The sequence below is a fragment of the Psittacula echo genome (assembly GCF_963264785.1).
Source record: "Psittacula echo genome assembly, chromosome: 2".
In the NCBI taxonomy this organism is placed as follows: Eukaryota; Metazoa; Chordata; class Aves; order Psittaciformes; family Psittacidae; genus Psittacula; species Psittacula echo.
In genome coordinates this window covers 55,390,182-55,504,559 of record NC_137737.1, presented here as the reverse complement: position 1 = coordinate 55,504,559, position 114,378 = coordinate 55,390,182, and the positions used below count along the sequence as shown (strand labels likewise).

Here is a 114,378-nt window from a genome sequence, read left to right as displayed (position 1 = left end):
TGAGTTTCTGTTGAGGCAGTGGTGATGAGATAAGAAGTGTGTTTGCAGAGCAAAAGCTGGTTTCTGTAAATATACCATGAGAACCAGAATCCACCTGTTATAACCAGGCCTTCAGCTATTTGACTTCAAAGTGACCTCAAAGATGAATTTAAAATGACTTTAGCACACTGGCACTCAATGACTGGGTAGAGATCCATGGTAGCACACAGGATTACTTAGGAAAACCTGCCGGTTTAGACCAGCATTTGCCTTGTGTTTTGAAAACAACTGTTATTAAAAACTTGCTCCAGTCGGAGGGTTTTAAGTCACTGCTCCCCTCCACTGAATGCTCCCTGCATTATTTCTCAAACCTCAAGACAAAGCTGCCAGGAGAAATCCCTGAAGATAAAGTGGTGGGCCTGCCTTTGCTGGCTGGAGAGGAAACTGCCTTGTACTTTGTTAACTAATCAGCGGCTGTTTGATGGAGCAAGGTCCCTTCAATAAACCTGAAAGTGTTGCCATGAAGAAAGAACAGTGGTCAAATTATGAAGTGAAACAAGGTCAGGCATTCTGCTTGCCGACACGTGCTTGCCCTATGCTGGATGCAATAAGCCAGGGATTGTTGGCCTGACCCTCTCTTTAGCAAATCATGCCCGTACCAAGCAGTTCAATAAGCACATTAACTGCTATTGTTTGCAAGAATTGTGGTAGCTAATGCACAGGCACTTACAAACAGTGGTTTATGATGCTTTAAAAAGCCTTTAACTAGGAATGCAGCAACAAATGCTGTGACCCCAAACACTACTGAACTGTGACAGCAATGGCTCTGCATGGCTGCTCTGAAGGAGCAGCTTTAGCTGTAACAAGAAGAAAATCATATACCTAAGAGTCTACATGAATAGACAGGTGAAATCTGCAGTGCCTCGACATGCAAACTGCAGTTTAGACAAGTTTCCACAACCCAAGTGTAAATTAAGTTAGTTTATGTTTATACTTGCGATGATGATAAGGTAAACCAACCATCAAGTATCTTTTACAGGTACGAAAGCTAGTAACATCTGTGTGCTGAGTATTAGAATCACCAATCTATGCATTAAACATCAGTTTTAAAATAGCAAATATTACATGGATGGGAAAAAAAAAAAAGCAAAGAGCTGGATAGTGCCAATAAGTTTCATTGAAACTGAGAAAATAAAGGAAATCAGGAAAAGCAGGATGAGCAGAACAGCAGGAGGTTCCTCCAGTGCATTGATGATAACTTCTTAATGCAAATGGTGGACAAACCAACTAGGACAGGAGAGCTGCTGGATCTAGTACTCACCAACAAGGAGGGTCTGGTTGAAGTGGTGATGGTCAATGGCAACCTTGGCTGCAGTGACCATGAGATGGTGGAGTTTAGGATCCTGTGTGGGAGGAATAGAATACCTAGCAAGGCCACAATTTTGGATTTCCGAAGGGCCAACTTTGGCCTCTTCAATCAATTGCTATGGGAAGTCTCATGGGAAAGGGTACTAGGTGGTAAAGGGACTCAAGATAGTTGGTCAGCATTCAAGGAACACATCTTCCAAGCTCAAGATCAGAGAGTCCCAATGGGTAGGAAATCAAGTAAGGGAGCCAGGAGACCAGCATGGTTAAACAAGGAACTGCTGGGCAAACTCATGTGGAAAAAGAGAATCTATGGATTATGGAAGGAGGGGCTGGCCACTTGGGAGGAATATAGGACAGTTGTTAGAGGATGTAGGGAGGCAATTAGGACAGCTAAGGCCTCCTTGGAACTTAATCTTGCTAGTCAGGTTAAGGACAATAGAAAGGGCTTTTTCAAATACACAGCGGATAAAACTAACACAAGAGGCAATATAGGCCCACTGCTGAACGAGGTGGGTGCCCTGGAGACAGAGGATATAAAGAAGGCAGAGGTGCTGAATGCCTTCTTTGTCTCTGTCTTTACTCCTGCAGACTCCCCCCGGGGGCCCCAGATTCCTATAGCCCCAGAAGGAGTCAGGATAAAGGAGGAGTTTGCTTTGGTAGATGAGGATTGGGTTAGGGATCAGTTAAGCAATCTGGACATCTATAAATCGATGGGTCCGGATGGAATACACCCACGGGTGCTGAGGGAGCTGGTGGAGATCATTGCTAGGCCTCTCTCCATCATCTTTAGTAAGTCGTGGGAAACAGGAGAGGTGCCTGAGGATTGGAGGATGGCAAATGTCACGCCAGTCTATAAGAAGGGCAAGAAGGAGGACCTGGGTAATGATGGACCGGTCAGCCTTACCTCCATCCCTGGAAAGGTGATGGAACAACTTATTCTTGACACCATCTCCAGACATATCAAGGATGAGGGGGTCATTAAGAGTAGCCAACATGGTTTTACCAAGGGGAAGTCATGTTTGACCAACCTTATAGCCTTCTATGAGGAAGTAACTAGGTGGATGGATGATGGTAGAGCAGTAGATGTGGTCTTCCTTGATTTCAGTAAGGCATTTGATACTGTCTCCTACAGCATCCTCATAGATAAGCTAAGGAAGTGTGGGCTTGATGATCAGGTAGTGAGGTGGATCAAGAACTGGTTGAAAGGAAGACGGCAGAGAGTTGTGGTCAATGGGGCAGAATCTAGCTGGAGGTCTGTGTCTAGTGGAGTCCCTCAGGGGTCGGTGCTGGGACCAGTGCTGTTTAATATTTTCATCAACGACCTGGACGAGGGAACTGAATGTACCCTCAGCAAGTTTGCTGATGACACTAAACTGGGAGGAGTGGCTGACACACCAGAAGGCTGAGTTGCCATTCAGCGAGACCTGGACAGGCTGGAGAGTTGGATGGCGAGAAACTTGATGAAATTCAACAAGGGCAAGTGTAGAGTCTTGCATCTGGGGAGGAACAACCCCATGTACCAGTACAGGTTGGGGGTTGACCTGCTGGAAAGTAGTGAAGGGGAAAGGGACCTGGGGGTCCTGGTGGATGGGAGGATGACCATGACCCAGCAATGTGCCCTTGTGGCCAAGAAGGCCAATGGCATCCTAGGGTGCATTAGAAAGGGTGTGGTTAGTAGGTCAAGAGAGGTTCTCCTCCCCCTCTACTCTGCCCTGGTGAGACCGCATCTGGAATATTGTGTTCAGTTCTGGGCCCCTCAGTTCAAGAAGGACAGGGAATTGCTTGAAAGAGTCCAGCGCAGAGCCACAAAGATGATTAGGGGAGTGGAACATCTCCCTTATGAGGAGAGGCTGAGGGAGCTGGGTCTCTTTAGCTTGGAGAAGAGGAGACTGAGGGGTGACCTCTTCAATGTTTACAAATATGTAAAGGGTGAGTGTCAGGATGATGGAGCTAGGTTTTTCTCAGTGATGTCCAGTGATAGGACAAGGGGTAATGGGTGTAAACTGGAGCATAAGAGGTTCCATGTGAACATCAGGAAAAACTTCTTTACTGTGAGAGTGACAGAGCACTGGAACAGGTTGCCCAGGGAGGTTGTGGAGTCTCCTACGTTGGAGATATTCAAGGCCCGGCTGGACAAGTTCCTGTGTGATATACTCTAGGTTACCCTGCTCTTGCAGGGGGGTTGGACTAGATGATCTTTTGAGGTCCCTTCCAACCCTTGGGATTCTATGATTCTGTGATGAAACAAGAAGGTGATGCTTGGAGACCTGAATTGGGCAAAGGATTAAGACCTTAGTTGAAGATAGCTCTTTTTCTCCCTTCATTGGACTCAGGGCAAAACAGCCCCTGAATTGATGAATGCAACAGCAATGCCTGACTTCTGAGGGACCCAAAATGTTGAGTTTGTTTACAGAATAGTACAAAATTTGCACAATGAGGATTCTATGTGAACAAGAGATTGTGGTTTGAAACATGGACATGCATTTTTCATTGCAGAGCTGGAAAAGTGGAATACAACCTTCATTTATGTATGCTTATGTGGCCACTGGTGGTCTTGTCAGTGAAAATTTTAAATTTCAATTTTGATCAAAGTCTGGGCTAATTCTTAAAGAACAAGGCTCATTGTGAACCTAATCCTGCCCCATTGATCTGAATCAATAGTTTCAGCACTGCCTTCAGGGGGAGGATTTTAGGCCCAAAAGAAGGGAATTCAGAATATGGTTCTGACTTAAAAAACACTGTGGTAAAATTCAGCATATACAAGTCTCTTTTTTTGTTGATGCCTGGCTCAGATCCATTTTAACATGCTGTTAGCTATCAGAAATACAACACTGGCTACCCGAGTGCATGCTCTGGGCTAAAACCTGTTTTTAATTGCTACATAAACTCCTTTTATAACATGGTTAAAAGATCACAGAGACAGTTCTGAACTGTAATTAAGGCATATTTACCAAATATTAAAAATCTCTCAGCAGAGGGATATTAAACACAGAGAAGAAGGAAAAACAAACAGCTTTTCATTTGGAAGCTCTCTTATGACAGAGATTATCGTTGTTGAGTGCCTGCACAGCAGCAAGTGGGATGGGGCTGTGGGCCTCTTCCTTCTGTAGGACAAAAAAAGGAAGGACTTCGTGTCCTGCATTAGGTAGCACAAGCGAAAATAGTGGAGTTAGACCATGCATTTGGCAGGGTATGATGGCCCTCCACAAAGCCTGGTTCATCAGAGGCATCTCAGGAATTTGTCCTAATAAGCTAAAAATATGTATAACTGATGTTCTTTGACTCATAGTAGTGCCTGACATCAAGCTACAAGAACAGTGACTGGCAAAGAAGAATGAAAGCTGATACAGATGTTCTCAGACAGTTCTCCTGATGGTTACTGTTGTGACTGGTGAGAGAGATGCACTATTTTACATCAGGGGAAAAAACCACCAAACCAGATCCCAAAACCGCAAACACTTTAAACTTAAATATATGGACAGCTACCTTTGTGTTTCATGGTACCAGATAGCCTCATATTCCTCTTTTAATCTGATTTTTTCCCCACTGTCCACCAGTTGTACTTCTGAATGTGTCCAGATCAACAAAGCTCCAGCTACAGACTTGTGGGCCAAGAACTGTAGGATGTTGGAGATATCCATGAATGTTGAAATTGCAGTGTGGAACAAGCAGAACCATCCAGCAGCTGGGAAAACAGAGAACTGCTCATCTTCAGAGGGGGCAAAGAGAAAGCCAGACCTCTTGATCCCTCCATACCTATCGTAACCCTGGGACCTATTTTTAAACATGGAATGTGGATCCTCCAAGCGCCTGGGCCAGGCTCCACACCTGCTCACTGCACGGCTGGGCTGGTGGTGAAACAAAGGGGAGACGGTGGCTTGGCCTTCTTTGCCTCAGGATTAAAACGTCCCTCCTGAACCAAATCCGGGGCAGGGCGCACCATTGCTTTCCACCCTTCCTCACGGTGGGTTATAATGTGTCCAGCACACCAGGGAGACACCACAGGGCTACTATCACCACGTCTGGGAGGAAGGCTGCCGGCGGGCTGCGCCCGTGGCCACCTGCCACGCTCCCTGCTCTGGTTTCCCCTCACTACAGGCCTCACCCTCGGCCACCGCTTCCCGCCGCAGCCTGGCCTTTCCCCCCAGCTACAACCAAAGACCCCGCAGGCGCAGGGACCCTGCAGAAGGACAAGCTGCGACTGACAGCCTCCCCGCCAATGGGAGCTACGGATTCGGCCGTTGGCAGCCAATCGTAGCCCGGAGTGGGTCTTAAAACCAGCAGCCCCTCCCCCCTCTTGCCTGAGGGAGCGGAAGATGTGGGTGGCCGCCATCTTGTGTGTGGCATTCCCCGCCCTTCCCTGTCTTGTCCTTAACGACTATCCCCGCCCCGCAGCCCGCTTTCACCAGCCTGCCGTACCGGCCCATCTCCGGGGGCCGGTCGCGGTAGCCGAGTAAACCGTGGATAGCGCCGTGTGGCGGCGGCGGAGGGGCGCCACGCTCAAGATGGCGCCGGGCGGAGCCCCGCTGTGGCGGGCGGGGCGTGCGGTCTGTGGTGTCGCCGGCGTGCGCGGGTGACGTCAGGTCGCTTTGGGCATGGGCAGGTGGAGGGAGCAGGCAAAGTTTGGCCGGCGGTAGCGGCAGGCGGCGGAGGCGGCGGTGGGGTTGCGGGAGTCGTTGCTGGCGGGGGCTCGGCTGGGGGTCGGGCGGCGCGGGGTAGCGCAGCGCCTCTCCGCTTCCTCGCTCCTGCGCGGCGCTCCTCCTCGCGACGCGGAGGGCGGGCTGGCGGCGGGCGCGGCGCGGCCATGGCCGAGGACCCTAGCGCGCTGCCCTGGTCCATCAACAAGGATGACTACGAGCTGCAGGAGGTCATCGGTGAGTGGCGGCAGGGCGGGACGGGGGCGCTCGGCCGTCACACGGCGTCTGTGCGCGCGCTGGAGGGGATGAGGGGTGTGTGGGGCTGGGGGGATGTCTCCACTGAGGGAAGTGTGTGTGTGGGTTTGACCCCCCTCAGCTGAGGGGGGGGGTACTGTCACACAGCTCCGTCAAGGAATGAGGCTGTGTATGTCCGTGTCCCTCCTCTCCGGCGTTGTGTGTATGTGGAGGGTGTGAGGGGGGTCTGCGCCCCGCTGTGGGGTGTGAGGGTCTGGGAGACCCTTCACTGAGGAGGGGTCTGTCCCGTTTCCCCTTATTTCCGAGGGCGGTATGTGGTGTGGAGGTCTATCCCCACTCCGAGGGGGAGTCTGTGGGTCCTGGTCCCCCCGCACTGGGATGTGCGCATTCGGGGACACACACGCACGACACGAGTTGGGTGCGGGCCTGGGGCTCCACTTATGGGTTCACCCTGTGCGTGTGTTGGGGGCTGCAACCCCCTACGGGTGTGCGGAACCCACAGAGCGGGGCATGGGTCTGCCCCATACGTAGCAGAAGCTTGGGGTGGACCCCTCAGGCAGAGGATCACCTCAAGCCTTTGCTCCCCGCTCCTTTATGGGGGTGCGTATATCCTCACGCCGGGGTGAGCGGGAAAGGGATCGTCCACGTTGTTGGGGCTCTTCTGTCTGCCTGTCACCCTGATATGCAGGAGCAAACTCCACAGCTTACAGGGATACTCTCTTTCTAGGGCATCCACACTCGTTTTGGGAGGGTAACCACCTCTCTATTAACAGTTTTGGAACCCAGCATTGCTTTGGTCTGTGCAGGGGGCTCCGGGGTTTTGTAGTGCTGCTGAACGAGCCTTTTATCCTGGGTTTTTGCTGCTGCTGTGCATTTTCATTCATTGTCCTTGTAGCTTGAGGCCCCAGCCCTTGCTCTCTCCATTAAATGATTTTTTTTCCCCTTGCTCACTCTCTCTTGACTTCAAACTGCACAGTTACCAAAGGCCTCCCGCTGTACTGATTTATTGGCTGTTTCAACCATTTTGCCGGGGTGTGTATTTGAGGGATATATTGCTGTAGGGCGAGTGTGTGACACATCTGAGGTTGTGCCACAAGTGACTCTTAAGGTCAGTGCCTCCTGTCTTGCTCTGCCCTCCACAGGCATGAAATAAAGCAGGAGGCAGCAGGGCAGGCTCCTGGCCAAAGGCTTCTAAAGGAAGGAGGTTAATTTTTAGAGTAATCTCTGTGGAGTGCTTTTATTTGAAGTTTATAAATGACATGGCGCTATCATGCCCAGGCCTTCCATCTCTGCCTCATGGGGAGACTTGTCCTCTGTTAAGGAGGGTGGGAGAGTTTGTGAGAATACTGTTTTAAGAGATTAGATTCTTGATATTGTTTAAAAGTAGGAAGGAACTAAAGCTGTGGAGGGGGGGAAATCCTTCTGGAGATCCCTGTTGCTCTGTAGGATCAGGCTTTGTCCTCTCCCTTTGCTCAAGGGGAGCAGCAGTGCTTTAGGAAGGAGACAAACTCCCCGTAAGACTTAATCTTGCAGGTAAACCCTTTAAACCTCCTTTGGAAAATGAACCCTGGTGAGGATGATGTTCACGCTCTTTGAGGAGCAGGAGATAAACCTGCTGGGAGAAAGGGGGTGAACCTGCCACCCATTTTTTCTGGGAAAGGGAACTGGGCTGTGTGTGTAGAAAATACTTTTTGGGAGCCTGCAAATGAATGTTCTGGTAGCACAAAGCAAGGATTTGAGCTGGAGCAAATGGACAATCTGCCTCTTTGTAGCTGGGGAGCAGGGTGGGATGGGAACAAAAGGGACCATAAATGCACTTCTGCACTTAGGAGAACTTGCTGCTGGGAACACACATCCTGCAGCCTCAAAGTATTAGGAGGAGCAGAGATGTGCTGTCTTCTCATGTTAACTGACAGAACTTTGGGAGAAATCAAGAGAGAAGTGTTTAATTTCTTCTGTGTTTTTTCCCCTGACCCTCTGTAAACTGAGTTTCTGGATGTTGCCTGCTTGCTGAAGGATTGTGTTGGCATTCTGGTGTGTAATGGGGTGTACACTGAAATGTGTATATTGCAAACGTATGGTTTCTCTTTTTAACTTTCCCTTCCCTCTCCCCCTTACTCATTTCAAACATTGGTGTGTCTGCCAGCGTCCTGGATGGAGATGTGACGCAAGCTTCCTAGCATGCATATGATTTGTGGGACGCAGTGTCACTGTGTTAGCTGAGCTGGACTGCCTTGCCTCCTGCTTCATTTCTCCTGTAAACCTCAAGGGTTGATGTAGTTTTTTTTTTTTCTTGAGCTCTCTTCTGTGGAGCTGGAAAAGTCTTTCAGCAGGGAACAAAGAGATGCCCTGGTGTGGAAAGAGGTGAACCTTGCACTGGTGTTTTCAAAAGATTTAATGTGTTTCCTGATGAGAAACGTTGCTCTTTAAAGTTAGAGTCCACTATTTAGTAGGTTACCAGCTCAGCTGTTTTTTCCACATCAGGGTAAAAGAAAGCCATGTGTAGTTTAATTCCTTAATTTGTACTGGTTTCGTCTGAAAATAGCCATATGTGGCTTTTATTTGATGTGGACGGCTCCATACCAGGAACAAAACCAGCAAGTTTCCTACCTGTGAAGAGAACTTCTGTAAAACTGCCCTCTTCATTCTGGCTAAAGGATTACTCAGCACTGGGAATGACTCAGGCAATTATAAAGGTATAGATTAATGCCTGTGATTATGCTTGGTTAGTGTTAGTAACGGCTGAGTAGCCTCCTTAGGGTTAAATAGCTTCTAGTACACTGAATTAAGGAACCTTGCTCAGGATCAGAACCTGACTTTCTTGTCAAAAAAGATAAAATGAAAGTGGAGTCAAGGAAGCAATTTCTAAAGCATTTCTATGAAATGTGCCTCTAGAGTAGTGATAGTCTTTGCAGGTGAATACTGCCTCTTGAGACATGTAAATTTTCATGTAAAAAGAAAAATGTAGTCTGTGCTGGTGGTTGGGAAGGTGGTCTTCTAAGCATGGATTGCATATAAATCACTGCAGTCTCCTTTTTGAAGCCTGAGAAAAAGAATTCTACCTCATGCTGCTTGTGCTGATGGGCTCCTTGCACATGCAGGTTCCCTCGGATCCAACAATTCCTTTTGGAAATGCTGGTAGCAGTAGTGAAGTTGGTTGGAACTGGGTCATTCTCATTTTGCTACTTTTTTGGAAAGATGAGAGCTGTTCTGGCTGTGGCTGTTTGATTTAGGAGCATCCTCTCTGCTGTGAGCTGTCTGTGCCAGAAACAAAAGATAAATTAGTGGTGGGAGTGCTCCCTTGCTCTGTTCCTGTGCCCTTTCTCCCCTGACAGATTCCTTCGTAGCGATGAGGACAGTGCAGGCTGCATGAACAGATGTGGTGGGAGTTTCTTATCCCCTCAGAAATCAAGCTTAAATTGAAAATTTAAGTCACTGTTTCCTGAATGATTAGGTTTTTTAATGACTATGGTTCATGTAGCTTTTGAGTTGGGCTTTGCTTTCAAATGCATGGATCTTTTGGAGTTGAATATTTAGATTTCTAGCCACGTTCACTGCAGGCTCTACATATGTATGCCTGTGCGGAAGAAAATTGTCTTTTGCAGGTATAGAGGAACTTCTTAAGCTTAAGATTTCTGCTTCCCCAAATTTATCTGCCCATCTTGTGCTGGTGTAGCTTTCTCCTGTTCTGAAAAAGCACTGCCATTGAAACAGAGCAGCCTGTAAGTACTCACCAGGTATGATCGGAGTCTTTGGATGTGAAAACTGGAATGGGAAGCATGGAAGTTCAATGGCAACTTTTGACGTTTTTTTTTTGAAGTGTGGTGTTGATTGGTACCTGTGAGTCTTATGTGCTAGCTGCAGCCAGTTTCATATGCCTAACTGTTTAAAACCCATTCAGGAAAAATATTACACTGTATATAACTGGCGGAGAACTAAATGGAGTGTTTAGACTTCAGTCTTGGTGCCATATGTTTTGTTTTAGCATTTCATCGTGGATTCCCACTCCTCCTCCCTAGCCTAGCTAAACAAATTTAATGCCTACACTATATTCCCAGTATTCAGGCTTGTTAGTTCATTGGCAGATCTGCTTTGTGCGCTCATTTGTAAACTTCTTCCACTTAAAGTTAGTAGAAAAGCCTTTTTGTTGTTTTGCATTATGTTAAAGCTTGTATAAAATCAACTTCGGGCAAAGGTAGATCTATGTAAAAAAAAAAAAATAATGCTAGAGGTCATTCATAGTACTTTGGTCTGCTTGGGCACTTGTGGGTGATTCTTAGTATCACAGGTTCTCAGCTGGTTGGATGCAGACTTACGCATCTTCTTGTGTATTCCTGAGTGAGACTGAATAGCCAGGTTACTCCTGCATCCAGTCTACCCTTCCTTTGAATACCTGGCACATCTCCTTTCTGTAAGACCTTTGATACTATCACCCTACTAGAACAGGACTAAATTAGAGTCGGTCTTCAGCAAAAGGTGTTTAGTTGTGCGTGTGTCTTTGTTTAGTGTTCTGTTGTTTGCTCTTTGATAGGAAGGAGGATAAAATGCACAAGGAAGCAAACCAAGGACATACAAAGCCAAGCAGTGATGAAAGAGGCTGGCTGGGAAGAATACATCGTTATTAGTGAAGTGGTGTGGCTGCCTTGCAGCTCATTTGAGGGGAGGGCAGAGACACTTCCTGCTACTTTTGGCTATTTGGGGGTAGTAAGAAAAAAACTACACAGGGTGTTTCATGTTAGAAGTAGTTCACAATTTCCTGTGGCCGTTGCTTCCAGTACTTCTAGGTTCCTGGACTGATTAAGGTTTAACATTTTAATTTCTCAAGAATACTATTTAAATAGTTCAAATTTAATGCAAATATCTTGGCTGGTGCTGGGAAATGTGAATGTGCTGTGCTCCTGAGCACACCTGAGGGGTATATATGCTGGCTGACAAATGCACGCCTGGGAGGCTTCTTCCTTCTGCAGCTGAAAAAATCTTGGAGATAATCAACTCTTCCCCAGAACATTTGTCTATTTAAACTTGGCAGCATCTGCTTTATTTCTGAGTGTTAGCAGCTTGCCCACCAAGTCAGTGTCTAGAGATGTAATCTTTTAATGGAAGTTGAAGCTATTTAAAATGATGGGCAATAACAGAGTCCTTTTGCTAATTGTATTAGTAAATGATGAAAAACTGCGTTTTGGTCAAATTTTCTTGGAAGGTTTCCCTTAAAATGCACTATATCAGTTATAAATCTCTGTGGCAGTAAATTTAGCTATGGACATGCTAATGGAACGCGTGTAAATTTGGTGTTATTAAACTTTATTAATAGAGAGAGACAGACTTGAGAGCTTTGTGGGTGTAGAAGAATAGCTGTTGGAGCAGTGAAATTTGGCATTGCAAAATCTTTGAAATCTCAGGATCCTGGGGCTTTCCAGATGAGTTTAGCCTATTACCCTGTACTGCCTTTAGAATCAAAACAACTGAGATGCAGATATGAAGAACTTGGCTCTCAGTTGATGCAGTTTCATGTGACTTCATCTAAGGGAGTTCAGTCTCAATATTTCTAAAAAACTATGAAGCTCTGTCTGTTTTTCTGGCAGCCGTGCAGGAAAGTCTGCGGCAGGGTTAAGTCTCTGGCTGACAGGCAGTCGAGGCTCTTGACCAGAAGGTCATTGCTCATGGGTATGTGAGAGGAGATGTAGTACCTCTGATGTGCAAAATAATGCATATGATAATGTAAGGAGCTGTACTAAGAAAATCAAACTTGTCTGACTTGAGTAAAACAAGGTCACTGTAACGAATGGTGGCAGTACAGCTAAGTGACAGCAGAGATACAGGTACCTCACTAGGGCATGATGCTGCCGCAGTATTTCTCATGTTCCTCTTGTGTACTAATACAAAGAGACTGACCTTAGTATGGGATTAAGCTTGATCCCTTAGGTTGCTTGAGTGTGGTATTTGCCTCAAAACGCTGCTCATATTTGGGGTTCTCAAGTTAATCATCAGAACCCGTGTATTCCTTGTATTTAACCATATTATGTGATCCTGTCACGTAATACAAGCAGGTAGGATTTTACAGTGATCCAAGTGCAAAAAGGAAAAATCTAGTGTTTCTTTTCACCCCTACTCAATAACTACGAGATATACCAACTTTTATCTTTTCCTGAGTCCCCTCTTTCACCACTCCCCAAGGTTCTTAAAGACTGCTGTTTCCTCATGTGCATTACTGCACACAGAATTTTTGCTTAACACAGATTTTGTTGCAATTAGGAGAAATTCCACCCTGGAAAAAACCCCATTTGGTTTTGTATCAACCTCCACAAAACTAGTCTAACACATTGTGCAAGGATTTCTTGCATGTCTTTGGTTCTGCACACTGCAGGGGACAGTTGTCTTCAAGTCTTAAAAGCTTCATGAATCCCATCCATGAATGAAGTACAGAGTAAACTCAGAGCACTGATTCACTTTCCCACCAAATTAGCTAAATCTTTCTTCCACCCCTCAAAGTTTTATACAGCTCATACTGCATGCTTTGCAAACTCTTCTAACTCAGTCAAATTAAAATGCATTTTTTGAGGGAATACAGAAGAGCTCTTCTGAATGAGATTTTAATTTCTTGCCAAATTTCAATTTTCTGCTCCATCCATTTTGTCTTGAGAGCTACTGAGTTGGGGGTGGGGGACAGAAAAATTTCTTGTTTTGTTTCATTTCACTGTTTCATGCTAAAGTGACTTTATAGCATTCTCCTGAATGGGTATTTCATTCAGGCAGGAAATGAGCCTATGTAAATTCATCCTGGAGAGAAGAGGTACGAGCAGCTGTTAAAGAATAGTGCAAGTTGAAATACTTCAGTGATTGTCTCTTACTGCAGTGAATTCTCCTTAGGTTTTGCTAAAATGTCACTGCTTTATAGTCATGAATGGTAATATAAGCATAAACTGCACTCTTTTTTACTGCTGGCACCTTGTTAATAATAAAGCTATATGTGAGGATGATGTTTCCTTTTCATCCATCCACAGAATTGTTGATTAAGTTAAAACTGCAGAGTGAAATTTTGATCTTGAGTACCCCGCCTCACTTCTGTTGACATTTGACTGAGCACGTGGCTTGGCCTGTGGTACCTCCTGCTCACTTATTGTGTGGAAGGATTTGAGTTGCCTTTATTCTTAGAGCAGAGTTAATGGATAAGTTTTGCAGTTTGTTAGAGGGGAGGGTGTTGGAAGTAGGAAGAAGTTCTACAAAACTAGTTATGAGCGTGGAATTGCATTGACATGCTTGTGGTTGGTGCCTGAGATTGTTAGATCTTGTATGTTTTATAAAACGTACAAAAAAAAAAAGTTTTACTAAACATTAGTTTAACAGTAGTTGCTGTTGGACATGTTGTGCATTTTCATGTTCGATTTGGTCTAAGTTAGGCTCTTGCTCATTTTTGGTCTTTAGGGGATTGCAGGTCTGTTTTCTTAGGTTCCAGGGCTTGTTCCAGCTATTCTGAAAAGGAAGCTTTGAACACAATGCAGAGAGTAGTGGAAAATGATTGCATTTGGAAAGTGAGAGCACAAGTTTATGGCTGCAGGATGACAGCGCTTAGAGGGTATTTTTCTTAAGGAAATTGGCTGTCTGGGTTCAATGCTGGTATCTGTTGAGGTAAGGGGGGCAGCTGAAACCTCAGTCAGACATTTAGGGTTATCTCCTACTTCAGGCAGGCAACACAATATTAGGTTATCTTGATGGCTTAAAAACTCATAAATTAAAGACTATGCTTCTTGTCATTGGGTAAACACCTTTCCTGCAAAATCGCCAGGGGTGGATTTCATTGTGTCAGTTTTCAGAACAAAACTCGAAAGCTACTCTCACTTATTTTGCTGAGAGGCAGAGCTAGAAAAGACTCCCAGGGATGTGGAGTCCAGTTCCCTGCTATAGCTGATGCCAAATTGTATAATCCCTATACCAAATTAATGAATGCTTGTGTTTGAAATGGTGCATGGGGGAATTACAGGCACACGTTCTATTAAACACTCAAAGCTCCGTGTGACCCTGTCATCACTGTATGAAACGGCTGCTTAATGGATTTCCTATGACAGTGGGAAGTAACAATGCCTTCTCTTTTATAGCATGTCTCTATAGGTGTTTTCCTTACACTGCCTGCGGAATCTACAAGGAGACAGCTTTCAGTGAAGGCTTGGGAGAGCTGCAGCTTGAAATTTATGCTGTCTCTAAACCTTAAATGTGTTGACTACAAACATTTTTGATTTATGATTCCTTAAGATCTGCCAGTGAAAATTGAGTCGTTTGGAAGCTTGACATGTTATGTCCTCACCTGTAAGAATTTTACTCCTTACGCCAGTTCTTTGTGAACCTCTTTCTGTCTCTGAGCTTGTGAGGTAGTGCACCAAGCACATTGAAAGCTGAGGTTGTAACTTCCATCCCTTCACTAAAGTAAAAATGGTCACTGAAGATGCCAAGTGCTGTCTATTAAATAACTTGCTATTGACAGCTGAGAAATACCTTGGTATTGACTTCCGGCAAACGGTACTTCACTGGAAAAAGCATCCTGAGCATGAACTCTCTTCCTGTTGAACAACTTGCTGATGCAAATCTGTATTTGAACAGCTGAGGGGCTGGTGAGCTAGCAGCCTAAGCACAGTTATTTGTCCAGATCCTAAGGCTCGGGATGGTTCTTACTACTCGTGGTTGAAAATTGAAATTTTTAACCAGTAGGCTGATCTTGTGTGCTGAACACATTGGCAGACACAAAAAAGATTTATTAGAGCAAGCTATTCCCTGAAAAGAAAGGGTAATAGCCTTCAAGAGAGGACATAATGGGTACTTATTTACCTAAAATAGCCACTGTACTATCAGATATCTGCACTGTAAGCAGACAGATTGTTCTGTTTAGTGGAATCCTGGCCAAATAAAATATCCTCTACAGTTGACAATTATATTTGAGACAGAGTTCAGAGATAAAGGTTGGGAGGGAAAAGGAGAGTGCTGGCTTGACTGCTGTACTGGGGCTGCATTTTGAGCCCTGGTAGTACCTGATGACAGCTAGCATGATATTTACATTGCTGTGTATACCAGAAAGACAACTGACAGTGATTAAAAGGGAAGGATAAACCTTCTCCAGTAATATTACTGTGTTAGGAAATCAGATGTTTGAGCCTGCTTTCCATTGTGTAGCATTAACACTGCATAGCTGCAGTGCCCTTTAAATTAGCCAGAGATGTTGGCATGAAATCAAATAAATTATAATTGGTTTCAAACTGAAAATCTAATTTAGGCATGCTAATAGCATCTTAAGTAAATGTGGTGGGTCACACAGGAGTTGTGTAACTGGCCCTCTGGAGCTTAGTGTAGTTAGTGCTGTGGGGAAAATGGTTTCAGAGGTGTTCCCCAAATCACCTGTGGGCCTTGTGCAACCAGAGGATGTTTGTACTTTCTGGTGAGGTTCTGGTCTCTTTCCTGTAGACCACCAGTGTGTAAGTAGTGTTTCTGTCCTTTTATTGAGGTGGGCTTCAGGTTAAATCATATCTGTTTAAGGGCATGATGAGCATGTGTGCTAATTTGAGCTAGTTTGGGGTATTGATTCTATGATTCTGTGATTCTATTCTATGATTCTTTTCTAGGGGTTGTAAGAGGTCATGCATACAGTCAACAACAGCACCGTCTCTTCTATGCTTTGGTGTTTACAGTGGAAAGGTTAGGTAGAATGTGAGATAGGCTGATGCTAGTCCCTGTAAATCCTTCTCTCTGCTGCTACCATCTGTGGCCAGTGGCTTTCACTTGCATTTATTTTTTGCCCTTGCAGCTCTTGTGGTAGTGTAGAGTCCAGTGGCTGTAGCTCTTGGCTGTATTTAGTACCACTTAGCAGTAGGGAGGCCCCTGAAAGCTCAGCTCTGTGACGTAGACTGTGAACTGGTGACTTCAGGTGAAGCAGCTCATTGGTGAAATCAAACAGCAAAGTGACCTGGTGATAATTTTGTCAGATATCTTACTGACAGCCTTTGCATGGCAATCCTATTCCTTACTCTCTGTTCCAGTCCTTATATTGACAGGATGACTGTTTTGTCTCCAAAAGTGTCATTTCTGTGCTTGGCCTGTAATGATTCCCAACCTGAATGCTTGCCGAAGGTGGGAAAACATGACGTTTTTCTGTGTTCAGAGCCTAAAAGATAGCGAAAGGGTTTTGAGAGAACAATGCGATGTGGGGTGGGGTGAAAATTTCCATAAGACTCCCCTTCTTTTCTGCAGAAACCTTGGCATTGAGTTGTGCAGTTTACGGTAGCTGTAGATCTCTCTACAGAGTGTCATTTATTTATGATGCTGAGTTTCGTGAGAGATGTACCCTGCAGCAGCTACTGCATGTCAGTTCTGATGCCTCTGAAAGTATTGGACTTCTTATAAGTGAACTGGATACAAGTCAGACAACTGAAAGATCTGGGCAGTAAGTCTTCAGCGTCAAGTGTTTCTGTGTTGCTGGACCAGAGTAGGGGAAATACATTTAAACAAGTCATGGCAGCACTGTGCAGGACATTGTCTTACATGGGCAGGAACCTCTGAGCTCCGAACACAATGCGTGGCTTTCAGTGGTATTTTCAACAAGGAGAGCTCTCATCAAGATGGTAAATAATTCACTGTCAGTAAGTTTGTGTGCAGCTCAAGTAGTTTGGCTGTATTTCTAATTGGATAGCTGAGTTTCAGAAATGTGCTGCTTATTTTCTGAAATTCTTTGAACATGCTGGATTAATGCTGGAATATTAGTTGTCTGTGGGACACTGCAGGTACTGACATGAAATGACTGAGCAAAGATTCTCAGGCTTTGGGGAAGACATGTAATTGAGTCTTAGCAACATAAAATCCCTTGTGTGTGAGTACTGCTTGAAATAAATGCATTGTAAACTACTCAAGCTCTGGTTGTACTGAAGTAAATGATCAGAGGTCATTACAAAGAGATACACCTGCAATTTAAATGAAACAAACAGAATTTCACAAGTAATAACTGTGCTTTTTCTGTTCTTCCAACTCTTTCATTAAAAGGTCTAGACTGTAGTCATCAGATGTGCTAGTGTGAAATAAAAGTCATTTGCACTGAATTCTTAATTCTGTGCCTGGACATACTACCTCCCAATTATTACCTTTTCTCAATGTGTTGTCCAGCACATGCTCCATGTCTTAATGTACTTGCAGTCACCTTTGGCTTGAACCCAGCTTAATGTTAGCAGCACTTGGCTGTGCTCAAGGTGAGCCTGAAAGAGGAATGAACATGCTGCTGACTTTAGTGATGTGATTTATGCCATGTTGAAGGGCGGGGGGACATTTTGACATCAAAGTTTTAGTATAATTTCTTTAAAATGGGGATGAGCTATTCCTGTTAAAGCCTTTTTCCTCAGAAATATGAGAACAGCTACTGATGTAAATGGGGAGTTCAGCTATTATGCTTGCCTGTAGGACTGCTGCACACACATAGTGCAGTGTCCTCATGTATAGTGTGTACTTATGCTGTGATATGCAGTGAGTGGGGATGGTTTGTTTTCCTCTAACCCCTCCCCATAGGCTTTAAAATTGGCTTTCTCACAGCTGTTCAGTTAAATCTGCTTTTGCTTTCTGGCTTTGCGTAGGCTTCTTTGTTGTAATAGATGATTTATTTCTTCCCTGTGCTGTATTAGTAAGTATTTCTTTCCCTCTTCTCTACTCAATGTTTTTCCACCTCTTTTGTAGATCAAATACTTCATGACTGGAGTTGAGAGAGGGTGCATCAGGTTAAACCTGGCCTCTTACTACCTCTGCTTGGGTTTTAAATAGGGTGTTGCCATCTTGCACTGTGCTTGTGTCATCCTTCAGCTCGTGGAGAAATAAACATGAAGCCCTGGTTCTTCTCACTACAGGAAATAGTATTCATAGTAGATCCGTATCAGGAATGAATGGTGGAAAGGTGTCTGGGAGTGAGTGTGGGTGATTTGGTGCGGCTCTGGAACTTCTGTGGGTAGGTACATTTCTGCGCTCTCTGTGTCAGTGTGGGAGGGGAGCTCCATTTGCTCTTGTCATTTTGTAGCTCTTTAGTCATCTTGACCTTGTGTTGCTCCACTGCTGCTTTAGTTTCCCAAAGGTTTTCCCACCAGGGACAGAACAAAACTGGCTGATTTCCCCCTATTAGTTTGCTGTTGCTTGCAGTGTTTCTAACAGCAGTGCTCAAGAGTCGGCTTGTTGCTTGGGTTCTCTCTGAGCAGTGCTAGAAGCACCCAAGTGATCCTCCTGCTGATTCAGGGCCATAACTTCCATTCTTGCATCATTAACGTTTGCAACACTCTTTCCGCGGTATTGGGCTGAGTAGATGAGACTTTCCTCTGAAAGCTTTCTCCTCACTGTCAGTAGACTTTTTTGTCCTGTCTGTGGCAGTAGTAAGAATACATCTGAGTACCATTACAAATTCCCTTTGGTTTTATTGATGCTATCTGTAACTGTGAAAGTGGATTGCAGCTTCCATTTTGTAGTAGGAATCTGACACATAGGGGGGAGATTGCTTGAAAAACTATGACCGTATTTTATTCAAGGACCGTTAACATTGCATTACTTCACTCTTCCTGAATTGTGGGGCTCGTGCCAGGAAGACTTTTGACATCCAGTGGACTCTTCTTACTAAGTCCTGCTTGGGGAAAGGAGTATTTCTACCCTGTGCTGAGCTGACTATGAATTGAACAGAGGCTTTTTGCTAGCTGGCTTTTAGAGGAGGCTTATTCTTTGCAAAAGGACTCTTTTCTCACCATAAACCTTAAGCAAGGTGGAGAAAATAGAGGCAAAACTTTGCTTTCATAGCAAATGGACCAAACAATGCCAGATCAGTCTGAGTTTGCAATCTGGAATTTAATTTCTGTTTTAATTAGATCTGTATCTGCACTGTGTTCTGTAATAACGCTTAAGAAATTCTATTCCCAGTCTTGTAGCTTCTTGTTTTATTACTGTATTGTCCTTGGAACAAGTAACCACAGAGTAGAGCTCCCACAGCAACTTGGCATGAGGCTGTCAAAGAGCTGAAGCACCCATAGATAGAGGTTGCTGTCCCTGTGCCTCCAGTGACAGGTGTAAATACTGAGTCTGTGTTGCAAAGCGTTAAAGGTTTCCTGGTCTTTGGGTGTTCTGTCTCTGTGATCTGGATCAAGGACCATTAATGTCACATACTTGACCAAGAGACCTTAGTGTGTGTGTGCATGTGATTCCACAGCTGGATATTCATTGTTATTATAGATGTGTAATCCCATGAAAAGATCTGGAGTGAAGCAGACTGTCTAATTCTTGATGCTTCTGCAGCTAATCGCAACAGGGTGGTTTAACTAACCAGGGTGGCTGGTGTAACTAACAGGGTGAAAGCCAAACCCTTTGAGAGATCATGCCAGAGCCCACAGAACATGGTTCTGAATTTTAATCTTTTTGTACCTGAAACTGGATACCTGGAACCTGAAAACCCTTGCTTGGTGCACAGCAGCCTTGCAGGGAAGTGTTTTGTGTGCATTGTTCATAAGAGGAAAACCCGAGGGCACAATTATAAACAGAGCCTGCGTCACGAGCGGCTTTCTGGCACCGCACTCCAGATAGTGGCGGATAGATTCCAGATCTCATTTAAAAATAGAGAGCTTGTGTGTATGCTGGGGAATGGTGAAAGCAGAGGGCAGAGTTGTGCAGGGGTGTTTGGCTGAGCATGGTCTCATGCTGTAGAAGACTTGGGAATGTGACTTACAGGGCTAGGCTGGGACAGCTGGATTTCTTCAGCCCTAGAAGAGCGAGTTAAGGGGGGGGGATGTTGTTGCTGTCTCCGTGATCTGGTGTGAATTTATAAAAGAGATGAAGCTGGACTCTAGAGATGCACAGTGAAAGGCCACAGTTGTGAGTAGCACTGGGAAATCTGATTAGATGGTGAGGTGAAAAAAGACCTTTTACTATATGAGTGGTCAAACACAGGAATAGCCAAAAAGGTTGTAAAAATATATATTGTTAAAGATATTCAAAATTAGACTGAATTTGATGCTGAAGAACCTGATATAACTGGGGATCTACCTTTCAGCAGCAGAGTGGGCTAAAGGCCTTCAGGGTTTCTTTCAACCAAAATTGCTTGTAACATTCATTTGACCCTGGAAAAGTATATTTTCTCTACAGAGGGAATTTAATACCACATTGGTACACTGATGCTCTAGGACTGGTATGGAAGATGTCCCCGGTGGTTGTGACAGCTTTGTGAGCAACTGACTTACCTTTTAAGGTAAATTTTCACATCTCCCAGGGTACCTGAAACTCAGTTCCAGTAGTGGGATGGATTTAAAGCTCAGAGAGCACTGTTTTGTGAGCACTCTTTCTATGCAGCTAATTTGCCATTGCACTTAGTGGGGAATACTGTTCTAGAGCCAGAATTTGATGTTTGTCGTGTGACCATTTGGCATAACTCTTCCCATTGCTGAAGCAGACATCTCTGCCAAGAGGACCTCTGGCTTCAATTGCATTTGCCTGGGAGGAGGCATCAGTGCAATTCATCCTAGTCTTAGTGAGAGAGCTGCAGTGGCCTTATGTGGCAGCAAAGATCCAGTTACCTTTGGAGCCAGAGTGTATATGAACATGCTGTGTCCTCAGGTCAGTCCCCTGTCTTTCCACTCCTCCAAATAGCTTTGAAATTACTGGTTTCTATTAACTTTAACATAGATATCAGAGGGTTTGCTTTTCAAAAAAACCCAAAACAAACAGCTCCCCAACAAACACCCCCAACACCAAAAAGGCAAGCTTTGTGTAAGTTATATGACAGTGACTACAGAAGAGATGGTGTCCAGCTTCCCTTGAAGGCTGGAAGTGGATGTTTGTGGGGAGTTTGTCCCAGCTTCTCAGGGAGAAGTTCAGGATGGAGCTCTGGATGCTGAAGGTCCAGGGGACCAGGGGAGGTAACCTGGAAAATGAGGTTTCAGTAACTGAGCGCTTGGGAAGTTTTTTGTTTGGGTTGCTTTCATCCCTTTTGAGGTTGCTGTTATTTCAGAAAGAGCCATTTAATCATAGCAACATGAAAGAAAGCAAGGTTAGAAAGGTTATGTTTTCCTCCTTAGGCAGTGTTTCCTAAAGTAGGTCGTAACCCTCTTATGCAGGAATTTTGCAGCTGCTATCCTAAGGGTTGAAACTGTATCTGAGAGCCTACAGAGGCGAAAGCAGGGGGTGTTAAACAGATCCTAATACCCACCTGGGGTCTCTTCCCTCCTCCCCACCCCCAATCCCCCATCCCTCAATAAAATGATGTCCTGCTTTTCAGGAATAAAGCAGCAAGCATCTGGCCATGCCCACTTTTCTTTGTTTTGCTAAGCTGTTATGCTGGAAAAGATTAACCAGGGAGTGAATTTTCTCCGAAAGCTGATCTTGAGGGGGCAAAATGCTGCAGCACTGACCTTGATCAGAATGTCTTGAGGTGGGGAGCAGGCATGGATTGAGCACAGGAATGTTAACTCAGTGCTGCCCATATTGCTGCAGCTGAGCAGCACATGGGACTGAGGTTGGCTCTGATTGCAGAAGATCTGCATCTTCTGGGAGGGTTGGTTTGTGTAAGTTGTGCACAAAAAGCCCTTCTGCTGTTTTTTCTAATTAAAGGCGGCTTATATCAGGCAGGGAAATCTCTTCTTTCCCGTTCCTTTAGTTGTGGCTGCCCCATCACTGGCAGTGTTCAAGGCCAGGTGGGATAGGGCTTTGAGCAACCTGGTCTTAAAGGAAAGGTGTCCATAGCGGAGGGTTTGGAACTAGATGCTCTTTAAGGTCTCTTCCAGCCGCAACCATTCTGTGATTCTGCCTTTCCCCATATATTTGTTACCTGCTCTTAAACTTTAAAAAAACTTGCTTGCCAGGTATTTTCTGCTCCCTGTTGGTGTCATCATCTCTATCTGTGCTTGCTTTCACTTGACAATGTGGTCAGCATCCTTGCTGCAGCTTCTCTTTTTCTTCTCTTGCCACCCTGGAATTTCATAAACAGATTGTAGGCTGCAAAGCCTCAAGTGGCCATGTTGCTATGTTTCCTATGCTCTTCAAAGAAGCATGGAAACCTGCCTTTGTTTGGTCCCAGAAGCATGGCATGCTGCTGCTGCTACCAAAGAGCAGCTTGCTTGTGGCACATCGTACTGCAGCTTGGCTTAATCCCTGCTTGATATGCTTTTGAGATTTCATTGTTTCTCTATAATTAGTGCTACAGAGGAGCTGAAAGAAATGATGAATAAGTGGGAGAGGGGGGAGTGGGGAGAGCAGGTGGTAATCGAACTGAAGAGAGCTGCCAGAAAAGTAGGAGCAGCAGGGAATTAAATGGGAGGAGTCTGGAGTTCAGATGGGTCCGTGCTATGTGCCCAGAAGGATTTAGTTTGGGATTTCATTGCTGTTCAAATAATGCCATGCACTAATAACAGATCAGGTCCCTGTAGGCTGGGGCATTGTCCAAACACTTAGTGAAGAGCAGTTTTTGCCCTGAAGTCCTAGTCAACATCAATCAGGCGGGCTTGCTGAGTAGGAAGGAGCTGTAGCACGCATGGTCCTGCTTTTAATTAGTCTGCATCTATTGTTTCTGGTAGTAACATCTTTAAAAAAAAAAACCCTAAACTAAAGCACAAAGTCATTCTTTGTGTAGTCACTTCTGTAAAAACCCTGGACTTCACTGTCATCTTATGATCTACAGTAGTGATATCATGTCTGCATTGTAAGAAGCATCTCTGCCGGCCATGCTTACGCAGCTGGGTTTAACTGGGACAAATCCTGATACGTCATGTTGTGGGGCGAAGGAGATATATACTGAGTGTCTGAGAGATCCAGGAAGAGTCTTTGAGTACTACAGAGGCTCTTATGTGGATAAGAACCATGCAAGTAGCTTTAGAGATGAAAATATGCATTGTAAAACTAAGTGAAGAGTTGAAAAGGGCTATGTGACATGACAGTTCTCTGGGGTGCATAGTCGCATTTTCTTACAGCATCTGGCTTGTGTTTTCAGCCTCTGTCTATTACTATGCACAAAGACATCCAAAGAAAGAAATCATAATACAGGTGATTTGAATGTGTCAGCAACGTTTCTTCTGGAATCTAATTATTTTCAAAGGAATGATACCGGCATAAGTGTTTTGGTTTTCTTTGTTCTGACTTCCAAAAGGCTAGTGCTAGAAAATGCAAACTTGCTTCTCCTGCCTTTTGTCACCGCTCCTGTATGCTCTGCTGTCTTTATTTTGAGTCACTTTGTATATTTTCACTCTCTCTCTCCCAAAGAAGCAGGTATTGGGGTGGGGAGGAACAGGTCAGTGCCACCCAGCATTCCCACTGTGAGTAGGAATATATCTGTGCTAGGGCTGCTTTTGTGTTGGGAGTCCTGCGCCTACTACCTGCAGGGCAAAGCAACCACATGGAGCGTATGTGAAGGTTTGCTTTTGGGATGTTTGTACCATGGTTAAGGCTGGGTATTTCAGTGCTGTTCCTGACAGTCTAGTCAAACTCAGCTGTCAAACCTCCTCCCCTTGCTTTTTTGAGTGCTTTCTGAATGTCTGTCTAATGCTTCCATCGTCTCCATCCTTTGCTCAAGACCTTGCTTATGGCACTCAGACTTGGTTTTCAAAGTCCCTTGTAAATATTCTTGCCCCTCTAGCTATCCCTTTTTTCCACCTAGGTTCCTCCTGATAGCTTTGTTTTGCTCTGCGCTATGAGTAGTCTCTGAAGAATAGTATGCGTGCTAGCAATAAATGGCCTCAGTCTTGAACTTCTTAAAAACCCATTTGCTTCATGAAATAGTACAGCAACCTTGCTAAAGGGAACATACGAATGTTCTGCACATTGCTACCTTCAAAATGCCAATTCTTTAAGTGCAGGGAATCAACTGTCAAGCTAATGCTATTGCCCAAGGTGCACTTGCAGTGCTGTATGAAGTGAAATGAGACTCCTGTAGTTTCACTGTTGCAGGTACTGCTTGAAGATTAGAGGAGCAAACCCCCACAGTTCAGGGCTGTGTAATTAATTTCAGTGTACCTTTGGATGGCAGGGTTTTTCCTTTATGTTTCAGGGCTGGATTTCAAGCTCTTTCCCTCACCTGGCACTTTGAGTTTGACCATGACTTGGGGCAGCTTGCTGCTAGAAGACTATTAATGGTTGTAGGGACTTTCAGTAGCCTTTGTTTGAAGATGAGATTGAAAGCTTTTTGTCCTCAGTTTGTCTAAACCTTTTTCTACTAGGAAAAAAAAAAAAAACAAGTTTGCAAAAATGTGCTTGACTGGTATTGCAGAAATCTGAAAGTAGTTTTTATAGTGTTATGAACAGGAGATTCTGGTAAAATAGGTGAGTTACTCCAAAATGCAGAATAGCTGTTCTTGTCTGCCTCATCAGCCCAAATGGGCTCAAGAGTTATGCCTGGAATAATGAGCAAAATGCCTGTGGATTTATTTTTAGTAGTATTTTTTTAAGGTATTGGCAATAGGCAGCACTTGAACTGTTTTCTACCTATCCTACCCTCTTGTTTTATTTATTTTTTTTTTTATTAATTTGAATTTATTCCCTTCCAGTGAAGTGTGTAAATGCAGAGAACCAAGGTGATGGGGGAAAGTAAAGCAGCAAGGTGTCCTGTTGATGAGGTGAATGTTGCAGCTATTCATGAAGCCCAGCAAACACAGGCTTAACATCAACCGGGATTTAAGTCTTGCTGTTGCTAACTCTTTTTAATATCAAAGGATGAGATATTGAGGAGCAATTTTAAATACAGAGCTCTTATCTCTGAGCAGTTTGAACAACTGTATATTCAAATGCAGTATTTTTTTCCCTATTGGAATTTAAACATTCTCTGGCTGTGGTTTTCAACCCAGACACTGAGGCGGTGTGCTTGTATGTGAGAACTGGAGCTGAACAGGCTTGAATGGAGCCTACCTCGTGTCTTTGCATAAAATGAGGAAAGAGTAGAACAGCAATTAGGACATAGAAACATCTGAAAAATCTCATTAGTGTTGGTAGCAGAGACTGAGACTTGTTTCAGTGCTTTGGGTGAACACATCAGGTTAAAAGTCTGTGTGACCTCGGTGGCCTTTCTTTTAAAAGCACACAAGAAGAATCACCCCTCTGTTATAAGTAAGCTGGAGTCTGGAAGGTTGGTTTTTTTACCTGCAGAGCTATAATGATCCCACTAAGGGATCATAAAGATCCACTTGTTTCCGTTTGCTTAGCCCAGGGCTTCGATGTTGCAGCTGAGCTGACCTTCGAAGTTGCATAGACTTGGAGCAGGGAGTGCCTCTGGGGTTGCCTTCACTGGGTTTTCGTTTGGCTCTGCTGTCTTTACTGACTGGCACTTGTAATTTTGCTGTCTGATCTACCTTCCCTTCTGCTGAAGTCCCCTAAGATGTTGCTAACTCTCTTTTTCACCCACAGGGAGTGGAGCGACTGCAGTGGTGCAGGCAGCCTTCTGCGCTCCAAAGAAGGAGAAGGTGGCAATTAAACGGATCAATCTTGAGAAGTGTCAGACGAGTATGGATGAACTCCTGGTATGCAATTGAAATTGTCTGGGGAGTTGTATTTTGGTTAGCATAATCTCTGTGTTTACTAAATGCTCTAAACAACCTTTCATGTGATGTCATGAAGAGTGAGGGGACTTGGTTGATTTCACTAGAGACAGTTCAGTTGTCTGGTTGTGGACACATACTTTAAATGTTACAAAGATCTACTCCTGGAGAACTTGAGACTGTTTAGAGCTAAGTCCTTTGCTCAAAACAAAGGGACTATACAGAGCTAATGTGTAAGTGTGAAGCTCAGCTGTTACCCACAAGAGACCTGCAGTTTGAGGGGGATCCAAAGCTGTAAGATTCTAAAATCTTTAAAATTTAAGGGAATCATGTTGCTTTCTTTTCCTTTCCTGCAGTTCTTCATGTTTTTTTTCCTCTTTACCTGTAACAAGAAAAACCTAAATGAGTTAGCTGTTTTTCCTAATCTCTTTCTGGTACTGATGCCAGCTAAAGGATCACTGACATATTGCAGACTGCCATATGGAACTCAGAACTAATTCTGAGTTCTGGATAGAAGGTAGAGTCCTTTGGAGCTGTAGCTGTATAAATTTCTTCTGCTGTGTGCCTCATCAAAATTTTCACAATGGAAAACAGTTTCTGGCATTGAGATGTCTCCATTGAGGGTGAGAAAGCCCTCTTGGGTTAAACTTTCTGTAGTAGATACTGGCAGGTGGGGGCTGAGGACAGGTGAGGAAGTGAGGCTTTGTACCACCTTTCCTTTTAAAGCAGCTCCCTAGGATCTTTTTTTTATCCTGCCTGTCCATCTTTCTACTTGCATCTTGACAGCTTCTGTAGCATTACCTCAGGCGCTTGGTTTGGTGATTGCAATTAGAAAGTAGAACAGAGATAAAAGTCAGGAGTCCTGGCTAGCTCTACACTTGTATGATCTTCAGTAAGTCACTTGAACCATGGTTGCAGTTTCCATTTAGTGACTAATGCTGGTTTTACTATTATAGGTACCTGTAAATCTGCTCGTGTAAAGAGGAAAGGCTCCATCCAAGCTATTAAGTTTTAGTGTACCTGTGAAGGGCTGCATGTAGGACTCTTAAGATGATCTTCATTCAAATCCTCTTATAGCTCATGCTAGTGTAGGAGTTTGAGATCTGTTCCCTTTTCACAGTTGGTCTTTTTGTCCTGATACCAACTGTTGGTGCTCTTTTCAAGTCTTTTATGTGGCTTGTCCGTACTACTCTGCCTCAGTTGTATTCCAAGCTGTATTTTTATAATGTAGTAATTGAGATTGTTAGTCTTTGAGTAATTGCCAATTCCAGCTAAAAGGGTTAGGTTCAGAAAGAGATGCTGTGGAGACTTGGCATGTAATTTTAGATAAGTACTTCTAATTGCGTATTTTAAATCTCTGGCTGACCTGTTCCTAACAATGATGTTTCTTGTTATGAGTAGGTCTGCAACAAATTGCTGTTGTCAGCTCTCCTAAGCTTCCAGTTTTGAGACCAGATCTACTGTGGGTCCTTCTGTAGGCTTCTGTATGCAACTATAGATACTCCTGAACTTAAAATCATTGAGAGGTGGAGGGGGAAGAATGGTTCTGAGCTGTAGCAGCTTCCTGGGGCAGTAGTTGCCGAGGTGGACATGTTGTGTGAAAAGGTGTTTTCCCTGGGTTTGTTCTGAATTTGTCGGTCTATTATATGTGCTTTCCCAGCGTGAGAGCCCATTTCCCTGCTCTTTGTCCTTACCTTCCCTGCTTTTTATCTCCATATTTGCTTCTTCCCCAGAGTAGATATTCTGAAGCTTTTCACTGTCATAGTCTCCCTTTGTGGCAGCTTCCCTGATCAGTTTAAATAGTTGGTTTTGAGGATGATTTTTTTTTCTTCCAAGAACTGTAAATGTAAATCCTTGCAGATTACAGTGGTTTTAAGAAGCAAGTGCAAAAAGAGCTATGATGGGTTCATACTGGGGTATGAACTCATACTGAGGTTATGCCTCCTCCTTTCTATTTCCTCTCCCAGTGCAGTTAAACATGAACCTGAGCTTCTATTAGATCCATTATACTTCTATTATGCTGAAGGTGTCTGAGCACAACAGTCAGCTTATGGTAAACTTTGGTGTAATGTCTGGGATCAGGAGAGTGCTCTCATGTTACAGCTCTGCCCAGTCATCAGGCAGTGTGATAGAAAAGGGAAAACTGTGCCTAAATTCTTGTGTATTTTTGTTTTCTTTATAGTGCTTCAGGTCCATAGACTTTATTGGTGCAAGTTTGTTTATTCCCAGAATCTGCTTAGCAGAGAGCGTAAACCAGTGTCATGCTCCCTGGGAGAAGGTAAAGGGAGAGCAACAAACAGTTCTGCCATTGATAAGGATGACTTGTTTCTGCAACTCCTTCAGTATCTGTGCTACTCAGTGGCTGGTGTTTCTATTTCTTGAGATGAAGAAGAGGAGGAAGGTTAGTTTGGAGTGGGGTTAGGAAATGCACAGTAAGTGTCTATGACTAGCTAAATAGATGAGTGGCCTTGAGCTTCCTTTAAGCTTCTGTAGCAGCAGGTGCCCAGATGCCAGGGAATGTGGGCCCACCTCCCAGCTCATGGAGATGCTATGCCCAAGGTGATTAAGTGGTATGACTTGGCTTGTTAAAGGTACTGATCTTGATCCTTTTATCTCAACATACACTTGAGCCATGTGGGTGGTCAGGGATAACCTTCACACTTTGCAAACACTGTGTGACATTCTAGCTTAATGCAGTGGATTAATTTATTGCTGTTATAGGGGCTGGAAATGTAGGAGGGACCAATTTTGTTGTATCATGAGCAAATGAAGTCAAGGCTGTTTAGCTCTTCTGAAGTAGAGAATTGATGTAAAGAATGTAGAGAGGTAGGAGAAGCGCAGTACAGACATGTGGCTCTTTGTAGCTCAGCTACTGAATTAGGTGATGCTAGTCAGGAATTTATTTCAGTGCTTGATTTCAATCTTTTTCCCTGTCCGCTTGTGAATGCTTCTGGATCTTTTCTAGACTGCAGGTGGGGTTCAGCTGGAAGGGACGTATGACATAGCTTGTAATGATTCTTGCTCACTGATGTCACTGGCAGTAGAGCATAAGAAGAGCTGGTCAAATACAGTGTTGTCTACAATTGGTCTTGGACTTTCTGATTTGTTATTGAAGTTCCACTTCTTGTTTTGCAACCCACAGTTATTAATTAGCTTAGGCAGCATTTGGTGTGTTTTGAAAACAGGCAAAAGCTCATGCGGTGTTATGTCACAGCTGGACACTTCACTGCTGTGTTTTGCTCTTACATCTCTTTTCCTTGGTTTGATGCTGGTTGTATTGCTGCTGTTGCTGATCCTTGAGGTACAGTGGTACAATATCTGCCTCAAGCTTTTTACTTGTGTAAGTGCTTTCTTGCTTTGAAGAACTATTGATCTAAAAGGCTGTATATCTCCCCTCTGTCCAAAAACCTCTGCTTCATTTTCATGCAGTTAAAGCTGAGATAGCTTTCTTTCATCCAGATGGATTTTTTCCTCCCTGCTTTGAGTAGCGGATGATGTGGGTTGTCAGCTTAGCAGTTTGTAGGAATGTTGAATGGGCAGAGAGAAACATAAGCTATAGGGTATTCACATTGGTCTTTCCCAGCTGGGGGAACTGCTGCCTGTTTAGTTCCTAGAGTGACTCAACAGAAGACAGGTTCAGGAAAGATCATGTGAGATGTGGTGTTTCTGCTCACACAGAAAGACTCCAAACTCTTTCAAGTCCAGAGACTGATAAGACTGGGCTTGACAGGTCTGCACACAAGAGGAGTGAAGTGAAGGTACTACTTTTCCATGTCTATGGTCAGAGGGTAGTTAAGGAAGCCAAGGGAAGGAACAAGTTTAACTTCAATAAAAAGAAACGCCCTTTTGAAATTCACAGAATTAACCTGGGAGAGCTTGCTGCAATAATACGGAGATCAAACATTGCGTGAGATTAAATAAATCAACCTATGGTTGAGAAGGTTAAATTAGATAGGATTTAGAAAAAGGATTATGAACTCCCATGGTTTAAAGCATAAGCCAACTGTTAACTGTCCAGGCTTAGTCAGAAGTCTTCCCTCTAGGCAGATAATTGTGTAACTGCTTGTTATAGGGTTTTACACCTTCTTTTGAAGAGTTGGACAGGATATTGAGCTGGCTTTGATCTGACAGAGCAGTTCCTACAAGTGGATTAACTAGACTATCAGGTTGTTGGGAACAAAGCAGCAGACTGCTGTGGAAGTAGTACAGATGTTTCATCCATGCCTGTCATCTTATGGGAATTGCCATTTTAATTCTGTTTTCAGGCCTGAGGACCTTTACACTTGCTCCAGGGGAAGAAGTTCCCAAGTATCAGTGCCAGAGAGTATAATGTATAATATGTGGTTTCAGTGTGGATATTTGATATGCTGTTATGTGTTTCTTGCATGATGGGATTGCATCTTTACAGGAGACTTAAACCTAAGCTGAATACAGCTTGGTTGTGGTGTTTCTCAAAGCAGCAACAGAAATCTTAATTACTGTGTGGGTTGAAGTATTTTTTTGTTTGGTAAAGTTCAGTATGAATATCAGGATTAATGGTGGGTGAAATCCAGAATGCAGAATATCTTCTTTCACTTGGACTGGATGAGCATGAGGTGGTGCATGTAAATAACCTTAGGGACAATTGACTGCATGGACTAATCATAAATGCATTGTTGAGCTTTAAACACTGTGTATTGATCTGAACAACTATGAGGGTCAGTAACGTGTTAGTTAAGCTGGAGTTGCTTGTATCTGTCAGAAGTCAGTTGCTTGCCCATTCACTTTGTGGCTGAAACCAATAAAAAATGGGTGCTTATAATTTGCTGCACCAAAACAGTTTAAAACATCTGCTTCCTCCAGTGCTTTGTCACTAATACTGCAGACCTTAAAGAGGGAAGGACAACTGAATGATGCTGAAGAATAGCCACTGAAATGGGCAACTGCTGAATCCCTTGCCCTGGGGAGTGGTTTGTTTCCATCACTTAAAAGTAATTTATGAATAAAGACTTTTTATGCCTTTCAGAATTGTTTCTTTTCCACTGTTGCTCTGGTGGGCTCATCTAACCCCTCTTTAATTGTGCCAGTCTACATCGTGTGGCCACGTCTTAAGGAAGCAGTTGAACTGGATAATCCAGAGGTGAACATTGGATCAGATCTCTGATTTTGAGCTTTGTGCTCTTTCCCCATCTCATTAAAAAAATGTCTATCAAGTTGATTGTGATAGAAGAACTTAGGGGTTTTATGCTGATGTTTGAAAAGGAGAATGAATTAATATTCTCAATTTTACTATCTTTTAGGTAAACCATTAGAATTTCGCTTGAAGCAAAATTTGAACAGTTACAGCTGCCTGTAGGAACAGAGCTCTAAATCCTGCTTTAAAATGATGAAGAGGAGCTTTAATGCCTTACACCTTGAGATTTCAGCTGAGAGATAAGCTCCTTGCCAGCCAAAGTTAAAGCATTAGTGTATTCAAGGGGGAGATCACATCTACCTGTTTGATTTCATCCCTGGTATGCTTCCCTTCCCCAAATCTCTTAAGGTCATGATTGCTTTCAAATAGGGCAGCCAGGTTGACAGCTTCCTGGAGTCCTCTGAAATGCAGGTAGCCACATAAAAGCATACTAATGCTGTATTGTATTTCCTGAGTTTGTGTCAATGTGTAGGAAGTGAAACTAAATAAAGCATGATTTTCATCCTTGTATTTGAGAGCAAGCATCTTTGAAGCATGCCTCAGGGGCAGATAAACACAAAGAATAGAAGGTGATGATATGAGCTGAAAATACCAGTAAGAAGGTTCAGCTAGTAGCTTAAACACAGCCCTTCCTGCTTTGTATCTCTGCTCCTGTTAACTCAAACTTCAGTTGTATGTCAGTGAGCAAATAAACCCACTTCCAAAATAGCAGGTCCCCAGGAATATGTCTGACTTACAGAGACTAATAGGTTTCTTAGGATTCTAAATTATACTCCACAACAGCTTTATTAGTGTTTTGCAAGTCTTGAAATGCTTCTTTTATTGCTGACAGAAGTACTGAAAACATTTGTCAGAAGCCTTAATAGAAGACATGGAGGCCTTTATAGCTAATCTCAGTCTATTTGCTTTTGGTATTTGACAGTGCAGATATTTCTAATATCTAGCCCAGGGTGAGCATGTAACCATCTCCAAAACACTGCCTGTGTCTAGATGTGTTTTTATTGATAATTCATTTCTCTAGAGCTGAGCAGAAGGCAGTGTAATTTATGGATTTTGAAAAGGGGAATTGGGAGTAAGGCTGTGTCTCATCACTGAAGCTATCTAGTGTGAGGGATGTTGGTGTGTAAGCAGTGGATAGAAGAGCTGTCCCCTGGATCTGCAGGTGGGCTGAGAGGTCTGTATCAAGTGATCATCCAATACTGTTGGCAGAGTGGGAATACAGCAACATTTCCAGCTGAAGACTTGTTTATAGCAGCCCAAATAAATTCTGATGTTTAGCACTGGCACTATTACAGAGGTGTTGGAATCTCCGAGATGCTTTTTGGGAGTCTTCCAGTGTAGTTTTAATACTAGTGAAAATCAGGGGAGCACAGTTGTAACTCAGTTATTTCTTCTTTGTGTAATTTGTAGTCCTGTTAGGGAGGAGGTAGGGAGAGGAAATCTGCCTGCTATGACTTGGTCGTGTTTGAAGAGCAGCAAACTCTGAAAAACTTTTGAAATAGTATTAAAGCTTACTACACTGAAGGGCTGTTGCTGCATTTTATCCCCTCCTGCTCCCTCTGTAAGTATGCTTTTGAGAAGAGCTCTCTGGTGATCCCTTACTGGTATTCCTGTTTTAACTACAGCTCTTCAGCCCTGTGTTTTTACTGCTGTAGCACAGGCTGTTGTATGTACCATGGAATTGGCTCAGTTTCAACTACGTGAGGAAGTGTTTTAACCGCAAAGCCTGCTGTGATTTGCCATGATCACTTAAAGTCGGTTATATGCATTGAGCCTCCAGGATGTTGGTACTCTCTGTGGGGGTGAAAAGGAATGAAGCTTTGCTGCAGCCAGTGTGAGATTAGCCTAGAACTACTGAAAATGCTGTGGGGGTCTGGGGGTGAGAGGGAAGGTCTGTCTGACTGCTGCTCTTTCTTTTTTGATACTTATGTAAAACCATTGGAAATCATGGGCTGTGATGCAGTTAGTTATTCAGAGCTGTGCTACACTGTGTGAGAAAGGGTTTAATCTGCCCATATTACGCATCCACTAGCTGACAGAGGTGTTTAATTGCATACGTCAGGTTCGTGATTATTTATTCTCTCTTTGTGCACCAAAGCATATGACAGATTTGAGCTTTTTTTTTTTTTTTCTTTATAAACTGTGTTTCGCAGCCTGGGGAGCAGCCTGAGGTAGTGAACAAGAGAGGAAGCTCTTGGAAAATAACAGTAACTAAGCATCACGGAATGCCAGCAAAATGTTGTAGTACAGTGCTGCTCCAATGGCAAAGATGTGATCCAGGTCTAGGCTCTTAAGTAAACTTGATCCAGACTTTGTCTTACCGTTTCCTGAATTCCAGTGGGATACACTAATATATATATAAAATATGCAATGTTTGTGTATGGTTTTTGTGCTACTCTCTTAATCTCCCAGGGAGCTGGTTCAAAATATTTTGAGTGGTTTAGGTAAGAAAATATGAAAACAGCTTCTCTAGATCATTTCTGAGAGTGGTGGCTTTATGGCAAGTCTGGCTGATGGGGCAATTAACCAGTCAGTGTCCTGCTTGCTGCTTTCCACCTGTGCTGCACTTGTGCATGTGTCTTTAATGGCCAGAGAGAGAAATTAAGGACCTGGATTTGCTTGCATGTTTAAAAAGGGGAGTAGGGGGAATAATGTTTAATTTTAAAACTTTAGGCTGAATGCTGATTTCAGGATCTGGGACGGAGATTATGTCAGGTTTGTGGATCCCTTAACTAGGGGCTCAGTCAGTGCTCTGAGCAAGACCAAAATTACAGAATCATAAAATCACAGAATGGTTTGGGTTGGAAGGGACCTTAAAGATCATTCAGTCCCAACTCCCTGCCACAAGGCAGGAACACCTTCCACTAGACCAGGTTGTTCCGAGTCCTGTCCAACCTGGCCTTGAACGCTGCCAGGGATGGGGCAGCCACAGCTTCTCCGAGCAACCTGTGCCAGAGCCTCACCACCCTCACAGGAAAGAACTTTTTCCTTTTATCTAATCTAAATCCACCCTCTGTCAGTTTAAAGCCATTCCCCCTTGTCTTTTCCCTATATGCTTTTGTCAAAAGCCCCTCCCCAGCTTTCTTGTCAGCTCCTTTAGCTCCTAAGGAGTCTTGTCTTCTCCAGGCTGAACAAGCCTGACTTTCTTAGCCTGTAGATGATGCTAGGGTAAGTAAATGAATTCAGAACTCTTAGCTCAATGAGATTTGGAAAGGTTGTGTGAATCAAAGGTCTTACCCTTGTGTTTCTACACAGCAACCCAGAGCTTCCCAGCCAGCTGGGTTTTGTGCGAGCAATATAACAGGTTGCAAACCAGTCACTGAGTCTGACCTGTGTTATCTGGGGCCCCAGTTCCCATCCATCCTCTGGTAGAAATTCGAAGCAGGGAAGTAAAAAGAACACATTTGTTGCCAGTTTTGTCAGGGATTTTACTTCTGTATTGTGAAGGATCTGACTAGAAGACATTAAGAGACTCAAAAGGTGCTGATTGATTTCCTCTTTGAAAAATAGCTTGATGCAAGCGAGTGTTTGCAAGGAAGCTGGAGTTGTCAGAGTAAGCAGAGGATATTGTTTCAGGCTGTATTTATTTTCACAGAGTAGTTTTTAACGAACAAGTATGCTACATGAAGATGAATAGCCTGCTGTCCACTCTTCAAATATCCTTTCCTGTTTTGAAGGATTCTTCTTTAATCTTCTTATTGGAGTTTCCTGGAAAGTTGGTGCCTCTGTGGGGAAGCAGAGAGAGGAACTAGTTGCGTTTGATTCCTCAAATGCACCTACTCCCTGAAAAGCTGTATTAAAGTGGATAAATCAACATTAGCGTGTTTCTTTTTAGCTGTGGTTGCCAGCCAAACTGTTGTCAAGGGGGAAGCAATGTGCCTTAACCCTGTACTCGGCACAAGCAGAGCTTTGTATATGAGCAGGAGAAGAATTTGCTGCATCTGTGGGGTGTCTTAGACATGGGGGAATCCTTCTCAGAGCTTTCTACTGTACTTTGATGCTAGGGAGATCTTGTGCTCAGAGGGAGGAAAGGATCAGAGTGTGAAGGGGTCTTGTTCCCCTCCTCTTGTGTGTTTGAGATTATGGTGCTTGCCTGTGTCTGTGTCATGGGGAGGGAGCTGACAGTGCGATTGATTAAACCTTTGTAATGTAAGGGATATCCATGCGTTCAGTGCAGGAATGTCTTAGTTGAGAGTAAAAGTTTGGGATATCAGGGAATGAGTGTCTAGTGTGGGTGATGCTGGAGGGTGCAACTTGACAGGTTGGGGGCTTGGCTGGAGCTGCTGGCTTGACTGGAGCTGCCAGCTTGGCTGAAGCACAAAGGCCCAGCTGGGTGTAGTGCAGGGTGCCAGGCTTGGCTTAATGGGTGGCTTTTTTCTATGGAGAGTCAAGAAACCACGAGGCTTTCAGTCTAAACTGGTGATCTGTGCTTGCATAATGAAAAATGGGTGTTGTCTGTGGTGGTGTTCCCCCATAACCTGGAAAAACTCAACCCTTAACCCATAACCATATTGAAAAATAAACACGGTCAAAACTCAGACAATTTAATAAGTGAGCATATTTCCTATTGTAATCAATCCGTAGTGGCTAATGACTTTCTAATCTCAAACTGATTTCCCTCTTCTTCCAGTATGACAAAAGATACAGCTGTCCTTTGTGCCTTCAACCTGATTGAGCTCAGCCATCTGCTTTCCTGCTGGGAAGAAACATTAGGAATAAGAGGCCTTTTTTTTCCCCAGAGGCAAATATTTCCCTTTCTCATCCAAATGATAGTCTTCAACAGATTAAGCATCTGTTGTGTCATGTCTTACTGAAAGGAGGAGTCAGCATGAACTTCTTGGGTAACAAACTGTGTGAATTTTGGGAGATACTCTGCTGTAGCTGCATGCAGGTGTTCTAGTTCTGACCATCATGTTGCCCTTGCCAAGGGATTTTTGGTCGACTTTTTCTTTCTTCTAAACAGACAGGAAAAGCACCCTAAAATACCTTTGGGCTCTAGTATGATGCAGGCTGAGTGTTAAGAGTATTTCTGGATTTACTATGTTTAGATACTAGGTATCCTTTTTTTTTGCACCCTCTTTGAACATTGTGTCTTGAGGATAACTTCTGTGCCCTAAGAAGAATAATCAGAGGGTCCAACTGCTAATGATTTATTTTTCTCTACAGAAAGAAATTCAAGCCATGAGTCAGTGCCATCACCCCAACATTGTATCTTACTACACATCGTTCGTGGTGAAAGATGAGCTTTGGCTGGTAATGAAGTTACTTAGTGGAGGTGAGTGGTCTAATTTCTTTACCCTAAAAGGCAACGTAAAAAGCTGTCTTCCTGTAACACGCTTTCCCTTGTTTGCCTCCTAAGCTTCCTCTTTGTGAATTAAGACATGTCATAGAATCATAGTAATTTATGTTGGAAGATACCTTTAAAATTGTGAAGTCCAACTTTGAACCTAGCACTGGCAAGCCCACCACTAAACCATGTTCCTAACTGCCACGAAGTTTATTCATCTTGCCCTGTAAGTGTAGGACAAGCTTTTGAACTGGAGAAGTGTGCAACTAACCCCAGTGAGCCCAACTGTTTCTGCTAGCTTTACTATGAGAATTGCAACTCCTCTTGCAAGGCTGGTTCCTTGACCTTTTTCTCACTTGCAGCTTAGAGGCCTCCATGGTGCTGATGGCTTGTTGGTCACCAGCCATTCCATTGATGTTAACTTATTTATGTGTTGGCTGCCCTTGTAAGAAACTTTAAATCACCTCTATTTTGGGCAGAGTTGTTCCTGTAATGTCAGTATATGGCCTTAAAAAGGGAGCAGAACATCATTGTTGGGTGTAGCTTGGTTTGTTATAGAATCAATCCTCAGAGCTGGGATTACTCTGCCTGCTTGTTCTAGTTGACAAAATAACTGGAAATACTTGGGGTAATTTCAAATGACTGCCTGGTTAACACAGAGCCAGGGAAAATTCCCCTTTCTGGATTTATTCTCCAAGACACTGGAGAAACAGCCTTTTTTGTTTGAGGGAGAGAGTTTGAAAACTTCTTGTCAGTAATGCTTTATTTATTTAATGCCCTAATATTTTCCAGGATCTCTGTTTAAGTTAGTCAAGACAAGAAATGGAATCAAGTTCTGGATGATCACACAGAGGATTGTTGCTAGACCTTAGGCCTGTCTTTAGGAAGACTTGATTTTCCTGGCACCCTAGTGAAAAGGAATTGAAAGCTGAATAGAAAAACCCTGTTTTCTTGCTTTTCTAAAAAAGACTTCTTGGCTTCTCTGTTCTTGGCTTAATACTGCAGGGACTGTGAAATGCCAGAAGATGATGTGGAAAAATCTGACTAAACCTGTTGGCTTTTTCCACAAGAGCTCAACAATGACCATAAAACATGTGTCTTTGAAGATCATCTTTAGAGAAATTTAGCAGTTCTCTTGGGGGCAATCAAATTTCATGCCAACTTAAGTCTGTCTTAAAGGGCTTTAATGTCTCATGTGCTTGTGTGTCATTAAGTAATACCCTCTCTTTTCTGGGAAGGATACATAACAGGTCATTAAAGATATGATGGCTGGTTGTGTGTAGAAAAGAATCCCCTGCCAGTTTAGTGTAAGTAGTTTAGCTGTGTGTATAAAAAGTGTATCTATGAGAAGGTTTTCAGAATAGGAGGAAATGGCATTTCAGGGGTGTGAGGAAGGCTGCAGCAATGTTCTTGGCTTTTTTCAGGAGAGTTCACAACCTCTTTAAAGAAAATGTACAGCTGTCTTCGCTAGCATTTTCACAGTGGGGTTCTGTCAGAACCAAGTCAGGATTAGCCTCAGCCTTGAACCTCCAAATGTTGTTTCTGTAAAGGCCACACTGGAAAATCTCTAGAAAAATCTCTAGAAAAACAACTGTTGCTTCAGAATCAGCCTCTTGGTGGTGTGAACAATGACCTGTGTGTCATGTAATACTCACTTTAAATGTGCTTCCTTGTTATACTGACTTATAACTGACCCTTCTGTAGCTCTGGCATTAAATGTGGCACTTTGAGTAAGGCTGTGAAAGCCCACTGCTTCGTACTGTATTGCATATGTTGAAGACCAGGTTCATACAATAAAAGACTAGTAGCAGTGTTATCAGCCCTCCTAACATTTCCATGAACCACTATTTTCTCACTTGAAATGAATCATTTGGGGGCTGGGGAAAATTGCTTAAACTGGCAGAAAACTGTTGAGAATGATCTGTTGCTATTCTTGATGCAGGAGGGTACCTTGAGAGGTATTTTCCAGCTGTTTTCCTGTTATACTTTTTGCATGGCAGTACTTCAGAAGTCTCATTTTAGCTCTCAGGCAGATTCTACAGGACAGTGTTGAGGATGGAGGAGAAACTTGTGTGTTGGAACTTTCTGGCAGAAAAGCTTTTTCATTCACTTTTACTGAGACTATTTCCAGTGTTTTTAGGCAGAGTGATTTATGTAATGAGACACTTTAGAAACTGCCTCTCATTCATTTCAGCTTATTTCTTATCAGTAATAAAGTGGCTAGTTTTGTGGTGATCTGTCATCCAGTGGGAAAAATAATGACCTGAGTTTCTCAACAGGAAAAACCTTTGAGCTTTTTTTATAAACCAGAAAGGAAGGGGGAAAAAATAACCCAGGGTGCAGCTGAACTCTTTCATTCCATCTAACTATTCAGGGAGCATAGGCTGAGATTTGTACATCCCAATAAGCACATATGAAATGTTTTGGTGTCCTGTATCTTGATTGTGGTTTTTGTACTTAAGACTTTCTTCTGGGTAGAAGTTCAGAATCCTCTTGCTTTTCTTCCATCAGTGTCAGTGTAAGCTGGCATGTGTTTTCAGGCTGAAACTAGTTTTAATTTCAGCCTGCTTACACTGATCTTATTACTTAGATAAACAGTCTGCAAGACAGAGCAGTCTGTAATGCAAGCCTTGATTTTTGTTTTGTTGTTGTAGTGAGTAGAATTTATTTTCTGGTTGCAGTCATTCTGTGAAATTTTAATCTAGTCATATATGCAAGTATTTTAGAAATGTCTCTAGGTGAAAATACTCTAAATCCAGGAAGCATTATTGTCTGATAAGAGTGCCTTGCTCCTTTGAGCAGGCAGCTGGTGCACTCAAAGGTAGCTTAATTGCCTGACTGGCATTGCTACTGAAATGGAACTATTTGTCTGTGCTTTGCAAGTATTATTGGTGGAAGATACCATTTTCCATCTTTGAAAGTCATCAGCAGCAAGGAGGTAAGGTGCTGGTGAGCTGGTGGGGAGCAACATGTAAAACTGCTGATGTGCATCAGAGACAAGTCACACAGGCTGGTTGAAGTTACTGCTGAAAGTTTGAACTGGCAGATTTGATACTGAAGCAGATACAAAGCATAGCTGTTGCTGATGGCAGAAATGTGTCTGTGATGATACCCAGCTGGTAGTGACAAGGGTGCTGGTGTGTCCAGTTACTCTGACACCCTCTTTCAGATCTGGTGATGTGTGCCTGAGTCAGGTTTGTGAAGTATCTGCTGTTCCTCTTCCTTTAAGTAGAAATTTCAGACCCTTTCCTCCAGTGACAACGCTGTTTGTAGGTATCTAAGCTTAGTAATGTCAACTTAGTGTCCCAGCCTTTTTGGTCCAGTGTTGCTCTAAATTAAACTCCAATGGCTATTTCTAGACAGCTGCTGACCTGCTCTTTGCCTTGTTGGCATTCCCCAGTAATTAATTTTACTCATGCCTTTTTAAAGTCATTTGAAGCCCAGTCTTGCTCTCTAACTCCTGTAGCTTTTTAGTAGGAAGAGGAGCAGCTGTCCTTCTGTTCTTGTGCTTTTTCTGATTGTGACCTGTTTGCTTCTCTAAATTCTTGCTGATTTTAGTAAGAGCTCTCATTTCACAGGTGACCCAAGGCTGTGGCTATCTCTACAGAACAGTTGCTCATATGAAACAGCTGTCCATGGTGGCTTGCTACATGCCAAAACAATTCTTACTGTCTTAGCATGCAGCAGATGAGACCTCCAAAATATTTTTAAACTGTGAAGATCCTTTAAATATTGAAATATTTTCAGATAGAGCTCTCCAATCTTCTGCCTTCTTGAAGGTTCCTAATTAAATCTTCAAAGGACATTGCTGCATTGAAATAGTTAAACCTTTTAATTTCTCAAAAGTTTCTAAGGTTATCTAATCACTTTTCCTTCAACCTTGATCTTGATTATCTGCTGAAGTGCTTGGGCAGCAGTTGAGCAAGCCAGACCAAAGAGGAGGCATGGCAAGTTGTAGGCTTTCACCAGGGAGACAGGGCATCTTTTTCTACTTCTGCTGTTTTAATCTCTGATCTCCCCATGCCCAATTCCAGCAGTGAGTTAGGAGCAAAGCCAAAGCCACAGGTTCTTAGGAATCCTCATGTTCATGTTGAATTGTTTTGTTAGGAGAGAGCTATGCTATTTTGAGTCCATCTGGAGGGGTTATTAAATTTTATTTGTAGAGGCACGTTTTCAAACAATTAAGGATGGAGTAAGTCAGAAGCAGATGTTACGGACTGTACATGATGGCAGAATGCAGAGTGTGTTGATATGTTGCCACTCCTAGCTATAATAGGAAAAGCATGAAAAAAATAGTATGTCTTCAGATTTTCTCCTATAAATGTCTCAGCCTCAACTGCAATAGGCTGTTTTGCCCTCTTTGTTGTATTATCTTGCTTCTTGCCTTAATCTTCTTGTATTTCTTATCCATCCATGAAGTGCTCTGGAGGGAAGGAGGCAAGAAGTGGAAGCTTCCTCAAGGCTCCCTCTGTGCCAAGGTGGTTTAATCAGGGTAAAGAAGAAACTTAAGAACTAGAAACCCCAGCAATCTACTTAGACATCTTTTCCTTTGTTTTGTATAACTTGTTCTTTCCTTTTCTTCAGTACTCCTTTGCTGTATCTATATTCCTCAGCCCCAGAAGTACCAAATCCAAGCAGCTGTTCCTTTCTCATTTTCTTCCTCCGGTTGTCAGAGGCTGAGAAGGTGCAGATTCTGTTCTTGGCTCTGATGACAGTCAGGCTCACTGAAAACCGCTGGCTTCTGAGATGTCTTAAAAGACGCAGCAGTGAATCCTGTCAACTCGCGGTTCTCATGCAGCATGTCAAGCATCAGTGTTCATCAGATTTGGGGCAGATCTTGGTTCTCACAAAATGGTGTAGTGATCCCCAGCACCATTTTCCAGGCTATTTATGCCAGGCCTCTAAATGGCAAATCAATGCAGGTACTGTTACCTGCCTCTTTTTTTTTTTTTTTTTTTTTTTTTTTTTTTTTTTTTTTGTTCAAATGAAGTTAAGAGTATTAAATCTTCTTATTCTGCTTGCCAGACAAATTTAAAGGAGATTTCTTGATGTATAACTTGGCCTGTATCTTTGTCTTGTCACTTAGGTTATAGGATAACATCCAAGATGTGGTTCCCACAGCAACTAGCCCTGCTGTACATTTCGTTTCCTCTGGGGTCAAGTGAAATTCCGCCTGTAATACTCCTGCATTTATCTGTAATCTTGTCTAAACAAGCTTTCCTTTCTGCTCAGGTTTTCGTAGCCTTCTCTGCAGCCTCTTGCCCTGAAGCATTAAGCAGTGTCACTGGTGGCTGTCTGGATGCTTCCTTCCTCTCCTGAGGAGGAGCATCAGAAGCGGGTTTCCTAAATGCCATTACATGTGCCTGCTAATGTAGGTGAGGTCAAAGAGCTGCTTTGGATTTGGAACAGAAAGTGTTGATGTTTCTGGTGGCTTGCTGTTGAAAGTGAATCAGTGGAACAATTAGGACTTCTTGCCCCAAGGGTGCGATTACACAAAAGTTTTCTCCAGCAGCAAAGCCAGGTTTAAGAGGTTCCTGGCTTCTCAGTCTCCACCCTGCCTGGAAAACTGGATTACCAATTTACTGCAGTGATCTCATTTACAGTATGGCTTCTTAAGCAGATCCTTTGGTGCAGCAAGGAGGTGGTGAACCATGGAACTCTTTACTCTCATTTTGCTGTGGAAGAAAATGCCAGAGTAGTACATGGTACAGAGTGCTGGAGACAGTTTTACTGGGTACATGTGTGAGATGCAAGACAGGACTGCATTTACTAGGCTTCAGGACAGACCATTGCAAACGGTCTGCCTGATGGCAGTATACAAAAACTGAATATCCCTGTCTTACAGATTCAGGATATTGGTCTGCTTGTGGGTTTCTTCTGTCTTCATTGCTCAGATACTGCTGTTGTAGGGGGAATCAGAATCAACTGGGTTGGGAAAGGCCTTTAAGATCATCAAGTCCAACCGTTACCCCAGGATCTACCAAGTCTTCCACTTGCTTTTTGGAAGGAGCTGACTTCTGTAGATCAAGTCAGGCTCAACTGGATATTCTCTAGCCATGACAAAATGGGGAAGGTGAACTGAACTTCCTATTCTTTGCTCCTGGGGGGCAGTGGAGGGAGCAGTGGGATGTCTGTTTTGCTTATGCATCTGGACAAAAACATTAGTCTGTCTGCTGCAGAACTGGCATGAACAATAAGGACTCCAGAAAAAGTTGTTCACTGCCTTTTTGTCCTGCAGCAGTTATAGGTTGGGTTTTATCAGGTGAGGGTAAGTTTATGTACAGCTAGTTCCCAGTGACTTCCGCTACCATTAGGAGCTATTGCTTTAGCAGCTTTCAGAGCAGACTAGGAAGTTTGTGAGTTTAAGCAGAAAAAACACTTAACTTTCAATTGCTGTGCAATTTGCACTGAGAGATTGTGCTTTACCTAGTAGATGTAGTGCAGTTTGCAGTTGGTGTCAAAATATACTGGGACACTTTAATGCTGAATGATAAATAATCCTAAATAATCTATCAGATTGCACGGTATCTTGCAGGCTTCCTGTTGGTGTGCTGCACAGTGTATGTTTGATGGGCAGGAATTTGTTTATAGCTGCATTTTTTCCACATCAATCTCTAAATGTCCTCTCCTTTCCTTTGTCTTCTGTTTGGCTTTGTGATCAGTTGCTCATCACCAGACTTCTTTAAACATCCTTATTAATGACAGCATTATTTATATTTATATTTAAGGTCCAGTTCTGGCTCTTCTCTCTGTCTTGTTTTGTCTTTTCCTGATATGCTTCCCCTTCTGGGCTTGGGAGAGCTTTTCAGTCAGCCTCAGCCAAACTTAATATCTTTTTCTCTCTCACTTCAGGCTGACTCCTGTTCTCTGAATCTGTACCTTCTACTTGTGTGCTTCTTATGAGAAAAATCAGGAGGGAACTGTTGGAATCAAACCCGGTGCCATGTATAATACACACCAGAGTATTTCACAGGGTTATCTAAAATGGAAGTTTTATTCTAAGGAGGAATTAGAAATAAATATTTATTTACTTTTAATAAATAATTTATTTATTTATTTCTAAAATGACATTGTAATGTATTTAAAATGGCATTGTAGTATATTTTTTTTCCTCTTGAAAAAACTTGTAATTGTTCTCTAATATGTGCTTGGGTGCCTTATTTCCAGTGTGAACCTCATCTTCTGGCCACTAGGTTATGGGAGATGTCTGTCTTACCCAGTGAGATTGAAGTTTGCCCATGGAGCAAAACTGCATTTACGCAGAGATCCAGCTCTGTTTAGATGTACTCTTACTTCCTCAGTTATTTTTAATCTAGTTTGGAAGCTGGCTCTGAAACTGACAGGATCTGGAATCATGTTGGTGTTTTGAAACAGTATGATTAGTTTGTAAAGCACGTGCTCTTGTGTAGATTGGATCTTGGTTCCAGCTCAGTTGAATTAGTTTCCAGTTAATTTCTAGCAGTTAATGTATTGCTGGAAGGAGAACAGGCCACTTTATGCAAAACAGTTGTTTTCCCCCTTAAACTAAGGATTGGGCTCTGATCTATGGATCTGTTTGTGTATAACACAGTTGGTGGAAGTGACAAAATTTGTCTGCCTCTTAAGGCAGTGGAGGTCTTAGCCTAGTATGTGTGTCACACGCTTAACTCGGATCTCTGCAAACACCTTTGCACTGAATTTATCAGGATGATGCTGAAATCCAGTTTCTCTCTTCTAGCAGAAAGCACTTTCCTCAATAGCAAAATTCCCATGATTTCTGCTTTCAGAGTAACTTCGTGTTTAGCTATGGGTTTCTGTTTTGGGATCTGGGTTCAGTTGCTCTGTGTCATGCTTCCTGAGCCAGAATGCCAGAAGATTTCAAATCATAAAATCATAGAATCATAGAATAGTTTACGTTGGAAGGGACCTTAAAGATCACCTGGTTCTAGCCCCATGCCAGTAGACCAGGTTGTTCCAAACCCATTCCAACCTGGCCTTGAACACTGCCAGGGATGGGGCAGCCACAGCTTCTCTAGGCAACCTGTGCCAGTGTCTCACTGCCCTCACAGGAAAGAATTTCTTCCTAACATCTAATATAAAACTACTTTCTTTACAGTTTAAAGTCATTACCCCTTGTGGTACAAAGCAGTGCATAGGAATGCAGTTTGGCTTCCTTCTTCGTATTCCATTGTCTTGTGCTTTATGAAGTTGAGATTGAGTCAGTACTAACTCCCAAATTTTCTGCTTTGTGGGGTGGAAAATTCACTACTTAATTATGTTGTGGTGCCAATAGCAAAACTTTCCCCTCCTTGTGCTAACAAACTGGTGATGGGGATGACCCAAATAACACTTTCTTTGACAGGAAGGTGGCTCTTGGGTTGCTTTTCTGCTGTTTCATGAACTAAGCATACTGCTGATAGGCTTTTTGAAGTTCTCCTTTCTGTAGAAGACTGGCAAATCCCTCCCCTTCTTCAAACATCTCAATGTGCAAGTGGTTTTTAAAAAAGCGTGCTCAAGAAGTGGAAGGCTGGATCGGGAGCAGATATAATACGGGTGTGAATCAGGCCTTTCACAACAAAGGCTGGCTTCTTGTCTTTCTAACCCCCACCCCTTTTCTGGGTTAAATACAACCTCAAACTTGGGTAAATATAGGATTTTTTAGCCAAATTTGAGTACCATATGATCTGCCTTCTCATGTTCCCTAAGCCCTTTGCAGGAGAAATGTTTGTGAACAAAGTCTGCTAACAAAGTTGTGGGTGGAAGGAGGACAAAACGTACGTGAAGAACCACATATTTTCACTGGACTTACAAAACAAGTGACAGTTTGTTCTCCAGATAAAGGCACATTTGAGAGGAAAAACCTGAACAGTCATAGTTGAGAGTTTTTGGTGGTTTTTCTTAGGTGTCACAAAAATTCTTGTCCAAAATAAGAAGCATTGAGGCTTGTAAGCACGTACTTTTTAAATATGAATATGTAACAGGCTGAATCCCAGGTGAGCCATCATGACACACAACAGAGGATCCTTTTTTCAGGAACCTAAAGGTGAGATTTCAGTGAAGGGGAGCATACTCTGCCATCTGGGGTTTTACAATTTCCTTTGGTACAGCTAATCTTGTTGCCATGCAGGAAGTCCAGTGTATGTCAAAACAACCTGAGTTACAGTTAGGTGAAACCTTTGAATTAATGAAGACCCATATCAAAACTCACCAAAGATTAGTGTTTCTGTGCTCAGACCAGGGTAAAGGAAGGCTGAACGCTGCAAAGTATTCTTGCATAAAATGTTGAGAAGGTGCTGGGCAACTTAAGTTTTATTTATTTTTTTTTTCTGTGTTTTTTTCTATTTTGTTAGTGCCTGCTGTGTGAAGGTTGTGTCTTTTGCAAATACTTTGAATTTGGGACTCTTTGGGAAGAGGAACCTGGAGGTGCCATCCAGCTGGTCTAATTGCTTGCTGTGCTGACAAAAGGGGTTTCCTCCCCCATTCACAAATGTGTTTTCCCTCCTCTTTACCCTCCTTTTTCCTGTTCATTGGATCTGAAACTCATCTGCTCCCTGGTTATGCTCACTACCAACCAAACATAGCTTGAATTTCTTTTCTTCCTCTTAGTTTATTTTTTGGTAGATTTAGTGGGTAGCTTGGTGTACAGTGTGAGGACTGGTTCCAGTGGGCCAAAGAAGATGTAAAGTGTGTGGCTCTGCAGAGCAGGACATAGTGGCTCTCCTGATTGCGCAAGCTGTTAGGTGAACTCAGCACATACAGTTCCCCACAAATTAAGAGAACCATGCACCCATGTAATTGTTTCCTTTGGGGTTTGAATTGTGCAAAACAAGCCTTGCCACATGATGTTCGTATTCAAACCTCTTTGCTTTCATGTGAGAATCCAAAAGGAGAATACTTTGCGAAGTGAAAACCTATCTGCACTATTGTTTTGGCCTAGAAATTCAAATATGACAGCTAATAAAGCGGAAGGATTTTTGCCTATCTCAACCTGATGGATGAAAAGGGGCAAAAAAATCCCCCAAACCTAACAAACCAAAACCAACAAAAGCCCCAAACCCAAAATCCTTCATTGTAATTTTTTTCTTCTTATTTCAAGACTTTATGAGGTGGAACTTGTAGTTTTCCCATTGATCAAATTTATGGGAGTAAGTTTCTCAGCTTTTACTGTCTTCAGACACAAAAAATTTTGGCTTTTTCTCAATTGCAAATTAGGAAGAATGAACTTTGCTAAACCTTTCTAAAATTTTTAACTTAGCTTTCCTAAACTAGCTGAGTTAGTACTGTTCTCAGTGCAGTTCTTTTTCTCTCAGCCTACTGTTCAAAGACAAAGCTGGAATTTGTGCCTGCTTTTCTCATTGTTTAAGACCATCCCAGTACCACTGACCTTGCTTTGTGCCCATAGCTGTGAAAATCATAGCTGTGAAAATTAGCTGACTATCCAGTCATCATAAACCATAGAAACCCAAGTTAGAAAGGAGTGAATAGCACAGGCCTGGAAAACAGGCTTAGGCATCCTATACTGGAGCAATAAAATTGTAGTTCTGGGAAGACTGTCTTAAACCGAGATGCAAATACAAAGAATACAGTACCCGATATATCATGAAAACAGGACCTTGCAGAAGGGGCATGTTACTAGTTGCTGATTCCATTTATTCCTGGGTGCAATTCAAAGAGGTGGCTTGTTCTATAGAGCATGGTTTGTCATGCAAGATGGTGTAATTCACACCATGGCTGGGAGAGAGACTAAGCATGATGTTTCTAGGAAAGGATCTAAGCTATTCCAGTCTTGTACTCAGTGAAGAAGTGATTTATTGTTGAAATTCAGCCTCATTTGTTCTCTATTTAATTATTTCCACTTTTTTCTCTTAGGGCGGTGTCATCCCTTAGCATATTTTTCATGGTATTTCTCTGCATATAGTTTTAAGAGCTGAAAAAGAGTCTAATTTTATCAAGCTTGTTGCCTTCAGCTTTTGAGTCCTGGCAGCCCCCTGCTTTTTCCGTTTTTCCTCTCCTGCTTCTCCAGTACTCAGTACTAAAACAGCCATAGCGTTGGGATCCACTCAGAAAAACCTTCCAAGTCCTGTGTATGTACAGTTTACATTTTAGCTTGTGGAAATAACTTCAGTTACTTGTGATCACAGGGATTTTTCAGCCCACCTTGAGGATCTGCAACCCTGCAAGTATGAGGCATGCGTTGTTGCCTCTGCTTTCCTGCAGCTACTGACCTAATCCTGACCATCATTGTGTCCCCTCCGAGTGAATTTGACTTGTATATAAAGTGATTATAAAGTGCGCTTAGAGCTGTGTATCGGTTCTTCTAGTTTAAGGTATTTAACTCCCCCCCCCCTTCTCCTGTCCTCTAGGCTCTGTTTTGGATATTATAAAGCACATTGTGGCCAAAGGAGAACACAAGACTGGTGTCCTGGATGAACCCTGTATAGCCACAATCCTGAAGGAGGTGCTGGAGGGGCTGGACTACCTGCATAAGAATGGACAAATCCACAGGTATTTTTCTTTTTTATTTTGTTTTTTATTTTGTTTTGTCTTCATATTTGTCCTGAAATGTGTGTCACTTAGTAGCTGAGCCCATGCAGTCTCATCCCATAACCAACTGTGAGGACATGGAATGAGGGAACTAAAGGTCGGGAGCTTAATCAAAACTCAGAATTCACGTGTCTGTATAGTTGCTACTGCTTTAGGATATACTATGACTAGGCCAAGTTTGGGTAAACTTTCAGGTATTGATAGTTCTGATCTAGAGAAGCTCTTTCCAAATGTCAGCATCCCGCCGCAAAGCATGGTTGTTGGAGCTAGATAGCTTCAGCTGGTTTTGTTTCTTGCAGAGCTGCAAATTGGCAAGAGCTCTATATAAGAAGTGTTGAGCAATTTAATACAGAGCCCTTCAAGCCATGTTCTTTATTTTCTTTATTTCAAGGCTAGCTGCAAGGTCAGCATCATGAAATTTAAATTTGGGTAATTTCATTAAAAAAAAGGGAAACAGAATTAGTGGAAAAAACTTCTTTTGTAGGCAAAACCCAGTTAACTAATAGCCTGTGATTTGATGGATCACTGAAATGTTTGGGTTTCTGTGCTGCTGTGTTGTTTGGGAGATATTTTTTTAAGCCGTGTTTTCTTCTCCCCTGCTGTCAAGGTGTGGTGTAGCTCAGAAAAAGAGGATACTAAGTCAGTGTTTTCTGCTGTTAAAAAGAATGAGACTTGCAATCCTAAGTATGTGCTGAAAATAGAATATACCACTTGTGGGTAATATACATCATCCCAGCCACAGCCTGCTGCTGGGAACAGCGGCCTTTTCTTTCTTGGGAATTTTGTGAGCTTGGCTGTCTTCTGGTACAATGCCATTATAATCATTGCTGTTGTTGGAGTATGTTTCTGTTCTCTTATGATAGCTGCACTAGGAGAGGTGACCTTTCTTGCAGAAATATTATTTTAATTTGAAAATGCAATAAGTATTTATTTCATATTTTTAGTCAAACTGACTGGGTTTTGTGGATTGTTTGGGGTTAAAAAAAAGGAAATGGTTAGAAACAATTCTAGTGCAAATTCTTTCCCTGAAAGAAATCTCAAATTTTGGTTTCCAGTCTCCCTTAATATTCTGGTTTAACAAGAACAGTTGTCTTCATTGAAAGCAGTGTTGATTTCATAGCTGGTTGCTTGACTTTGGTTTTTAGAGATAAGGCTTCAGGCAGCTCCGAAAATTTAAATAGATCAACTTACTTGCTGAGTACATGGCAATTTTTCATCTGTGCCATAACTAACTGATAAAATCATGTTCATCTGTGACTTGCGGTTGACCTGAATCAGCCAAGCAAATCATCTTGTGGTCTAACAAAATCAGAATTTATATTTTAAAGCAGCAGTAACTTGTTAAATCTCAGTTTTTCTGAGGATGTCATATGATTTATGTATTGAAAGAGTTGATTCTTCACTGACTTGCTGTAAGGAGGCAGCAAAACTAGTGGTAGAGATTACAGAGGATATATTCATGTGTGGGCTTTTGTGAGTTTATTTTTTGTTTTTACATGGCACTCAGCAAAAATCCGATGTTCACAAGTTCAAACCGCTTGGTCTGAAGAAACTGTGATTCATACTGAATCAGTCCGAAGCAGGCCGAACCAAACCTGCTGTGACCGTTCTTGTCCTGCTCATTGAAGCATTTTGCCCATATTTAGGGAACCTCAGTGGAGAAATCAAAGCTGTGTCATTGCTGCAGCTTATGGTTGCAGTTGTGTGTCAGCTATTTTGCATGTGTTCCATCCTTGTATTTTGGGGTGCTTTGACAATTGTGTAAAGTTTTATCAGAAAAAAGCATTTGGATTTCCTCATCACGTTGGGGCATATTGGTCTGGGAAATTTGGAGAAGTGGTAACAGTCATGATACAGAAGAAAAGTTTTGTAGTTTCCTACATGTAATGCAAAAGAAGAGTTTTTAACCACTGGCAGAAAACAGGCAACATGTAAGCCTTTGAGGGATGAAACATGTTTCCTTAATAGAGTTAATAGTGCTGTCTTACATTTACCCAAATGTGTGTACACTGCTGAGAAAAACACAGAAGTTTAAAGTTGTAGATGGGACCTTTCCTCATACGTAGAAAGATCTGTATGGTTTTCCTATTTTGCTTAATGCTAGGGGTCATGATATTCTTCATGCCTGATGGAAAAGGCAGGTGGAAATCTTGCAGTTGTGCCAGAGATGCTCTTAAGAGGAAGCATTTAAAATAACTAAACTTTGTTCCTCTGGGTCAGCTTAAAGAATCTGGCTCAAAGAGAAATCACATCAGGTGATGGCTGAAAGGCTGAATATAATGTCTGTGATGTAGGGCAGCTGGGGTTGGGGTGAGCTTCAGACCAGAGCAAGGTCAGCTGTAAAGGGTCAAAATTGAAGGGCTTTGTTTAGTCCTGGAACAACAAGCAGTGACCCAGCAGAGCAAAGTGTTCAGGTGTTTACAATAAATATCCCTAGTCTGTATTACGGTTAGGAGAAAATGACTTCATAGAGTTAAACACACAGTATAGGTGACTGAATGTAATGAGCACATCTGAAATTAGACAACCAGGCTGGTGGCAAAGCCCAAAAGATGAATATCTGGACCCCAGTTTAACTTCGTGGGTGCTGTTAACCTGAAGTGGGGACAGCTTCTAACTGGTGTAAATCCCTAGTAAGATCAGAGGACATGTATCTGACAGTGTTGCTGTTCGATGCTTTTAAATTATGCATCATTTTAAGTGGGTAAATTAAGTTAACATGTAGAAAACTGACTTAATGAAATTCTGCTGCTGCTGGATCTTACTGTCCATAAGCCTGCCTTGAACTTAATGCCACTTCCAGTTAAGATTTGGGGAGCTGGCTTTGTATGGAAGTGTAAATCCATACTTTGGACAGGAGAGTAGTTTGCCAGTATTCTGTAGAGCAGAGTAGAAAGCCAAATATCTAGTAAAGGCTTAAATTTTTTTTTTTTTTTTTCTGTTTTCTTTCTAATTAAGAGCCAGGGTGAGGCTGAGACTTGAATAGGTGCTTATTCGGCAACAAATGGTTGAGTCTCTCACATTGTCCGAAGCGATTATTTTTTTTGCTTTCATCTTGCAAAGGCTGTTGGGGACAGTGTCTGAGACCTTACAGAAAAGACAAAGGAGGAGGCAGGATCATTTTTATTTTCATGAAACACTCTATAAGAAGGTAACAATTACAAAGGATCCCCATCTCCCTTCAAAGTCATCGCTGTCTCACGTAGCTTGAAGTTGGCAGCTCTCTGCTTTCAGTGCCATGTGTCTGTCCATGGCTACCTCTCCTGTGCCATCTGCCACTGTCCGTGTTGCGGGTTTCTGTGTAACACAGTGATCCCAGTGGCAATTTGAAATCCCAGTGATCCAGCTGATGGTGAGTTGAGTACCTGGGTGCCAGCCAGTGTGCTGAGGATGGAGGGCCAGGCTCAGGAACCTTCGGGTGAACTGTCCTGCAGGAATCTGCTTGGACACATTTTTTAAATGGATGTCGAGCAAGACTGACGTGCTGTGAGGGGTCACTCCTATGCTAATCTTGTCTGGGTGACACACAGGGTGTGTGTTGAGCCTTTTCCCCATTTAGACTCCGGATTCCTCTGTGTATTTGGAGATTAGCAGGAGTTTGATAAATGACTTGGAAATAAGACTAAAGCTAAGCCAACCCAAGAGGTTTTATTGCTTAAAAAGACTTGTTGGATGGAAGTTCAAGGCTCTCAGGTGCCGCTGCTTATGGCAGTCTGACAAATGAATCATGCTGATTAACTGTTACAAGGTCTCTCTGTCTTTCTCCCTATTTTTATCTCTGGGCTTATCTTCTGTTCATGATTAGCTGTTGTGTAACTAAATATTTTAGTCAGCCCAGGTGAAATGATACACTGCTCAAATATAATCAGATTCTCCTATTGCAGCGTAATAAATGTGATACTTGCATGTTTTTTTGTAAAAACAAACAAAGCTTAGAGAAGTGGTTTAGGTTTGCATGTCTTGAAATATTAGCATGTCAGTGATCCAGCTATTAATTTGTTTGCTGCTCCACTTCTAAAGGGATGAGAGGTGCAACAACACTTTTGATATGCTGAGTTAGATCAGTTTGTGCCCTCATACAGAATGTTTTGGGGTTTGTTTTGGTGTCTTTTCAAAATTGGTTTTTCACATATGGGGCAGCAGGGTGCCATGGCAGCTGTTTGAATGTTGCTTTGGAGAGACCCTGAAAACAATATTCTTGCTATGATTTTATGCCGAATATATTAGCTTATTTTTTTGGGTCTTATGATGATTTTGACATAGGATCAAAGTTTAATTGCCTGCCTCTTCTACCTACATTAGGAGAAAGTAACTTCTGAAAAAAGAATATCTGTATGTGAGCACATCCACATCACCAAGGCTTGCTTGTGGGGTTTTGCAGGATCCCTCCTCCAGTAGCAAGTTTCAGGTTTAAGATGAAGGGACTGATGGATGTATTTTGGCAGAACTCAGCTGTCCTGCAAGATTCAAGCTTAATTTTCATGTAACTGAGTAATGCATTGATAGCCCTGCTGGCAGGTATTGCAGTTAAACTGGATTCCAGTGTGCCTCTGATCAGTTTGATGTCTGAAAAACTGTAGGGTTTTGTTTCTGTAGCAATATTGTAGGAGAACTTCACAGTCCTCCTCTCCACAGTGTTATAATCTTGTTTTGGGGAATGTGTTTTGGAACTGAAGTCTGGCAGAGGAGGATTGAGGAATGGATTATGGGATGTGGAGCCTTTCACCTCTAATTGCCAGTTTGATTTTTAGGTCAGTAAAGGACACTAGTAATTTGAAAACTAACTGTTGCTCAGCCGTGGAAAGCAGTATTTTATATTCAGAGAAGTGTACTTTAGTCTCCCTTATAGTACAGGATGGGCAGAAGCAACCTTTTGAGGTAGTTATTAATATAAATTTTAAAGCTTTAATTTGGAAACAGTTCGTTAGCCACAAACGGTAGAAATGTTACTATTGGATGTCTCAGTGGGAAGGAAGAAAAAATGCTGCTCTAGATTGTACTGGGCGATTTGTTCTCCCAAATAAGCACTTTGCTGTGCAGTATCAAGGGCCCAAGAACCACTGAATCTCCACTCTGTCCACAGCAGTCAGATCCGGGTGTATTGTGCTGGTTTAGTGAACCAGCATGTTCTCCTGGTGGCTGCTTCTTCCACTGCATCATCCAGAAATTCATTGTTTTAAAAAAGCCAAGTTTCCCTGTGGTTGCAGATAGAAAATGTGAACCAGATGTAAACCCCAGATCTGCAGACAGTCAGAAACAATAGCTCCTGTGGAGATAGTTTTCCTTGAAGTGGCTAAAGACAGTCTCTGCTCTGAAGCCCAGAAACCTGGCAGTTAGAACTGATGGTAAATATCGCTGCTGAAGAAGGCACATGGATGCTGGGGGCCTGACAGTGTCATTCTCCTCAGATCCAGGTGCTGTCTCAACTTTGTCACTGGGTGTCTGCAGTTACTCAAAGTAACTTTGAATTAGTCAAAGGGAAAACCAGCTTTCTGGTACAAATATTATGCACTGCATTAAAAAAGGAGGTGAGTTTTTATTTTTTTCTCTCTTCGTAGCATCTCTCCAGCAGTAGTTTAAATCATCGGTGTTCATCCTTTCTACTGTGATGCATCAAGTGAATTATTAACTTCAAAAAGATGGCTTTGAATTTTATTCCCTGTTGCAGACTTTTCTGGCCTTCATAGATCCTAAAAGCTGCATGTGTGGAGATGCCTTAGGCACTTATTCAGACCACTGCAGTCTTTTTATTCATGTCTCACCCTAAAGCATGAGAAAAGATCGCTTGCTAAGTTTGTGTGGTAACGTATTAAGCACACTTGAAAATGTTGCAAGGCTGCATCAGGAATTTACTTTTTGCATGTTTTGTAAATCAAATATCCTTTCTTGCAGAGTTGTTATAAAATTTGAACATTAAAAAGCAAAACTCAATATTTTCAAAAATGAAAGTGAGACAAAACTTGCATGCATTCAGGACAACAGATAGGGAAGTGCCACAGAGAAATCTATCATTTCATGGCAGCCTGGAAAGCGCCTCCAAGTTAGACTAGGAGTGCCAAGAGCACTGTTTCCATAGCACAAATACCTGATTTTATAACCACTTTCTCCGTTTTGTAAGAATAGCTGAATGAAATAAGGAGGTCTTTCCTCTTCATATGCTGGTCATGCGTAAAACTGTCGTTTTCTAGATTTTGGAGGAGGAAGCTGAGCTGGCAAGGCTCAAGAAACTGGTTGTCTCAAGATTCAAGTTTCAAGGTTCTAGTTGTCTTGAATTTCTCCTTTTGTGTCATGTTGCAAATATTGCTGGGCAAGAGCTATGTGTGGCTTTGTAGATAGGGATGGTTTTTGGCTGCATAGGGCAATGCCTTGGACCTTGTGTGTGTATAGATACACATACCAGTTCTCCAGAACAGTGGTGCTTACTCTCTTTTGGAAATTTAGACCTTTTCAGTTGCCCTATATAAAAATTTTTGGACCTTGTTTGATCCAAGTTGATTGTGTGTTTACTGGAATGAACTTTCATCTATCCATCATGGCATGGGCAAGGCATGGAGATGCATGAATCCCTGGCTTTCCTGTTTCTTCTGCTACCTGGTCCATCTTGTACTCAAACTGGGCAGATGTGCTTGTGGTAGTTTTGGGAAAATTCCTATTTCTGCACATACTAGGAACATGGTTTAGCATGCAGGAGATACCACAGCATGGTGGCATGCATTACCGGTATTGCCACATGAAGCATGCCCACTTCTTTGAATGTTAAATAACTTGACATGAAACGCTGAAATAAGGCCACATTTTAACTTGACTATTTCTCTCTGTTACCAATGACTAAGGCAGGGCCTCCCAAAAATGTTTGGGCCTCTGGGAGTAGGAGGCAGACCTGTTGACTCCACAGCTTGCTGTGCATGTTGCTTTTTATGCAGCAGCTGTTAAAAGAGCTTTGTGCCTTGTCCCCACTGCAGTTCTTAGGAAGTAGGCTCAGGAAATGGAAGGGCTGGATAGATCAATTTGTGGAAGAAATTGTGGTACATTTTTAGCGGCTGTACAATGATACAAAAACTTGATTTTAAAGCCTGCTTGGCAGGGTCCTTTCCTTGGGGAGGAGACAAGAAAAAACTGAAGTTCTGATTGAACAGGGAAACTTTAAAACAAGTGGTGTATGAGATTAGAGATGCAGACTCTCTTGCATTGAGTGCTGAAGGACTTAAGCTTGTGAGAAGCCAGAGCTTCTTGGCAAACCCTCCTTGCTGTAACCTGGTATTAAAGCAGTAATATGCATTGGGGTGAATATGAGATGCAACAGCTTTTTTCATAGTAAGAAGTAGGGCTATGAGCGTTGGTATGATTCTCTCCATGTTGGGAGACAGGGCTAGTATTTGTAGCATTTTATTATCTGTCTTGAAGGCGCTGATCTGTCTGAACCCAGTTTTTTAAGGTTTTGTTTTTAGCTGGAGCGGCTTTCCCTATGCTCATGTGCAGTTGAGGTTAGTTGAGCACTGATACTGGGCTGGTGGCATGGTGGTGGATGGGAGGTGAAGTCCACAGCAGACAGGATCTGTCGTTGAACCACACTTCCTTTTAACCATCTCTAGGCTTGTAAACGCGTGGGAAGAGAAGGAATTAATGAGCGCAAAACCATCAAAGACAAAGTTGGCACAGGAGTGAGAAGCGTAAGCTGGACATAATTTGCTGAGATAAAGGAAAGTTGCAGGCGCTGCGATAAGTGACTGTGTGACAGACAGAAATGCAGTAAGTGATGTGACACAGTGCTTGCTGTATCACTTCTTGTCAGAGACTCACACCGAGTTAGCCCAAGGTCTGCAACTCTTTTACTGCCTTAGCATCTTATTAGCCCCTGGAGCTAGTCAGGTAACTAAGATGGCAGACTGAATTTCAAGAGGATCTTCTGCAGCTTGGGTTTGGTGAGCCGTCCCTTGTCTGAGCTGACAGAGTGACTTAACCTAAACTGAAACAAATTTGAGTCATAGATCCTGAACCTCAAACCCTCTACTTAAAAAAGCAGTCTGCTTATGCAGCATTGGAGAAACAGCATACAACGAGGAGGAACTGTACTTAGTAAGTGCATTGAGGGTCCTCTTAAAGATGGTTTATGTTTAGGTAAAATAAAGTACAATGGGAGATTAATTTCTCATGAGCCCTTACTGACGTTTCTGTTTGCTTATGACAGGAGACTGGATGTGGTTATCTGTCCTAAGAGGTCTCTTCACTGTGCTGAGTGTAATCTGCCTGAATGTTAAGGGTAGGGCGTGGAGAAAACAAGTACTCAATATACTTGTATAGCTTGTCTTGGTGGAAGTTGACAATCATTTCCAGTAGGCTTAGTCTATTTACCCCTCTGCAAAGCCATAGTCAGGCAGTCCTTCGGCCTTTCAAAGCCCTGCTTTATGCTGCTTAAAAGAACCAAAAGGAACTTTTTTAAATTCCTAATAACACTGGATTGCTCATGTTAACTTTCTCCAGGCATTAAAATGACAGTTAAAAAGCCCTAGGCTACCTACCTATCTAGCCCTCATAAGGCTGGGGCTTTAAAAATGCCTTTGCTGTTTGAGACTCTGAGTAAGTCATGAGTTGCCTTGCACTGCTGGCATTTAGCTCCTGCACTGAGCTTTCACCATGGCCCAGCAGCCGGCAGGGCAGCTCAGAGAAGAGGGTAGCACCAGTCGCTGTGCTTCCCTGATCCTGAGCAATAAAGCATGTCACTGGGCTGGTCCCCAGCTGTAATTTATAGCAGCCTGGCTGTTGCCGATGCTCCTGGCTGCCAGTGGCCACAAGAGCCTGCTGAGATGGCTGTGGATGAGCAAGGATGAAGCAAGCTGTGGACTTGGCCCTCTTTTTCCCTGCATATGCCTGCCTCAGCAGGGAGGCTAGAGAGAGGAGTGTGGAAATGGCTTTGCCAGCTCTTTGCTGTTGGAAGACCTTCAAGCTTTGGGAGATGTTCCCAGCTCCAGCTTTTAAATGCAGCACTGTAACAGACAGCAATTGCATCTAACCCAAGAACTTGGGACTCAAGGCTCAACCCTGTGGCATAAAACACTGGTACACACAGCTTTTCTGAGTGGGAACAGGGAGCATAATAATGCAGTACTTCTAATACAGTTGTCTTGAATGGCTTCTCTTATGTTGTACTGAGTGTGCTGAATTTGAGGGCATAAAAATACTCTGCTTGCATGCTCCAAACCTTGTTTCTGCTTTGCTGCTCTTGTCTCAAATGGTCAAGCTTGTGGTATAGCCAGTTTTTTATAACTTGGCTTAGAAGGGAGAGGGAAGAGGTGATGTAGGTAACAACATGCCATTGAATGGAGAGTAACATTTGGTAGTAGAGAGAGAATAGTGCTCATTTGGTGTATAATGTCACAAATTGCTTGATAGTCAACTGTGTGTAGAGATACTGTTCTGGAAGTATTTTGCAAATTACTCAGAACAATGTCAACTCCAGTAATTGGTTGCATTCAGTATAAATATTTTGAGTTATTCATTACCTCTAGCATAAACCAGTAATTCTTGTATCTTACACCTTCTCTGGTTTTAAATTAAACTTGGAAGGACCAATCATTCCTTCTTCCTGCCAAATTATGCACTATGGAGTTCAGTCCATGAAAATTTATTGTTGCACTTGATGTAAATTGCATCTAATGGGCAGATGACTCATGGCTGTGCTGACAGCCAACATCACATCCTAAAGGCACATAAGAGCAGGTTGGAAGCAAAAGCATAATAAACAAGGCTTATCTCAAATTTCCCTTTCATGTGAGTTTTCTTCTCACTGCTAGGTTGCACAAGTCTTGGGATGCCATTGTTTGCTCAGGTCACTTGTATTGTGGTTATAGTGGCCTTAAATTGTCCTAGCTATTATTCCCAATGGGTTTTGAACACAAGCAAAGTGAATCCTTTTTGATTTCCAAACGATATTAAGAGGTTTACTTAAGCTTTACTTAATATGCTTCATTGCTTTTCTTGCAAACATCAGTTCTTTTAAGCCTGTAATAAGCTTCATGGTGTATGCCAGGATTGGAGAATTGCAGCTGGCTATTGATAGTACTGTTCTCCATTATGGATCAGCAAGTCTTGCTCTTTCCTATTGTGCAATGACAGTCACTATATAGCAGTGCCAAGGATTGAGGGCTATGGGGGAGGGCGGATCTGATAATTTAGCAGGATTTGAAGGACTTGTGTAAGCTTTGTATAGGGGGAACAAGCCAGTAGGTTCCAGTTCCTGTAGTTCCCACTCTACCGATAAAATAACTGGGGGAAGTGGGAATGCTGCACTCAGAACTGAGGGAGCATCATCTCATTGACTTCCTGTGCTCCTAAATCTCCTGTAGCTGGATGCTTGATTGCAATTTGTTGGATTGGGTGTCAGTTTTGGTTATATATCATCTAATGCCTGTGGCCCAGCCCTGACCTGGAGGCATTAACGTGATGTAACTAGTAGGTTAGCATTTGGTCGCACTAGGAAGCTAAACCAGTTTGGAATGCAGATGAAGAGGGGTTTCTGCCCTGCTGTGAAACCTCTCAAGGCTGATGTGGAGAATCCAGCTTTGCACTGGAGCAAGTCCAAACCCCTCTCTTCCACTCTGGTTTTGAAGTACAAGGTAAATAAAAACATAATTGTTATTTTGCAGAAGAGCTCTTGGAGCCTTTAGAAGAGAGGAAGATGACAGCTATGGACTGAAAATATCTGGAACTACAATGGCATTTGTTAAGCTACTGGCAAGAAAAAGTTTACTCCAGCCTTCTGTAACATCATTTAAAATGTTATATAATTACTGTTTATGCTACAGCCTAAAGCTGCTTCCTGTTTCCAGTATAGTAATTATGCCAGAGGCACACCATTTATTCAGAGTGTATCAGCTCAGGATATGACCATTACCCCATTAATAGGAAGTACCTTCAAATTGTTATACTTGGCAATAACCGTATCCTGGAGTAACAAATTTCTCGCCATTCAGCTTGTGAGTTTATAAGCATCTCCTGATGTGAATAAACAGGAAAGCACCATTCCTTACTCCCCCCAAATCATTGCTTTAAATGCAATTAATTAATCTGAGAGATGATTTTAACGGAGAATCTAGTTTGAAGTTACTGCTGATGACACAAGTATGTGCTAAAGAAGGGGATCTCTGTTCAAGGCTACGTTGGATGGGGCTTTGAACATCTGATCTAGTGGAAAAGTGTCCCTGCTTGTGGCAGGGGGTTTGGAACTAGACAAGCTTTAAGGTCCCCTTCAAACCATTCTAACAATTCTATGATCTGTGCTAACCCAGTGTTACTGCTGCTTGATATTTGCCTGGTGTTATTGTGGTGGGTGACACAATGCAAATACACTGGGATGAGGAATGGGAAAGCTGGAAGTTGCCTCTGTAGTACAGTGACTCCAGAACAGAGTCGGTGTACCCAAGCAGTTTGCTGCCTATCATTTTTGCTGCTCTGGGGTGGAGTATACCACACTGGGGTGAGTAATGGCCTTTATAGAGGGTTGGTCACCAGGAGGAAATGCCACATCAAGTGGTGATTTAATTCTGTAACTTGACTTGGATATTTGGCAGTGGATGGTGTTGGCCTCCTGAATATCTTATTGCAGCAACAACTTGTTTTAATTTTTTGAACCAGCTTGAAGCACCATATTTACTGACTTTTGTTTCCAATGTGAATATATGTAAATTTTAATCAGTCTGAGCTGAAGTTAAAAAGAAAAGGCTCTGCATTAAAGGAGGTTAAGGGCCTGAAGTCCTTTGGCTCTTTTTTCCTATGGGATTCAATCTGAGTGCTTGTTTCACTACTTCTTGTGCTCCAAGCTGGCACAGCTTGCTCTATTGTGGTAGGATGGTCTGGTGGTACTGAATGTGTGCTGCTTTCTGGCTTTCTCTTGCTACATCAGTGAAACCTGCCTGAGTTTTTGTGGACTCTGAAGCACAGAGTGGTTGAGACCTTATCCTTAGTTCTGCTTAAAAACCTCCTTGCTTTGGGGGGAGGGGTTAGTGAGCTACACACACTGTCGTGCTGGCAGAGGAAGTTTGAAAAGGCTGTGTACAATACTGCGTAGCCCAGCTTAATGGGGAAACACTCCAGCATCCTGGACTCCTTGGAGTACAGATGGAAGAGGAAATTACTGCTACTTGCGTCCATCTTCAGTAAGAGGAACAATAACCTCGGTGCATGCTATTCCTTTCCTGTAACCTGGAACTGGCAGGCAGCTTTGAAAAGGCCTCGTGTGTCCTGGCTGTCACAGAAGGACTGACTGTCTGGATAAAGATTTCTAGGAGGATTGGGGAGTTTCCTGACCACCCTCTGTTCCCTTTGAAGTAGTATTGGTGTAAGGGGGGATTCCTGGAGGTGGCTGCGTCTGTGCCAAGCACATTTCACACCATGTGAGCTAGCTCCTTACCTAAGCAGCAGCAGGCTTAAGCACATGAAGCCCTGAGAACACAGTGCCCATGGGGCTGAATCCCAAAGGCATCTTCTGCCTAAAAATACTGATAGGAAGCTTTTCTATTTCCTTACTGCTAGGGACCATGAATGCTTTGTGGGAGTGCAGGGGTTAGTCAGGTTTATATTTGTAATGATGTTTAACTCTGTGCATCTTCAATCATGTTGCATTTGGCCAGTGGATGCTAATGGGGGGGAGTAGTGTAGCTACATGCTTAAATGCTGTATTTAATCCCTTCAGGTCCCTCCATTTACTTAAGAGTCGCCATCTGCGGCAGCACTGATGCTTTCCTGTTCAAGGACTGCAGTTGTTAATTGCAGGAAGAAAAAATAATGCTGCTCAGAGGGAAAGCTCACGCACTTCTAAACACTCTTTAATGTATATGGCTATGTAGAATGAGCAGGAATGGAAAAAACTGGCAGCAGTTGTTTTAAGTTTGTCTTACTGCTGCATCACTGTCAGCTTCTTTGTTACTGCTTTGAATCCCATTCTGCTATTCAGTCAGCTTCTCAAGGCTATCATATGTTTCCATATAGAATCTTTATGCTTCAGTGTTTCCATATACATCTAAGTGTTCTTGATCATTAAAGCAAAGTAGTATTTTCCTGTACTCTGAAACCTGTGCTTCAAATAGGGATTAGGCACCAAGATGGTCACTTGTTTGAAGTCTGCAGGCAGCTATGAGCTGTAGTTTGCTGGTAAAATGATCTTTAGTGGGACTATCTTACAGTCTTTGTTCACTTTTTATTCTGTTGTATGCTGGAGAAAGCCTTGCCATGCCAATGTCCTACACTGAGTGTTGGGAAGAATCTAGCAAATGCTAATGCTGGAGAGGATGTGTTTAAAATTATCCTGGCCTGGAACTGGCAGTGGCCCAGGCTCTTCTTCAGAACAGCAAAGCCAGGAAGAAGATTTCCAGGGCCTGACTGGGGCTCTGTGGCCAGGCCACCATGCCAGTTCTGTTCTCACAATGCACAAGGGATGAAACTAAAAACAGCTTTTTTGACTTTGTGTGAAAGGATTTGGAATATTTGCCAAAGGCAGTGGAGGAAGAATCTGCTTGATTTGGTTCCTCCCCCTCTTCCACGCAGGTGGTTGCCATTAAGGTGAGGTGTGTTGTGAATTGCTATCTGTGCACAGGCATCTGTTCCCCAGGCAGCTGCTTTGCTTGCAGCCTTTCTCAAGATGCCTCCTACATCTGCTGTGGCCCTGCCCGGTTTCCTAGCCAGTGTGATCTTAGCAGCCGTTTTGATGAATGTGGGTGTCAGCTATAAAGGTATTTCTCTTGGCTTTGCTGGGAGAAGCAGCCTATGAAAATAAGCTGTAAAACTTCAAATTGTATTTGGCGTGAAAGTAACGTTCCCCTCGAGGACGGAGAAGTGCCACTGTTAACCTAACAAGCCAGAGGTTTTTTTGGGGTAGAAGGAGTATAATACAATAACATTCATAGCATGTGCTGCATGTTCATGTGTGTTCATTGTCTTTGGTCAAAATAAAAAAATAAAGGAGACCTTTTCACCAAAGTTTAGACTTCAGAGGAGTGGCCCCACTTTCCCATTCTCATCTCTGTTGTACCAGCTCTGCTTGCTTGACCCTTGGTAGTGTGGTTCAGTTCATTAAGCCGTGAACAACCAATGTTTTTGTTTTGTTTTGTTTTTTCACCAATGTAGTGAGCTAAACTGATTTCTTGAGGAAGTGTGTGAACTCCTCCAGGGCTGGAGAGCAACAAAATTTGGAGAAGGATAGGATGAGTTCAGAGGTAGTGAGATTAGATCAACTCACTGTCTCTTGAGATCTCCCCCCTAAGAGGGTAGAATCATAGAGTCGTGTGTATCAGACCAGTGTTAGGTTCTGTTTTCATGCTATTAGCTAACTTAAGAACCAGGGGCAAACCACTTTTCCTTGGGTTTTTTGAGTGTACATTCTGATAAGTTTTTTTTTTTTTTTTAATTTATTTTTCTTATGCGTACTACTTAGAATGTCATTAGCTATAAGTCATTCAAATGCCACTTGGTGTCTACTGAAGTTACTCTTGGTACGAAGTCCCTGCTGTTTCTTCATGCTTGGAAGCAGGAGGTGCTAATACAAGAAACAAAGTATAAGAAATAATAACTTTTCAAAGTATTTTTGTTTGTTGAAGGAAAGATTTAATGACTTCCACTTATTGTTGCTTTATCTTTCTGCAGGGATGTGAAAGCAGGAAATATTCTTCTTGGAGAAGATGGCTCAGTGCAAATTGCAGGTAATTTTCCTGGTAGCTTTGGATAAATTTTAGGTGTAAACATGTGTCCAAAAAGATGGTTTAATGATCAAGAAGAAACCTACATAAAAATGTTAGCTTCAGGAAGCCCCATGGTTCTGAAACACAAAAAAAAAAACCTGGCAACACCAAAAACCTGCAACAATAAACCGCAAACCAACCAAACAAAAAACAACCCAGAGTTTATTATATTTTCTTATCTTAAAACACTGTTCTTTGGAATAATGATAATAAGCATAAATAAATCCTTTGACTGTTAAGTCCTCAGAATCAATAGATTAGATAAAATTTTTGGCATAAGCTAGTCAGATTTTTAAAATGGGAAGTTCATAGGCTGGGAAGTGGACTGCAGGGATCGGACTGATTTATCATTGATTTCTAACATGGTTTTCAAAGGCACTGTGCTAAGCAGTAGATAGATTAATCAGAAGAAAATTGGTGTGTGTTATGATAAAAGTCACTTGCAACTTTGCCTTACCGAAAGATTTGCTGGTCAAACTGCTCGTGTGAATGCTTCCTGGTCCGCTGCAGTTGAAGCGAGTGACGTAGTGTGTGTTTAATTATCTTGCACTAACCCAGCCCAAACTGGGGTGAACTGAAGGTCTGGTAAAAACAGTTGTGCAAATTAAAGGACAGGGTAGGGAAGACTGTTAAAAGACAGTTGCTTTAGCTGATACAGTTGTGCCTGGAGATGTCTGCTGTAAGTCACTGCTGTCACAAGCTGTGTCAACACAGGAATGTTGGAAACAGTCCTTGGTGTGGATAGGTTATATGTCTGTGGAAAAGGGTGTTGTGTTTGGTTTTTTGTTTGTTTTTTTTTTTTTTTTCCCCATTACTACTCTTCTGGTCTTTTAGTTCATACATGTTGCTACAGACTTCACTCTTGTTCGCAGAATTCATGAATTATTATTAGTAGTATTATTATGATTGGCTTTCTTAATAGAAAGACAAGATTTTTGGACAGTACATTTAGCACCTGCATGACTTACCCCCAGTATGCTGTTTTTGTACCCTGAGCATCCTTCCTCTCCAACTGTCCTTTGCCTCAGGACTGTGCTCTTCCCATGAACCTTGTGGTGCCTTTCCAGTCCTTGTGCCACCTCTGGCTGGAGGGCAGAGCTCACATCTGGTCTTGCCACCTTGGCAAACATCCTGGTACTTGTTTAACTTTTTCAGTCTCATATTTAAGTGGAAAGAGACACATCTCTTTGTGATACGGTCTCTTTTAGTGTCCTGTCCTGCCAGTGGAGGCACAGCAGTGGGTCAGGCTGGTGGTCCAGGCTTTGCAGGTGTGTGGCAGTGACTGTCCTGTCTGGCGGAAGTGCATGTTGCACTCTGTAGTGCTGTGAGGTACAGACTCCTTTGGTGTATTTGTGCCTGGATTTGCATCTTGGAATCAAAGGTGTAGATTTTCTACCAGGAGGCAGAACACATTGCAGTGCACAGTTTTTTATAGGTAGCTTTTCTCCCTCTGCAGAAGGCAGTAAGCCTTCTTACAGGACATAACACCTAAAATGCAGGACTTCTGTTTAAAACCCAGAGTTGCTTTGTTTTCCCTTTTAAGTCTCCCAGTGCTCTTAATGCCTTACTGTTACATTTCTAATGATGTGTAAATAATTCATCCTGCAGCTGATGGAAGGTAGGGAGTGGCTTCTAAAATACTCCAAGGAGCAAACTTTATACAGTGAAATCCTACATATTTTTCCATAATGGGGATAAGTTACGTATTGGATTTGTAATTGTACGGAGGTTTGGCTGATGGTCTGGGACAGGCTGCAAATAGCTGTTGCATTAGAGCAATGCACTGTTATTCCATGCGTTTCGCCTGCCTAGCAGAAAGCTGCCTGTGCTCCTGTTCCACAAGGGTGCCAGGGCGTTGCTTCTTTTTTTATTAAGGCTCACTGGTAATAGGTACCTGTTCATGTATTTCTGCTGAATAATTCTTGGTTGATAAGTAGTTTTAAGGTTGACTTGTCTTAACTTGTACAAATTTCAGAGGATTTATGTTGTCTCAGATTTGTACATATTCCCCTGGACTGAACTGCCTGGTAGTGGTTTATATATGCAATGTTTAAATAATGAAATCATCTCTCTGTATATCCTGCAAAAGCAACATCGTGAGATGTGCAAAATTCCCTCTTTTGTACAAATACTGTACAAATACTATAAATACTAATATATATAATATATACAAATACTATAGTTATGCTATAACTGTCCGTGAGACACAGCAGAGCAGCTCAACTCAACCAAGGTCAGCAAGCTCACCACAGTGGCAGGAAGCACTTTCATTTCTGCGAAGGCAGCTGATGACTTGGAAGAAACAAAAATAAATGGATGACTGAATACTAGAGAAAAACCTGACCCGGTCATAACACGAGATTTTGTTTCTGTGGGAATTTCTGACACTTAAGCTTCCTTTTTTCCTGACCCAGGATAGTAAAATTTTGTGTGAATTTTTTGATAAGAAAAAAACGCTGCAAGCAAGCCAGTCCCAATAAAGCAAGTTTTTCGTTTCAGTGAGATCAAAGCACTTGCCTTTGGCAGTAACATTAATGCATATTATGAATAATTCTGTTGATTGTTGAGTGTTTCAGTTATCAGCTGGTTGACATTACTGCATTCCCATGGAGCAATCGTGTTTAAGTTTTATTTGGAAAGTTGCACCATGAGGAGAAAAAAGATTGACCAGTTGTGTAATAAAGCCCAAGGTTTAAAGTGGATGAGGCTACCTCCTTTGGAATAGCTGGTTTTGTGTACTTAAAAATATGCAGGTAATGTAGCAGGAAAAGAATAACTTCAATGCTTTTATAATGACTCTTTTCCCTTTTGCCATCCTTCTATCAAAAACTGCTTGTGAACAGTTGTTAGGAAGGTCTTATTCAGTGTTCGGTCTTTGCAACCTTGTGTTCCTATGTGAACGTTGCTGGGCGCAATGTTTCTTGTCTCAGAAGAAATGTACATCTTAAATGTAAATGTAAGGAATGTAAATCTCAAACTGAAAGACCTTGAGGGGAGAAGAAAACCTCCAAAGCTTCTTTAAAGATTTAGAAAAAGAATACTCAACCCTGTGTTGGAGGAAACCCCACTGCTGGCCTGTACCTCTACCTCCACAATACCCTTTCAGTTCTTAAAAGGGGCTTATAGAATGATGGAGAGAAACTTTTTAACATGGTCTGTTGTGATAGGATGAGGGGTGGTGGTTTTAGGCTAAAAGAAGGAAGATTCAGGCTGGATGTGAGGAAGAAATTCTTTACAATGACTGTGCTAACTGGCACAGGCTGCCCAGAGAGGTGGTGGATGCACCATCCCTGGAGACATTCAAGCCCAGGCTGGTTGTGGTTCTGGGCAACCTGGTCTAGTTGGAGATGTCCCTTGTCATTGCAGGGGTTTGGACTAGATGAGCTTTGAAGCTCCATTCCAACCCAAACTATTCTGTGAATCTATCATGTGTTAGTGAATTTAAGTACTTGGGAAACTGTGTGTGTAGAATTCATGGCAGTAATTTTGCTGCAGGATTATACTGTTCTAACCAAAGAAAACTAAAGCCTCTTTTGTTAATTTGGGCTGTGCAGTTCAGGTAAGGCTGAACAGAAAAAGCAGCCTGACGGAGGTGTGTCTGATGTTTCTCAGGTTGTGTTTGTTAACTCTGAGTTGGTTGCTGTGTGTCGGATATCAAAGCTGCTGTGGGAGCACTATTAGCAGAGGTGGATGCAGGTGAAGCAATGGAGGAGAAATCTGTGAGCTTGGAGGCATTTGCTAGAAGTAGGAATTCTGAAAATTCCTCTAATGGCCTGCACAAAGCCTAGCTTTAAACTCCTCCTGAAGTCTTAGGACTTGGTATTTTTACTCATGGCTCTGTCTATTTTTAACTGTGTAGCTCCTTCTGCTTTCAAAATGTGCATCCACTGAACCAAGGCATAAAATTGCTTTTAGCAGATCCAGCTGACCAGCGAGACCTAAACTCAGGCTGTTTGCTTCTAGCTTGACTTTTTTTCTTACCTCCCGCAAGGGCACTGGGTTAGGCCTGTGGCTTGGCATCGAGTTCTTGGAGCCTGTTACAATTCGGAGAGTATCGCTTTCTCAGCTTGAAGTCTTTTCCTGCACATTGAATTAATCTATCTTTTGGAGAGAGTAGGGCTCTTTCCCAGATACCATTGTTCTGGGCCTGCTGACGGTGGTTGCAATGTAAATTGAGATAGTAGTGTTCTTTCGTGTCCCAGCCTTTCCATAGCAATTATTGTTTTATTATTTTATTTTGGTTTGATTTTTTTTTTTTTTTAATCAGAGCATAAAACCTCTTTGCCCTGGCATTTATAAGTTCCGTGGAGTCTAAGAGCTGCGCAGGTAAACGCACACTTTGTCAATATAAACTGCATCAGCACCAATGTTGCTGTGTAAACTAGATGTCTTTCAGTAAGCAAGGCTTAATATTATTCAGTTTATTTAACTTCACTGGCCATATAAAATACTGTGAAATGAAGTGAGAGTCTTGACAGACTGGGAAGAAATGGGAGAGGTTGGGGGGGAAACTATTGGGGTGCACAAAAATGGCTTGATACAAACCATGCTCTGATATTAGCATCCTGATGAGACAAACTAAATGCGTTTTGTATATTTTCCCCATTTCTATCCACTGAGATTAATGCTGTCACCCACCTCTTTGTGATGGAACGTGAAGAAGCACAAGTGCCTATTGAAGGCTGAAAGGTGCATGTCCCTCCATGTGTGGGATTTTGCTGTTGTAGGGACAGTAGCATGGTACCTTCAGGTTTTAAACTTGTCAGGATGATGAACATGTACTCTGAGGTGCTTGGTGTGCCTACCATGCCCTGGGCAGGCTGTGCTGCCAAGCAGTTGAAGTAGATTGAGATTTGACAAAGTCACTCAGGACTTGCTAATTGATACTGGGCAAATTGCCTAACCTGTCTCACTTTATCTATTTATAAAATGGGGATAGTTAAGGCCAGGCAAAACTTGTGTAACTGAATTTGTGTAACTTTCCACAAATCCATGCCAGCTTGTCACTGGTTCGCTGTGTTCCTGACTGCTCTTAATTCCTTGTACTAAAATAGTGTGCCGCATAAACATCGAGCTATGATGCAGGCAGTGTCATTCCCTCAGTTTCCCTCAAGAAACACTAAATTTGGGTGATAAAATTGCTTTAATGAGGGGCAAGGCACAAATGTAACTTGGGGAGAAGAGAGCTGATTGTAGAGCTGACTCGAACAGCCGGTGTCATGAACACATCTAAGCTGCTTCTCTCTTTTGAAAAAGGGGCAAAACTGTTTTTCCTTTGTGGTTGTAGAAAGTTATGGTGTCTCCTTTGCAGCAATGTGATGTGAAGTAACTTCTTCTTTGTGCCACTTGTAACATCTCCATTTCCTGAAGAGATATTGCACTATTTGTTTGTTGAAATCACTTGCAAACTTCTCTAAGGAAGGTGGCTTCACCCAGCCTGGGCTTTGTCATCCTCAAGTTACTTTGTGCCGTATTAGTGTATCTTTATTAACATGCAGTTGGGCTCAGCTTCAGATGTAATCATTGTGTTTACTCACCAAAGGGATTTCCTACGTTTTTTATGTGCATTGACATTATTGCAAAAAAGCTAAAGTTGCAATAAAGCTGCCATTCTGCATGTGAATTGGTGAGACTGTAGAGATCTACCTTTCCAAATGAGAATTTAGGAGAACAAATATGTATTTATAGATTCGGTACCACTGTAGTCTTTAAAATGAAAGAGGTTTTTGATACTTGTTCTTCACTAATCCTCCTTTTCTCTGGTGTCTTACCACCTGCTGCCTTCTCAGCACAAAATTACTATTTACCACTGCCACTGCCTTCTTCCTGTCAGGGTTTATTCATCTTCAGTGCTGTAAAAACTCTAAGGTTTGCAGAAAAACTCTTAAGTACTACTGCAGATATTTTCTGTTGATGAACAACTGAACAAGAAGGAAGGTGACCAGTGAAAATTACACTTAGTGCTGTCTTCTGAAATAGATTTATTTTTGCTTGAGGGGGAATAATATCTTGGCTTCCCAAGTTCAAAATCAGCTCAAAGTGGTTCAAAGTCAAGATTGAACCACTTTTAAGTTCTGCCCCCATTGACATTGGGAACTGCTTTAGGGTCTGATCCAAACCTACCAAATTCTGTAGCATACTTTCTGATGTCAGCAGGCTTTGGTCCTGGTTTCTAGTTAGTGCCCGTTCTTCTTTCCCTTGTGCCTACGTTGTAAGAGGTGCTTAGGCTTTTTAGGGTTAAGGTAACGTTATACAAGATGGCCAAGGAGGAGTGTTTTTAAAGGGCTGACTTCTAGATCTGGATAAAACAATCTAGCATATGGTACCATAGAAATGTATCTTCCTGAGGAACACAGCAATGGCGCCTGTAGTGATGTGGTCCTGCCACAGCATTCTTGCATTGGCAAGTTTAGACTGGCTCTTTATTTCTGTGATGCAGAATAAGAGGAGGTTTTCTTTTCAGCTTTTGCATTTCCTGAGTGGCCAGAACAGTTTTCAAGTTTGACAGCTTGGATACTTTAGTAGCAAGAATTGTTGCCTAATATCATGCTTTTTCAGACACTGGCCTCCAACTTCATTGCCTCTGTAGAGTGGTAGTGGTAGGATATGTGGTTTGCAACACATGATCTTTCTGTTGAAAATTGGACATATTTTCTGCAGAGCCTGCATCAGCAGAACTGTCATTTCCATTCTGGGTTGTGCTGTGATGTGAGATTCTGGAGAAATAGAGATATGTATATATATTTATTTATATATTTTTTTTTTTAAAGAAGTCTTTGGTAGATATCACTGAAACAAGTCCAGTAGATGAATCTTCTCTACATTTCTTCAGAAAATGATAAAAGAAATGATCCTTTCATCCAGACATCCTGGAGACTTATTTGCAAGCAAACTGCTGGATATCTGTAGTTTTTGAGCTTTAGAGTATCTGACAGTTGTTAGATTCCCAGCAGTGGTGGTTTCTGGTATTGCAAGCTAGGTCCAAGCATTTCCAGTTCTTCTCAGTTTCTGGTGATACAGTCCTTTCCAGTTATCACTGTAGTGAGCCCATGTAAAGTACAAACTGTCTAAGAAGAGTACAAATGTAAACACTTCTGAGCTATCTAACCTCTTGAAATTCATTACTTTTGCCATTTTCTAGAGTTAAATTACTTTTCAGTAACTTAGCTCTGTTCTAGCCTTTCTGATGGTAGTTAACAGTGGTAGAGAGAGTGAGATGCAGATCTTATGAACTGCTCAGCAATAACAATTGAACCGTAACTTGTGGTTCGGATTTTACTTTATTGCTTTACAGATACTTCTTGAGAGCAGGCATATTCTTTTCTTAATAGCTGGGACTTGGATAAAGTTAGTAAGATGACATTTGAGAAGATGATTTCAGTCATTCCTCACAGCAGAGTGTTGCAGGCTGGTTGTGCCTGTTTGAGGCCACTGGAAATGAGGGAAATTGTTTGGGAAAACATTGAATAAATCAACCGTGTAAAAGAATAAAATTTAATTCCATTTAAGCTTTCTGCTGACCTCAGATGGCAGATGTTAGGGGCACGATTTCCAACTGGAATTATAAACCCACTTTTGACGTGAAATGTGGTGAATGATGTGTGTTCCGTGCAACGGACTTGTGTTTTTACTGCTGGAATGCTTTTGCTTTGAATAGCATTTCCTTTACCCTCAAAATGACTACATGGAAACTTGAGGTAAGGTAATATATACAAGTTCAAATACAGCACATCACAATAATATGCTGATGGCATTTGGACAAGTTTCTATTAGTATTGTCTTGCATAAAAGAACTTCTAATTGCTCTTGTGTTTAGAACAATAGATCTTGTGAAACTTCCTCTAATGAGCAGTAAAATGCAAGTAAATTTACTCTGAACTTTTTAGGAAGCTAATTCAGTTTTCTGGGAAAAGTGAGGATGGTGGATATGCACTTGGAAGATCTCTTGGAAAGCAAACTCGCTGTTGCAAAGTGTGGGTTTCCACAAGAATACAGTTGCAGTGCTGATGGGGATAGTGATCCATCTAGATGTGCTGAAACTTCAAGGTTAGCAGGAAGACAAGATGCCTCCTGGAACACAGAAGAGAACAGGACAGCACATCTGGAAGAAGCTGAATCCTAGTGATAAACATTTGCTAGTGCTTGTTTTAGCCCAGTGATTTCTGTGCAGCTTTCTTTAATGTAAACTGTCAGTTATCCATGTCTAGTATGTTAGCGAGCACTAAAATTCCTGTCCTGGGAAGCCTCTAAGCTGGAAGCTTTCAGCATCTTCTTCTGAGTGATAATTTCAGTGGAGGTTCTCAAATATTGGAAGACTGTGCAAACCAAGCTCATTGCACTGCTGCCATGATGCAGAGGAGAGCTTGGAGTGTCCTCATGTGGATGCCATTGCTAGCAAATTGTAAAGAGGGATCATAGAATCATAAAATAGTTTGGATTGAAAGGGGACCTTATGGATCATCTAGTTCCAGCCTTCCTGCCACAGGCAGGGACACCTTCCAGTGACCAGGTTGTTCAAAGCCCCAACCAACTTTGCAGCTGATTCCGTAGTTAGGATAACATCCTTAAGCTATGGAGTAATTCCATGGCTTTTTGGAATAAGACTTTTACATTTACAGTTAACTCATACCAGCTGAGTTTCAAAAATTTTCAAACAAGAATTCCAAACTGTTGCAGTCAGGTGTTCTATTTTTATGTAAAATAGCCCTTGAATTTCAGAGACTTACTCTCCAAGCCTGTCATCAATCTCAAAAATGGCATTCAGGGCTTTGCTTGTACTGTGTTTAAAAAAGAGAGTGTGTGTGAATAAAATTGAGTTATGGAGAATGACCTATTGCAGGTCTGTAAGTGGGCAACACATAAGCAGTGTAGTTTGGAGAAAACTGGGAAGAAATACTGTGTTCCTTTTCACCTGATTTATTTACTCCTTTTTCTCTAAAGAAAATCTGTCATCCTCTCTTGAATGACTTGGTTGCCAAATCTTCTGTAATACTGTCTCTGAACAAACATACTGTATGCCATTGCTATAACTGCACACTACTGCTGCTATTCACAGATCCTGGTATCCATAACATTCTTAATTGTATGAAACATCAGCGTCATCTTTGAAAGCATAGTTGAAGCTGTGGCTGCCCCATTCCTGGCAGTGTTCAAGGCCAGGTTGGATGGGGCTTTGAGCAACCTGGTCTAAGTGGAACGTGTCCCTACCCATGGCAGTGGGTTGGAATCTGCAAGGTCTGTTCCAACCTAATCCATTTTAGGATTCTGTGAGTTCTTAACAGGATGCTAATTGAAGTTCAGTTATTACTTGTTCTGTATTTATACAAATATGAATAAAGCACTGGCTGTCAGAGGCAGGCTTTTAGAGTTAGCAGGTCTGCTGGGGGAGTGCAGGCGCGCTATAATGCGACCAGTGGGCTGTAATGGAAAGTGGAATTTTCCTCTCTGTCAGTCAGCACTAAGAGCTCTGCTTGTCCCCAGTAATTAAATGGGGACTACAGAGCGTTCATGTACCAGCACTCTTGATCATTCTTTGTTTATTAGGAAGCTCCTCATGCGTAACTGTATGGTCTAATACTTAATAGGTGGCTGGGAACGTGAAAGGAAAGAGGGGACAACTCTTCAATTTGCTTGGGATGTGTTCCTAATAAAATCTGTTGTTGTTTTCTTTTCAGACTTCGGTGTTAGCGCATTTCTGGCCACTGGTGGTGACATTACCAGGAATAAAGTCAGGAAAACTTTTGTGGGCACACCTTGCTGGATGGCACCAGAAGTTATGGAACAGGTGAATTGTTTTTCCTAGTATCCTCTTACCGGATCCTGAAATTCCCTGTTGTCAGAGATGGCCATACTTACTTCAAACTAAAATGGTTATTTGGTATTCTGTAAGGCTTTCTTAAAACCACAGGATTTTCGATTTGCCTATTGCAGTCAGAAATATGAAATGTTCAGTAGATTTTTACTCTGTTGCTTCTCTTCAGGCTCCTGCCTAAGGTGAGATTGAGGCAACTCTGCTGTTGCATAAAGAAGACTAATGTGCCTCTCCCTCTCCGTAAATGTGAAGTAGAATATAAATAGTTTCATATGTGGTAAATCTGCATGTATACAGCTTGGTAATGTGCTCTTCTGCATTTTAGAATTTGGGTTGCCAATTGCATCATGTCAGAGTGGGGAGTTATTACTGTAAAATAACATGCACTTGACTTTATTCAGGTTTTTAGTTTCTCTTGGCTTCTGAGTATCCATACAGTAAATGCTGAGGGATGCTTTTCCCCTGCCTCCTCTGCTCTTTTGGCTAGCTTTTGGCTCTTTTTGTTCACTCTAATTCCTTACAAAAGTACTTGGGGAACACATTTCTATTAAGTCAAACCTGCTTTATTGCTTTGCTCCCTGCTGCTCACAACAAAATATTTTGAAACTTATAAGTAACTTGGATAAGACCCCTCCTATACATATGTATCTAAAATGAAATACAGCTAAAACAGTGGTTGGACTTAAGTACATTTTCCCTATATCCAAAACTTCTTGAGGGATTGAGATAATTGTGAGGTAGCTTAAATATACTGTTGATGAAAGGCATTCTCAGTATTTGGTGTCTTGGGTAGCTCCCCACGGTGGCATTGGGGGGTTGGTGCATTATAGCACTCCTACAACCTCCTCGGAGTACAGGTCTAACGCTGTAGAGTACAAGACATGCTCCCCAAGGCAAGAGCTGTCTTTGCAAACTTGCTTCTGAACTGCTTTGCTGTCGTATTCTTCTGGATTTATGTTGATTTAAAAATAAATGAAAATATAGTACTCAGTGTACCCAAAATCAGATCATGGCTGTCTCTTGCTAATCTGTCCTTTGTGTCCTGTCCTGGTGTAGAGGGCACAGCAGACTGGCCAGAACCTAATTGTGCTTCTCCAGGCTCATTAAAGTTAGGGTGGCTGCAATCTTCAGGACAACAGAGGAAAAAGAGTTCTTTCTTAAGGAGGATGTTAAAGAGGGGAGATGAAGGTTTCAGTGACAAAGTGGGTTTTTTTGGTGCAGCAGATGTATTTCCAAAGGAGGCAGATTTTCTAGGGAGTCCAGTACTACTATGCAGGCCATGCACATCTAACTTGCTGCAAGTATTAAGGTGGCAAGATGGTATTTTTGGGTGCTGATGTGAAATCCTTCACTGTCCGTTTATATCATCTTGCCGTTTTCCAGTAGGTGTCACTCTGAACCACTGTATCCAACCCGGGATAAAGGACAAAGGGGTTGCTATAGGTTAGCCTTCAATATGTAGATGCTATCGACCCAATTCCATCTGGTTTACTTCATCATCATTAAGTACCTTTACTATCTCGATACATGATAGCCTGGCATTGTCTTTTAGTGTATGTTCACTTGGCAGATCTATGGCAAAAAGAAGTTGATGAGAAAAAGAAATGTTGTTAATATAAACTAACTGCAAGGTGGTGACTAATATGAATTGGACAGATGTCAAGGAGAACTGCTGTAGACAGCTTTGAACTTCATAGCTTTCATTTACAAACAGGATTATATGATATAATAACGCCCCCCCCCCCCCCATCAAACGCTTAAAATCCTGATAGGGAATGGGGAGTTGAAGAGCCTATAGATGAGCTGCAACACTGAGAGATAAAGCTAAGAAATATCTCAGTTATTTTCAAAACATAAAAAATAGTGTGAGGGTAGGGAAAAACCCCACCCTTACAGCGTATTTCTTCCTGCACTGTGTTCCTTTAAACTGCATTATTTTACTATACCATATTGTTTAGTTAACTGACTTGAAGTCTCATGGCATGGCATCCATAAATCATGGCATCCATAAACTGACTTCAGGAAACTTTTTAGACTTTTAAGGCTCATGAAAAAGATACAAGATATAAACTCCCATTGCTATAATAAATTTCAGTTCAACTATAGTATATGAAAAATAGTGCAAGAGGGTTTTTTTGTTTGTTTGCCAAAATTCAAGATCATCTTAAAGGGAGTTTTGGGAATGTTTTTGGCTTCCTCACAACGAGCATTTTTCTAAAGCTTGTTACGTTAGCTGAACACAATATCCCTATTAGCTTTGCTCTGATTCAATATTTTTCCATAGTCTAGTGAGAAGAAATACAAACCATTCTAAGCAGCCAAAACGCTTTGATTTTTGTAGCTGCTCTTGAAGTTAGTACATAATGTCTCTCCACTGCAGCGGACAAAGCAAGTGCCAAAATATTACCTAATGATAATGAGGAAGTAACCGCTTTGGCGTATGAAATATTTTTTCCTGTGCAAGAGGGGAAGTAAGCATTATAAATTTTCCTGAACAAGTCTGTGTTTAATGTCAAGTGCAGAAGCTACTATTAATTAGTGAAGGGAAACATTAGTCCACGGACAGGAATAAGGGGCTTTTTACTGAGCTGGTGTGTACTGAAGTTTCAGGATTGACCATGTTTGCAGTCAGATTGATTAAGTGGTTGACTAAAAGTGTAGTGAGGCATATGTCCCAAGGGGATAACAGTCCATCTATTAACCATGGGAGTTTCATTATGCTGTTTAATGACTCTCTCTGTCCTTTGTGTGGAAGTCAGAGCCTGGGTTAAACCAGTGTCCCTTTGTGTTCTACACATGGAGAGGTTTATGGCAAAGCAGTTATAGTTGTACAGTCTATAACCATATTTTATCAAACTATGACTTCTAAACCACCTCCTTTAAGATGTAAGGAGCTGGGGGGAGAGGAGAGGAAAAAATATAGCAGGGCTCATTTGGAGAGCTTTAAACTAGATTCGAAGGGGGATGGGGTTGTAACTGGGCTTGCCCCAGTGGGGCAGCACTCTAGGATTGATGAAGACCGGGAGGCCTCCTATAATGCTAGGGTGAAATTGGTGAGCTCAGCTCCCTCCTTGAAATGCCTATACACCAATGCGTGCAGCATGGGAAATAAGCAGGAGGAGTTGGAGACCTGTGTTAAGTCAGGAGATTATGATCTGGTGGCAATTACAGAGACGTGGTGGGACAGCTCACATGACTGGAATATACTCATGGAGGGCTATGTCCTTTTCAGGAAAGACAGGCCAGCCAGGCGGGGTGGTGGGGTTGCTCTTTATGTGCGAGAGCAGCTACAATGTACTGAGCTCTGTCCAGGAACAGGGGATGAGCGAGTTGAGAGTCTGTGGGTGAGAATTAAGGGGCAGGCTGGCAGGGGCGATACTGTTGTGGGTGTCTGTTACAGGCCACCAGATCAGGGTGAGGAAGTTGACGAGGCCTTCTACAAGCAGCTGAGAGCGGCCTCACAGTCACAGGACGTGGTCGTCGTGGGGGATTTTAACTTCCCTGATGTTTGCTGGAAGGACTACTCAGCAACCCAGCCACAGTCCAGGAGGTTCCTCCAGTGTATGGATGATAACTTCCTCATGCAAATGGTGGATGAGCCAACCAGGAGAGGAGCGCTGCTGGATCTCATCCTCACTAACAAGGAGGGTCTGGTCGAAGCAGTAAGGGTTGAGGGCTGCCTTGGTTGCAGCGACCACGAGATGGTGGAATTCAGGATCTTGTGTGGTAGGACCAGTACAATAGCAAGTAGAATTGCAACCCTGGACTTCAGCAGGGCAAACTTTGGCCTTTTCAAGCAATTGCTAGGGGAAGTCCCATGGGCAAGGCTGCTTGAAGGTAAAGGGGCCCAAGATAGTTGGTTGGCATTCAAGAATTGCTTATTCCAAGCTCAAGAGCTGAGCATCCCGACACGTAGGAAGTCAAGGAAGAGGGCCAGGAGACCTGCGTGGCTGAATAAGGAACTGCTGGGTATGCTCAAGTGGAAGAGCAGAGTTTATAGGTCATGGAAGGAGGGGTTGGCCACTCGGGAGGAATATAAGGCTGCTGCTAGAAGATGTAGGAAGGCAGCTAGGATGGCTAAGGCCTCCTTAGAATTAAATCTGGCCAGAGGGGTCAAGGACAACAGAAAGAGCTTTTTCAAATACATAGCTGATAAAACTAATACCAGAGGCAAGGTTGGCCCACTGGTGAATGGGATGGGTGCCCTGGTGACAGAAGATACTGAGATGGCAGAGTTATTGAATGCCTTCTTTGTGTCAGTCTACTCTGCCGGAGGCAGTCCTGAAGAACCCTGTACTCCTGAGACCTCAGATGAAGTCAGGTCACTGGAGCGGTTTGCCTTAGTCCATGAGGAATGGGTTAGGGACCAGTTGAGCAATCTGGACATCCATAAATCCATGGGTCCAGATGGGATGCACCCGCGGGTGTTGAGAGAACTGGCGGAAGTCATTGCTAGACCACTCTCCATCATCTTTGCCAAGTCTTGGGAAACGGGAGAGGTGCCTGAGGACTGGAGGAAAGCAAATGTCACTCCAGTCTTCAAAAAAGGCAAGAAGGAGGACCCGGGTAACTATAGACCGGTCAGCCTCACCTCCATCCCTGGGAAAGTGATGGAACACCTTATCCTTGATGCCATCTTAAGGCATGTCAAGGATAAGAGGGTTATGAAGGGCAGTCAACATGGCTTTACCAAGGGGAAGTCATGCTTGACCAACCTCCTAGCCTTTTATGAGGAAATAACATTGTGGATGGATGATGGCAGAGCGGTGGATGTGGTCTACCTTGACTTCAGCAAAGCGTTTGACACAGTCTCCCACAGCATCCTCATAGCTAAATTGAGGAAGTGTGGCCTGGATGATCAGGTAGTGAGATGGACTGCGAACTGGCTGAAGGACAGAAGCCAGAGAGTTGTAGTCTATGGGGCGGAGTCCAGTTGGAGGCCTGTATCTAGTGGAGTGCCTCAAGGGTCAGTATTGGGACCAGTATTATTTAATATATTCATCAATGATTTAGATGAGGGAATTGAGTGTACTGTCAGCAAGTTTGCTGATGACACTAAGCTGGGAGGAGTGGCTGACACGCCAGAAGGCTGTGCTGCCATCCAGCGGGACCTGGACAGGCTGGAGAGTTGGGCAGGGAGAAACTTGATGAAATATAACAAGGGAAAGTGTAGAGTCCTGCATCTGGGCAGGAACAACCCCAGGTTCCAGTATAGGTTGGGGAACGACCTGTTAGAGAGTAGTGTAGGGGAGAGGGACCTGGGGGTCCTAGTGGACAGCAGGATGACCATGAGCCAACACTGTGCCCTTGTGGCCAGGAAGGCCAATGGCATCCTGGGGTGTATTAGAAGGGGGGTGGTCAGTAGGTCGAGAGAGGTCCTCCTTCCCCTCTACTCGGCCCTGGTGAGACCGCATCTGGAATATTGTGTCCAGTTCTGGGCCCCTCAGTTCAAGAAGGACAGGGACCTGCTGGAGAGAGTCCAGCGCAGGGCGACAAAGATGATTAAGGGAGTGGAGCATCTCCCTTATGAGGAAAGGCTGAGGGAGCTGGGTCTCTATAGTTTGGAGAAGAGGAGACTGCGGGGGGACCTTATTAGTGTGTATAAATATATAAAGGGGGAGTGTCATGAGGATGGAGCCAGGCTCTTCTCAATGGCAAACTATGATAAGACAAGGGGTAATGGGTATAAACTGGAACACAAGAGGTTCCACTTAAACTTGAGAAGAAACTTCTTCTCAGTGAGGGTGACAGAACACTGGAACAGGCTGCCCAGGGAGGTTGTGGAGTCTCCTTCTTTGGAGACATTCAAAACCCGCCTGGACACATTCCTGTGTAACCTTATCTAGGTGTTCCTGCTCTGGCAGGGGGATTGGACTAGATGATCTCTTGAGGTCCCTTCCAATCTCTAACATACTGTGATACTGTGATACTGTGATATTCTTTCCATCTCTTTAACACTAGTGCTTCCTTTCCTGGAAACGAAGGAAATGGTGGAAGGATGCGTAATATGCTAAGGAAAGGGATTTCAGTGTAGGATAGCAAGAGAGGCACATGCTAACATTCTCTAATATTTTTCAGGTCAGAGGATACGATTTCAAGGCAGACATCTGGAGCTTTGGGATCACTGCTATCGAACTGGCTACAGGGGCAGCTCCTTACCATAAATATCCACCGATGAAGGTGAGCAAGTCTTCAGATAACGGTGCAAGATAAAGGATCAGTGTGTTCTGTGGGTGTTTCCAAGAATCTGACCAGCATGCTCTGTTGAAGGGTTTGTCCTCTTAACTTGCATTTGTGGGTCACAATGTTCTTGGATTTATCTGAAGTCACCTTTTAAAAATGTGTCACTTAATTAGCATTGTCTGAAACTGCAGAGTTCTTGTTTAGATCCTGAGTCTTGCCAGGGGCGCCATTCTTGAGGTGTGTTTTAATCCTGGAGCCTCTGAAGATAGCAGATGTTTTTAGGACTATAAATAATGATTCAGAGCATGTTATCTGGCATCCAGTGACACTGGTATGATGAACTATTCCATCTCCTGCACTGACAATCTTTCCTGGTATCTCTCAGAAGTCCTGTCACCAGTTATCCAAAAGAATGTCTCATTTGTTTAATGCCAACACAGTCCTGTCAATCACTGAACCAGTGGAAAGTACCACATCAATATGAAATGATGTGTTATTGGCAGCATTAATATTTTATTGAACTTGAGGTGGAGGATCAAACAGGAGGGGTTGGAGAGCCCATGCAGTAACCTCATCGCTCATGGTTATACTAGTTACCTGGGATATGAGGCCTATGAGCGCTAAGTCCTTCAACTTTAGGTATATCATGGGGAAAGCTTTCCTTTTCTGAGTCTTTTGACTGCAAGGGTGCTATGCAAGTTGGGTGTTACCTCGCTAGGACTTGAGTGCATCCCCTCCCACCCTGTAATTATAGTAGCATTTGGGAATCCAGGAGCTCATGACTCATTAGAACATGCATATCCATATATTACTTTAAATGCCAGGGTTTTGCACTGGCTTAACTCTTGTAGAACACAATTAATTTTAAGATTTATGTCATCACTGTGCAGGGACTATTGAGTAGCTGAGTGGTTTAGAAATGCCATTGAAGTTTGTAACATCAGCGATTGTGGTGTAGTGGTGAGGAGTTCATGGAAATGTGTTGCCAATTTAGCTGTTGCTGTTTGCATTGATACATCCTTCTGTGCTGTGATTATTGTTAGCCTTTTGCAGTAGCTTCTGCAAGCTCTACTTCTGTTTATTGTGTTTTGAATGCATGGATTGCAGCTCTAAATACAAAGATTGCCTTTTTAGTATTGCGTGTTGTCATATAGTAGCTAGAATTATGAATCTCCAGTTCTGCTAGCTAAGGGTTCCAGTCATACAGCCTGCAAGAGGACTTCTGTGTTTTATTTATTGAATGTAATTGTATTTCACTGCAGACTAATTTTGTTATGCAGCAAAATGACCTGTGCATTAAGTGACCCTTCAAGGGGGGTGGAGGGGAGGGGGGAAAGCAGGGAATTCTGTCACAGACTGTATAATTTCAGCTAGATTGATGGGTTCTTACTGCCCTAAGCAATGTAGCTGTTGAAAGCTATTTAAATGTGCTGTGTGCTGCTTCCTTTTCTAAAAACAGATATTCATCTGTATGTAGGTGACAAGTGAAAATGTAAATGAGTAATTTTCTTCCTTTCCTTCAGAATATGTGAGTGATTTGAAGGAAATAATCAGTTTGGCTTGATGGGTGCTTGTGTGAGAAATGTCTTCACCTGCTGTCACATTGGTACATGGAAGTGAACCCTGTTGGTTTTTTTTATGTTGCTCTTCTGCTTTTTCATTAATTTGCCTTCTAGCTAAGAAATAACCTGCAGGGAGATCTAAAGAGAGCCTTTGAATCAAATCCCTTGCAGAAGTGCTTATCTCAAATTAAGAAGGCTGGTAGGAGTTCTGCGATGCTTACTCCTTAATCATGCCAAGCAGTTGTGAAAGCACATCCCAGCCTTGTGTTTGGCTTGCAGATTACACTGTGGGCGAGGAGATGTGATGGAAAACAATAGCATAAATTGTTGAGGATAAATTAGCCAAGCTTCCAAAGGGGCGGGGGTGGAGGTAACTCTCTCTAGATCCTGTTGTACTTGAACCTCTCAGCTGACAGTCGGAATTTGCAGAGGTGTAAAGGTTTTGAAAACAACGGGTTCTACAAAGCTAGTGAATGTGGGAAGTGGAGAGAAGAGGAGAGATTCTGTAATTACCTTGAGTAAAGTGTAGGTGAGTTTTTACTGTCTAATGAATGCGAGACACAGTCTAAGTTGTAAGAACCTTCACTTTGAGCTCAGGCTGTCCTTGAGAGCCATTGTAATGAAACAGTACTTGTCGACTCACATGCTTGACAGAAATGCTTGTCTACCATATAGCGTTCCCCAAATCTGTGTCTCATGAATGCCAAGAAAAATCTCACTGCCAATAGACATAATTCTTTCAGGTTTTAATGCTGACGCTACAGAATGATCCTCCATCCTTGGAAACTGGTGTGCAAGATAAGGAGATGCTGAAGAAGTATGGGAAATCATTTAGGAAGATGATTTCATCGTGCCTACAAAAAGACCCTGAAAAGAGGTAAGAACAGGTAACACCAAAATAAATTAAAGCTACCTCAAAACATCTTAAAACAAACCCACAAAACTCATTGTATTCCTTATTTTTTTAAGCCAGTACGCTCTCTGCCTCTAGCCTTTCAGTCGCAATGAGCACAGCAATCTTGCTGTGTGGCTGCAGATTCTCTTGGCTGTCCTTATTTTTATGGATAAATGTCTGGCATCATGCCTGTCCCGGTTCCACATCTTCCATTTGGGTTAATGAGAGTGCATCCCAGTCCACTGCATGTGTAGTGCCATTTTTCCCGCTTGCCGCCTCTAGCAGGTAACTGCACTTCACGTGGTGTTCCTAGTCAAAACTGCTCTGTGTTTTACCCATTGAACAATATGTTTTATTTGTGAAGCTTCAGAAACAAGCTTTATAAAATTTGTCAGTGCATAGAAGGCTTTCAGTGTAGTTTTGACTTGCTTAATTATAAGTAATACTTGGTTTGGGGGTGGAAATCAGGAAAACCACTGGCAATTATTACCAACATGTTTTCATTAATACAGGTTGCTTAAGTGACTGAATCACACTTTTGGTCTTCCACATAACAGTAGTTTGGCTACTTTGTGATGTTAGAAATACTACTACAGGATAGCATTGTATCATGATGTTATGGCCTTGTTCAAAGCTGCACACGGGTCTGCTGTCTACAGCACTGTTTAAAACCCATAGTCTGTCACATAAGATAGCTCATAGCTATTTCTGTGGAGGACAGTCATAGCGTTTGCCAGCCTGTGAAGCTGTTTAAAAGAGTGTTCATCCTGCATTTAAAAAATACGAATTAAAATGCAAAGGTAAAGAAACAATCATTCCCACAGATCACTTTATATATCTCTTGGTTTTTGTGGGTGTTTTTTTTGTTGTTTTTTTTTTTTTTTTTTTTCCCCCCCCTCAGTAAGCAAACTAATTCTGGAAAGGAAAAAAAGTCCCTTTGTAAAATAATAATAAAGACATTTTTCAGTTCCCTTTTATGAAAGATTCAGGAACAAAGGCTTCTCACACATTGTGAGATGGGATCTCTCTTTTAACAAGCTTTACACTTGAAATGTTTAATGAATCAGTGGAGTGCTTTATAAATGCTGATAGCAGGGGTTTTTTTTCCCCCCGTAATGATGTTTTTTTCTCTTCTTTCTAAAGCATATCCTATCCCTGCAGGTTAGAATATATGCTGATTGGAATTAACCATAATCAGTTTGCTTCATGGCATACCTCCCTTCTCAAGCACCACTAACAGCTCCTGTCATCATCCTTACTGTGAGAGAAGGAGGTTGGCCCATAAAGAGCAGAATCAAATATGCATATTGTATGGGTTCTCAAAGAGGAGAATTTAGTGCAGTTTTTAATTATTTTTGGGGCTCCCTTGCTATAACGTGGATGATTTTTGTTAGTCTAAGGTGAAATAAACCTTGTAACAAATGGACTTTGCAAGTCACTAATTAAACTCTGTTACTGTTTAAGCACAGTTTGTAGTGTGGGAAATGCTGTAACCTGGTACTTTCTCACGTAGGTCTGTATCTTTAGAAAGCTCCGTCTAATCTCTAAACTGACTGAGAGATGTCTTTTCCTTTCCAGTATTAGTCCTGAAATCTACCTTAATGGGGGAAATAGTTGTTCCTTTTCTATTAGACAAAAGTTGATTGTCCTGCCTGTGTTTGATAGAACTAATTACACAGGTAATCAAGTAATCTCTAAAATAACTGTTACATGGTGAGTACTGCTGCCATCCTGCTGTAGGTGATGATCCTTCACTTCAATTTTGAACAATTTGTTTCTGTGATCCTATCAAACTGGCTCTAAGAGACACAAGTTCAGCATCAAAATGGGAACAACTTCTCCCCCCTGCCCGGAAGTTATTTACTGTTTTTGAACAGAATATGCAGTGAGTATTTAAGACTGCTGGTGTAAAATTTATTTGGAATAAACTGACTGATTTTTTAGGGCAATTTTGCAGGAGAAGCTGATGCTGTTACAGGATGCCATGTTACAACAAGCTGCAGCAACCTGGAAGACTGTTGTGTTGAAAGGGAGCATTTATAATTGTCTTTTCTACATCTCTTTTTATTGACAGACCGACAGCAGCAGAACTCTTAAGACATAAATTTTTCACAAAAGCGAAGGTAAGAAAACACTTCCAAAATTGATCTGTGCAGAGGCTGTGGAGAGGACTTTTCAGAAGTATGATAGGTATGGTGACAGCTTTATTGGCATGAGTGTGGGCTGTTTCACTTAGGGCCAGCATAGCTGAGTGTATTGAATGGTTCACTGTGAACGAACAGAATGAAACCGCTCTTCTGTACCTCCTTGTATATGCTTCTATTAAGAGAAATTATCTAGAAATTCTCAAACATTTAAATGTCTTTCAGTGGCTTTTGGGATTTTTTCTTCTCTTTTAATGGTGCCATTCTGGCTGCCTCTCCAACCATAAAGGTCTCTGTGGCAGTAAATGTAACTTATATTTTAGTAAACTCTGTAATCAGTCTGTATGCAAAGCAGTGAATGAGGCCCACTGCGCAGAGGGTACATAAAACTTCACCCTCTGTTGCCTTAAGGAAAGTGAAGCTCCTGTGATACAAAATAGCAGGAAACTCCCATTTTTAGCCTTGAACTGTCGGTGAGCATTCATGGAATTACTGCCTAGAGATTAGTGGATATGTAGCATGCAAGGTCTAATTGAGAGAGACAGAAATAGTACAAGGGACAATTTGTATTTCCATGGGAATGAGGAAAAGTTTGCTCTTTGCTTATTTTTTCTATGGCATGTTTGTGATCAAAATACATGGGTTTTATAGCAGAACGCAGATCGAGCTGCCAAAAAAAGTATCTGATACCTGGGATAGCACAGCAGTATTACCAATTAATCAAAGTAGGTTTTAGCTCCCAGATTAAGATGCTTGAATGGAAGTGGCCACATCTAGGTACTTGTACAGATGTCCTTCTAAAGTTGACAGGAATATAACAAATGCAACCAAGGAAGTCTGGAGAGTGATCCAGTTTATGAAATGTAAGAGGTTGCTTGCTCTAGGGCAAGTTTAATTGATGTCTGGGCTCTTTTCAGTACTTACTAGGTTTTCATTGTTTGTGATGGGATTTTAGGCAACTCAATAGTCTGCATCTGTATACTGAACACATGCTTGGTGTCCAAAGTGATATGATGGTTTATACATTGCTGACCTTTCTCCAATTGGTTATGTGAATTCTGGTTCATGTTATACTTCACTATGTGTAAAACTTCCTTCATGCTTTCATTAAGCTGCTGCAGAGTAGCATTTTAGCATATGTGGTGATAGAAAATTAACATTATTGTAAATGAGGCAATGCTTAAACCAGCACTTGAAGTGAAAATGCATGCCAGTTAACACTCAGTGTTAAATTATATTCATACATCAGTCACCACCAAGCTGACAGCTGTAACGTGAGGACAGAAGAGTCCAACTTCTCTGTCTATATTGAATCATATATTTAAGTACAGTCTATGTTATGTGGCAATATGTTTTGATAATGCTGAGAGCCACTTCTCAGGAAGTGACAGTGTGTATCTTGAAACTCTCCATCCTACGTGCAACAAACCGTCATGGAGAGGTTCTGGGAGCACCTCACGGGCAGAGGTTGCAGGGCTATCCAACATCACTCGTGTGGAGTGAAATACCCAGCCAAATTCAGTGCTGATGCCAGGGTGCTTGCCTGGCTTGTTTCTCCTGTAGCCAGTTTGGCTCAGCAGTCAAGAAGCTGGAAAACTATACGCTCAGGAGCCCACATTAGCCAGTCTGGAGTAGCTTGCTGAAGAGGAAATTTAATACGGTAAAACATCACAGCAGTTTCTTAATATTTAATCTATTGCGATCATTGCATTTACTTTCTCTCTAAACTTCGTATGTGTTGTACATTTTTTCAGCCACTTTAAATCTTGCTGCCCAAATTCCTCAGTCTTGTTACTCCAGCATAGAGGCTTCCTGCATCCTGGCCTGCCTGACATCTGAGGTTTGCCTTTGAAAGTTGGACAGGCATAAATTTAGGGATAAGATAAAGCAAAGATGCTGGATCCAGGTGGAGTAGTATCTGCAAATGGAAGAATGCCAAACCTCTTAGCAGGTTATGCTTATATATATATATATATATATATATGCTGCAATATAATAAATACATTCCCCAGTAAATCAGACAGAATAGTATATGTCTCCATTGTTAATTCTGTATTACTTTGCACAGGGAAAGGGCCACCTCTAACTGGAAAGGTATTTGGGATGAGACATCATACACTGTTGTCCAAAGGAAGATGTTTAACTTCTTTGGGTGAATGGGGATGAGACATGTGAAACACTTTCTGCAGGAAATAACTGAATGGTTTCTTTGTCAGAGACACTGAAGGAATCAAAGGGTATTTTCAGTATGAAGGAATCAAAGGGTATATTTCAGCAATACAAGTTTTTAGTATTTTTTGTTTTGCAGAATAAAGAATTTTTACAAGAGAAGATGTTGCAGAGAGCACCAACAATCACTGAAAGATCCAAAAAGGTACTGAAAACCTCCTGGGGTTTTGCTTTAGTTCTACTAGTGCTTTATGCTTGTGTTCACATTTTTAATGGTTATTACTGTAGTAGGGCATTTTCTGTATAGAGAACTAGACATTTCAATAAAATTCTCAAGCACCCTGGCAGGTGATGCAACCTCGAGATGCTTTTGTGCTATGTCTCCTGAAAAAGATTAACGGTAGAAACTGTCTGCTTGACCCTGTGCTGAGCAGGTCCGGAGAGTCCCAGGTTCCAGTGGACGTCTTCATAAGACTGAAGATGGTGGCTGGGAATGGAGCGATGATGAACTAGATGAAGAAAGTGAGGAAGGCAGAGCAGCAATTTCACAGCTCAGGGTGGGTCCTCAAACTCCAACAGCTCCACTGTTTAAACTTTCCTGGGAAGCATGTGGTGTTGTTTTAAGTATAATACACAGTAAGTTATGATCCCTCTCTTTGAGTATGTAACCAAAGGTGAGAAAACAGACTGAAGGCTAAAGAGAAAACTTGTATTGATCTCTCTCCTGTCATCATTCTGGGGCACAGCTGGTTTCATTCAGGGATGTTGAGTATAATTTGGAACATGAATTCAGACAGTCTGCTGTCAGCTCAGCATACTCATTCACTTGAACTAGGATATTCTCTTTGTTTTTAAGGCTACTGACTCTTTGAAATGCTTTCTACTGGAAGTGTCAGGAGATCTTCTGTCCTACTGCCCTCTCCAGGATGGAGCTGAAATCAGTAGGGCCTGTGCTTATGGGTGATGTCCGAAACACATGGGGCTTGGTTCTGTCCCTTCAGTTACAATGAAATTGATTAGTCCTGATAGAAAATGTTATGGTATCTCTAAAGTCATGAGGAGTGATTGGTCGAGCTCTTGAAAATCCTCTAAAAAGTACCACCTCTCCCAACACATACACAAAATCTCCCAAACCCAGACTAACCCACAGAAACACAGAGGAGTAATGCATAATGATCAACGAAAATATTATAGTAAGTTTCCAGATAGTCTTCCCCCAGTAGTCAGCAGTGTTGATTTTGCGTGTTCTCTTTTCGTCACAGCAGGTAGCTTGAAGTGGATTGTGCCTTTAAATCATTCTGTAATTGAATTAGGCAGTGAAGGAATTTGAGGAAAGGGGAAAGAAAGGCAGTATTGGTTTGGAGAATTTATCCCTTTACAACTTGTAACTTTTCTCATTTCTCTTTCATTCGTCTTTCTTCTACTTTCTTCTGTTCTTCTACTGTATAGACCTTTAAACATTAAATGGAGGATTTTTGCATCTTTTTAGCATCATTTGAAATGTTTGGTTTATAAAAGACCACTATTGATAGAGTAATTCCATATTTTGCTACAACACCTATTGTGACTTTTTGAAGAGCTTACTATATCCAGCTTCATATTACGTGATCGAGAAAGTTATCTTGGCACAAGGTGGCTACTGAAATTCTTGATGCTTTATGAGCTGAAATCTTCAAAATTCCTGTAGTAGGTTAAAATATGATCAAATTAGGAGGCAATATTGTGAAAGACCCTAACTCTATTTCAGAGATTACTTAGAACTTGTTCTATCTTGTCTCTAAGCTCAAGGTACTATGACTTAACGCTGTTTACTGTGTTTTGAACAGTACTTACTTGTTTCATTCCTCTTACGCATTAAAAAGCAGATTGACACGCATGTTTACAGGCTCCTTTTCAAGCCATTTGTTTTTCTCGAAGCTTTGGCGTATTTCCTTGTACTGCCGTCTGTTCTGATTGCTCTAATTTGGGCATACTTGTCTAATTTAGCTTTTACTTCTAGGTCTCCTGTTCAAGGAACCTTTAGGATAGGTGTTGGAGCAATAGGTCTCAATTCAGTTATGTAAATGTAGTAGTATATTGCCCTTTTGGAGGCACCCGATGTAGATATAACAGAACTTTGGGAGACCTGTATCTTTCTGAAGGTTAGAAAGGGCACTATGGTATCTTAGACCTCACTACATGTCTGCCTAGGTACTTGAATCCTGACGTGGGTGTCTTTCCCACAGCTTTTGAGTAATTTTCTTATACCTTAATGTGAAAGGACAGGAATGCCTGTACACCTCATGCATTTGATCCTTTTTCAGGTGATCATAAGACTTGTACGCAAACTGCAAGCATTTGCCACAAATATGGTGGTGTATGGAGGACTGGTGTTTATCCTGTGGTTTTGGCTATATTTCCAACACAGAGCATAAATTCCACCTGTCTGTAATCCCTCAGTTGTAGAATAGAATAACTTACATTAACTAGGTGTCAAGTGCTATTCCTGCCCATTGCAGTGGGCTGGAGTAGATGATCTTTAAAGGTCATTTCCAACCCAAACCATTCTGTGATTCTATCTGTACCTGTGTTTTATTGCTGTCAGCCTTAAAGTAAAACCATGCTTTGCAGATTGACTTAATTTGCTAAAATAGTTAATAATTAACCTGCATAAAAGCATCTACATAAACAAAAAGGATTTGTATTTTTTGCTTGTCTTCACTTTTAAATTCACCAATTTTTGTCTATAATATGTACAAAAGTGTATTGTACAAGTCTTACTGGGATGCAGCTGAAAGCAGAGAAATGTTTATTGTAAACAGAGTCAGAAATATTTATTCAGCTCATTCCATATGGTGACTTGCTGGCTCACTGTTACCTTTTGGACATTAAAGACTTGGTGAGCTTCTTTCCTCTCTGCATTTAAAACCTTGAATTCAAATTAAACCAATTGTGCTATGTCATCCCCTAAGTCATTCACCTTTCATTACTGATTAAATCTGTGTAGTGGATGCTGTGTGGTCACATTTCACTGGTTACTCACATTATCTCTGGTTGCCCAAGCAAAAATAAGTTAGATTTAATGTTTTTTTTTGGCACACCCGTGAAGTCATCCTGTTTGTGCCTTAATTAGGTAAACATCTTCTAATGTTTATCCTGTTTCCTTTCTGTCCATGCTTTCCCTTAGTTTACTTCTGTTTGCCATGTATCTGGGTTAGTTGTTAGCTGTGAGGCAGGGCCAGTGTTTCCATACTTGTCTGTACAGTGTCTAGCACACTGTGATCTTTCAGACAAGCTCCTTTTGAGTTATTCCTTGAGGGTATTTCTAAGAGGGTACTCTTGGATATGAGCTTTGTGCTGGAAAGAACAGCACTGCAGATGTGGAGCATCTCTGGGAGCAATGCCATGTTTTTCACCTTGCCTGGTAACTGTCAAGTGAAGGCTCAGCATATTTAGATGGATTTCAGGCTTTATCTTTCCAGCTGCCTCACTTTTTTCCTGACACTGCCTGTGCATAGTCATCATGAATGAGCTGTTCCTTCTCATGTCCAGAGGGGTTTTTGCAACTTGCAGTTCTGAGAATAAGATGCAATTTTTCTTTCATGAGAAGCATCTGGGTCATATGATTGGTTGGACCAGATGATCCTTGAGGTACTTTCCAACCCGCTATTCTATGACATGTTACAAGTTGCTCAGATCTGTATTTGTTATGGTAGTGACATTGGTTACTGCATAAACTGGCTCAGAAGAGTGGCATGAGACTTACATTCTTCTGTCAAACTTGTACTGTCCTAATCTGAACCTGTCTTTTAGACCATTATATGGAGAAGGAACATCTGTTTTATTAATCCCAGCAGGGACCAAGTTGTCCCACCTTTCTCCACATGGTAATTGGACTAGTTATAAGTCAAAGCTGCAGGCTCTCTTAATTGCAGGAGTACTTGGCAATTCCTTCTGCTCGTGTGGAATAGCTAATGCATGTTATCTTTGTTTTACTGATAAGCAAAGGTTGTTCACATTGCTTTGACTGCACTTTCCCCTCCAATCCACTGATCTCTTTGTTTCACTGCTTTTTCTCATGGAGTGCATGGCATAATGCAGAGTCCAAGGGCAAGAAGGGCAGGCAAGAGTGTTCTTTCTATAAAGCAGCACAAGTAAGGTTAATTTCCCCCTCCTCAGGTTTTGTATGATTTAAATAAGTAGGTTTGCAAACTAGTTCCCTAAATATACGAAGTGGATTTGTTTCTCAGCAGAGTTCTGCAAGGCAGATTTGTGTGGCTTATCTTTTTCTGAAAGACTTGGATAACTTAAAATGGGTTTTGCCATCTTGGTGCACAAGTAATTTGATCCAGTCTGAGTGATCTTCAGAAGTACTGGATTTTGCTACAGTGAACAGTGGTAGCAGCTTAGGATATTGTATGCCACTGTATAAATATCAACTGCAACTTTTGAAACATTGCTGTTTCTGGGTGACGTGATATGATTAGGTTGCCAACAAATTGTGGTGTCCCTTTTATTATTCATCTTAATACATATATGTAACTTGAAAGCAATTGTGTAGATTTCATATGTTCAGTATGGTTCTGATAAGTCCTTCTAATCAGTAAGTTTCACTTTTGTCTAGGCAATGATAGCTTTTTCTCTGTTTTTCAGTCTCCCAGAGTGAAAGAACCTGTACAGAATTCTGAGGTAAGCTATAATTGCAGATGGCTTTCTGAAATTATGATACCTAGTTATTGCTGTTGCTTGAAGGCATGTTTTTTATTAGCCTCTTAAAACAATATTGTGTGAAGTAAATGCTAGTATCTAGCTGAGCTCTGCTTGAAAACCTTATAAAAGGAATCATTGGCTATATAATGCCAAGAGGTCTTCCAGAGATAAGTTTGGTGTAGATCTGTTCAACTTTACTTGCTATTGCAAAAGCCTGTATGTTGTAAGATCTCAAAACAGTGGAGACAGCTGACAGACCTGAGCTTATTCAGCCTGGAGAAGAGAAGGCTTTGGGGAAGAACATAGAGCAGCTTCCAGTGCCTAAAGGGGCCAACAAGAAAGCTGGAGAGGGACTTTTGACAAGGGTGGGTAGGGACAGGACAAGAGGTGATGGCTGTAAGTTGACAGAGGGGATATTTAGGTTACATATTGGGAAGAAGTTCTTCACTGTGAGGGTGATGAGGCACTGGCACAGGTTGCCCAGAGAAGCTGTGGCTGCCCCATCCTTGGCAGTGTTCAAGGCCATGTTGGATGGGGCTTTGAGCAACCTGGTCTAGTGGTAGGTGTCCCTGGGGGCTTGGAAATAGATGGTCTTTAAGGTCCCTTCCAACCCAAACCATTCTGTGATTCTACTGTTTCCTCTTTAAAAAAACTCCAAAAAATGACCAACAAAACACATCTTTAAAATGTCTGTTTTGCATAGTCTTAGTTCACTGGTTTGGAATCTATGCTCAGAACTGTGAAATAAATCTGTGGTAGTATTTGATGACAGAAAACTTCAGTTGCAATTTATAACCTGCCTTCAGTTCTGTCTGGTGTTTCTTATATTAAATATATTGGTATATCTTATCTTTCAGTGATAGAGAGTGCTTATCATCTGGAGGCTGTGCCATGTCTGTCTTTTCTCTACCTGTGTGAAAAGATAAACAGAGCTGTCTCCTAGAAATTAGTCTTGGGATAGTTCTGTTCTTCCTTCATCTGTTTCCAGGGATTGATTATAAAGGGAGATCTTACAAAAGGCTATAGTTCTGGCACCATAATTTGACATAAACTCTAAATTCAAAGAAAAAGCTGGAAACCAGAATCCATTTGGGATTAATTTCCTGATTGTGATACATGCCTTAACATACAGCGATGTGGAGGTCTGCTGTCCAGGTTTTCAATATTCAGGGTGATTTTTATTTCCTACAACTTACTCTAAGTTGGAGGGCACAATCAAGAAGTATTGTCAAACTTAGTCCTTTGCCTCCTATGCCAAAATCAGGTTCCCTGTTCTGAATAACATAAGAGATGAAAAAGTTCAAGCTGTCATTTAGCTCTTCCCCTCCCCCCAAATTAATTGTATATAATTTTTTTTATCTTTAATAAGTCCAAATCTAAGAGGTTTGTCTGTGTGTTTCAAAGAACTCTGAATTCAGTTTTCAGTAGAACGTCTGGATTACTCTGCCTCTGACATTTGTTTTATGAATGGAGATGTTGATAGTTATCTTCATGCTTTGCTAGGCTGTGTTCTCTGAAAGGAACTGCAAATCAAAGCAGAGTTGCTCTGCTGTGACTGCATGGCTACTCAAAAATAAAAGTAGGACTTGGGAACTGAGAAGGGGGGAAACTAAAGGATAGGGTGCGCTTATCCAAGCTAAGATATGATTTGTGTGCATCCAGCCTTGCTAACTGCAGAGTGTAATTTTTGTCCAAGATCCATGGTCATGCTGATATCTTGATTTCGTACCTTTCTGTACTGGTGAATAGAGCTTGCGAATGTCAGGGCTGGGGGACGGGGAGGTCCCCAGACATAAGGACACATTAAACCCCTTGAACACCAACTTGGGATCAGTGTTAGTGTCCTAAAGGCCTGGGAATGCCCTTGCATCTCTGAGTGATATGTGCAGCAGACAAGCACTTCTTGGAAAGCTGGTGCTTGAGTCAGAACTCTCAAGTTCCTTTTCTCATTAAAACACCCTTTTGCTTGCAGCTGTTCCCATCAGCTGAGCCTCCAGGTCCTTCACTCAATGCTCCAGCACAGGCACCGACTCAACTACCTCAGGCTGCAGGACAAGTACCTGCACAACCTCAAACTGCTGTACCTCCTCCACCTAGACAGGCTCCTTCAGCAGCCCCAGCAGCAGCCCAGGTAAGATCAGAATCTCTTTGTACCAGCTTTCAGCTTTCACACTTGCCAAGTCTGGAGCAGAACAGCTAAAATTATCGGAAGCTGTGGAAGGTGCTTGTCTGGAGTTGATTTAATGTTGCTGCTTATGCAGAAGTGACAGCTGGCCTGGTGGCTTGCAAAAGGAACATAGCCAACGTGGGTGTGGCAGTTTTTCATGCGTATTCTGTGGGTGAGCAGTGACTTTTTATGCTGTTTAGGGAGTGGACTCTGGCTTGAGGCAAGGTTAAAGGTAAAGAAAAAAAGGAGAGTCTCATTTAAGTGGTAGCTGCTTCTTCCTGGTATTTAAGGTGTGTCTCAGCATCAGTGACATCTATAAAGTAAGAGTGGAGAGAAAAGTGAGAGGGGAAAAAAACAGAACATATGAGTTCTCCAGACTTCAGAAGAAAGACAGAAGGCCTAGGTTAAAAGTGCCATTGTAGCAAGCAAAAGTTGTGGAGAATCTCCATCTTTGGGAAGCTTTGAACCTCATGATGATTTCAAACACTTGCATTTCAAGCAGAGAGGGGAGAATGGACCTTTATGGGGATCTACAGGCAATATGAAAGCTTGACAAGTTTGTGTTTAATTCTTAGCTACATCACCCTAATGTGTAGGAGGTATTTATAGGCATTGCACAGTCAGGAAAGAGCTCTGACTTGTGTTAAAAAGAGAAAAAGGGCCAACCCACATCATTACTGAGACACTTGGAACATGTCTTCTTGTTTGTTGATTAAAGCAATATGAAGTTTGCCAGACTCCTGGCTCCTTTCTTTCATAAGAGAAGACATTAATGTTCATATTTATTGATGGGGAGAGGCTGTAACTGTTGGAGGGGGCCAAGCTACCATCACCCTTTGACAGATCCAAGAGGAAGAGACTTGGCAGTATTGGCTAGAAAAAGAACTCTTAGTCTTACTCTTCCTAGAAGTGTTTCATTATTTTAGAGAACATGGAAGATAGGTGCATCGCTTCACTGCAGTCAGCTCATGTTCCTGTTTACAAAACTGTTAAAGATAGCTCCTTAGACATTAAACAAAAATAGTGGAGTTGGGTCTGACATATTCTTGGCTACACTAATACTTTAATACTTAAATCAAACCCCTTCAAATCTCCTGGAAAAGGGCCAGTGTTTAATCCCTGAACTTCATGTAGGGTTGAAGGCCAGGACTCTCAGTCCAGTAAAAGGAAGTAGCAGTGTTGGTCTCAGTGAAAGTGTTTTGATTTGCGCTAGTAGAGTATCTTGCTCCCTGCCACTAGTGGCAATAGCTTATTTGTTGGTACCTTGTCCTAAGGTAAACCTCATACCTTTGTGGCAGTGTGTGTTCTTTGTAGCTCTTTGTCACTATGTTCTTTGTAGCTCTTTTTTGTTAATATGTTCTTCTTTACAGCTCTTTGTATCAGTGTGTTACTCTTTATACCTCTCCTGGTTCTTGTAGCTTGTTGGTTACTGTTTTGCAGACCTCTGGGCTTGTCTATGAGCCCTTGTTTGTTTTCACTGATCTGGTAAAGCTTTCAGTTTCAACAGAACCAAGATTGCTATCAGAAGCCCTGAGCTCTGTTGCTAGCACAAGAGCACCAACAGCTGGAGTAAAAGTAACTAAAAATGTATGCTGATCTGCCATTTAAATTATTTCCTAGGTACTCTTCATAACTGCATCAGGTTTTTAAATCAGATGTTTGGGACAGGGATTAAAATAAAGGAGGTATTGAAGCTGTCATCAGTGCCCCATAATCTTAAGTTTTGATGCAAAGCAAGCAATTTTTTTACATTTAGCGCTTATTCTGAAGTCTCCTGCCATTTTGGCATATCTCAAAGCAGTGTAGTTTATAGTCTTTTCAAGACAACTGCAGAGAGCACCTCCTGGGTTACTATTTAAGTGTGAAGTTCTCCTGTTTCATTAGTCTGTTGTTTTCACTGCAGGGTCATGATTCCAGTGATGAGTTTAACTTTTATTTTTGTTTCTAGTCAATCAAGGTTACCTCTAGTTTTAAAACCAGAGAAAGGAAGTGTTAAATCTACTTTAAAACGATGTAATCCTGTTGCAGGCCCCACCTCCCCCTGCTGCACCTCCGGTACAGGAAGATACAAAAGTCCCCATCAGCCTTGTATTAAGGTTAAGGTAAGGACACAAAACTGACCCATCAAACTGAGCCTTTGTAGAGACAGGTGGTGGAAGACTTAACAGAGTTGGAAAGGAGGAATTAACTGGGTTCCCTAAAGGGGATCAGGGATCTTCACCTTGTTCTGGACCACCTTACTATTCAGGCACAACTTCAGCCAGTTCTGAGAGTGAAGAGCTTTTACCTGATTCAAGGCATGGATTCTGGTCTGTGTCCCTTGAAACAGGCAGCAAAAGGATTGTAAGTGCATTCTTATTACACATATTGATGTTTCTCATTTAAGAAGTCTGCCTCTTATTTCTGTAGACATCTTAGTTGTTGATAAGCATTGGACTGGGACTTCTGAGCATCACCTCCCAGTCATTCTTGGACAGTTGCATGATGTGTGTGCATCTGCAATCCCCGAGTGCTTCCTTCCTCTGAAGGATGTTCTTTAAGGATATTTCTGCTGACAGGTATGAGTTGCTGAGACACTGGAACAACATGGCCTTGTACCAAAGAGCTGGCACTCATCCTGGACTTCAGCCAATTTGGGCTCTGTCAGGCTGAGGCAGACAATGCCAGGAACCCTGCTTCCAGATGCACACCCAAATGATTAGTTTTGCCTTGAAGGGGGAAGGCTGCAATGAACTTGCTTTTCACAGACTGATTATTCAATGGCAGCACTTTCTTTTGGGCACCTCTAAGAGCAATTAAATGGTCTCTTCTGTATAAAATTCTCTTCTTCCCACAGGAATTCAAAAAAAGAGCTCAACGATATTCGATTTGAATTTACCCCAGGGAGAGGTGAGCTGGTGGGAAATTAGTGTGTGAAGGTGGCTTGGGAAAGGCAAGGTTCTGTGTTTGGTGTGCAGTTGTGTGTATGGAAACCCTGTATGAGTGCCTGTGCATTCTTAAAGGGCTTGCCCTATAGTTGGGCTTGGAGCACTGCTGTTGAGAAGACCCTTCTAGTAAAACTGTTCATGAATATCACCATATCCATATCACCATAAGCCTTTCAGAGAATTCCATTTCAGAGTTTGACAGTATATTTCAGAGTTGTCTGACTGCACCTGATGTACACCTTATTGTCTGTCTTGTGTAAGCAGCACTTTTGCTGTTTGGTTTGTATAAGTGCGATTAGGTTTCTGTGTGATGCCTTCATCAGCTGGACAGTTTCTGTTATGTGGTGACTGGCTCTTGGGTTTCTGCCCAACAGATACTGCTGACGGTGTGTCTCAAGAACTCATTTCAGCAGGTCTTGTTGATGGCAGAGATCTTGTAATAGGTAATTATGTATTATTTTTTCTGCTCTAACCATTTCAGCAATTTTTTGCATGTTTAAAATGACCTGATTAATGGCTACTGTGGGAGTTTGCTGTGGCCTTGGTTCTCTACCCCAGTGGCTCTACAAAACCACTCTTAATTGTGACAGTTCTGTGCCAGTACATGTAGGCATCCCCCAGTCCACAAGAAAAAGACTTAGTTGGAAACCTTATGAAGCAAATGTTCCTTGTAATGCAAAATGAGGGCTAATCAATGCATTAGCTGAATCATTGTCACTGGGATACACACATTGCCAAATTTCTCCATAAGCCTGTACTTTTCACAAGTACTGCACAAGAGAGGTCTGCAACTGGAATAAGCCTGGCTTTTTTAAGTAGGGCTGGGGAAGGAAGCATGACATGCACATGCACTACAGCAGCAGCACGTGTTGGGTGGGTATGAGCAGCTATTGCTAGCAACAGTTTGCTAAGTAAATGTGTCCTTCTGTGCAGCAGGTGGGACTTCTAAATTGTCAGCACTGCCTATATATTTCAACTACAGCAAGCAAAACTGATCCTTATACATGGGCTGCAACATTCGGAAGGGCTGCTAGTGTGAAATTAACTTGATTTCCAGGTGCACCTGGGCGGTTTATTACTACTAATCCCACCACATCCAGGAAAAAATAACTACATTTAAAAAAGAAGTATAGTAAGAAATGGCAGTATTTTCAGTTTAAAGCAATAGATTTAAATAGGTAGAGTCTAATTGAGACCTAAACTTTTCTTTTTTTTTTTTTTCATTTTAGAAAGTTTTAAGTTTGGGTAACAGAAAAAGACCTAGTGAGTGGGATGTTTTTCTCTAGCCTATCCTAATATTTGCCCATTTTCTCTGTGTGTGATTTCAGTTGCAGCTAATTTGCAGAAAATTGTGGAAGAGCCCCAAGCCAACAGATCCGTCACTTTCAAACTGGTATTTATTCCTGTTCCCTAATTGAACAAGTTGTCACTTGCAAAGAGAAGGCATTACATTTAGGTGCCTGTGATGTCTACTGTAGGCATCTAATGTATGCATTCTATATGCTCCTTTCTTTCCCAAAGCTTCCTGCTGTGGTTGTCTAACAGTAGGCAATGCAGGTTCCCACTTGTGTCCTCTCGGCAGCACCTGGGTTAAATAAGTGTGAGATGATGTGCTAATACAAATATTCCCTTATCCTGGCTGATAAGCATATCAAAATGTTACAAAACAATATTTCTGGGCTTGGAGCCTACAGTTGCCCAGAAAGGGTAGAAATACTTCAGGGCAGGTAAGTGGGCTGAAAAATGCCACGAGCTCCTTTTTTGGAGGAGGAGAATGAAGATGGCCCAGACACATAGCCTCTGAGAAGGAAATGAAGAGATAAAGCAGGAAGGGGACAGGGGAGTGTGGGATGCGCAGGAAAAATGGTGTAACCAGTTTATTGGTAGTGAAGCAATAAGTGCCATTATTTTGTACTCTTTCTGTAAGGAGTTTTCACTTGTTTTGCTCCAGTTAGTGCACATGGCCCTGATCAGAGCAGATACTGGCAAGACTTCAGTCCCAGCCCTTCCTATCTTCAAATAAAAAAGACATCCCTGTGGCTGCTTCCTCCCCATGGAGGAGATACCTGATACACCTTGTTGTGTTATGTAGGGTGGTAGATATCGGCAGGTAGAACATGTGTGTTGCTATTTGGATTTCTGTTCCTTGTGTTTCAGGCATCTGGTGTTGAAGGCTCAGATATTCCTGATGATGGCAAACTTATAGGATTTGCACAGCTCAGCATCAGCTAAACAATGGTCCCAGAAGATGTTTCCCAACCGAGAACCCACATGTGCATATTCGTAATGCTTCTGTTAGCCTAAAAGAAAAAAAAAAAACCACTACTGCCAAAGAATTGAACTTCAGCCCCCTTCCTAGAAGCTTTAACATTTTCCTTAATAGGATCACAAACCTTCCTGAAATTACCGATGGCGTTTACACCTTTTGTAAACAACTCTCATGTTTTTGTATCTGTCATCTCAAACATGCAGATCCAACACGTCATTGCCTGCATGTTCATTTTATTATTGCCTTACTTTAAAGAAAAATACTACTGAGTACGAAGCAGGGGGTTCCACTGCTCTGATGATCTTGCCTAAGTGTTTGCTTACATGTGGTTTCATTTTTTTCACTTGCTATTTTTGCACAAGTTTTAATACTGAATGGATCTTTTTTTTTGTCCTTTACTTGCTCCTCCTATCTGAAACACCAATGTACATGTTGTTTGGGTCACCTGGAGTGCTGAGAAATCTGCTTCTCTTCGGCTGTGTGTTTTTAAAACTGCTGGTTTGAGTGCTTGCGTCTGAGAAAGCAAGCCAAGTCTTAACCCACGGGAGGGAGAGCCACCGTCCCTTGTGTTTGTGTTTTTGAGAAGTTCCTTGACTTTGAGGTGTTAGAAGTCAGCTTCCCTTTGTAAACTGCCTTAATTTTATTTCATTTTATTTTATTTTGTACCACTTTGGTTCTCTCCACATGAGTGCCAGGCGTGGCATGAGGGCTGAACCTTTCAATTTGCGTTAAAGCAGTCCTTCAACAAAATGTCTTTCATTCTGCATCTTAGATGTAGTCTATTCTTGAAGCAGACCCATGAGGCATTGCTGTCCGGAAACTGGTCTTTCAGATGATCAACAAAATATTTGTGATCAGAGGGAGAGGAGATGTGCGTCACTCTGCATTTGGAAACAATGCACTTCAGCCTGTTCCTGAAGCCCAGTCTGTTATGCCTGGCTGCGTGAGTCCTCCCAACGTGTCTCCTAATCCTTTGCAAACTGGTACCCGTGGAACCATCCCTGTCGTGTTTTACAGCAATAAAGAATCGCCAGTAGAGTGGTAGTACTGGGCAAGCGAGCGCCGGGCTGTGTCCTTCCTGCACTAGTCGCTCGGGTTGTGGGTCCGAGCCTCCACATTTGATCAGGATGTCACTGCAACCCTGTCACACACGTATTTAGCTTTTCTTTCTATGTGGTGTTGAAGTTGAGTTTCTACATGAGTAATATAAATTATACTCCGAGTTTGATAAGAGACACTTGTAATGCAATATGTGAATAATAAATGGTGTTGACTTTTTTTCCCTACTGTTTCACAGTTGGCCTTTATAACTGCTATTGGCTCTGGAGTGTTTTCTACACAGAAATCGCAAGTCTGTAATTTAGCACGCAGATGGAAACGTGTTTTGTTTCCATCAGCCACAAACAATGCAGAAACAGAGCAGAATGACTGAGTTCAATTAGGACTTTTTTATTTCCAAGTCTTCAGATGAACAATCTGTATTTATATGTTGTTCTTTATGAGCAGCTGTGGAAGCTTCCCAAATTATGCATGTTCTTTTTATATGGCCCTTGATGCTTTTAGCCTCTAGGTGGATATTGGGTATGTCCCCATGGGCTATTTGCAGCCCTGTGGCTGGTGAGTGTGAAGGGGAGGGAGAGGAGAAAGAGGGTTTAGGAGTTGAGAGCATGTCAGGGTGCTGAGCAGATGTTCTCCAGAGCCCAGAAAGCGGGTGCCTCATACCAGGGAGTTGGTGGTAGCTGAGTTTGTCCAAGTGTGTGCTTGCACATGCATGTGGCACCTCTGGTGCTTCCTCCTGTTGTCTGACACAAAACACTCCTTGTGGTGTCCCTCATTGAGCTTCTTGGCTTGGGAAGAGCAGGCTGGCCTCTTGTCACCCTGTGCTCAATACAGGTGTATTGGAAACCCTTAGGACATGGGGATGAGGTAGTCTTGGTACAGTATTATTTTCCCTTCTCTCTGCATGCCATGGGGACCTCCTTCATTTGTGTACTGGTGCTGAGAAAGGTAGAGCTCAAACTGGTCAAATGGAACAATGCAGTGTCTATTTATTAAGTTATTCCCCACCTTCCCAAAGCCAGGACTTTTAAGAGCTTGAGGTCACCCTAACCTAAGGCTCCTTGATTCTTCAATGGAGAAAATAAGGAAGAAACATGTTTTTTTGCTTTATAGATCTCCAGATGTTTTGGGTAGGGATCCAAAATATTTACTTGGGCTATTACAGTGCTAGACAACTGTCTTTTCTGATGTTGTTCCAGTAAGTGCCAATGCTGTTCATAATTGTTTTCCAGTGTCATTAAGAATTTGGTTTTTGTGCAAATTTCTGATCTGAACCTGGAATCAGGTGGTAATTTTAAGTTAGTTCCTACTTTTAAGGACAATGCTCTGTTAATGAAAACGGATCCTCTTCACAACTTTGGTGTATTGTAGATTATAATGAAAGATGTAAAATATTCAGGCTTTTTTCCTTTTTTGGACTTTGTATTTTACTGCATGTCTCTAATTTTTAATCAATAAAGAACAAATTGTCCATTGCCATGTGTTTGGTGTGTGGTTTATGTGTCATCGGGTTGGATGGTGTGTGTTGGGGAAGGGGTTTGTCCCAGTGGTGTCTGTTACCCCTGGAGCATTTCTGTTTTGGCTGGTGGGAAGTTTGAGAGCCCATGGGAAGACAGGGTGGGCGTGTTCTGTAGGAGTTGTGTGCAGAAATGGAGCCAGGATGGCAGTTGGGGTTGTACCCTGAGGGCTTGTCTTCATCTGAAAGGTTTCTCCAAGCTCTTCGTGCCCTGTGCAGCTGGGAATGAGCTTTCCCTGTCCAGGAATGCCTCAGGGTGACATAGCCTGGTATTAAAGTGAATGATTTATACTCTGAAAGCATTTGGAGCATGAGCTGCACTCTCCCCTCTCCACGTCCACAATACTTGTTCTTTCTGAATTTGAGGCTTCAGGGCAGATCTGATCCAGAGGTGCCTCTGAGATCTCTCATTGCATTTGTAATGGAGCTAGGACTTCCAGAAGACTTACTTATGTGAGAGGTAGAGTCCAGGCATGTCCCCAGCTCTTGTCATCCTGACAGCTCTTTAGCTGTAGCTCAGCCATTCCTTTCTGAGCACCAGTATCCCCTCCTGCAACTTACTTGTGTGCCAGTGGTTGTGCTTTGGGTTGTGAGAGCAAAGAGATACCTGAAGTGGAAGGTCTTGCCCAAGTGTGGTGAGACTGATGGCAGACTATCAGCAAACCTCTTGCCATAAGATTGGAAATACTTCTGTGACCTGGCACTGGCCGCTACTATGAAGATCATAGAATCATAGAATAGTTAGGGTTGGAAAGGACCTTAAGATCATCTAGTTCCAACCCCCCTGCCATGGGCAGGGACACCCCACACTAAACCATGCCACCCAAGGCTCTGTCCAACCTGGCCTTGAACACTGCCAGGGATGGAGCATTCAGAACTTCCCTGGGCAACCCATTCCAGTGCCTCACCACCCTCTCAGTAAAGAATTTCTTCCTTGTATCCAATCTAAACTTCCCCTGTTTAAGTTTGAACCCGTTACCCCTTGTCCTGTCACTACAGTCCCTGATGAATAGTTCCTCCCCAGCATCCTTGTAGGCCCCCTTCAGATACTGGAAGGCTGCTATGAGGTCTCCGCGCACCCTGCAATGATGCTCTGAGGGCTGGAGCACCTCTGCTATGGAGACAGGCTGAGAGAGCTGGGCTTGTTCAGCCTGGAGAAGAGAAGGCTCTGGTGAGATCTTAGAGCAGCTTCTAATGCCTAAAGGGGCCAACCAGAAAGCTGGAGAGGGACTTTTTACAAGGATATGCAGGGATAGGACAAGGGGGAATGGTTTTAAACTGATGAAGGGTAGATTTAGATTAGATATTGGGAAGAAGTTCTCCCCTGTAAGGGTGGTGAGGCCCTGGCACAGGTTGCCTAGAGAAGCTGTGGCTGCCCCATCCCTGGCAGTGTTCGAGGCCAGGTTGAACGGGGCTTGGAGCAACCTGGTCTAGTGGAAGGTGTCCCTGCCCATGGCAGGGGGTTAGAATGAGATGAGCCTTGAGGTCCCTTCCAACCCAAACCATTCTATGATTCTATCTCCCCCCAGCTGCTGAGTTTCCACCTGGAAAGGAACCTCCCCTGGATGGTATGTGCCTCCTGAAATTTGTTTCACTTAATGGGAATGCAGTGTGAGTACAAATCCCAACCCAGAGCATTGCTTTGTCTTCATATTTGCATATCCATGATTGCCTATTGCTGCAGGGCTCATCTTAGGTTTAGGTACCGGATTCAGCCCCAGGGAAGCTTGTCTCTGCAGATATGGCTGCCAGGGTCCAGCACTGGGGAAATATTTATTAAATGAGTTGGTGGCATCCCATGCATGGCTTGCCTGTGGTTGTACAGGGAAGCTGCAAAAGCTGAAGGAGATGGAGACTCCTGTCACCTGGAACCACAGCCAACCGGTTGCTTTTCCTCATCTCTGGCTCTGCTCATCCGTTAGCATCACTCCCTTTATTTCCTTGGAGGTTTCCCAGCTCTTCAACATGCTGGGCTGTTTTGGTCTCTCTGAACCTTGCTTTCCTGAGTGGAACTGCTGGGGACTGTCTCAGTGGTTCAGCAAACGCAGTGCTCGCAGCTGCTTTGGAGAAGAGTCTTTTTCCTCTGTCAATGACACCTGGCCCTGGAAGGTGGCCAGGTTCCGTGAAACAAGGGTCCTTCTGCTCCAGCCAGCACCCTAGGCTTGTGGGTGGCACAGAGATGATTAATGTATTACATGGTGTACTTAGGACAGGTAAAACATCAGGCATTAAGTCTATCCTGACTTAACATATTTGTGGTGGCTGCCTATGACTGCAGGGCTTATCTTAGGTTTAAACATTAATTCCAGCCCTCTGGAAAGTCTGTCCCAGCACTGTCCTGTTCTAGATGCAGCTTCCAATGTCGGGCGCCGGGGAGATTTTGAAAGCAATTGGTGATTTTGGGCCATTTCAGAAACGGCTGGTGCTGCTCACCTTGCTTCCATGCTTCACTCTGCCTTTCCACCAGTTTTGTCAGCTTTTTATGGTTCTGGATGAGCCTCATCACTGCAACACCAGCTGGATACGTGCCATTGGCCACAACCTGACGGAGGAAGAGCAGCTGAACCTCACCCTGCCCCGGGATGCGGATGGGGCGTACGAGCAGTGCTCCATGTACTCACCGGTGGACTGGGACCTCGATTCCCTTGTCATGTATGGCCTGAATGCCACAGAGAAGTGCAGCAGTGGCTGGGTGTACCCCTCAGCACAAGCACCGTCCCTGCTGACCGAGGTCTGTAATTGCCTTTTGATGTGCTGGGGATATGGAAGGGATGGGACAGTTGCCCTGTTCTGCAGTTCAGTCAAAGCTGGTGCTGGGCTAAGGTGCACATCAGGTGTGTTTTGGGGACCTTGGCTCCACCACCCAGCCCCCTGTTGTGGTCCTGGAGTAGTTCCAGGCTGCGATACAGGTATCAGCAAAGCCACAGGCAGAGAGCACTCATTCTGTGCCTGTGGCTCATCACAGAGTGGAGAGAATAATAATTTCTGGTGGGACTCTCTGGGTCTTCTTGCCCCATGCGCCCCTCTGCAGATACGGGGTAACCTGCCAACTTGTCCCTGTGCACAGCTTTGTGCTTCAGACATCCTGGCCAGGGGAAGGAGGCAGAGCTCAGAGCTTAGTTTCTGCTCACATACAAGGTGGGGAGCTGTGATGGTGAGCAGTGGTGCGATGTCTGCCTCAGAACCTCTGCATCATTATTCCAGCTCAGGCTGTTGCAAACAGCACGAGTTCCTCACCGCTCCTAGTGTGGAGGTACCAGATTCAGTAAGGACAGGAAAGCTGGTGAAGCCACACATCTAACATGCAACAGCAGCTTCAGTAACACCAACTGTGCTCCAGTGAGCAGTGCTGAGCTTCTTTCTGTGCTTTCTGACCTCTCTTGTACTTCCTATACATGATCTGTCCTATGTGACTCTATAGATGCCCTCTATGTGGTGGTGCTGGTGGTTGCAGATCATCCCTCTAACAGAAACTGTTTGGCCCAGGAGTCAGCACTGTACTCATCCCTTCTCCTCCGGGAGGGCAGGCACTCCAGGAGAAAAAGGAAGCTGCCAGGACTTCTGTCCCAGGTCCCACTTAAGCAAAATTTGCCAACCAGAAGGCTCCCCTGTGGGTGCTTGGGCTGAAGGGGAGTCCTGCAAGTTCTGGTTCTTGGGAGAGTGGCACCACTGAGGGCCCCATGGGCTTGTCCTGCTACTGACCTGTGTGCTATGCGCATAGAATGAACACTCACGTCATTGGAGGGAGGATCGGAAAGCACCTGCAGCCTGTTGAGAACAAAAGCATCTGTGTTTCCTTCCTCCAGTTTGACCTGGTGTGCGACAGGAAGGACCTGAATGACATCTCCCAGTCCATCTACATGCTTGGGATGTTCCTAGGATCCATGATCTTTGGGCCACTGAGTGACAGGTGAGGAAACACAGCCACAGCAAAGGTCCAGGGCCTGTGTAGAGCCAGCATGCTGCTCTGAGCCTTTTTGGGCACTGCACCCTGTGTGTTTTGTCACTACTCTTCACTCACAGGGACCCTGACCAAAGTCCTGAGGTCCTGTGAGGGCATGGCCACACAGGGAGTAGGAGGGAAAAAGGCACAGTGTGTGTGCAGGGTGCTTCACATGTCAACCCAGAGTCTAGTCTAAGTGAGCTCTATCACCCTTGAGAGAGGGTGATACAGTCACTGTTGCAACCCACTGGGCTCTTCTTCATCTCCATGGGGCTTCTCCAGATACCAACTGTGTCTTCTCTCTTCCTCTCCAGGATGGGCCGCCGTCCAATCATTCTGATCTCCATCTTCCTCCAGGGCTTGTTTGGGGTAGCAATTGCCTTTGTGCCCCATTTTGATGTGTACATGGCCTTCAGATGTGTCGTGGGGGCTTCAGTGGCAGGGATCACCATTTCGATACTGTCCTTGGGTGAGTAGGATGCTCATGCGCTGAGGCAGACAAATGTGGCCTCAAGACATGATAGGAAAGCTCTGTAAAGAAATAAATATCATATATGTCTTGAAAAACACTTCTATGAGTTCAGGTCTTTCTCTGCCCTATCCTTTGGCACTTTGGCGTCTCCTTAATCCTAAGTGAGAGCCATAAGGAGTATCTCTCCCATGCCAGTGCTCAGAAGGGGGCAAGGGGACAGCCTCCCAGTTCAGGAGGTCAGTGCAGGGAAAGAGCACAGTGGCTGTGGGACACAATGGGTTTGGGCCCTGGCCCCGCCTCAGTGTGCAGCTCTGTGGATACTAAGAGCAGAGGGGACATACCTGGGCTTCGCATCCTGCAGAGAACCAGAACACCCTGATGATAAGGAGAGGTGATGAATCTTATGAAGCATGGACAACTTGCATGTATGACTGATGCCAGAGCTCTGACTGCTGGTCTCCTGTCCTCACCTTCATGGGAGCTCTTCTCAAAGGGAGGAGTTTACACAGAGGAACTCATTTGCACGGATGACCCTGAACTTTTGTTCTTCTCCTCAGCTACAGAATGGGTTGGTGTCTCCCATCGGCCAAAGGCAGTGCTTACTTCTCACTGCTGCTTCGCCATCGGTCAGATGATTATCCCTGGCTTGAGTTACGGTATTCACAACTGGAGGCTGCTGCAGATTGCAGGATCTGCTCCTGTGTTTGCTCTTTTCTTCTACATCTGGTAAGGCAGAGCTTCCTGAAGACATGAGAGCAGCGGGTGTGAAGGGTGGCAGTGAGGAGGTGTCAGCTCAGGAGCAGGCTGGGTCTTCCCCATTAGAGTATAGGTGATGAAGGGACTTCTGCAGACCTCAGCACATCTCTTTGGAACACTGGACCTCTGAGAGCAGCAGCTGCTTTGCTGCAGGCCCTCAAATATGGCCTTTGAAGCCTAAAGGTAGAGTATGTAATGCTCATTGCTTGCTGGAAGTGCTAACAGGGAGATGGGCTGTGGGGAAACCGAGCACTGGAACAGGTTGCCCAGGGGCGTTGTGGAGTCTCCTACGCTGGAGATATTCAAGGCCCGGCTGGACAAGTTCCTGTGTGATGTACTCTAGGTTACCCTGCTCTTGCAGGGGGGTTGGACTAGATGATCTTTTGAGGTCCCTTCCAACCCTTGGGATTCTGTGATTCTGTGAAACCCAGCAGGTTGCAGCAGCATCTCTGCATTTCATCCCCTTTGCAGGGTGCTCCCAGAGTCCGCTCGGTGGCTGGTGATAAAAGGCAGGATAGAAGAAGCTAAGAAGGTCCTCCAGAAGGCAGCATCCATCAACAAGCGCACCATCCCACCGGAACTCCTGAAGCAGGTACTTGCAGGGGCTGCAGAGCTGCTTTCCTCTGTGCTTGTGTTTGTAGCAGCCCTGGAGCTGAGGTTTATCCCATGGACACCCTTCCATGGCCACTGGGGATGATTTGGGGACGGATGTGGCTGGCTCCAGCTTCAGCTGCGCCGCAGCAAGACAAGGTCAGGGAAGAGGCTCAGCTGCTGCTGGTGACGAGCACGAGGTCTCTGTTCAGTCTGTGGTTTCCCATGCACAAGTGCCCAAAGGGGGTCACCTCCTTGCGCACCCCAAAGCCCTGCACTTTGGAGACGTTCATGCCCAGGAACCTCTTGCTCACCAAAGCAGCACACGGGGCACCCAGAGCACAGGCACAGGCGCCCACCCTCAGTGAGCCTCCTGCCTTCCCAGAGCAGTTCAGGATCACAGGCCTGTCCCGCTGGGGCTTTCCTTTGGCTGCAGATGGAAAGGAGCTCGCCAGGGGTTTCCTTTGCCTGCTCTGACTCTGCCTTTCTGCATTTGGCAGTTGAAGCCCGAGACTCAGCCCAAGCCTGGAAGTGCTCTGGATCTCTTTCGGAAGAAGCACCTGCGGAAGGTGACTTTGATCACAATCTGCACCTGGTAAGGCGTGTCCTGGTCCCCTCCTCCCAAGCTTCTAGGGGAAGGAAAGCAGTGATTGAAGGTTACTCACAATTGCAATTTCACCTTGTGGTTTTTTGGGTGTTGTTGTTGGTTGTTTCTGTTTCTGGCCATTCAAGATGCTGTGTGGTTTGTGGGACAGGTTGGAGCCATTCCAGCTTTGGCAGTCTTGTGGTATTCTAGTTTTATGTCCCCTTGCAAATGCCATGGCTTAGTCAAAATGTTGTCATTGGAGATCACTATTGTATTTGCTCATGGCCAATAGGTATGCTCAGTGCCACCCTGCCTGGCTTTCAGGTTTGTGAACAGCCTTGTCTACTACGGGCTGAGCCTGAATGTGACAAACTTTGGTCTGGACATCTACCTGACACAGCTTGCCTTTGGAGCAGTGGAAATCCCCGCCCGTGTTGGTTGTATCTTCGTGCTGCAGTGGTTCGGGAGGAAGAAAACCCAGGCTGTTCTCCTGATACTGAGTGGCCTCATCTGTCTGATCATCATTGGCATCCCTGAAGGTGAATGACCTCTTTCTACCTGAGAGGACAACCTCTGGGAGAGGGTGGCACAGAGCCCCAGCCCTTCCCTTGCTGGTCCTTCCTGTCCTTCCAACCAAACTGACTCACCTCTCTCAGGGCTTGAGCTGTCTCTGATGCCATGGCCACAAGTGACTTGGTTCACTCCCCAGAGCTCATTGTGGTCAGCAAACTTTTACTGACAATTGTGACAGGAGAGGGCAGAGCTGGGCTCAGTAGGCCTTTTATTAGCACAGCTGTCCTCTGGGAAAATGAATATGTGGGGAGCTGAGCTGATGGATGCAAAGTGAGCTGAAGGTGGCACCCAGGCCAGAGCTGGTCCTCAGACCATGCTCAGGTTTTGTCAGAGGTGATGGCTTTCTACAAGCGATGCAGTCGTTCCCATACATCCCCAAATCTCCATCCCTGAGTGGTGCTGGGCCCTCCCTCATCTCACAGCAGTATTCTCTCCTCCTCCCTTCAGATCAGCCCATGGTGACCACCGTCCTGGCCACCATTGGGAAGTTTACAGCCACAGCCTCCTTCTCCACCTCTTATGTCTACTCTGCAGAGCTCTTCCCCACGGTCATCAGGTGAGGGCTCCCCATGCACCAGAGCTCCCCCCTGCCATGGCTGGTGGCAGTGCCCACTTGCCCCCATGGCTGCACTCAGCCCATGGTGCCCCCTGCCTGCCCCTTGCACTGCCCCTCACTCCCCAGGCAAACCGGCGTGGGGCTGTGCTCGATGTCTGCGCGGCTGGCGGGGATCATAGCGCCCCTGGTGCTGCTGCTGGACCGGTACCACCCGGCCATCCCCATGGCCATCTTCGGCAGTGTCACCGTGGTGGTGGGGCTGTTCTGCTTCCTGCTGCCCGAGACCCGCGGCACTGACCTGGCGGATGACACAAGGGATGGCTGTCCCCCAGCCCAGGTGAGGATCCGGTGGTGCTGGTGCTGCCTCTTGGGCAAGGATGTGGGGCACCAGTGCTGTGGGAGGCTGTGAGCATTGCATGGGCTGGGAGTTTCTTTGAGGCTTACAGTGGTGGGAGGGCAGGAAGTGGGGCTGCCCCACTGTGGAGAGAGGTATGGGGGCCCCATAACCCTGCCTGTGATGGTCATCCCTTCATCCCTGTCCATGGACCGGAAGGACTCCAAGAATGGCTGGTTCTTCGCTTGCCTCCCTCTGCCCTCTCCGGGAAGGGTTGGTGCCTTATAGCCGTGTTCTCTGGCTTTTGTACTCCCGTATCTCCCAGCCTCCGTTCCCCATGGGACTGAGTGGAATTGCAACCTGGCACTTTTGTTGTCCTGCTGGGAGAAGGTGCCAACAGGGGCACAGAGCCTGTGGTCAGTGGGAAGCCAGGTTGCTAAGGGCTGGGTGTTTCAGAGAAGGCTGCCATCAGCTCAGAATGGGTCTTTCTTTGTTTTTAAATTCTTTTCGTTTTCATTAGGTCTGTGAAAATGCCAGCAGCAGCTCTGAAAATGGACATGTGAAAGGAAAAGGTGGTGGCCAAGACAATGAGTACACAAAGAGCACTCAGTTCTAGCTGGGCCTGCAAGTGGCTCTGGCTAAAGGCAACTTTGCGCTGTGTCAGCACCGGGGACTGGCAGGGTCTCCATTTGCAGGACACCACCACCTCTCAAGTGATCACTGCCAGTTCTTGTCTTTCCTTTCCTTTTTGTTTTCTTGCCTCTCCCCCTATGGCTTGTCCTCAGGCACTGTGTGCTCTCTGGTGTTCAAGGCTGCTCTTGCTGGAGAAAATCTGATGCTTTTCATGTAAGGGTGTGTAGGTTGTGTCTGGGATAGAGTTTATTTTCTTCATAGTAGCTGGTATGGGGCTGTGATTTGGATCTGTGCTGGAAACACAGCTGATAACATAGGGATGTTTTAGTTACTGCTGAGCAGCGCTTGCACAGAGTCAAGGCCTTTTCTGCTCCTCACCCCACCAGTGAGCAGGCTGGGGGTGCACAAGGGGTTGGGAGGGGACACAGCCAGGACAACTGACCCCAACTGACCCAAGGGACATTCCATGTTATATGGCGTCATGCTCAGCATATAAAGCTGGGAAAGAAGGAAGGGGAGACATCTGGAGTGATGGCATTTGTTTTCCCAAGTCATCATTAGGTGTGATGGAGCCCTGCTCTCCTGGAGATGGCTGAACACCTGCCTGCCGATTGGAAGTGGTGAACAAATTCCTTGGTTTTCTGTGCCTGTGCATGCAGCTTTTGCTGTACTTATTCAACCGTCTTTATCCCAAGCCATGAGTTTTCTCAATTCTACCCTTCTGATTCTCCCCCTGATCCCACCAGGGGGGAGTGAATTGAGCGACTGTGTGAGGCTGAGCTGCCAGCTGGGGTTAAACCACTACAGTGTTTTTGGTGCCCATTGTAGGGCTCGAAGGATTTGAGATAAGAACAGGTTTGATTAGAATGTGTCAGATTGAGTTTATAGCTGTTATTGCTGTTTAGCTATTAACTGACAGGCTTCTGTTCTTGCCACACTGTACATTAGAGTCTAGTGCCTGTTAGTGGCTGAATTTTGCTTTCGCTGCTCACTGCAGTGTTGTACTGCTCATTGTCTGACTCTGCTGTGCTTGGGAACATTCTGATAACAGCAATGGTGATGTGCCTGAGCTGGCAGGTGGCTGGGGCATCACTGCTGTTTCTGTGCTGCTGTACTGGACAGGCTGGAACTGGAGTCAAAGAGACTGTGACCTGTGGATGAGTCCATGTGACAGCAGGACACCCCGAGGAGTCTGACTGTGGAGAAGTCCACACCAGAGCAGGTACATCTCAAAGCATCCGTGGCCATGGTTATGTCAGTGCCACAGCAGGTACACATCTGAAGGGAATGTAGCCCAAGGATAGGTCCATGCTGGAGAAGGTACACCTTGAAGCATCTGTGGCTGTGGATAAGTCCATGCTGCAGCAGGTATACACCTTTAAGCATCCATAGCTGTGCATGAGGTCATGTTGGAGCACATCAAAGTATGGGCCATGGATAAGCCAATGGCAGAGAGGGACTGTAGCCATGGGTAAGGCCATGCCAGCAGGTGTATCTCTGAAGGCACTGTAGCCCATGGATAAAGCCATGCTGGAGCAGGTGAACCTCAAAATGACTGTAGCTGTGGATAAGTCTATGCCACAGGAGGAATATCCCTGGAGAGACTGTGCCTCATTAATAAAGCTTCACTTGGAGCAGGAACACCCCTAGGCGACTGCGTCTATGGATAAGTCAGAGCTGCACCAGGAGCGAGGAAAGGAATTCATTGCAATATTATGGTGTGGTCCAAAGGGTCCAGGGGTGGAGATTGTAATGGAATTACCTCTAAACTGTTGTAGTCCCATATTTGAGATGTGTGTTATAGGAATTACTGTATCAGAAACCACCTGAACCCATGGAGGACAAGCCTTCCATGAAGCGGTGCAAGTGTGACAGTAACCTGACCTGAGCTGGCTTTGGTGCCTATTAACTCCGTTCAACACATCACCTCTCCTGTCCTTATGAGTGACCACCATAACAGATGGAGCCCAAAGTCATGGACTGCATGAACCCAATGGATATTTTGTGGACATTTCGTGGACATTTCTCAACATTTTACAGGGATGGTCCCCATCAGGCATGTGTTTTCCCAAGTAACCGTTAGGTGTGATGGAGCCCTGCTCTCCTGGGAATGGCTGAACACCCGCCTGATAGTGGGAAGTGGTGAATGAATTCCTTGTTTTGCTTTTCTTGTCTGCACAGCTTTTGCTTTACTATTAAACTGTCTTCGTCTCAACCCATGAGTTTTCTCACTTCTATTATTCTGATTCTTTCCCCCATCCCACCAGAGGGGAGTGAGCGAGCGGCTGTGTGAGGCTGAGTTGCCAGCTGGGGTTAAACCATGACAAAGAGGAAAAAGAAAGCAAACGGCATGGAGGCAGCATTGTCTCCAGGAACGTGAGGCTCTGAACCTTGTTCAAGTGAGACACCTGCTAGGGGACTGAAAAGACTTGCGGCAGGGTACTGTGCTCACTAAGGAGAAAGCCAGAGCAGATGCAACACTGAAAACAATCTCACACTTGCAAGAGGGAGTGATTTCTCTTCAGTGTCTAGCATGATTTCCTCACCCTCTCTTAAAAACACTCCTTTTTATTCATTTATCTTTTACATTGGAGACACAGCTGAGAAAAGAAGATGCGATGGAGAAACAGCAAGCAGTGAGCAAGGATGCCTAACAGGCAGCAGAATTTCTGCTCTTAGTGCTGGTGGCTTTGAATTAGAGCATGTCATGATGCTTTGTGCGTGGAAAATTGTGCTATTGGGCTGTGGTGTAGGACTACACTAATTTGTCTGTTCCAGGAAACAGAGACATATTGTAGCAGCTGCTCTCTTAGAATGACGTGCAATCTTTCTGGGAACTATCAAGTATATTCCACCCTGTTCTAGGCCATTTTTTCTTGCTGTATCTATTTGTGTCTCTGAATGGTTTAGGACCACTTTTGTCTTATACTATAAAGAAACAACGTGTGCCGTTCCTGTGCACCCTCTTATTTCCTGTCCCTTGAGATGACTTTCTTTTACCACTGGGTTGGTACCAACGAAGCCCAGAAGTTACACAGTGGTGATGTTCCAGCTTTGCCTGTATACAGCTCAAAGGGAGTGTCAAAAAGCTTTTACATTCCTATCCTTATTATCATGCCTGCGTGTTTTCCATGCATCAAAGTACCCCGCAGATATGCAGTTTGCTGAAGACAGTTTTGGATAAAATCAGTGGCACATCACAATACCCCACCAGGAGGGGCTGCCTGCTTTCCAAAGGATTTGCTGAGGTGCTCCTGTTCATTGGCCATGAGTATAAAGGAGCTCGGTCCTTTGCCCAAGGGCTCTCTTTCCTTGGAGAAGGCTGTGGGCTGCTTCCTTCTGGCTTTTATGGAAAATAAGGCATTCAGGGTAAAAGCTGAGGGAAGATGTCCTGGGTTCAGTAGTAGTAGTCATTTTTCTCCTTCTTAGTAGCTGGTGCAGTGCTGTGGCTTTGACTTTCAGCCTGAAAACAGCGCTGATAACACTGATGTTTCTAGTTGCTGCTTAGTAATGTTTATTCTGACCAAGGACTTTCTGAGTCTCATGCTCTGTCAGGGAAGAGGGGAAGCTGGGAGGAAGCAGGGATGGGACACCTGACCCAAACTAGCCAAAGACGTATTCCTTACCACAGCACTTCATGTCCAGTATATAAACTGGGGGCAGTTACTCGGAAGGGTTAGGTCACTGCTCGTATCGGGCTGGGTATCGGTCGGCGGATGGTGAGTGGTTGTATTCTCTTCCCTTGTTATTTCCCTTATCATTATTGTTATTGGTGGCAGCAGTAGTGGTTTGTGTTATACCTTAGTTACTGGACTGTTCTTATCTCAACCATGGGAGTTACATTCTTTCTATTCTCCTCCACATCCCTGAGGGAGGAAGGGGGGGGAGTGAGTGAGTGGCTGAGTGGTTCTGAATTACTGGCTGGGCTTAAACCGCAACAGAAGAGATTGGAGCAAAATGCTCCAAGATATTGAGTGAACCACAACTCCTTTGGGGAGTTCTGCTCTGATGCTGTTTCAGCCAGCTTCATAAATAAAGGTGTCAAATCACATCTGAGGTACTTCTGCTTCCACCTCATTTGTGCCTCCAGCAAGATGAAGATCCATTTCGTCTTCTCTTTTTTAGACTACTGCACCTGATCAGTTTGAAGACCGCTTTTGGCTGAAGAGTACCTGAATAGCTTGACACATGACTGTTTTAACTTATGACTCTTTTGACCAGCTCAGCAGAAATGGGAGGTTGTTCAATGGTTTTACTTTGTCTTATCATTGCTGCTACCTGGCCCACACATGGTCTTGCACTGTAATAAAAAGAGCTCACAGAAGAGTTGATCTAGGTGTGGTAGCATAGCATGTGAGAATGCAAGCACTTTTGCATGCACACAATGGGATGTTTTGGGCTCTTACCATGATGAGGTTATGGACAAAGGGTAAAAAGTGCCTTAGGTGACCTGAAAGGATACCTAAGGGAAAGAGGATGACTCTATAGCCCAGGGGAGGGAGACAAAAGGTTGAAGAGAAGGTGAGGACAAAATGGGGTAACAAGATTTAACTGGGAAATGCAGATGCAAGACCTTAATACGGTGTCTTACTAAGCCATGACTAGAGGGCCAGTTGTGGGAAGGTGCTGAAGTGGTGAGCAAATGCCAGGGGCACTGTGAAGGGTTTGCTAAGGCATATCAGTAAATATCCAAGTCTTCTTCAGGCCCTCTTATATCATACATAGGAGTGAGGCCCTGCTTCTGCGCTTACACCCTCACTTATATTTGTCTGTGTTCAGGCTGTAACTTCTCGACCTCCTTGGAGGAGACCCAGGTTCTATGATTCTATGTATCACAACATCCCCCACTGCTGAAGAAGCTGGTCAGGCGGGGCCAGAGGTATTTAAGGCATGGTGGGGCAGCAGAGCCTGGCCTGGCCCTGTTCCCTGAGGTGAGGCGCTGTGGAGTGAAACAGCTCCTCCTGTTGACAGAGGAACCCCACAGGGACCACTGAGACAATCAGCGAGCGCATTCTTGGTGACAGTGACATCAACAAACCATGCTGCAACCCTGACTTCTGGATGTCAGATGATGTCCTGGACCTTGCATTTTGAGTGGAGGACACTGTCCTCTTCTTCCTCATGCTGGGAAGTCCCCAGGTCCATGACCAGAGCAAAGCTTGCAGGAAGGGATCCAGCAGGGAATGACTGAGGTGAGGAGAGGCAGCATTAATGCTCATTTCTTGACTCTGCAATGAATCATGGAATTGTAGATCCATGGAATCATTCAGGTTGTAAAAGACCTTCAACCATTAACCTAACATGGCCAAGTCCAGCATTAAAGCCTCTGTCCCTAAGTGCCCCATCTACATGTCTTTTAAATACCTTCACGTGTGGTGACTTCACCACCACCCTGGGCAGCCTGTTCCAGTGCTTGACAACACTTTTGGTGAAGGAATTTTTCCTTATATCCAATCTAAACTTTCCCTGGCGCAACCGGGGGCTGTTTGCTCTTGTCATATCACTTGTTACTGACACCCACCTTGCTACAACCTCTTTTCAGGTAGAGAGTGATAAAGTCTCCCTTGAGACTCCTTTTCTCCAGGCTAAACAACCCCAGTTCCCTCAGCTCCCCTCATAAGACTTGTGCTCCAGACCTTTCACCAACTTCTTTGTCCTTCAGTGCCAAAGCCCAGATCCTCCAAATGCCCTGCTCTATCTACAGCCATGGCCAGGTCCTGTGTAACACTGGGGAGATTTTGTGCACCGAAGCCAAAACACAAAATGAGTATCACCTCCAAGCACGCTTGGCCCGCTCTTGGGACTCTCCAGCCTTCAAACCACCATTTACTACAGCACAAAGCAGTCAGAAACAAAAAGGTGCTACAAACCTGAGTGACCAGCCCTCTTCTCTGACCAAGAGTAGTGCTGTGGTTTGAAGAGATAGCTGCATGAAAAGGTGCCAAATATATTCTCTGCTTGCAGGCAAATAGTGCAGGAGAGGAAGCCACCCTTCTCTTTCTTTTGTGTGACGCTGGATGACACTGTGGTGTAAACTACTGTGGGTGAACGGGCAGCAGCCAGCCAAGGTCACTGTTAAAGGCTGACCATGACTGG

The 114,378-nt window shown here is 43.4% G+C and overlaps 2 protein-coding genes across 2 annotated transcripts; both read left to right on the top strand.

The window, feature by feature from the left end:
- Positions 1-5,961: 5,961 nt before the first annotated feature.
- Positions 5,962-99,797, top strand: OXSR1 (oxidative stress responsive kinase 1). Its single transcript, XM_080611728.1, has 18 exons — positions 5,962-6,221; positions 25,605-25,717; positions 36,075-36,183; positions 47,538-47,679; positions 62,353-62,408; positions 72,122-72,231; positions 78,337-78,438; positions 80,747-80,880; positions 82,973-83,021; positions 85,351-85,416; positions 85,646-85,768; positions 89,844-89,879; positions 91,873-92,031; positions 94,096-94,169; positions 94,904-94,956; positions 95,369-95,437; positions 96,323-96,387; positions 97,152-99,797. The coding sequence occupies exons 1-18, from the start codon at positions 6,152-6,154 to the stop codon at positions 97,224-97,226; spliced, it is 1,605 nt and encodes a 534-aa protein (XP_080467854.1). The 5' UTR covers positions 5,962-6,151; the 3' UTR covers positions 97,227-99,797.
- Positions 99,798-102,197: 2,400 nt separating this feature from the next.
- LOC308217424 (solute carrier family 22 member 13-like) lies at positions 102,198-108,265 on the top strand (the record flags this gene model as incomplete). Its single annotated transcript, XM_080610486.1, has 10 exons — positions 102,198-102,569; positions 103,645-103,748; positions 104,096-104,250; positions 104,811-104,979; positions 105,481-105,601; positions 106,101-106,195; positions 106,511-106,725; positions 107,207-107,315; positions 107,442-107,652; positions 108,170-108,265. The coding sequence occupies 10 exons, from the start codon at positions 102,198-102,200 to the stop codon at positions 108,263-108,265; spliced, it is 1,647 nt and encodes a 548-aa protein (XP_080466612.1).
- Positions 108,266-114,378: the final 6,113 nt, after the last annotated feature.

Bases quoted from the DNA above. Each gene is read 5' to 3' on its own strand.
- OXSR1 (XM_080611728.1), top strand. From the start codon at position 6,152: ATGGCCGAGGACCCTAGCGCGCTGCCCTGGTCCATCAACAAGGATGAC. The intron at 85,769-89,843 runs GTGGGTCCTCAA...TCTGTTTTTCAG, and splicing joins CAGCAATTTCACAGCTCAGG to TCTCCCAGAGTGAAAGAACC. The intron at 96,388-97,151 runs GTATTTATTCCT...CTTGTGTTTCAG, and splicing joins GATCCGTCACTTTCAAACTG to GCATCTGGTGTTGAAGGCTC.